The 130,030-nt window shown below is 34.5% G+C and overlaps 1 protein-coding gene across 1 annotated transcript; it reads right to left on the reverse strand.

Annotated features, from left to right (window-relative positions):
• Nucleotides 1-75,684: 75,684 nt before the first annotated feature.
• On the reverse strand, nucleotides 75,685-113,883 carry LOC149557872 (uncharacterized). Its single transcript, XM_089832343.1, has 4 exons — nucleotides 113,533-113,883; nucleotides 76,299-76,642; nucleotides 76,116-76,185; nucleotides 75,685-76,028 (listed from the first exon to the last, which is right to left on the reverse strand). The coding sequence occupies exons 2-4, from the start codon at nucleotides 76,617-76,619 to the stop codon at nucleotides 75,976-75,978; spliced, it is 444 nt and encodes a 147-aa protein (XP_089688469.1). The 5' UTR covers nucleotides 76,620-76,642; nucleotides 113,533-113,883; the 3' UTR covers nucleotides 75,685-75,975.
• Between the last annotated feature and the right edge of the window lie 16,147 nt (nucleotides 113,884-130,030).

Raw genomic sequence — 130,030 nt, forward strand, 5'->3', positions numbered from 1 at the left:
ATGAAACTGAACCAACCTCCAAAGACAATGAACCATCCTAATAGGAAGATATGGGAAGAGTGGCAATGTAGCCTCCCCTCGATGATGAATGCACACCCATGAAAGAATCTCCTTGATGACTGAAGAAGTTGCACCCTGAAAGCTGAATGATGTTCCTCCTTGTAGGAAGAAATGGTGCCATAGGTGTAGTAGGGAATGCTCCCTAACTAGTAGGAAGAATCCTCAAAAGATATGATGTCTGAGGAAACTGGAATGCAATCTCCAAAGACTGATATGTGTCCTCTAAAGTAAAAGAGTCCTTCTCCAACTGATGTAAAGAAGTGTCCACAATCATGTTAGTCTCGAAAGAAAGCTCAATTGGTTGAGGGTCAGAGTTTTCCCTCGCAAAAAGTGAAGAAGAAGTCTCCTCAACAAAGAGAAGATGCATGTCATCAATGATGTCTCCCACATCTTCAATTTAAGGCTCCACAAATAGCCCTACAATTTCTGGAAGGTAGTCCTCCCATGAAGCTAAAATAGGAAGACATGGTATTTCCTACTAAATTGAATCAAGAGAATCTATGGCTAGAATTGGATTAGTAGAAGCAATAGGAATTAGGAGGTGGGATCTCATCTAGAGTTGAAGGTACCATAATTGGAGTGACTAGTGGTAGAATGTGAGGAATTGTTAGATCTTTGTATGCTTTCCAAAGAGCCATCCAAAGATCATAAGGTTCACTGAGCTTTCCAAGGACATCAAAGTAATCAGCACTGATACTAAAAAAATGGCTAACACAATTATATGAATCGGTGTTGGATCAATGTAAGAGGGCAGTTCTTTGGAACATAGAAAAGGAAATACTTCCTTATGCTCTCTTAGATGATCAATCATCAAAGCACTCCATTTGTGATAGTTCCTCTTTGTCAACCTTGGTCTTAAACCAAATTGACATTTGTGACAAGACTCCATGAGATCAATAAATATATGCATCCCCCAAAATGCAAAAATAATCAATGAACCCCCCCGCTAATATATGATTTGGCACTTTATATTTAGTGTGGTTACAATAGCCATTTGCCAATTTAGGCTTAAGTAGACTTTTGATTTTTTTGTTTACAACCTCCTCTTGGAGTTCAAATATGGTACTCAGTAATTTAGCTCAAATTTACAACAATTTATAAGTATGATCAAACTAATACAATTCAAAAAAGGACCTATTTATGAAAGTGGTATTTCTATCCACACAAGCCTATAATTTGATTGTAGATCTAGAAAGTAGACAAAAAATTATTCACTTCTAAGAAAAATAGAACTTTAAAATGTGTCCAGATGAGCCCGTACGAAGCATTTGAAGTTGCAAAATACAGGATTGAATAGGTACAGTCATCAGAAATTGAATTTTCTAAAAAATTTGTGCACTAAAACTAGAAAATAATAGCACCACTAAAAAATAAGGAAATTCTAGCTAAAATCAAAAAAAATTGCACCTAATTTGGAGTTTGAATGACCAAGATATGGCCTCCCGAAGTTGGACTATCAAATCAAAAATGCATATGGTGAGGGGTTTGGTTAGCAAACTGTGAGGTTAAATTTGATGTCCAAACAGCTATCACAAAAGCGCAATTTGGCCTACTGGTGATGGTCAAATGACCATCAAATTTAAGACAGTGTATGGATAACATCAGCAAAAAAAGAGCCCCTGGGTGACGTGTTAGTATGGATGATGATGTCAACAGGCTGTATAGATGACATGGCATGTGACCGAGATCATACGGGTGCTAACATGTATCTGACATGTTTGGGCTGACTATGTGTATGGATGTGTTGATGTGTTGGTTGTGTGTTGCTGACTGTATCACAGAAGGGTGTTGATGAAGCATCGCTAGGGAAGTCTTATGTGGTGCCATCGGGATCAGAAAGTTTCACCGGTGAGCGAGCAGAGATCCATGGCCAAAGTCAAGAATGAAGTCGCCAGCAGGTGAATTGAAGCCAACAATGGTTGGTGGACAGCAAGAGTTTTCAACGGGCATTGACAGGAGATCAATCCCACATTCATGGGGCTAAAAGTGTATAACGAGTTTAAAACCCGCTACACTCAATGGTTATAATAAATTGCAAGCCACTAGATCTTGTGTGAAGGTCACCAAGTTGACTGTGCCAGATTATTTGTGTGTCGGCCAGTATGTTGGATGTAAAGACCACTAGATTATGAGAAAATTTTGGCCACGTGCACCAGGATTTGACCACCCAGTTGCCTGCAACAAAAAATGCTCTCTACAGGCCTAATAGCCCAAAAAAAATTGAACAAAATGCAAATCCAAAAAATGAAGAGAAGCAAAAAATAAAATATGTAGATTCAAAAAATAAATTTCGCAGATCTAAAAGATCATGCCAAATTTTGCAAATCGGGCCTTTAGGTTCCAGTTTGCAAAAAAGATTGCCTCAATTTTGACTATGGCCTAGGGTAGGAAAATTTATAGTCAAATTTCACTGATTTGATGCTTCAAATGCAATGATGAGGTCCATTTTGGCTCCATACACTCCCAATAGTTGTAGATTCTCTAGGTCTGAATCATGGTCCTCCGAGAGGTGAAGCAATAATGCTCTCAAATGGCTATGAAATGATGCTCCTATGGCTCTGATAACATGTAAGAATTTTGTATTGCTCTAATACCATGTAAGAATTTAGAATTTCTCTGATACCATGTAATAATTTGGTATAACTCTGATACCATGTAAGAATTTGGTATAGCTCTTATAACATGTAAGAATTTGCCTTAGGGAAAAATGACACCAAGATCAAGATGCTCAAGAACAAAACACAATATGGACCAAATGATGCATGATCATAATAACAATATGATAATGAATTGATGTACATGTACACTAGAAGTGTCTGTATATAAAGTCCTCTAGAATGGCTAGGAGTCGGTGAAGAGATAAGCCTCACAACTAAGTGCATGTCCACCAAGAGTGGATTATCCTCCATTGAGCACAGAAGTTAGTGCAATGATGAGAGGATAAGCTTATATAGGTGTATCATGGAAAGAGATTTTTTAGATACCATGTGCTTAATTAGAGTGCAAACAACTAGTCTACATGACAACTCAATTGATTATGCAAACTCCTGTGTTGTCAACAAGACAACTCATATGAGTACGCATACTCCTATGTGTCTACATGAAAAATAATATAATAATGCATTATCCTAAGTAAACTTAAGTAAAGTGTAAATAGTAATTAATTATTTACACTAACACTAATCAATGTGTATATCTACAAAAATATTGAACATGTTCTTCTTAATGTTTATATCTAGAAATATGGTTCTGAAAGAAAAATTTGGTCATCTTGCTCAAATTCATCCATATTATAAGCAATGAAAATTTATCTTCTTAAAATTCTCTTTTTTAATATCCTCCTTTGTGTCACTTCATTCTTAATTCTTCTTGAAGATGTAAGTTCTTAAATATGTTTTATTTCACTGGTATCTAAACTTCATCACTAAAACACCTAATTCTTGGTTTTTGAGTATTTTGGTTTTCAATAATAGAAAACATGTTTTTTTACCTTAGACATTAATTTCTTACCATTCCTAAAGTTTTGGTATTTGTTGGTGCCCATTAGGATGAAAATGCAAAAAGTTGTCATATTTGACAAGAAATTACAAATATGCAAAAATACAATTTTGGAAAAGCTGTCAAAAATGTCTGTTTGGTCTTCCAACATTTATAACCATAAAAATTTGGTTTGAACCAATTGTATGAAGGTATTTAAGACTCATTGTGTCCATTTCATAACTGATCATCAAGTTGTATGGAAGAATCAACATTTTATGAAGGGAAAAACCTAGTTTTTGGAGAAAATTTTCTTTGCATGGATTGGTACAAATAGATGATGCACATGTGAAGTTGGATGCATGTATTACCTTTAATTTTCAATTGATTTGGTTGAATTTGATTGGGTTTTGAGGTAGTTATAGAAAATTTTCTAACTACGGGTTTGAAACCCTCATTTCAAGGGTTTGAAGACAAGAAATGGCCATACCTTGCAATTTCACCATTGAAAATTGATGCCTTTTGGTGAAATGCAAGTAGGTAGGATGAATTTTGAGACTTCAAAGGCTCAGGATAGGAAAATCCGATTAGCCACTTCAAACTTGATGCCCTAGGCTAAATATGACTATGTATTTAGCCTTAGAATGTGTTGTTTGAGCAAGTAATCAGCAAGGGAAGATTGTGGGTCAAATTTTCTAGATATAAAAATTCATTATTGGTCTATAAGAGGTCACCAAACCAATAGATCAGTTTTATGCACCAAATGGAGCCAATTCTAGCAAGCCCTAGCCTAATTTCTAACCTATAAAATAAAATCTAGAAAATTCTATAATCTGAAGTAATTATACTTTGCATTGTAGTAAGAGTTGTCAAAACAACTCATATTTGGAGAGTTGTCCCTTATAAAATAGGATCCAAAAAATCCTATAAATATGTTGAACAAAATGTGTGTGTGTGTGTGTGTGTGTGTGTGTGTGTGTGTGTGTGTGAGAGAGAGAGAGAGAGAGAGTAACATATTATCTTGTGCATAAGGATTTTTGAAAATTTATGTTCGATTCTTTCTAAATTTCTATCAAGAAGATGAGCGTTAGAGATTATTGTCTATTAATGAGATTGGTTTTTTGGCTTGCTCTTAAAGTAGTTGTATTTGATCCCAAGCTCTCTCTTTCCATAACTATTCAGCAACCTCAAAGTGAACATCCAAGGTAGTAAAGTAGGAGGTATGATGTATATGTATGTTGTGTATCAAAAAGAATCTAAGCTATTGATCAACACTACATTGATTGGAGAGTGCAAGGGCATGTTGCATAGCACAAAGGATACTTCTCACTCTAAAATGTAGATCTTGAATAAGAATTGGCATAAAATGATAAGACAAGGTGAGAAGAAAACAAGACATGACACTCCAAGCCAACCTTATTGGAAAGAAGGCTAAGAAGTAAAATTGAATAGATTATCTCATGCTCCAAGTAACAAGTGTTTTTTTTTAATCTAAGCTAAGTAATTGAATTGAAATCTTAGCTAAGTTATTCAAAGAATGTAATAATAGTGGAAAAGAGTAGCAACATTTAAAGCCTCAAATATAAGCATAACCCTACAAAACAAGCATAGTATGCCATAGTCCTTTCATTGTTGAAATGAGAACCAAGCAATAAGATACTATACAAATTACAATATTTACATAATTTCTTGTGTGTATCAATAAATCCTTAGAAGATAATAAAAATACTCTCCCATACTTCTCATTCATCTCTCTACTTCTAGCATCACTACGAATATGATATAATTATAAGTATTTGACTATTCTTCAATTGAAAGAATCTCAAACACAGTTCAGTTTAAGAAGCTTCACAATTAGAATTATAAGAGTTAGAGTCATGACAACATTAACTACTTTCTTGACATAGATTCTTCATATAATCATGATGAGCTTAATATTAGAAAAGCTTTGAATCAAGCATGATCAAGTGTTAAAATGATATAAACTTAACAAAAAATAAAAGTCTGGGTCAATCATAACCTTAACATAATATTGGAAATAGCATATCGATGACCATCAAATTAAAACATGGTTTGACATTATCTACTATATTGCTTTTCAAATCTTCTACATACTTTCATTCTGTTGTTGTTGCCAATTGACCTTTTCTTGTATATGCACTTGTTTTTTCATGATGAAATGGGTGTTAATATTAAAAATTCTTTTCAAAAATACAAATATATCACTTAAAAAGGTGAGTAAAGCTTGGCATTAATATAGAAAAGGAGAACCTTAATCATCATATCCAAAGAGAGAAACAAATCTGATAAGTAGGAAGAACTAAAGCACCAATAGTAGAAAGTGAGTCATTGTCATCTAGTTGTCAGCTAAAGTAATTTATAAAACATTCAGTTTATAATATGATCTTGGGGCTTTATATACCTAGAATCAATATCTTCAAGAATAATTTTTTGAAAAACTCTTCTTTATACATACTACAATTGTCTATGGATAGCCATAAAAAAATCAAGTATATATTGATAGGTAGTGGGAGAACTTAGAGAATACTGATGATCCATGAGTCAAAGAAAAGGAGTTGTAGTGGTGATTAAAATTATGAATGATAAATATGAACAACCAACTAAGCTTGTAGGAATTATTAGGAATAGGATCACCAAAGTCTAAAGGGAGAAGAGAAGAAATTTAATTTGAGGTTTAGGAGGCAAAGACAATGGAGGAGAAGTATTTGAATTAGTATAATTGTCATTTATTAGTAAGGTAAATAATGATACTTTCATGAAGAACATATTTGAAATAAGTTGAGGAAAATGCATTAAAAGATGCACAAGGGAAAGCTAGATCTAACTTCTATGTAGAAAAAAAATAGCCCTCATTGTAGACCAATCATATCTAAAGAACACTATTTCCTTCAAAAATATCTCTTGAGGTCAACCTTTAGACAAATCAAAAATTGATCAAATTTGAGCATAGAAGGTATAGAAGCAATTATATGAGATAAAATCCACCTTTATGAAAATCCTAACAACCTTTATGAGACTGGTGTTGGGTCTTGTTCTCGATCAACTAAATCAATAGCTTCAACCATTGGTAATAAGACTATTGGATATGGCCCATTGTTTCTATAGCACCTAGAACTAAATATTCATATGGCCCTACAATCCTCAAATCTGAAAATGGATTTTCTTGATCCCAATTTGAATAGGAATTGGTACCCTTGGTTAACTACTCCCACAGCTAGCTACTTAGCCACTCTAGTAATGCCAACAAATTTCTCACATGCCATATCCTAATCTCGAACACTAGTATAAAACTTCTTGCAAATCTAATACCTTTACAAGGGATATCAATAAAAATGGTACACATTATTCAATGCTACAAAAATAATGGTTTCACTATTAATTCAAAATAACCTACTGAGAACTATATTGAATGGCAAGACATGTCTAGTGTCTGATCTACACAATACAAGATTAATTGAGTCAAAATTGTCAATTAAGCCATTGACACTAACCTAAAATGGCTCTCACACAGATTGCCGCCAAACAAAACCAAAAGCATCTCCAAGTTTAGTTCCTCGAAATGTAGACCTCCAAATTAGCTCCCACCCAAAATGCCCAAATTGTGAAATAAATCTCGCATGCACCTTTTCCTTTTTTGTTGATGAGTCTAATTCAGTCAAAATTTTGACCAAATCGAGCTCATAAACCAAAAAAAGGCCTTGGTCAAAATTAAAGGTTGAAAATTGACCTCAAATGTAGTAGTGCATGCAAGTGTACCAAAATATATAAGACACAAATAGAACCAAGTACACCATCCATGGAACACCAAAAAGTACCCATATTAAATATGTCATGTACATAACTAAAACAATTGATGCATTACTTATAGCCAATAAGTATAATACTAAAACTACCAACAACAAATATTGCTAAGATATCGATATGAAGGCTTTGACATCAATGACACCCAATGCGAGAAACAAATCATGTGTTAGTTTGTGGTGACTGATCAAGGAAGTATTGTACATACTTCATAAAAAAATTGGTCATGGCCAATGTATGGCCAACATATTGCTGACATGTTGTAACCTTAAAGCGGCATTAAAATACTTGTATAAAAGGGCTTAGGGTTAGGGATTGTTTCATAGTGGTGATGAAAATATTGGTTCTTATGATGGTGTTGAGTTTTAAGGGATTACAAATTGTAATTAAGTTGTAATCACTGGATCGTAATAATATCATACTTGCTATTTGGTGGATGTAGCCCAGGGATTAGGTAAACCACGTTAAATTTTGGTGTCTTGTGTTCTTTTCTGTGTGATCTATTTATTTTCTGATATTGGTTATATTTTCATGTAATTGTTATTTTTGTATGTGGTTTGATCCTAACAAGTGGTATCAGAGAGAGGTTGTGAGTTATCCTCTACAGGAAAGTCGCACGGTTGAGTGGGAGTCTCACGTTTAAGTGGGAGCAATGGTAGACAAGGGTAAGCTGAGGGTTGATAGGTTTAATGGGTAGAACTTTCAATTATGATAGATGAAAATTGAGGACTATCTTTATCAAAAGGATTTATGGAAGCCGTTGGAAGACAAAACCAAGAATCAGGAATCTATGTCAAATGAGGAATGGGATCTTTTGGATAGAAAGGCACTTGGAAGCATTTGATTATGCCTGGCACCATCGATGGCATTTAATATTACAAAAGTGAAGACAAGAGAAGAGTTGATGAAAACCATAGCAACACTATATGAAAAACCCTTTGCTTCAAACAAGGTATTTCTAATGAAGCATTTATTTAATATGAAAATGGCCGAAGGTGGATATGTTATAGATCATTTAAATGAGCTTAATACTATAACAAGTTAGTTATCTTTTGTGGGTATCAATTTTGATGAAGAAATTAGGGCTCTCTTGATTTTGTGTTCTTTGCCTAAAAGCTAGAATGGCTTGGTAATGACTATGAGTAATTATATTCCTAAATCTATTACCCTAAAATATAATGATGTGATCGGTGTTATTTTGAGTGAGGAAACTCGTAGGAAATCCTTAGGTGGATCTACATCAGGAAGTGCTTTTTGAACACATAAAGTAGAGGTAGAATGACTAAAAGAAGAAGTAATTCCAGAAATTGTGGAAAATCAAGTGTAAAGTCAAAGGGGAGGAGGTTTCAATCGAGAGGACCGAACAACTGCTAGTACTGTGGGAAACTAGGTCATAAAAAGAAAGATTGTTGGAATTGAAAGAAAAATGAAGGAGATAAACCAGATGGAGACAAGGAGGCAAATGTGGTAAGTAAAAAAATTGAAGAGAATGCTTTGCTTCTGTCTTTAGAAAGTGTTGATGATTCATGGATTTTAGATTATGGTGCTTCATTTCATGCTACACCTCATAGAGGTTATTTCATTGATTATGTCTAGGGGGATTTTTGGACTTGTTTATTTGGGGGATAATGAACCCTGTCAAATTGTTGGAAAGGGAAAAATTAAGATTAAGTTGCAGAATGGGAATCATTGGCTACTACATGAGGTAAGACATGTTCCAAGGCTGAGTAGGAATTTAATTTCAACAAGGCAACTCGGTGATGAGGGTTGTGTAGTTACTTTTAATGATAAAAATTGGAAGGTTTCAAAAGGTTCCCTTTGTAGTAATAAAAGGTGTGAAAGTAGGCACCTTATATCTTTGTATAGGTCATATTGTTCCTTTTACTTTAATCGTTTCAAAGAAAAATGAATGTTTAGCAACAGTTCTTGCAATTGACCAGGGAGAACAAATAGCTGTTGTAAATTATGATATAGTGTTGTGACACAACAAACTTGGGCACATGAGTGAGAAAGGTATGAAAGTACTTCATTCAAAGAATGTTTTACTAGGTCTAAAATGTGTTAATATGGATTTCTATGAAAGTTGTGTGTACAAAAAGGAGAAATTAGAGCTTGTGCATATCGATGTATGGGGACCGGCTCAGGTATCTTCCCTTGGAGGCTCTCGTTATTATGTTACATTTATTGATGATGCAACTAGAAATGTATGGATTTATTTACTTTGATAGAAATCTTATGTATTTAAAACTTTTAAGAAATGGAAATGCTTGGTTGAAAAGAAGACTGGTAAGAAATTAAAATGTCTCAGATCTAATAATGGTGGTGAGTATTGTAGTCATAAATTTGAATATTATTACTCCATTAATGGTATTCATAGACAAAAAACTATTCCAACGACTCCACAGGAAAATGGAGTAGCTAAATGTATGAATGGGACTATAATGGAGCGTGCAAGGAGCATGAGGTTGCATGTTGGGTTGCCCTTACACATATGGGTGGAGGCTATCACTATTGATGTATATTTGATTAATAGATGTCCCTCTACTCCTTTGGATTGTGGTATTTTAGAGGAAGCATGGAGTGGTAAGAAGGTGAGTTATTCTTTTCTCATAACCTTCAATTGTGAAGCATTTGCTCATATAGATTCTGAAAATAGAACCAAGCTAGAAGGTAAGTCAAAGAAATGTGTATTTTTTGGATATGGCATGAATTAATTTGGTTATAAGCATTGGGATTTTGAAAATCATAAAATTGTAAGAAGCAGGGATGTCATATTCAATGAGAAAGTGTTATACAAAGATTTGTTGCAGCAACATGAGAAGAAAGAAGATGATTATACAGTGTTGGATGATACTCCAAAAGATGATGTTCCAGCCATTCCTCATGATTTGAAACAACCACAACAACAAATACCACACACACCATTGAATATTAGATGGTCAACAAGGCAAATTAGACCTCCAGAAAGATTTTCTCCCTCTTTGTATTCTATTTTACTAACAAATGTTGGTGAACCTGAATGTTATGATGAAGTTGTGTAAGTGGATACTAAGATTCAGTGGGAGTCTTCCATGAAAGATGAAATAGACTCTTTGCTAAAAAATAAGACTTGGGATTTATGCAAGTTGTCTACAGGTAAAAAGGCTTTAAAGAATAAGTGGATTTACAGGTTGAAAGAAGAGGAAGGAAGTAAGAAAAGACTTAAAGCTAGGTTAGTTGTAAAAGGATTTGCATAGAAAAAGGGCATTGATTTTGATGAGATATTTTCTCATGTTGTTAAAATGACTTCTATCTGTCATGTTTTAAGTATTGTGGCTACTAAAGATTTGCATTTAGAGCAACTTGATGTTAGAACAGCCTTCCTTCATGGTGATTTGGATGAAGAGATATATATATGGCTTAGCCACAAGGATTTGTGGTCAAAGGTAAGGAGAACTTAGTGTGCAAATTGAAGAAAAGTTTATATGGCTTGAAGAAAGCACCTCGGCAATGGTATCTAAAATTTGACAATTTTATGCATGAGCATGGATACAATAGGTTTCATTTAGATCATTGTGTTTATTTTAAGAGGTTGGATGATGAAAGCTACATTATTTTATGTTTATATGTTGATGATATGCTTGTAGCTAGGTCTAACATGGATCAAATTAAGGGGTTGAAATGCTAGTTAGCATATGCATTCGGTCAGTTTTGGAGGATGGACAGTTAAAGCTGGACAAGATACATATAGATGAAAATCCAGTGGATATGTTTACCAAGGTAGTGACAAGGGAGAAGTTGAATTCCTCTTTAGCTTCGGTTGGTCTTCTAGACTAAACATGAATAAAAGAATAGTGGAGTCTAGGGTGGTTTAATCCAATGGGAGCCCCATGTGGTAGTAGTCTTGCTATAGGATTAGTCTCCAAGTGGGAGATTGTTGTTTAGTGTGGAGTCTAATCAATCCCCAAGTGGGAGATTGTTAGTTTGTGGTGACTGATCAGGGAAGTATTGTACATACTTCATAAATTCTTTAGGGTTGGGGGCAGCGCCCCCAAAAAAAAATTTGGGTCGTGGCTAACGTTGTGGCCAATGTATGGCTGACATATGGATGACACATTGTAACCCTAAAGCAACATAAAAATACTTGTATAAAAGGGCTTAGGGTTAGGGATTGTTTCATAGTGGTGATGCAAAAATTGGTTCTTGTGGATTGAGCTACAAGGGATTATAGATTGTAATCAGGTTGTAATCATTGGATCGTAATAATATCAGAATTGTTGTTTGGTGGACGTAGCCCGGGGATTGGGTGAACCATGTTAAATCTTGGTGTCTTGTATTCTTTTCTATGTGATCTATTATTTTTTGATATTGATTATATTTAGATGTAATTGTTATTTCTGTCTGTGGTTTGATCCTAACATCATGTATCTAAAAATATCCCCCTTTGGCATTGATGGAAAAACAACAACAAAAATTAAAATTAAAATAACTTTGAAACTTTGAAAACCAAGAAGATAAAACCAAAAACTTACCCTAAGTATAGATGCAACATGTTTGTTTTATCTCTCATTTTCTCCACAAAACACAATTATAATCAAGAAAGTCAAAAAAATATAAAATTTAAATTCAAAAGTAGAATCTCCTTCCACTCTAAAATGGTATCCCCCATTTGGGCACATAGATTGCCACACTCCCATTTTCTAAATGACTTTATCTAGTTGAAAAACTAATATTATGGGTCATAACATCACCTAGGACTCCATCAAAATGATCTAATTGAACCTTTACCATGTCCTTCACCAACCAAAATGTTTTCATCAAATCTTCCCTGTTTATTTGTAGTAGAACATCTCTTCCTAAAGTTCACTAACTCTAACCCTCTTTTTTCATCTTTATACTTAAACACATTAGATGTCCTTCTAAGATCATTCGACTCTTCCTCAATCACCTCACTCTAACCTCTTAAGTTTTCTACAGTAGCAGGCCACGAAAGACAATATCTGCATACATTTGCAATTTCTTTTACACATTCCTTTATTTTTTTGATAAATCTAGAAAGCCTCTATTTTACATTATCACTTTATTTCATTATATATAGTCCTAGCACATAGTAATCTAAAATATATTGCGACAACTCAATGTTAATGTCTCTAACCAATTTAGGTCAAGTAACATACTAGATACACTATATTCTTTTATTCTTTTACTAATCAAGTGTTCGATCAACAACTTTATAACCAATTTCTCGTCCACTAATAAGAAAACTAACCAAAAATAACCAATTTATCATACTCACCATCTTCTACAAAATTTATGAACATACCAAAAATATCTTCACGAGTCTCTTTCCTCAAGAACTTTGCAAACTCACAATCTTCTCTTCATGCTACAACAATAAATGAGTTTATACTTTTGCAACCACAAAATCAACACCATTTGAAAATTCCTTCCTAAATTAATTATTACAAATGTAAAATTGTACATCAATCATCTGATACATCATTAATATTTTATCATATCTATTGGTAACAAGCTAGTCTTAATTGGCCTCTCTTTGGAGTAGGGAAGGTGTAAGATCTAATATGATACTACTCCCTTAGCCAAAGAATTTGGTTCTACTATGAGTAGAGATAGTACAAGGATCTTGTACCAACATACTTTTCAAACTATTAGATTTATTCCTTCATTCTGTGATTTTCTTTTGTGATTTTCAGGATGCTGCAACAAGATTATTGTTTCCTATATTTATAGGAATGCTACTAGATTTGCACAATTTAGCATAATGACCAAATTCCCCACATTTGAAATAGTTAATATTCTGATATATATCACTCGCTAAACCTTAGATGTACATTGACTATCATTGAACCTTAGATATGCATTGACTAGACATGTGACCATAATTATGAAAATTATGAAACATAGTGAATTCCATGAAAAACATTATTCATTGCATTCTTAATTTCCAAAATTTTGAACTTGAATATTGCACTAACTTGCCTTGTGATAGAACTTATGAAAACTCAAGATATGAATATTTGGTTCCTTTATCATCTCACAATTAACTCCCTTATAACCAAAAATAAAATTCATAACAACCACTAAAATATAAATACCTTTGAGCATTTGGTTTCCTTGCTAGAGTTTTACTTGTAGATGTATTCTAATTCTCGATCTTACTTGTTGCTTCAACTTATGTATAATCTTAAATTACCTTTCCCTTCCCTTTGTCCTTCTAATTTGGCCATTCACTGATAAATCCTAATCCTTTTTTGTTCTTGTGTCATTTTTTAGACCCAATATCTTATCCAAAATATTACTAGTTTTGCACACCTTTTCTTTTGATCTCCAACTTCTTTAGTTTGATTTCTAGGTTCTCATTTTTTATGAAATTTATTGATAATATCGTTGAAATTTCATTCGGATTATTTTCATTATTCCATTGCAATTTGTAGCTATATTTTTTTATTTTAGCACTCCTTGTTTTGTTATTTCATCCGTCCTTTTTCCTAACTATCTTCCTATGTATCTCTTTGAACTCTAAATGCAATCTATCAGCTTTTTGATAAATGCATTTCTTCCTTTAGGCTTTCCTTCAACTCCTCATTTTTTGATTTGGTTTCCTCAATGTCACTCGTCATGATTTTTCAATCTTCTTTAGTCTAGTATCCTTCTTTCTTTTTTTCAAACACACAAGATCTCCCTTGAGTAATTAAGCTCTATTGGAAAGAGAGCAAGCTCTTATACCAATTATTCAATGGGACAAGTAACTAACATGGGGTGAATTAGTTATTCCTAGACACATTATAGAAAATTTAACTTTTTTATAAACTCATAAGAAAAATAAATATCAACTTTTAATTTTTTGGTTAACCACATTAAACATTCATAATCAATGTGAACATGAAAACACATAAATGCCAATGAAAGAACACCAAAGTCTAAGTGGAAACCCAATTGGGAAAAACTATGGAGAAGCTACTTCTACGGAATGAATGTTGGTTAAGGTGATTTTTATAAAGGACTGATGCCTATTTTTCTCACTACAAGTTGGTTCATTGTCCCTGTTGGATCACTATCAGTTAGGATAATTAACCTTAGATATGAATATGACTAATTTTGAGTACAAAATTCAATGTTAAAGGATGAACTAATAGAATCACATCTAGCTATGCATGATATAGTTCTATCTATTAGCACACATATTATCGATAACATAGATCCAATATAGATTATCTGCTAGTTAAACCAACCTTGTGCAACTCATTATATAAGACCCTTTTTCTTCAATTCTCTACTTCAACGACTATGCATCTTGATATACCAAAAATTGACACCACATTATCAACTTTATATCTTTGGTACATAATATTTCGAGTGTTGTGTTCCACACATACACCTTAGATACAAAATTTCTTCTTTAGATAGGTATCTGATCATATATATGTTGACTATACTAGATGTTTTTTATGGGCCCAATCATGCATATATAGGACATGTTTATGAAAAAATTACAAAATTCTAAATTAAAAAAAAAAGGTCACACTTAGATGAATACAATGTATATTACATTTATCAAGATTATAGAAATGTCACAACTAAGTTGAGGTCTTGATCTACATAACATCTAACCATGTCAATAGATAAAATATGGTATAATCTAAAAAGACCACAATGCAGCCAAATTTAACAAAATCACTACCTAAATATTAAAAACAATTGGAAGAATATTATACTCATAGAAATATTTAGGAATGGAGAGATAACTCAATGTGACCCTTATCACTAGAAGCATACAAGTGTACCAAAACATATAAGCTATGTAGAACTAGGTACACTTGACATGGATCACAAAAAAATTGTCCATACTAAACCTATATTTTGCATAACCAAAACTTATGATGTATTACTCATAGACAACAAGTAAAATACTAAAATTGCTAACAACTAATTGCTACTACCAAGATATCAATATGAAGGTTTTGACATCAACGACAACCAATCGATTCCTTATAATATTATATTCTCATATCCTCCTTTCTATAACTTTTTCATAATTAGGGGCTAGTGAAGTTCCTTTTGTATATCCATAAACTTATACTTTTAGAGACTAATTGCTTCATTGGTCTACAAATCTTAAAACAATATGTAAATATTCTATGATGTGATAGTCCCCACTATAGTTATTCCTCCATTGGGATTTCCACACAAATCTAGTGTTCTCTTGAGTGCAATATTGTGGAATGTTTTTTTCTTTTAAATGTACATTGTTATTTATGCATGAAGGATTTTAGTGTAAGAAGTAATTTAAAAAATTAAAGGTTTTATTATACAACAGATTCAATTCTTTATCCTTTTAATTGTATTGTGTATTCAACAATTGGTGTCAAAGAAAATATTACATCAAAGGTGGCCTGTATATTCTTATCATTTCCTTATATCTTCCAATATTTAAATCACAGACCTTTGGGACATATATGCATATTTTCCTATTACTTCTATTTAGTCCTTGAAAATACTTATTTGGAAGGTATGGTGATCTTGACAAAGCCCTTTAAATAATCTGGAATGGTTTATGGGAGCGTTGAACAACCAAGAAGTCACATGGTAAGTGATATATGATCCAATTTGAAACTCAATTAGCTTTGAAGATATAAAATAAAATCTATTAAAATGAAAACTAAATTGTACAAATACAAATAGTATGGCCAATTGGCATGCATTGTAATGCCCCGCCAAGGGATCCAAAGAATTAACCTAGAATTTCACTAAGTTTATAAACAATTTTTTTTTTTTTTCATGATAGTAAACATCACATATAACTTATGCACAATAACAAAAGCAATAGCATTGTCCATCTGAAAGTAAACATAACATAAATAACAGATTACATTCTTTAAGATCCCTTAACGTTGAATTACATACATGAATCCACCTAGTACAACATCCTCATGAAATGATAAGTCCAATATTTATACATTACATTTCAAATGCTCATTCATCCACTATACATGTCATAGGGTATGACAAGCTCAAAAATATACATACATAGAATAAGGTACATCATCCTATTCTAATCCATGATACATCAGAGTAGAGATAATCACATGATACAACATCATAGAGAACATATACATCCATCATAAAGATCAAACATAATAAACTAAGTGCACGGTTCCTCTCAACCGTCAATAGCATCATTAGACCATTGTGGATCCTAGCCATCCCTCTGTGCGTAACATTCTAAATCACCGAAGAGATCATTGGTATTACATAGTAGGAATGTCACTCCTAATAAATACAACATCATATGTAGAAGTACTCTAACATGCAAATAAAAGCATAAGATAACATCATCTAACATATGCTAATCATCAATGAAAAAGGATACATATCCACCATCATGAAGGACGCATTAGCCATGATGTCTCAATAAAACTCAAAATGATAAGAGTGGAAAATACACTACCACCCGACCGTGTGGTACCTAAGTGGTCCACTCCCACCGTGCTAAGGAGATAATCTCAAGTCCCAAATAGGCTATCAAAATCACATAGCACATATCTCTATAAGTCCAGGAATCCTAAAAGTATACTAACTCAAAGGTTCCAAACACAAAAATCTAACATCTAATCCCAAAGGCACACAATGACATGTAGGAACCTACTATGCAAGCGGGAAAGTGTCATCGCAATTATCACATACAAGTTACCATGGCAGTTAGCTAAACTCCATGAGTCTATACTGATTCTATGTGGCCATTAGTATCCTCTCATACTGACGAGGCATACTACGGAATGCAAGGTCTCAACCATGCGTCTCACTACTCCCATCCTAGCCTGTACAAGCACTCAAGGCATGGGCGAGAACAAAACACTTATCTTTTTAGGTTCATTCAGTTAGTATTAGGTGTGAATGTTATCACTTATTAATCTAACTTACAATGTGTTACCCTGGTAGCCTCTTAGGGCTCCGGCCCCCATTGCAAGCCACTTCCTATCACTACATGCAGATATCCTACCCTAATGCTCATAGACTCATAAATCTCAAAATCACAAAAGATAATCCATAAAATCATAAAATATGCATAAAAGCATCAAATCTCCATGAGCTAACATCCATAGAAAATCATGAACACAACAGCTCTCTATTGGCAACTGAAGTATCACTAATAATCAAATATCCAATGGTTCTCAATAACCAAAATATATATATATATATATCTCAATCATACTGATCGAAGACTCCAAAAATGGTTGAGTCAAACATGTCACATCATGACATCACCAAAAATAAATCCACATTTTTAGTCCCATCATGGCGACTAGAAAAATAACCAAGGATAACTGATCGATGACCAAAATAATGGTTAAGTCAGGTGTCTCATACATAAGAATCTCAACTATAACAATCAGTAATCACAACCAATACTTAGAGCATTCCATCACATAACCATGGTTGGGTTTATAAAGATCGAGATTAAAACATCATCATGTCACCACAATCACATAACCCCCAAGCCTCTGGTAAACGTCCTATACTGGTCAACACTAGTCAACCCAAAACCCAAAACAATAGCATAAAGAATACACAATGTAGACACATGTTTTGGTTTTACAACTTGAATTTAAATGTAGAGATCTCAGTTTAAGTTTCCAAGTTTGAAGAATGAATGGAGGAACACATATATTGTTTCGGATAAATAAAAGTTTCCTTATTAGAACTAAAAATCCATTTTCCAATTAATAACATTTGTTTGATACATCCCCCACCCAACTATCAATTCCTTATTTAATAATTTAAAACATTTAAATTATTAAATAGTTGAAAATTATTAAAGAGTCACCTTTATGACAATAAACCATCAATATAAGTCATTGATCAAATAATAACTTAAATTTATAAATAACATATTTACATATTACATATATATATATATATATATATATATATATATATATATATATATATATATATATATATATATATATATATACACACACACACATATGTAAATACGTTTTCATAAAATCGAATTAACAATTTCGATTGATACCATATGAGAATCGATTGTATATAAACATTTTAACATAAACGTTATTTATTTTTTTGCATAACATTAACATCAATTAAACCCCCCCAACTCTTGTTGCGGTACGCAGTACCTACGATCGCAGGCACTGCTCCGACAGCGGGTACGTAGTACCCCTATCGCCGCAGACCTGCGACAGTAGGTCTCTACCTTCCGCCAGCACAGGGTACGAATCGTGCCCATGGCATATAATATATAAACTTTGTTTCATGTGATATGAATCGCGATACGAATTAATAAATTTTCCACTACGATTTTATTAATCGCTCAATTCAGTGCATTATATATAAATATACATAGGTATATATATATATCAGTATATATATATGTATGTATGTATGTATGTATGTATGTATGTATGTATGTATGTATGTATATATATATTCAAATTTTGTAATAGATCCATAATAAATGTATACATATGCATATATATAAATATATATTTATATATATGTATATGTATGCAAATCTGAATATATAACCATGTATGTTTTTTTTTTTTTTTCTGTTTTTCCACAAAGATTATATCTACAATTAAGAATAAGATATTTGCATTATAGAATGCATATAAAGTTCTCCAATTAAATTAATCTACCCACATTGAGAATGCATATAAATATGAAACTTCGCAGAAGACATATGGAAGACACGAAGAAGACAAGGAATGCATGATGCGAAAATAGCATAAGTAAAACCACAAGAATCTACCCAGATTCTGATGCTAAGTCGCTCTTCCTCAGAAAATCCGCAGAGAAAGCTCCTCCCTTCTTCAGGATTCTTGAGTTCTCCAATGTTCCAATTGCTCTCCCAATGCTATGTCTAAGCTTCTATGAATGCTTGAATATAAAGAGCTTTCAGGAAACATCTAGAATGCTTCTAGAAACAACTGGAAGGTGTCACCAACTAAGCATGGGTCTTTTCCAATCCTTCAAGATGAGCCTTAGGGTTGTAGACACCATGTGCTTAATTGATGCACTAACCCCCGTGTTGTTGACACTTGAGAAATAGAGAAGTGCGTTAATTCCCATGCAAGCTTATAAACCTAATTCACTTTTTATATAATTTTTATTTAAATATTTATAACTTTCATTTTAACTTTATAACTTTTATTATTATTATTTATTTATTACTTTATTATTATTTTATTATTATTATTAATTTTAAATTTCTAATTTTCTTTTATTCAATTCATTTTCCTCAATAATTCACATTTAAATAATTACAATCAAAATATCAAATAACATGATATTTTATATTAATTTTCTCAAATAATTAATTTAGTAATTAAATCTATTTATTAAGACTTAATTAATAGAAAATTCACCATAGACCTCCAAGATAAAATATGAAAACCCATCATAGAGTAAATCAATCAAAATCAATCTAAAGGGTTAAAAATCACGAATTATGTCATCCGACACATTCGGCAGGTAAAATATCCAGATACTTGTCCTACCTCACTAGGACAATTGGTTTAAAGGTTTGGGATTTGGACTTGAGAATTTATCTCCCTCCTCTTATCATTGAGATAGTATAATATGGTACGCTCATCATGGCAATTCAGGGAAGTCGATACCCAGTACCTGCAACCTACAGAAAAACCATGCATGTACATACAATATATATATAATGCTAAGCTAAACAGACAATGGCAGGAAGTGGTGCATCGTGTAGATCCCGACTAAGCAGGTGACTACGACTCCCTTCCTTAACCACATCAGAAATGCCATACAATAAGAAAACACGGACACCATACACATGCAAGTATGGGGTAAGTATCCATAATAAAACACATAAGATAATAAACCATCCATCTAATCATCAATAATAACTGAAAATAGTATAATGATCATGATGTATGCATGAAATGTAAAATCTAAATGATCTCATCATATAACCACTGAATCCATAACATAATGTCTAATAGTGTCAAAACAATACCACTAATCCATCAACATAAAACTAGTCTATCATAGTCTGATGATAATAACAATGTCCAGAAAAGATGTGAACGAGGGTAGGCACTACATCCACCCCCCCTTGGGTTAGGCTTACTCCTAGAAGCCTACAAACAAGTAGGGATATAACTCCCTCAATCTAGCTACATCCTCCCAAGTAGCTGAAGAATCATTAGTAGGGTCCCATTGGACCCTTACCTACTCGATGGTTCGACCCCTGAGGGTCAACTCCTGTCGCTCCAGAATACAAACCGGCTCCAAATCCAGTTGCCCGTCCTCTACCTGCAACACATTCCAATCAAGAACATGTACAATATCAGGAATATACTGCCAAAGCACTAAAACATGGAAAACATCATGAATGCGAGCTAGGCTGGGCAGTAGAGCAAGACGGTAAGCAATCAGGCCAATCCTCTCTAGAATCTTGAATGGTCCCACAAAGCGAGGTGCTAGCTTAGAACCCTTTCCATATCGGATCAGACTCTTTTGCGATCGCACTCTCAAGAAAACCTTATCTCCCACAGCAAACTACTTATCAATCCTATGAGCATCGGCATACTTCTTTTGCCAATCCTGTGCTGTAGTCAAGTGCTCACGGATACGCACTACCTGTTGCTCCATATCACAAAGCATCTCAGGACCCAACAGGATGAGATCCTCAAGACTATCCCAACTCAATGGTGTACAACAAGGACGCCCATATAAGGCCTAAAATGGTGCCATACTAATAGAACTATGATACCCATTGTTGTAAGAAAACTCCACTAGGTAGAGATAATCCTCCCAATGCATCTGCCTATCCATCACATACATCCATAACATATCCTCCAAAACTTGATTCACCCTCTCTATCTGACCATCAGTCTCTGGATGATATGTCGAACTCAAGTTTAACTGCGCTCCAAGCTCATGCTGCAGTGATGTCCAGAATGCAGATGTGAATACAGGATCCCTGTCAGAAATGATCTTTCTAGGAATACCATGTAATCTCACAATGTCATGCATGAAGACATTAGCTACAAAAATTGTTGTGTAGGAAGACCTAATCGATGAAAAATGCACCACCTTAGTCAACTAATCAACGGTGACCATGATAGTATCATGACGTCAAACTGTCATAGGTAATCCCACAATGAAATCCATGGAGATGATATCCCACTTCCAAGAAGGAATGAGATTAGGCTGCAAAAGTCTAGCCGGGTGCTGATGTTATGCCTTAACTCTCTGACACTCAAGGCACCTAGCCACAAAATTAGCAATATCTCGCTTCATCCTAGACCAAAAGAACAAATGTTTCAAATCAGCATGCATCTTCTTGACACCTAGATGTGCTGAGTAAGGTGTACGATGGGCTTCTGCTAGTATCAAGGTGCGAAGCTCATCCAAAAATGGCACATAAATCCTCCCCAAATGTCTCAAAAGACCATCTGACTCTCGAACGTAACCTGCAAACTTACCTTCCAAAGATCTTCCTGAATCAACCTCTCTGCACACTTCTTGATACCAAGAATCCATAGGAAGTTCCTGAAGAATCCAACTCCTCAAATCCACACTAAGAGTCATTGACGATAACACATGTCTCCTGCGACTCAAAGAATCCACCACCACATTCTCCTTACCCTAAATGTACTTAACCTCAAAATCATACTCGCATAGAAACTCCATCCATCGCCTCTGGCGAGCATTCAAATTAGGCTAAGTAAAAATGTACTGAAGACTACAATGATCACTATGTAGCTCAAATCTGTGCCCCAACAAGAAATGTCTCCACCTTGTCAAAGCATGAACTACTGCTGCTAACTCAAGATCATGTGTAGGATAATTTAACTCATGATCTTTGAGCTTGCGTGATTCATACGCAATCACCCATCCATTCTGCATCAATACTGCCCCAATCCCTTCAAGAGAAGCATTTGTACATACCATGAAGTCACCTTCTAGATTAGGTACAACTAGTATCAGTGCACTGGTCAAAAGCTCCTTGAGCTTCTGGAAAGCTTCTTTACATTTCTCTGTCCATACGAACTTCTTTCCTTTCCTTTGAAGAGAAGTGATAGGATGTTCTATCCTAGAGAAGTTCTGGACAAATCTGCAATAATAACCAACTAAACCCATGAAACTATGAATCTCTGACACATTAGTCAGTGTCGGCCAATCTATTATCGCCTAAATCTTTGCAGGATCCACTAAAATACCATCACCTAAAATAACATGCCCTAAATACTGAATCTTTGATTTGAAGAATTCACACTTAGCTGCATTAGCATAAAGCTGATTGTCCCTTAAGCACTGCAATACCAACTGCAGGTGTTCCTCATGCAACTTCTGAGTCTTAGAGTATATCAATATGTCATCAAGAAACACGAGTACAAACCTGTCTAGATAAGATCGAAACACACCACTCATCAAACTCATGAAAATTGATATAGCATTAGTCAATCCAAAAGGTACCACTGTGAACTCATAATGCCCATAACGAGTTCGAAAAGCAATCTTGTGAATATCTGCTTCCTTAATGCGAAGCTGGTGGTATCCTGACTTAAGGTCAATCTTGGAGAATACTGTAGCTCCCTTGATCTGATCGAATAAGTCATCAATCCTAGGTAAAGGATACCTATTCTTAATAGTCACCTTATTCAACTATCTATAGTCAATACAAAGGCGCAAAGAATCGTCTTTCTTCTTCACAAAGAGCACTGGAGCTCCCCATGGTGATACACTAGGTTGAATGCTCCCTTTGGCCAAAAGTTCTTCTAGCTGAAGACGTAGCTCACCCAATTCCTCAGTAGTCATGCGATAAGGAGCTTTAGAAATAGGCTCTACTCCAGGAATCAGATCAATACTAAAGTCAATGTCCCTCTTTGGAGGCATGCTTGGAATCTCGCTTGGAAAGACATCTACGTACTCCTACAAAATCAGGTGATCCAAAGTCTTCCTCATGGAATCTTCCTCATCAAGATCATTTACCATAACAGCAAATATCTGACATCCCTTACGAAAACTTCGCTTCAATTGCATAGCAAAAATCATCCGCAAAGATATAGGCCTTGGTATCCCAACTATTTGCACATCATTCCCTTGGTCATCTTGGCACATAATAATCTTCTTCTTGCAATCTATACTGGCTCTATGAGACCCAAGCTAGTCCATGCCTAAAACCACATCATAGGAACCAAGGGGTATGACTCGAAGATCCATTGCTGTATCGAAGCTTCCTAAACTAAGCCCACACTCATGAACTACAGAATCTGTGGAGACCTTAATGCTTGAGGCTAGTTCCACTTGCCAACCACGATCTTGCTTCATTGCATCCAGCTTACACTTAGAAACTATAGATGGTGAAATAAATGAATCTGTAGCTCCTGAGTCAAACAATACTGAAAGAGATATACCTCTAATAGCACATGTGGTCTCAACCACTGTTCCCTGATGATCTGCCTGACGCTGATCAACTACTGTGAAAACTCTATGAGCTCTACCAACATCACCAACTGTAGGCTCTGAAATAGTAGGTCTAGGTCCTAAAAATTGGGGTGCTCCCTGAGGACACTGAGCTACATAATGTACAATCTGACCACATGAAAAGCATTTCATATTTCTGCTAGAACCTCTTCCCACAGGTGGTACATTTGATTGTTGGCAACTGCTCCTGATCACAAAAGATTGGCTACTCTGAGCTGGCTGATTGGACTGATTCTGTTTATTGTGTTGAGCATTGCGGTTGTTCTTGGTGTTAGAACCTTTGCCACGGCCTTGAACTTGAGAATTCGAGCCCTTCTGTTGTTGTGTCTGTTGAGACTACTGTTGATATTGTTTCCCCTTAGAAAAAGAAAACTTCTTGTTACCACCTGAATTGTAGTTGCTTTTAGATCCTGATGCCACTGGCGCTCCTACAAAACCACCTTGACCAAGGTTGACACTTTGCTCAATAAGGATAGCTCGATGCACCGCATCCTTGAGGGTTTTTGGCTCAAATACCTTAACTCCCCCAATAATACAGTTATTCAAACCCCTAATAAGATGTTGTGTCAACTGAGCTGAATTTTCACTGAACCCTGAAAAAGGCATGAGCTCATAAAACTTACGCTCATACTCGGTCACTGACAAAGTGTACTGTCTGAGATTATGAAATTCATCAGCCCTTTTTTGTTTCCATTCCTCTAGTAGGAATCGTTCATGAAAACTCTCTAGGAATAATCCCCATGTAACACTACTCATATCGATTCCCAACTTCTTCTCCTCTATCGTCCACCAAGTGGCCCCAAAATTCTCTAGATTAGTGATCGCAAACCTTGCCTTAACATTGTTTTCGAATTCTTGCATGGCAAAAATCTTGTCTAGAGAAATAAGCCACTGCTCAGCCACATAACTAAAACCTTGCCCATTGAAAGGCTTAACCTTGGATCTTGAAAGATCCTTCATCTGAGTGGACACAATGGACCTCTGACGTTCCTTTTGAGGACTTCTAGATCCAGGTCTATGCTCTTGTTCTGTCTGATGCACTTTAGGCTGTTCTTGAACAGGAGATAGACATTCTAAAATAGTCTACATCATCTACCTCAAACCAACCTCTTCAGACTCAGCTTGGTCCTCTCTATGGCGCTCTTCCTGTTGCCTACTAGAGTGCTCTTCCCTGCTCTCTACATGAGTCGATCCCTCATGGGAAAACCCATGGACACTGATAGTTTTGCCATGTCCACGGCCTCTACCACAGCCTCTAATAGAAGACCTAGTCCCAGATACCATCCTACAACAGTACAAGGTACTAAGTTCAGTTCTATGTCTAGGTTTAAGGAAAATTTCCAATTTTTGAAACTAAGTGTTGAAGTATGAAAAATACTCATGTAACAGTTTGAGTCCTGTTTCAATTCACCTAGATCAAGTTTGGAAAGTTATACTTAATAGTTCAAAGTTCTAGTTATTCCAAAATACCCAAAGCTCCCAATGCAGAAACTCGGGCTCTGATACCAAATGTAATGCCCCGCCAAGGGATCCAAAGAATTAACCTAGAATTTCACTAAGTTTAGAAAAAAATTCTTTTTTTTTCATGATAGTAAACATCACATATAACTTATGCACAATAACGGAAGCAATAGCATTTTCCATCTGAAAGTAAACATAACATAAATAACAGATTACATTCTTTAAGATCTCTTAACGTTGAATTACATACATGAATCCACCTAGTACAACATCCTCATGAAATGATAAGTCCAATGTTTATACATTACATTTCAAATGCTCATTCATCCACTGTACATGTCACAGGGTATGAAAAGCTCAAAAATATACATACATAGAATAAGGTACATCATCCTATTCTAATCCATGATACATCAGAGTAGAGATAATCACATGATACAACATCATAGAGAACATATACATCCATCATAAAGATCAAACATAATAAACTAAGTGCACGGTTCCTCCCAACCGTCAATAGCATCATTAGACCATCATGGATCCTAGCCATCCCTTCGTGCGTAAGATTCCAAATCACCGAAGAGATCATCGGTATTACATAGTAGGAATGTCACTCCTAATAAATACAACATCATATGTAGAAGTAATCTAACATGCAAATAAAAGCATAAGATAACATCATCTAACATATGCTAATCATCAATGAAAAAGGATACATATCCACCATCATGAAGGACGCATCAGCCACGATGTCTCAATAAAACTCAAAATGATAAGAGTGGAAAATACACTACCACCCGACCGCATGGTACCTAAGTGGTCCACTCCCACCATGCTAAGGAGATAATCTCAAGTTGCAAACAGGCTATCAAAATCACATAGAACATATCTCTATAAGTCCAGGAATCCTAAAAGTATACTAACTCAAAGGTTCCAAACACAAAAATCTGACATCTAATCCCAGAGGCACACAATGACATGTAGGAACCTACTATGCAAGCGAGAAAGTGTCATCGCAATTATCACGTACAAGTTACCTTGGCAGTTAGCTAAACTCCACAGGTCCATACTGATTTCATGCAGCCACTAGTATCCTCTCATATTGATGAGGCATACTACAAAATGCAAGGTCACAACCATGCATCTCACTACTCCCATCCTAGCCTATACAAGCACTCAAGGCATGGGCGAGAACAAAACACTTATCTTTTTAGGTTAATTCTTTGGATCCCTTGGCGGGGCATTACATGCATTGCATTCTCAATACTTTTTGTTGCATAGGAATCCTTAAATATTTAACAAGAAAGTATCAATCATTTCTTGCAATAAAATATGCATGTCAATTTTCAACACTGGTAGTTTGGAAACCAATATGATAACATGTAATCTTTAAATCATGTACAAACTTCAAGGAAATTGATATTGGTTTTTGAATATATGGAATAGGAAAACTTCTTCCACACATTTTTGGTTGCCCATTTAATATTTAACATGTTCATCATCTTGTGTTGAGAATCTTCCAACACTAAAAGGATCACATTATGGGAGGAATACATAGTCCCTCATTCCTCTGCTATAGAGGGTAACATTCATTTATTAGTACATAGAAGTATTCATTGAGGTGATATCATGATTCATTTCTTCTATATCCTCTCTTATTCATTTTTTCATTTAATGTTGTATCATTTTTCTTTAAATAGAAGATTTTTATTCCAATTGGGATTTCTCCTTTATTGTCTTTGTGTTAAATTTGTATATGAGCACCTAAAATGGCTTGGTAGTCAAGACTCAATGTCATGCATACATTAATAAGTTCCACTTTGTGGGTTGTTAGCATAAATATATAGTGTCATTATATAACTTTATAATTCTTAACACTTTTTATATTTACCTATTCACACAAAAGTTCAAGTTTACATAGTTGTTTCAATATTTTCCTCATTTTATCTAGTTAAGGCATATGTACTGACTTAGTCAAAAACATGTTACAATACATTAATCACTTGTCAAGTATTATCACAAGTTTCCCATCTTTAAGGATGAGTTAGTTATTTTATCCAACTTTTCTACCTCATCTAGATTTCATATATATATGCAATCCTTTATGTACATTTTAATTAACTTCTTGTTAATGTAAATTAGGCATTGTGTCTAATTACTTGTAGTATGGTACTTTCTAGTTGATCTTAGTAAAACATCAACATGTTTGTCATGTTTTCTTTGTATATTTGGAATTTTTTTCATGTTATTAGCCATGTTTATGTTGCAACATTTTTTTTCTTTCCATGTGTCTTCTATGTATATGTTCCAATGCCTCTCAGAATAGTTTTGTCTTATCTCTTAGGCATAAGAGCTAAATGTAGCATCATAAATTATATATCATTGCCAATTTTATGCAAGCTTTATAACCTCTCTTCGTATTTTTTCATGAGCCTACTTTAATGTGCTTGATCTAGGACTCTAGATCTACATTGTGGGCCACCTCAACTAATTTGTTTCCCTTAGTTTAAACAAAAAAGACTAGACACTAATAGCCAACACTAACTTCCTCCTAATTTTTCTTTGGGTTCAAATATTTGAATGTCAACTTTGGTCTCTTTATAATTATATCTCTTTGTTGGTCTCTCAAAAATATTTTGAATGAAAAGGTGCAAGTTACATATAAATGTGGCTTCATTTTTCATTTTGAAAGTATAACTTTCTAGAAACTTAGATTTAATTTTTATGAAAAATGTTATAATCAAGCAAGTAATTCAAATAATTTATTACAAGGTTACTAACCCATCAAAGAAAAGATTTAATCTTGAAGAACATAAAATGCATTGAAGTTTCATCCATGTGTGGACATCATGTTGCATGAAGGACTTACAATCCTTCATCGTCTCACATAAGATCCAACTAGAGTTCTTTTTATAACATAAGATTTCTTTTTCTTTTTCTTTTTATAACATAAGATTTCTTTTTCTTTTTCTTTTTCTTTTTTATAACATAAGATCAATGTTTTTTTTTGATAAAATATGGTATGCATGCAATATATTGATAGGAAGAAAATATATGATGTACAAAATTAATCATTAATGTTTCTTTAGAGGTTGAAACACCAACATGATGTTTGACTTCGGCACCCCCGTATACAGCACAACCATTTTCCCTCTCTTTTCATTTATGCAATTTTAGACTTATTGATTATAATTGAAATAAATAAGTAGACAAAACAAATAGAGATGAAGAATCTATAATTTTGAATAGAATAAAATGCTCAAACATGAGAGCTTGGCACTAGTGTCCTCCCAATTCTACCCCAAATTTTGAGCATAACGTCCTAAGGATGTCTTGATCCTATTCTTACCATTGTTTATACATCAACATGCCTCAAGAATCAACTTCCCAATTCCCTTGTCCTTCACATTTTTCCTCTACTCTCAGGCATAGGTTTTTCTATGTGTGTCATTTCCATATTTAATCAATTTTCCTATAGGTTTTTTAATGCATTATGTCAATATTGTTCATGATTTCCTTCTTTTATCTACTTCATCTACATGCATTTAATCACATCACACGCACAACATAGCACATCTTAATAGATTAGGTGTGGATCTAGGATTGGTTCCTCCTTACAAAATTAATTCAAACCCATTTACACCTCTTATTCTAATGATATGGGGTTAAATAAGATTGATCCTAGGTTGATGTACACATTAGTCTAGTATCACAATTTTTCATCATATTACCAATATTGTTGTTATTTTGAGCTATATAGCCCTTCTTGATCATAAACAAAAGGATAACCTCACATGTAAAAAAAAAAAATAGAGAATGATGTTAGAAGTAATTGTGTTCCTTACAAGAAACAAGATAATCATAATCAAATTATTGAATGTCCATATTTCCTTTCTTGTTGTAATCATCCTAAATGTAAGGAGTTGGGTGTGCATTGATGGGGATTCTAAGGAATTGAACTATTCTTTACATGATAGTATATATCTAGTTATTTATATTAATGATGACGTGTAGGCTTGTTATTGAATGAATTTTTTATGTGAAAAAGGGGTTATCTTTTCATTGAAATGTTATTGAGACATTGCACTTATTGATTAGTTTTGATCAATATCACCCAAATCCAATGGTGCCTATGTGATTAGTGTTTTTTGTTCACAATAATAAAATTCAAGGTGGGTGATACTTTTAAAGGTTGTAACTTTTCTTTTTATTGTCAAGACATTTTTTTTCTTCCCTTTGGATTAATATTTGAAGAAACTTTTTTTGTGAAAATGGTTGATAAAGTTGGTGTAATGTCTATCTTTATGTGTTATGTCATGGGACATATAATCTCTTTTTTAAACAAGCCTATGTATGCATGGAGAGACATTATTGATTCATTTTTTTGGGCTCAATCTTAGACATTTTATGAAATAAAATTTGAGGAGATCCATAATGTCATTAATGTACTTGAGGACTAAAAGATATTCTAGCAAGTCATCAAACAAGTGCACATAGTAGTCATAGAGTCCATTCGTATAGGATTCTACAATCTAATATTTATGTTGGTGCAATGATCAAATTTTCATTTATTAATCCAATCATAATATTGTAAAGGGAAAAACTCATTCTAAAGTTTATTAACACGATTCAACTTAGATGCAATAAATTGTCCTTTTATCTCACATATGTGCACTATATGTTATTCATCGATATTGCACTAAAAGTGGCATTTATAATACAATCGAGGGAATATTTTCTCCATTGCTAATTTTTTTAATAAAAATATTATTTTATTTGTCAAAATTGAATGATCAAATATTATTGCATCATTTTTTCTTTAAACAAAAGAATATCAAGTTTTTTCTGAATTTTAAATGGTGTTTTTGCATTGTGTTGTAAGCATTAGTTTAGATTGTCCTAGTACTATTGATCTTCAAGTTGAGTACTATTAAAACTAAAGAAAAAGATTTTAAAAAGATAAACTATATTGAATCTGAAAATAACACTGAATATGTAAATAATATCAGTGCTTCTTGAGACAAATTTTATAATGATATGCATTTGATTTATAAATTATCTCCTATTGACTATCCTATAAGTACCTATGTTATATTATTGCACATGGATCCTAATAGTTATCTAATTACTAACAACATGTGTTTAATTAGTAACACATCTAATGTGTTTATTTACTAACCTAATATTATAGATATAGTATATATTTGCAAACTTTCCACCTTTATTACATTAATCCAAGAAAAGGATAAAACATTTCATGCATTTAACAAAGAATCTCATTTAAGAATCTAATAAATTTAGTCCAATTTAAGTCTCTTCACTTGCCCATGACCCCAAACCAAAAAATTGAGTGGAGGTCCTAGCTATCCAATCAAGCTTGGGAATAGAGATATACTCAACTATTACAAGTTCAAAACTCCTCTTACAAATTGAGACATACTCAACTGTCCATAAGAACACCTTAATCTAGACATATTCAACTATACATTGTATAACATTCTAGTTGTCAATCAAGACATATTCAGCCACCCACAACACCAATAGCAATTTTTTTGTTAATCAAGACACAATCAACTATCCACAATTATAAATATTCAATCTTGTAGACTAAGACATACTCAATATTTATAGATACAAGATGTATTAGAGGATTGAGTTGTACTTAATTATATGCAAGAAAAAATTATGTAGTACCAAGGGCCCCTTTTTCCAAGAAGGGATACATATGAAAAATGATGCCTCTCATACAATGTGTCATTTATAAGTGAGATTGTAGTTTGCAATGGAAAACTTTTCTTTCCTTGTACAATGTCTTGCCTCCTTTTCTATTTGAGCCATTGATACAACATGGCTTCTGAGGATTAAAACATACACATCTATCTATAAGTATGAAACTACCAAAGTCCCCTTGCTCCAAGAAGAGACATGCAAAAGATCATGCTTCTCATACAATGTATTGCCTTTGAGTGAGAAGTTGTGAGAAGCTCACTCAATATAGAAAAAACTTTCAACCTTGCATATCCTCCCACTTTATTTTGACCCTATTTTATTTATCTACTAATGCCGCATGAGAATCTCTAAATTATAAATCCCATTAGTAAAAATAGCATGTAAAAATCAATCTCTAGTAACACAGACGACATAAATTACTTTGAAAATTAATTGTATATAATTTTCAAAATGTTGAACACAACCAATACTACACCTTAATAAAATATGACTTCCCCATACATTCTATTAGAAAATCATACAAAAGAATACACAAACACCCTCATTTCACCCGTTAAAAAATATTTTTGTTAACACTTGCATTTTATAATGTAAAATATAAGAAATAAGGCTCTGACTTTTGATGAACTAAAATAAAAAAACATATGAACAGTATATGCAATTTTTGGATTGAATTGTGTTAGATTATTTTGCATCAATATATGACATCACATATCATAATTTTTCCTAAATCTAAAGAATGCAAAATAATGTTAGTCTTTAAACTATATACTAATAATAATCTCACCCAATCAAATCTTGCTAAGTGAAAGCCTTTGGAATGATAAGAAATGAAATTAGAATCATATCTTAGATAAATCTGACAAGCTAAACTTCAATCCTTAGCTCTTACAATTCAACCTAAGACAGGCTCCTGCTGATAAATGGAATAGCAAAAACTCATTATTCTCTACGCTTGTACTACCTCCAGTTGGCAACTGAATAAAGAGCCAAATGGAAGCAAAATGAAATTGCAAACCATATGTCAGGACCTCAATAGTTACTAGCGATGATTGATTTTGCTGGAAGGGCAGCAAAGCATTCAATTTTTCACGTAAATACTGCTTTGGCAGATCTGGTTTTTAAACCAGAATGGCTACCCGCCACGTTGGCTCATACAATAATAGAAGACTTGTGTACAACAAACTCATCCCTAGTTTGGCACTCGTGCTTCTCATGCTTAAAAAGAGTTTTTTTTTCTCCAGTTGTCTCATATGTTTTTTCTTGTCAGGCATCTCTCCTCATAGGCTCACGAGATCAAATGCTCTATATTCATATGTAAACAATATCGATGGGAAATGGAGTTTACACTTTCATGTTTTGTTTTTCCTAATCTAGTAATATAAATGTGAAGTATATTGCTTTCAAAAGTTATTAAAGAACTATTCAAAGAGTTTCTTGTGTTGTGATTCTGGAATTGTGTTGGTAAAATATTGTGCTTTTATTAACACTTTTGGTATATATGTGTTATTATTGTTTTCTGATATAGATTTTCATATGAATGTTCAATTTGAATCATAAATTAAATACTTCTATCAATATTGTTAGCACAATTGAATAAAAAGAAAAATTCTTAAACTTTGGTATTAATGATATAATCATAGAAAATTTATATAAATTAGTAAACAATCTATAAGAATTATAAGAGAATCATAGGCAAGAATGGAATATGCAATGAAGAAGAGAGAGATTGGAGGTATTTTTATTCCATATCAAAATGCATATACTATGATGTAAACATGGTTATGTTGATGATATGAACTTGTTTGTCTATACTTGTGCAAAATAGGCATGGTTAATAGATGCACATTGTGTATGATATACTTCTCATGCAAACTAGTATGACAAATGTTAAATCCTTTGGTATCAAGTGGTTGGCATTATATTAATAGATGCACAGTATACATATGATATACTCCTCATGTAAACTAATATGAAAATTGTCAACCTCTTTAGTGTCCAATGGTTGGTAAGATTATGTGGTGGTCATGGCCACATATTGAATGTGTATAATGTCAATTAGACATAGCTAAGAAAAGATAGGGGTGGTCATGTGCAAAATCATGTAGTAATGTGCATGGGCTATATATGAAAAATCATATACGATATTTAATCAAGTTATATTACTCTTATTTAGGGCTTGCTAAGTTGCTCTTAGACTAGGCAGTACATTGGGAGTGGTAACAAGTTTTAAAATTATATGGATGTATAAAATAAGGTTGTTGTAGTCAAGTTGGAAAACTTTATTCATATAATTCTTTTATTTCATTGAACTTGGAAAACAAAATTAACCTATACATATGAGGAAAAAACAAGATTGAGGTAAAAAAAACATAGCATAACAAGTGGCATTGGATTTACAAAATAGTTTTCTCTCAATTGGGTATTTGGTTTTATGCATAGAGCAAACAAATATTCGAAAAAAAATGTGAATAAAACAATGTTTCAACATTGACACATTGCACATAGTATTGGTGGAATGATATAACTTTTATTACATGTAATGTTTGTACAAAAGTAATCCATGCTTGGTGTCAGTCTTACATATATAAAGCACTTGAGAGTTGTTGAGCACATCAACTATAGGTTCCTACAATTGTATGAGAATCATTCATAATTATATTTGCATAATAACCCAAAAAATAAATTATTATTAATGAGTAAACTATGACTAACATAACTGTCGACCCCATCTCCCCCACCCCCCCCAAAAAAAAATGTCATCTTCTAGATGACTAAAAATGATTGATATATCAACCAACATGGATAATAACAAGAGAGAGAAGAAGGTGTATCTCAAGTTGTGGATAATGTTGATATTCAACATTGCTATCAAAGTAGCCTAAGGTCTTTCTCAACTATCATATGCTTCTTTTTGGGCACTTTCATCAATCTTAGTGCATCAATCAAATCCTTCTCTATACATTTCATTTTCCCTATAGTGGCTCTCAATCATGTCTCTATTGTTTGCAAATGCTCCTCCTTTTCATCTCTTGCCACTTTATCCTATGCCATTTTATTCTCCAAGGTAATGGTAACTATCTATTGTTCTACCAATCTTTCCTACGAAGCCTTCCAATCTAGGGCTAGTGCACTATCTTCTTATGTTTATCGTTGGGAGTTGAAAGAATTTCTTTTGGAATACTTGGTCCATATAATATAACATGATTTTCATGATAGTCTACCCTCTGGAATATGTGGTCTTCACCAATATTGTATCATCTCTATGATCTCCATATTGGTTCACCTTTGAGCTATATAAGTTGTTGTGAAAATTTCCACTCATAGTCCCCTTGCAAAACTTTGAGAAGCCTCTCTGCCTCTTCCATGATCAATATCATACCCATTTTTTCAGTGAGTTCTACCATACATGTGTTATTCCATCTACCCCTTCCAACTTTGTCATATATAGTTTGATAGATGTGAGTGCATATTTTCTATGAGGTTTGAAAATCAGATTTGAAGTCTCCTCTTGAGCCACTTTTTAGAAATAGGTAATTTTGAGAGGGGGGTGAATCAGTATTGCGACACTTTTATACCAACTAGATATATTTGAAAACTTATCCATGTATGCATCTACTAATAAAAATACTAAAGAGTAAAGCACATAACAATTAGAAACTCATAAAACCATTATTTGTTTTAAAGAAAACCTTGGCCAAGAGAAAACCCATGTGGGGATTATACCTTTAACTATGTACTAATATGAAAGTTCTTTGTTGGGATTTTTGACCCTATGAGGAGTCATTATAGACATTTTGTATATTAGTCCTTGTAATAGGACTAGACCCTGCTAAAGGTCTCAACCCTATCAAGAGTTGTATTATAGTGGGAAATCATTACTCAATAATGATATATAATCAATATAATGAGTAATAGATACAATAAAAAAATTGGTTATATTAATATCTCAATATATTATTAGTCCTTTGAATATCTTGCATCTAATTTTGACTACTCGTCAAAAAACACTCACATGATCATCAATATAGCATCACAACATCATTCATAAAGCTTGCATATCATGTGCATATCATTTTCATACTTCGCACATGAAAGTTGATTCTTTTATGTACCTTTGTAATTACTTTATTTAGTGGGCCTTCAAAAGTGTTTAGATAAAATATGTGGCACATTACCCAAAACTAGATATTAAAAGTTGCTAACTGAGGGTTAAATTCTATGATTTCATCCCTACATCACCAAGTTATTGAACTAGCAAGGAAATTTAATTCCTTAGGATGAATTGTCTGACATCTATCATTTTCCATGTACTCTACAATATAAACCTATATTTGTCTTCTTTATCCTAAATATGTTCCAATTGGCATCTTAACATAGACAAACATACTTGCATCACATCCAAACATCATTCTAATCATATCCAAAATTATGGCCAATAATACTTACTCTACTAAGATCACTAATAGAAATAATTTTTCTATTGATTGTCTTAAATAAATATACCTAGTCATTTTTCTTTAAGAACCAAAACCAAGACTAATCAACAATCCAAGTGATCTTACCAGATGATTATGTTTCCATCAATGACAATATTTATGTCCTTATTTTTGGTCATTTGTCAACAATATCCCTCTTTGGCACTAATGGCAACACTTCATGAAAATTAACTAAGTACCAATGCCAAAACATTCTATGATGTCATCAAGTCCCATGTACAACTCCTTCAATGATGTCGAGTGGCAGCAGTGGAAAGGAATCAAGCGGGAAAGGTAATTTCAAACATGTGGGATATGTGCCAGGCTTGGGTTCTGTGTCTGCATGTGACTCCACAGGTCCAGGAGATGTTGATGATGGAGGTACGCTGGAGGACCCAAGTGGAGGTGAGATTTTGGAGGACTTGGGTGGAGGGCCCAAATCCATTAAAAAATGGTCGAGACTTTTTGGAGTTCAACCCACTGGCAAATCTTGCTTTCCCCCAGTTAAAGATACGTCTGCAAGAGATAAAGGTAAGTTTTCTATTGAAATCCCTGACCAGATCATTGATAAAAAAAATTCGAGCATGGATTCTACTCTAGTTGTTTAGTTTATTGGGGCTAGACCTAACATTGATGATGTAAGGAATTTTGTGCAGAAGAAATGGAGTCTAAAAGGTCAAGTTGATGTCTCTATGATGGCTAAAGGGTGTCTCTCATTTTGTTTTTCCTATGATGAGGAAAAATGAGACATTCTTTTTTGCAGCCCTTGGGTGATGGGGAGACATACCTTAGTCCTCCAGAAATGGTCTCCTAATCTCTATGTTATGGATGACTCTGCTATTCAAGCCCTGGTGTGGGTTCATTTACTCGGCCTCCCCCTTGAGTTCTGGGTGGAAGATGTGTTTCAGGGGATTTCCCAAACCTTTGGTGAGCTTCTTTCTTTAGATCTAGTTACGGTTTCTAGGAAAAGGATGAGCTATGCCAGATTCTCTATTGGAGTAACTCAAGGAGTGGATATGCTTGAATCAATCTCGTTAACATCCAAGTTGGGTATATGGGATCAACGCATTGAGTTTGAGTCTTTCCCCTTTGTTTGCTTTCATTGTAAATAAGTTGTGCATTGGGCTAAAAAATGCCCCTCTCTGAGAGAGAAATCCAAGAAGGGTAAAAAAGTATGGCAGCGGAAGGAGGTGGCAAGGGATGTTGGACCTCAGGGTTGTAGAGGGGTTACTCTAGATGGCAACACTACTTCTACGAATCTAAGCAAGGATGTAGGGTCTGCTAAGGCTATTAGAGTACCTACCAAGATCATGGATGTTGGTGTCTTGCTAGTTGGCCATTCTGTGAAGGATTCTTCTATGGTTTTTGAGAAAGGTACTGAGACTCAAGTTTCTCCAGATGGGAATACTTCTTCCCAGGATTTGAGTAAGGATGCAGGGATTGCTAAGGCTATCAAAGAATCTTCCATGGTCATGGATGCTAGTGTTTTTTAGGCTGACCATTTAGTGAAGGATTCTTATGTCAACCCTCTTAGGCAGGTTCCTGTGGAAGTCTTGGAGAAAGACCAAGAGTGTCTTGTACAATAATAGCACTATGAAAATCTAGAGATGACCCTAGTTGGTCAAGATGTTTCAACTATGAATCATGGGAATCATTCTTTTGTGGCAGCCCACATGGTTCCGGCTTCTCCTTTAGACTCCCCTATGAAGGATATGGCTAAGAAGGAAATTTTGTCGATGGAGCAGTTGAGGACTTGTCTCTTGTTGAGGAAGATCAGTGGGAGGAGGATGTTTCTAATGTTGAATGGTCCATGGTTGGGAAAAAAAAAACAACAAAGGAAAATACAAAAATAGGAAGAATGAAGGGGAGAAGGCAAAGAAGGTACCTCATAAGCCTATGAAGAAAGGCCTTAAGCCAAAAGGGAACATGAATTGCTCAGAAGATAAGCCTCTCAAAATATCTCGTAAGCATGGGGATGTTGGTTCCTCCCTTTCACTAGTTGGCAGACCTTCTAACCAGCAGAGGAGAATAGCTGAGACCATCAGAAGCATAGCAGATAGTAGTCAGAGAACTATTTTGGAAACAAAAAAAAAATTAACCATGAAGATTATCTCATGGAATATTTGAGGGTTAAACAAACCTCATAAACAAGATATTTTGAAGAATTTGATCAGAGATAATAGGCTGGATATTTTGGTGATTCAAGAAACCAAAATGCTCAAAGAAAAGGTGGAGAATCTCCCAATGTTTTAGTGTGGGAAGATTATTGGGAATGACTTGGTAGGAGGTTCAGGAGGTTTGGTTGTTTTTTGGTCTAGTAGGTGGATTCAAGGGGAAATCATCTCTCAAAACTCAAATTTTATGAATGTTAGATTCATCAATTCCAAAGATAATTTTTGTTGGATCCTCACAAATGTTTACATTCCTAATACTAAATGGGGTAGGAAGGCATTATGGACTGAAATTTCAAATCAGAGGAAGTCTTTTGATGAGGACAATTGGATTTTTATTGGGGATTTCAATACTCCGCTTAAAGAACACAAAAAATGGGGAGGGAGCCAAACCCTACTGGATAATAGGATTGACTTAATGGAGTTTATTGATCAGCACACTCTTCATGATATTTATTTACATGGTATTGAGTACACCTGGACAAACAGAAGGGCGGGTGATGATCTTATTCAGGTTAGATTGGATTGTGCTCTCATCAGTATTGACTGGATCCTTTCTTATAAATGTAACCTTAGTGCTCAAGTTAGGGTGGGTTCTGATCATTACCCTATCTTTTTGGTTGCTGACAAGATTAATTATCATAACAATTTCCCTTTCAAATTTGAAAAAATGTGTACCCATCATTTGGGTTTGGAGACCCTTATCATGGATTGGTGGGACATTCAAGTTGATGGTACAACAATGTTCAAAGTTGCTACAAAACTCAAGAATGTCAAGAAAAATATTAAAATTTGGAACAAAAATACTTTTGGTAATATCTTTGAGAATAAAAATAAGATTATTGAGGAGCTTAAAGATATTCAAGACAAGATTCAAATGTAGGGTTATGTTACCTTTTCAAGGGAAGAAGAAAGTGGTAAAATGCTTGAATTGCATGATATTATAGCCAAAGAGGAAACATTTTGGAGGCAGCGCTCTAGAAAGGTCTTCCTTAAGGAAGGTGATGATAACACTAAGTTTTTCCATGTGTCAACTCTCAAGCACAAGATGGCTAAAAGAATTTGCAGACTTAAAATGGATGAGGGATCTACAGAAGATGAAGAGACCATAAAAAGGGAGGTTGTGGGCTTCTTCAAATCTTTGTTGCAAGAATCCAATTTGGATCTAGACAAACAAGATTCTTTTCTTGAATGCATCCCTTCTTGTGTCTCTACAAACCAAAATTCTTTTCTCACCTCTATTCCCTTGAATGTTGAGATTTCTCAGGCTGTCTTTTCTTTTGAAGGAGACAAAGCTCCTGGTCCAAATGGTTTCTCGCTCTTTTTCTTTTATAAGTACTAGCATATTATTGTATTGGATGTTTGTGACGGGGTGAAGGAATGTTTTGGGTCCAGGAATATCCTTAAAGAGTTAAATGGCACATTCCTTGCTCTCATTCCTAAAAAGCTAGGAGCTGATAGTATGGACTTGTTCAGACCCATCAATTTGTGTAACTCTTTTTACAAGATCATTTCCAAGGTTCTTACGTTGAGAACCATGACTCTTTTGCTTCACATTATTTCTAGACAGCAGAATGGGTTTGTTCCAGGCAGGCAAATTGTAGATTCCATTATTACGGTGCACGAAAACATCCACTCCCTTTTGGTTTCCAAGAAGGAAGGTTTCTTGCTAAAGCTTGATCTTTCTAAAGCCTATGACAGAGTGGATTGGCATTTTCTCCTTTGGGTTTTGAAAGCTTTTGGCTTCAGTAAGAGATTTCATGATCTCATTTTTATGCTAGTGTCATCAGCTTCTTTCTCTGTGCTCCTGAATGGTTCTCCTTCCTCTTTCTTCAAGGCTTCTAGGGATTTAAGACAAGGTGACCCTATTTCCCCTATTCTTTTTATTATTTTAGCTAAGTGTCTGTGAAGATTTATAGATGGTTTGGTTCTTAAAGGTGACTTTGTGGGTCTTTATCCTATCTCCTCGACTTTAGTCTGCTCCCATCAACAATTTGTTGATGATTCTATTGTTATGGGAGAAGCTTCGGTGAAGAATGCTAGGATTTTGAAGAAGGCTTTGGTGGATTATGGCTTAGCTATTGGTCAACTTTTTAATTGGAATAAGAGTTTGATTTACTTCATGAATGTTAATATGGAAAGGCAATTGAAGATTAAAAATATTATTGGCTGTGAGATTGGCTCCTTTCCAGGCTCCTATTTGGGTTTACCTATGGGTTTATCCTTTCCTAATAGTTTCTGGTATTCTTTGATAGATAAAATTCACTCAAAACTTGAAGGTTGGAAGGGATCTTTACTTAGTCAGGCTAGTAAGGTGGTTGTTCTTAAATCTATCCTGCAAAGTGCCCTGCTATATGCTTTGAGTCTTTTCAAAATTCCTAGAAATTTTCCCTTGCTATTAGAAAGATTCAGAAAACTTTTTTATGGATGGGTATGGAGAATAAAAAAAGATTCCCTCTTATTGCTTGGGAAAACGTTTGCATGCCATATAAAAAGGGAGGTCTTGGGCTTCGTAGAGTTTCTTCCATGAATGATTTCTTAATGGCTAAACTGTTATGGAGATGGCATAATGAGGATGGGAAATGGAAGAATATCTGGAATGATAAATACAACTTTGATAAACTTGACCTCTACCATTATCTTAATAGTAATGTGGCTCAAGGGGGTTCTATGATCTGGAAAAATTCTCAGCAGTTCAAAAACATCATAAGAAATGGGATAAAATGGAAGGTCGCAAATGGAAGGAGAGTTCTTTTTTGGGAAGATGTTTGGTTTTTGGACCACCCCCTATGTGATGACCCAAGATGGAACAGGTATATGGACTTGTGTAAGACCTAGTTTGGTTCTCTAGTGGCAGACTATTGGATAGACAATGGATGGGTGGATCTTTTTAGACTTGACCCCAATTTGGCTAAACACAGAAAGAGCCTTAATGCTTTTTTTTTAAATCAAAAGGAGGATGAACTTATATGGGGAAAATAACCTAATGGTGTCTTTTCTATTGCCTCAGCCTATGCTGACTCTTTTGATAACCATGATGAACCCTATTGGGCTAAAGCGTGGATGAAAGGTATGACACCCAAGGTTAACATTTTCTTTTGGACCCTATTGTAAAACAAAGTACTTACTCTGGATAACCTTAAAAAGTGTGGGATTTTTATTATCAATATATGTGTACTTTGTAAGAATGATGGGGAATTTGTTAATCATATTACCTTACATTGTCCTTTTTTTGTGAAGATTTAGGATTCTATATTTCATCTATTAAAGGTTGAATGGGTTTTCCCTTCCAATCTTTAGCTCTTCTTTAATCGTTGGAAGGCTCCTTAAAAAAATTCCTTGATTGGTAAACTATGGGATTTCATTCTGCCTTGGGATATTTGGAAAGAACGTAATGATAGAATCTTCAGAGATGTTGAATCCAGCCCGGTTCAGGTCTTCCATAAAATAAAGACTCTTTTGATTGAGAACATTAAAAATATAGCCGTAGATCAGCAACCATGTAATGATTGGGAATCTATTGTTCTTCTCAATTGGAATTTGAAGGCTGAGATTTTGGGTGACTAGAGGCTCAATCCTAGGGAACAAGCTAGTTGGGATTGCCCTTCTAATGATTGGTACAAGATTAACTTTGACAGAGCTTTGAAAGGTAACCCTAGAATTGCAGGATGTGGTATTGTGATAAGGAATTCCAAAGGGGACAATGTTGGAAGCTTAGCTATTCCAATTGGTATCAAAACAAATCATGTTGCTGAAGCCTCGGCTACTCTCCATGGTCTTCTGTATGCTAAAAATTTGAACTTGAAAAGGATCTGGTTAGAAGGGGATTCACTCAACATTATTAATTGTCTGAATAAAAAAACTACACCTTCATGGACAATTAGTAATATAATTTATGAGTCTATTCAAATCATTAATTATTTTGAATTATGTGTTATTTTCCATAACTTCAGAGAGGCTAATGGGATGGCTAAGTGGGCAACGAATGTGGCATGTAGAAATGATCAAATTATTATTTGGGATACTCATGACCCCTTACCACTGGAGGCTCAACTTCTTTTCCATAATGATAAATGGAGGTCATCTCAAAAGGTTTTCTAATAATGAATATGTCAGTACGAGAGTATGATACTGAGGTATGTGACCATGGGTTTTGTGCTTTAATTCCCAATGATTTATGTAATATCTCACATGGATTCTGGCTTTATTTCACCCTGGTGTTGTTTGTTATCATTTGTGAGGCCCTCTTTACTTGGGAGTTGCAGATGAAGTTCTCTGTGATTTTTGGTGTTTTGCAAATGGGAGGTAAGAGGAGACGAGTTGAACTAGGAAGTTGCATGGAGTGGATGAAGAAGGAAGAGGTGTGAGAGATTTTGAGAAGGGTTAATTTCATTGGGTTTATGGAGAGATTGAATGGAGGCAATCCCGCCATCACGCAACAATTTCTCAAAACCTAGTAAGAGGGCTCGATTATGGTGGGTAACCAATGCATGGAGATCACAAAGGAGGTGATTGCTAAGGCTATGGGCCTGGAGCTTGAGGTTCTCAATTTCTATAGGGAGTAGAAGTTATTTGACAGAGCTGTGGATGATTTTGTGGACTCTAAGATTGAGAAGGCTCGCCTGGTTAAAATTGGTAAGTCCTTCATCAACCCGGCTTCAATAACACGCCCATGGAAGTTCGTCATGTTTGTTATCATGGAATATTTAACGTTGGATGGGAGATTTACCAAATGTTATGGTTACCACTTCATGCTGGCCAACCATTTTAGGCGTAATGTGAAAATTAATTTCCCCTATTATCTGAAGTAGTCTCTCACTATCTCTATCCAAGCTTTACAAAAAGACCCAAATGGTGAACATGTCTACCATGAGGGTCTTATGGTGCTTATTTTGAATACTTTAAAGGCCAAAAGAATAGTGACGAGTAGGGGTCGAATTAAAGATGTTGACTATGAAACGAAAGGGAGTGCCCAGGAGAAGGGTTATGACTCTAAAACCCAGGATGAGGCTGATGAGGATGAGGTTTATGTGGTAAAGGGAACTAGCAATATATCTAAGAAGAAAAGGAGAGTCACAAGTCACTCTGACTCTAATAAGGAGAGTGATTTTGTGGAGGATTTGCTAAGGGTTTATAAGAAGAAATCTGAGATAAAGGGGAAGAGGGTTAAGGATAGTCTAGTGAAGAGGGCTTCGTCCCCTTCTAATGATGAGGATACCCTAGCCCGACACCTGGAAAAGAAAAGATACTCATCCAAGCGCCATGATAAGGAGTTAGGAGATAAAGGGGAGTCAGGTGATGAGGACTCCCAGGAATAGGGGATTCATGAGGGTTGGGAGAATAGACATGATGGTACCCCTAAGCCTATGATAGGGATGCATGGTAACCCAGGTGTTATACTGAAAGAAATTGGGTTCATGAAGAGCCAAATTCAAACACTTGGCAATGACATCCAGGAACTAAGGAAGGTTGTCATGCATGTTAGTAAAACTGCACATGGTGAGCACATCTCAGCCAATATATTGAAAGGCTCATGGAAGTGGTTGGAAGTTTTGAGGATGTTAAAAATATTATGGAGATGATTCTGTAACTAGAGGCTAAGAATAGGGCTATTGACAGAGACTTCAATGGGAATCAAGAGAAGGTTACCATGATGGAAGCCAAGATGTGCAACCTTGAGAAGTTAATTAAGAAAATGGCTGACAATGTGTCTACCTTGTTGAAGAAACTAGACATGGATAAAGGCCAGGTCTCTCCTTCGGTGGTTGATAGCCAAGGTCCCAGCAAACACACTAGGGCCTATTCTAAAAAGACTGATGATACAGCCAAGAAGGATGAGGTGAAGGCTATGGCAGAAAACAAGCAGATGCTAGCTGATCAGGCTCTGGACCTGATTAAGGCCACATAGCTAGTTCTTTTTTGTCTTTTGTGCTATCCTTTTTCTTTCCTAGTGTTGTTTCTTTGCATTTTTTTTCAGCAGTTCTGTCTGTGACCTCTTGTGTTTCTTTTTGGAGGTCTATTTTGTTTTTGTTCCTAAATGCTCTATCTTTTCTGAGACTGTCCTTTTGTAATATGGTTTCGGGTCCTTAAAACCTATTTTTACTTAATCAAAACATTCTTATTCAAAACTTATTCATAACTCAATTTATGCATGTAGTCATTTCATATACCACACTCATGTTATAACTTCTACTACTATTTTTCACTTCTATACCACCCCTTTGAATTCAATGGAAAAGGCAAGAACAAAAAGATAGTATATACAAGTCCAAAAACCTAATTCTCCCAAAACCTTTTACACAAATCTCAAAATATCTACAAAGGTTTTTTTTAGTGCAACAAAGTCAATATCCCATACCTTCTTCATGTTCTCAGCAACATGTATCTCTTCACAAATGGCATATGTTGCTATCTATGTTGCATGAATTTTTGCAAGTCTAAATGTATCATATGTCTCCTTGGATGCCTCCAATGAACCCAATTATTTTTGCATGAGCTCCAAATTTGGTGAAAGTAAACTTTGCAATAAAGAAAATGTATAGAACTCTATCCTTTTCCCTTTGAAGTAGATTATTATATCAAATTCCTTACATATTTTTCAAGCTCTACAACACTCTGATTTGACTTTTCAAAATTTTCTACAAGCTTTTCAAACTTAGTTCCTTCTTCATTGATTCCCTTACCAACATCTCTCACATATTTGACAGAATTTGTATAAATAATATACAACTTTTTACCTTCATCAACACATTCCTAAATGTCTTTAATGTTTTCATTAATAACTTGGACATTATTTGGAATATTTACACATACATTTAAATACCTCTTTTCTATATAGTCTTGTTGGTGGAGAGGGCCTAGGACTTTTAGGTTCAAAGACCAATTTGTTGATTAAATACTAAATATTGTGGAGTTTACTTGCTTTCTAAATATGATGACTTAAGGCTTTAATAGGAAAAACTTCAAACTAACCCTTATAAATTACTTTGAACACTTATTCTATCCTAATATGGTATGATCCAACTAGTTTCAAGGTTTTATCCTCTTATCTTTCTTGTAAACCCCAATTTTCTACTTGTAAATGTAGTAGCCCCGATTAGGCCTCTGGTAACAGTTTTAGGTCATTTTCTCCAAATCATTCCAAAACATTTGACAAAAAAATTACCTTTCCTAAAACCCTTATCAAATTACTATGACGTGTCAAAAAATTTCCTATTGTTGTTTTGGGCCATCTTTTCTATTCCCACAATATGCACTATTGTTAAGGCTAAAATGACACATTTTTATAAAGTAAGTACTTTGAATAATCAACCCAAACCCTTGTAAGTATGGATAAAGTTATAATATGATACCAATCTATTATTTATCAAGTCAATTTGATATTATGCATTCATTTACTAGCAAAGCCTTCATCAAATTAGTAGAAAACCTAGGACTTCTTAATTGGATGACTTACAAATACTTATGTGATTAAATGAATGATCCTACACCTTCTTCTTGGTCATATGAGACTACTCCAAACATTAAACCACCCTCCTATTTCGATATATCTCTTAATGTTATATGTTAGCCGCCAAAACTATGCACTTCCCTACACCCAAACCATGGCATATCCCTACATCAATCAATTTTCCTACATATATAGGGTTGGATGCATATATTACATGATATCTCAATTCCATCCTATTATAATTATGAATTCAATCATATAATGGACTGATATTTTATTGATTATGTCAAGCTGTGACAAGAAATGCTTAAATTCCTTAGTGTTTAGTTAGCACAAAAAGATGTAATTGAATTCAAACAATTTAAATAACCATGAAATGGATTGAAAATGAATAGGAGAAATATTTATATCACATCTTAAAATTCCAAATCAATCGCAAGTATCTTCAAACCAATCAAAATTGCAAGAAGAAAATACTCTTTTATTGCCAAAATATTAATTAGTTTGTATAGTCATGTACTCTAATGCTTCTTTGAACACCAAATGCCTTGAAGAGGATTAAATAAAGTGTGATTCAAATTCTACAGCTTAATCTAATCATGTAGAAACCCTTAAACTCTAAAATAGGCTTAAAACATTATTTCCTCCATAAATGTGACTAATTGTTACAATTCAAAATTTTGAAGTTGTAACTTTGTTTTAAACAACTCCTAGTGACTTCAAAACCATCAAATCGTGGTATTTGATCCTTCTAGAATATTCATACATTATTATAGACCTTACATATCAAATTTGACTCTTTGGGGTACTATTGGCCCATATTACATTAAATTTAGTCCTAGGGTCCTTACCAAAACTGTTACAACAATTAACCTTTACATTCATATTGTTGCTTCCAAAGGCCATAATTAGATTCAATACATCCCAATTGACCTTTATACCTATAGGAATCCCTCCATGGTCCTCTAATTCCTTCATGTTCCAACTATATTCTTTTGGTGCTCCTACACCATAATCCCCACCATTAAAAATACTCTTGTTCCAAGAGTTGAATGTCCTGCTCAAAGTACCTTGTAATTTTGAGGATGTTGTCTTTTGATTTTTGTCATGTAATATGAACTTCCAAAGTGTGATAATGTGCCTTCTATAGCCTAAATTCACCTAGTCAAAAAAAATAGTATTAAAAAAAACTTTGGGCCCTTGTCTAGGACCTTTCTCCTTTAACCTAACTTCATTTCTTCTTTACACATTTAGACCTTATTTCCTTTTCAAAATTAGAGGTTTATCCACATTTAGTTTCCTTATGATAGGGAAATTCATATCACCAAATCTAATAGTTCCTTGACCCCTATGTTGCTACTTATGTTTTTGGGTTCATACCCCTCTGTTGCTACTTATGTTTTTGGGTTCATACCCCTCCACATGTCAGACCTTGTTGCTTGATCTCCTCTTTGCAACTTGTATCATCATGTTTAGACTCTGAAAACTTGTGACCAAAATAAATAGTTATGTTGTCATTCTTGTCACCACATGGTAAGGGATTAAACTCATACTTGTTTCCATCCTTACGTACTAGGTACTTGTTTGAGTAACCATCATGAATAATTTTTCTTTGATATTGTCATGATCTACCCAATATCACAAGCCCACAAGTCATAAAAATGACATCACAAATTACTCTATCATGATATGGCCCAATTGATAAATCAACAAATGTCTTCCTCTTAACCACAACTTATTTCTCTTGGCTCACCCAAGTAGCAATATAGGGACTAGGATGATCAAAAAAATTCAAACCCAATTTAGATACCATATCCCATGAGACCAAATTATCATGTGCACTGGAATCAATAATCAATAGACATAATTTACCATGACTTAAACAATTTTTTTTAAAGATAGATACATGTGGTGCTTGCTACAATGTTTTAGCAAGTTCCTTACCATAAGGAAGTCTCCTTCTAACACTGGATTTGTTGAATATATCACTATTTCTTCATTTTTCTCCTCTTGTCCCAATGCAATCCTTTTTCCTTTGCCTCTATCTCCCTCTTCCCAATCAGGACATTTGAAGGATGGATACGTGATCTCATTATAATGATAGCATCTTCCACTAAACACATGTGGCTCTACCTCCATTGTATCTTATTCTACCTCTATAACTATAACCTCTTATCTACTCTAATGTAGAAACTTTTTCTTTGGTATCTTGTCCTTGTTAATTATGTGTAAACCTTCCCACTATCCTCTCACTGATGATCCTCTTATATTGTTTCTTCCATGTCTTTCAATCTTCCTCTTTGATTTCTCCTTCTCTCTAATAGTAAGTTGGAAACATTCTGTAACACCCCGCTCAGGAACCTAAGAGAAATAAACCTAACATGTTACAATGTTCACTGAACTATTTTTTTAAAGTTTATACAACATCAAGATAACAATATGGAAGTAGTATACACATACACGTCATTAACACAAAAGCATTATGAATACAGTTATCCATTCCTCAAGGGTTCCTTCATGTTGAGTCACATTAAGAAGTTTATATTAATTAGTTTAAGTCTCAAGTACAATGTCATGATCACAAGGAAAGAATAGATACATCATCTCATAAGAGAAAATAATAAATACATCTGACACAATACATTTAATAAATATCATTTCCTGCACATGTTACACAATTATAGGGTATGCGAGAATAGAAATAAGTACATCCAAATACAAGGTACATGTTAACATATATACATCAACTAAATAAAAGTCTCCAAGATATGAATAAGAATGATAAAGGGTACATCTACACCAATGAGCATCCAACATCCGCAAATCTAAGGGGGACCCAAATGGTTATTAGAGTAAATAATTATTTATTTATTATTTATTCTATTTACTTAAGTTTACTTAGGTTAATGCATGGTTGTAGTGATGATTGTTAACAACATAGGAGTTTGTTCCCTTCGAGCATGTTCCACCTTTTTGTGGAAGAGTGCTTAGTTGTCAACCTTATCTTCTACCACCTTCTAGCTTGTTCTACAAGCTTCCATGAGGCCTTTATATTCAGGCTCTCTCATTGTATGTCATATCTCACTTTCAATTGTAAATACATTTTTTCTTGTTTTGCAATATCTTCTCTATCAAGTCTATTTAGGGTTTTTCCAAGCTCCACCTCTTCCTTCTTTGGTTTCCCTTCGACGGGTTATTTGGATGCAGGTGATCTTGGCACATTGCGGAGTCAGATTTTATCAACTCCTACAATGGTAAGAAGTCACTACCTCCTGACCATGTGGTCACCTAGTCAAGCTTCCACTCCCACCGTGCAAAGAAGATAATGAGAGATCCACAAATGGCTAATTAATCATAAAACTTTCCTAGGAAAGTAATCCTAATAAGGAAAACTACCTCAAGGGTAACACAAACTACTCAAGAAGAAGAGATAAGTAAAATCAAAAGGATGCTCAATCCAATACCAACATCACACACCAAGTCAACATCTAGATGCTAAATATAATACAATATCAAATAAAGATAAAGTCAATGAAAGGTATCCACCTTAAGTTAAATGCCACATGTCCAAGAACAATAATCAATAAACATTAACTATCATTAATTAAAGAAAATCACCAACAATAAGAACATCCAACAATAAGAGCATCCAACAATAAATACACCCCCAATAAATAGTTGAAACTACACATCAATAAAAGTCAATTATCCACAATAAATGACATCCAATAAATAAGTAACAACTCACAATAAATACACCATAAAAAGTAATTTCCCACAAGTACACCACTAGAGGCAAATGTTAAACCATGAAAGAGACTCGGGCTACATACTAGGGAGTGTCATCGCATGGTCAAACTATTTGAGTTGATATGGACTAGTCTCTCAATAGACCCCAGACCTTCAAGTGTTGAGTTACCTTGTATTCATCACTCTGGGCCCCAAACCCTCAATGTGACATGCGTAGATCTAGAATACCCTCTCATGAAGATGAGGAAAACTAGGCATACCTCTCACTAGGTATAATCACATTCCCATCCTTAGCTTGTACAAACACTCAAGGCATGGGCGAGGCAATATCTCTAACTTATTTTTTTATTGTGTGTCTAAATATTTTAAATTACTATGTTATCACTTGTTACACAACTTATAATGAGTTACCTTGGTAGTGACTTTAGGCCCCAGCACCCATTACAAGCCACTCTCATAGACATGCATCTAGACTACCTTCCCAAACCTTACAAACCACAACTGTGTCCCATACCACAAAAGTAATATTGATCAAATTTGGTTCCTTAATAGGAAACCTGAAAATAAGATTTGTTCTCAAAACCAAAGTTCTCATAAATGCTCATCAAAAGATATCTCATAAAATAAAATCTCAATTTGAATCATAAAATATATCATGATTGTTGATCTCTAAGCCTATGTTGTTGATTAGTGACCAAACACTTAGTCATTTGCAAGTCATTTACTAGGAAAGATTACAAGGTCATCACTATAATCGAGTTATCTAGTAAAGGTCGAGCAGACAATACTTATATCGAGAAAAATAATTATTGTCAAGTATTTAGTAGAAACTGAGGAGATATGTGAGCTGGGGAATATAGTATGAGCTAAGAAATATAATGGAGACCAAATATATTGAGAAGTTATCAAGAGATGAGTAAAAAAACTTATAGAAGCTAAGTAACAATATACATAATCGAGCATCAGAGCACTCAAGTGTCGAGTAATTCAGTTTTGATATATGAGTTTGTAATGGCACAAACTCATGTGTAAATCATTTTGGCTAACATTCCTATGATATTTAATAGTTGTGGAGCCGGACCAAATTTTGATTATGTGTCATTAACAAAAGGTAATGATCCCTAGGTGTACAATTCAACCAATCAGAAAAAGGGATGTAAATAACAAAAGATGATGAAGTTTAAACTTTGATCAAGATTTAGAAACTTCAGATGAAGTCTATTTTAAGGAGGATTATAACCCTAGAGTCATATATAGAGAAAAAGAGACAAAGCATAGAGGAGAAGAGAGATATGCATAAGGAGTATGCCAATATAAAGTAGTAAAAGCAAAGTTATAAAGACAGAACCAACAGAGAGAGCAATAAGAACAGTAAAGGAATGAACAGGTTTATCATATTAGAAGAATCAGATCAAAGATATAGGAAGGAGGAGACCCAATATCAGCTTGTAGAGCATATCGAGGGTCAGGTATTGAATCAATTATTTTGTAATTGAGTCAGGGTGAATCCATTAACTGAGTGGTCCTAACAGGCCTATGTAAATATCCTAATAGAGTACTTACTTAATTGTAAGTGTCAAATCCTCTAACAAGGTGAGACCTAATAGTCTTTTAAGTCTTTAACAGGATAGACCTTTCACCAGGTAGATCATATCTTATGATCAAATATTTTAACTTTAATAGGTTAACTTTATTGTTGTAACAGTGAAGATTTGTGGGTTTCATCCCCACCCTAGTTTTACCTTCATCTTAGAAGTGTTTCTAGATAACCAAATCAGTGTGTTATGTGTTGAATTGTTATGGATGTGATGAATTCAATTTATATTTTAGCATTTCATTTCTATTGATGAATTAGGTGTTAAGATTAAACCACAAATAGAAATAACAATTACATGCAAATATAAACAATATCAAAAAATAATAGATAACACAGAAAAAAGAACACAAGGCACCAAGATTTAATGTGGTTCATCCAAACCCTAGGCTACGTCCACTAAACAACAAGTCCAATATTTTTACGATCTAGTGATTACAACCTAATTACAATCTGTAATCCCTTATAGCTCAATACTGCCGCAAGAACCAATTTTTGCATCACCTTATGAAACAATCCATAACCCTAAGCCTTTTATACAAATATTTTTACCGCTTTAGACTTATAATTAATAATTACATGTCAGCCCAAAATCTCGATAAAATAGGGCCCAAAAAAAATTTATGTACAATACTTCCCTGATCAGTCACCACAAACTAACATTAGGTATGATTTAATGGAATTGATTTTAAAGTCAAAAGTTTAAGATCCTGATTCACCCACACCCCCCCTCCCCGGTATCTTGTTGCCCATATACATATTCTAATACTGACATCCAGTCAAATAATTATAAAAGAAATTTAAAATATGCCTCTGGTGCACATCCTAACTTGGCCAACTAAACAACCCACAAAGAAAACCATCACGAAAAGAAGTATCACAAGTCTATAAATAGAATATAAGCAAACACATAGTTTTCAGCCATATGATTTAATTCCATCAATTTCTCTTGTTTGGTTTGGGTCAGAAGGATGTGTTTAGAAATAAAGTAAGAATATGTACATGTTAATATAAATTGTTACACTAATATACTTCTTTAAATTAATAAGTTTTTAAATGTCAAATCTCTTTGTGTATATAAAATATCATGCAATATTATCATGTTTTTAATTTAAATAATCTTAAATCAAAAATAATTTAATTAATAGTATAAATGTATATTATTAGATTTAAGTATTGATATCAATTTCAATTTCTAAAATTACAATATGACTTATATTTTAGTCTAATATTAATATTTACTTTTCTTTTATTTCATAATGCAACTAGAGATAACTCAAACTTGACATTATAATTATAATTAAATTATTTATAATTTATCTCATAATATTAAATATTCATAACTAGATGATTATATAGTGAACTCCATTATAACTTCTCTTAAAATATAACTACATCACTAATTAATATCTATTAAATTATAACTCCCCTTGCATTTAATAAATATATAACAAGTTACAACCCACTAAGAGTTTTAAAAATAATTAATACTAGAAACTCACTTATAAGAAAATAAGTACTATTTATTTATTTATTTTTCAAAATAAATATATAATATTATTTTGTTAATTATCAATTTTTAATATTTTTTTAAAAAATTTGAAATTAATTATTAATTTATTTTTTAAATAAACCTAAAAATTATATTATATTTTTATAAAATAAAAATAAATATGCAATTAGTATTTTTGCGTATCTCTAATCTTTCAAATCATGTAACCATAACATACTTGGTTTTCTATCTTTAGTATATTTGTTTTCACATGTATGTTAAGTTTAGTTACAACATGCTTTCCTCTCAATTAATCTTTTACTTTTCCAATCAATTTTGAGCCAAATTGTTTTAGATTTAAGAAGAATATTTATCTTTATTTTAAAAATTCTTGATAATCACATAATAATTATGATTTTAAAATATCAAATCTTTAATCTTTTAATATTTTAATTCTCTTTTTAATCCAACTTCTTAAATTATACTTTTTAATTACATCTTTTAAACTGAAGCACATATTTAATTAGTTTTTAATTAATTAAGTATTCTTGTATTTTAAATATTTTCTTTTTAAACAAATAATTTTCAATATTATATGATTAACCCAAATATTATAATTAAATCATTTACCAAATAAACCAAATAGTCAAATCCACATAAAAGCAACATTGCCAAAATTGACCAAAAACTCAAAATTAAACAATATAGGCAAAGATAAACTCATGGGTTTAAAAATGGTGGAAAGTCATATCATTGAGTTATTGTGATAGGGCACGCTCATCCTGCCAATTTAGGAAAATTGATGCCCGGTACCTGTAAATTTATATAAAAAGATGAGCATGTACATGTGCATATATATATATATATATATATATATATATATATATATATATATATATATATATATATATATATATATATATATATATATATATATATATATATATATATATATATATATATATATATATATAAGCTAAAACAAACAATGGTGGGGAGTGGTACATCATGTAGAACCCAACTAGTAGGTGATTATGACTCCCTCCCTCAACCATATTAGGCACGTCAAACATAAATGTAAAATAGACACACACCATACACATACAAGTATGGGGTAAGTATAATAGTAAATCATAAATATAAATAACATCATATTCTAACATGAATATCTCATCGTTGTGAGGATATAATAAACATCTTTCTAAGATACACCATATGACATCATCATAAAAGTAATTTTATTAACTAACTAAGAGCAATTAAAGCATCATCACTACCAGTAGGAAATTGTTACAACTTGACGTAATCAATTACTCAACATATCAAAGTATTGCAGTTCAAATATCAAATAAGGGCTAAAACATGTATAGAAGAATCATATATAACTTTAACAACTAAGTCTACATTAATGGTAACAAAGGAGGGGTATTACACATTCCCTAAGTTTTTTAGGCACATTTAATCCTATTTCATCATGTATATCGATTCTAAGGCCATTTAGATACCTTCCCAACTTTTAATCTTTATCCTCGACTCCTCATCTTATACTTGACTTGCATAATTGCTTTGTATGAATCATTACATCCATGTCTCTTTGTTTCAAGTTTTTCCTCATCCTCTTTGTTTGAATAAGGAAAATCATTTGGTAAACAGTGTCTTTTTGCCATAGCTTTCATCCTCTACTAATCAACAATATTGTTCAAACCTATAGCCAACCTTTTAGTTTGTATACTTGTCTACGAAGTAGGGGAAGTACCTCTTAGCGTTGATTTTGCCAACTTTACCTTCTTCTCCTCATCAACATCCTCTAGTTCAAAATTGTTCTTAAGTGCTTCTATCCGTGCAAGTGATTCCTCACAGTCCATTCTAACTTGAAACATAGGTAGATCCATACTTACTCTTCCTCTAGTCCCTTGTACTACCTTGACCAATATTACAAACCTCCTTTCTTCCACATCATCCTCATCATTTATATTTGTCTCATGTACTTGCCTTTCTTCAATCTCTTCTTCATTTTCTTGGTTCACCTCTTTTCTCAGATCCTCCCTTTTTTTCTCTAAGGCCTCAATCCTTGAAAGACATTGAAGTCTCTCCCTTCTACTCTACCTATCTTCTCTCTCCCTTGTAGACTCTAACTCCCTCTTCTCTCTTCTCTCCCTTTCTAAGACTTCTTCTAACTCCTTTATCCTTCTTGTCATTTGATGCGTGAGTACCATCTCTTTCAAACTCTTATGTTATATTCGTCAAGGATCTACTATCTACTCTAATTCCACTTAATGCAGAGGCCATAGGAAATTTAGGTTTGAAGATCTATTTGTTGATTAAATACTAAATAATTTTTAGTTTTCTTGCTTTGTAATTATGGCACCTTAATGCTTTAGTAGGGAAAAATTCAAACCAACCCTTAGAAATTACTCTCAATGACTTCAAACAATTATTCTATCCTAATATGGTATGATCTAGCTAGTTTCAAGATTCTATTCTTCTATCTTTCTTGTAAACCCCAATTTGCTCCTTATATGCCTAGTAGCCCCATTTAGGCCTCTAGAGATAGTTTTAGGCCATTTTCTCCAAATCCTTGCAAATTAATTGAAAATAAAATCACCTGTCCTAACACTCTTTTCAAATTACTATAACATATCAAAAGTTCACCTACTATGGTTTTGGACCATCTTTTTTATTCTCACATTATGCATTATTTTTAAGGTCAAAATGACCCACCTTTACAAAGGAAGTACTTTGAATACTCAATCCCAACCCTTGTAACTCTAGAAATATTTTTAATATTATCTAAATATATTATTTATCAAGCCAATTTGAGATTATTCCTTCATTTACTATAAAATCCCCAAGACCCTCATCAAAATGTTCCAAAACCTAGAGCTTCTTAATTGGGTGTCTTACAAACACTTTTCTGATCAAGTGAAACCTACAAATTCATCTTTGTAATATGAGACTACTTCAAGCATTAAAAATCCCCCTTATTCATATAGATCTCTTACTGCCATAGGTTAGCGACCAAAACTATGCACTTCCCTTCACCCAAACGATGAGATGTCCCTACAACCATCAATTTTTAAGTCTACCCTATGTTTAAGATAAATTAATTCATAGAATGGACTAAGATTCCATTGCTTTTGTCAAACTGTGACAAAAAATGTGTAAATTCCTTAATTCTAACTAGATGTAACTAGATTCAAACTATTTAAGTAACCATGAAATGAGTTGAAAAGGAATAGGAAAAATGTGTCTATCACATCTACAATACCAAGAAAATCACAAGGAATTTCAAGCCATTCATATTATAAGAAGAAAATATTATTTTATTACCAAATTATTGATCACTTTGTATAATCACATTCTCTAATGCTTCTCTGATCCCCAAATGCCTTGAATAGGACTAGATAAGGTGTGAATCAACTTACACATCAAAATTCAATTGGTTGAAAACCATTAAACACTAAAGTAGGCTTAAAACATTATTTCCTTCCTAAATGCAACTAATTTTTACAATTCAATTTTTTTTAGTTTTTAACTCTATTTTAAATGACTCTTAGTGACTTCTAAGCTACCAAATCATGGGATTTTATTCTTCTAGGATATATGTACATTATTATTGACCTTACATATCAAATTTGACTCTTTGGGGTGTTGTTAGCCCATATTAAATTTAATTTAGTCTTGGGGTCCTTATCAAGACACTTAGGACAATTAATCTTTACATTTGCATTATTTCTTCCAAATGCCATAATTGGATTCAATAGGTCCCAATTGACCTTTATACCTTGAATAATCCCTCAATGTTCCTCTAATGCCTTCATTTTCCAACTTGATTATTTAGGTGCTCCTACACCACTTGTTATGCCTTAGCTTTGGCAGACTCCTCCAACAAAGTAAAATGAGTGTCAAAATCATCAAGTAAAGTGCTCAAATTATCAACAACATCATTACCATAAAATTTATTGTGCATAGGTAGTGTTTTTGTAGTCTTTCCAATGCTTTTTCGAGGATCGTTACATATTTTTATGTATTCTTTAAATTGTTTCTTGTCTTTTGAAAAAGTTATTAGCAAAATCTTCATGAGTGTATCTTCATCCAACTTATTGTCCTTACCGATGCTTGCAATTGCTCTACTAAGATAACTTGACAATAATACTTGCACACTAGATGAAATAGGGATTATTGTTATACTTTCTAATACTTTTTCATTTACCTCTGAAGTATTTGTGATATTTTAATGTGTCATTGTGTGATGATCAAAGGTGTGATTTATGGAATGTCACTTTGATTATCTATATCAATCATGATGAGTGAAGGTTTTCCTTCATTAATAATCTTTATGACTTCTTCCTCTATTATGATATCTTATTTTTCCTTCTTTTCCTTCTCATTTTCTTGGTCCACTTCTTCATGGATTTATTTAGCCCATGTAGTATCTTTCATCATAATTTTTAGTATTTCATCATTTGATACAAAATTATCCGCAAAACTTTCTTGTTCTTTCTCCTTCTCCTTGGGTGTGGCATCAAGTGTAATGGGTAAACCTAAAAGAAATAAATATGGTTTGCTAACTGTGTTATAAAATTGACTTGTACATCTTATGACTCCTCGGGTGGATTTATAGTCTCTTCTTTTATTGGTATCCCAATTATTTTGTGTGAGGGTTTTGTCTTATCAATTATCCCATCCAATACCTCTTATATTTCTTTTTAGTTTCTTTTGCAATCTCTTCATACACTATAGCCATAATCTTGACTATTCTCATCTTAGGCCTTAACTTGTCCAATATTGTCTTCATCTCATCAGATTTTACTAATGTACATATACAGCATAATGTTTTATCTACATATGGTTCTTTGATCTTCTTCTAAAGCTAATTTTCTCATATCACATTAGGTACACTTTCTTTAATTTTTAATAGGTTACTTTTGAAATTTAAAATATATCTAACAAATGAATTATCAACTAATACTTCATTATCTCCATACCTTTCATAATACTTTTTAAGTTGATCAAGTTTACCTTCTTCTTTCATCCTGGCACAATCTTTTTGATCTCCTTCCTTAAGCTTTCAAATGTCTCAAGCTATACAAATGGTGAAGATTAAACTAATTTTTCTCATCAAATATTTTACTATCCTCTCTATCATAAATGTTTTAGGTCATATGGTAAAAAATTTGACATCTTTAAGAATACATTCTCAAATATATAGTGATTGTCTAGATTATCATATAAACATATGAAAAACACAGATACATGATCAATAACATCTTGCATACCTCATGTTAAGATCACACACCCTAATACAATGATTTCATAGTCTAATGATTTACTAGTGAAGACAGCTCAATTTTTAGCATCGTTTCTCCTTTTTCATATGCACTAATATGATATTTTACTCTCCATACTTTACCATTACCAACATTTCTTTCCTTTACAAATGTTTCATTTATGTTCTTATAATTGGTTTGATTTACATAATGTTTCTCCTTCCAGTATTGTTGTTTCTTCTAACATTAGGAGTTCTCATATTATTTACAAATCCATTGAATCTATAATATTTAGTTGTATGTCCCAAATTATTGTAACTATAACATGTAACAACATAGTTTCCATACCTTGGTCCATTCAAATTCACTTGAAATCTAAAATCTCTAGCTATGTGTCAAAAATTATTAAACTTGTAGTTTGTAACATCATTGGATATAACATCGTCAATTCCAAAAGTTCTTCTTGCAGTCATGTTTTCTCTTTCACTCTCCCATTAATATTTTGATTAGATCTTTTGGATTGATGTGATCTATGTCCATAAAGAAACCAATTGAAATAATATCCAGTAAATGGATTAGCATATGTATTACCTTTGCAATCATTCTTCATGTGGTCATATTTGTTGAGTGCATAACATCTTCCTTTGAATTGTCTCTTCTATTCAATAGGTTTTGTAATATGATTTGTTGATTGATTTAGGTCTTTCATAGTAACTTCCATAGCTATGTTTTATGATTCCTTAGAACATTCACCTTGAACATACCTAATACATGTCATATCTCCTATAGGATTTTTTTTGCATCAATTTCTCATCAAGTTTGTTAGTGCTTGAATATAGTTTTATCAAGATGTAACTTAGTCTCAACAAGCTCACCTTTGACAATATTAGTGTATTTCTCAAGTTTCTTAAATTTATTCTTTGAATCTTTAAGTTCATATTCTATCTTTCCAAGATGAGTGCACAAATATCTACATTTAATGGTTTTACCTCTTAGATCTAATTCAAGATTCTCCTTCTGAGATTTTTGTTCTTTAGCTTTCTTAGCCAACCGAAGTGATGTGATTTCAAGTTATGTGTAAGTGCATGATTTTCTTTCTTGATATTTTTAATCAAATATAATTTATTCTCTAAATTAGGCTCCTTGATATATTTAGCTCTCTCTTTCATTGGGTAAGTGCAAGAAGTTGGTTCTCACTTTTGGACAAAAAGTGGAAGTGTTTTTCCTATTTTTGAAATTTCTTGTCAATTGATGTCAAAATTTGAGGCATTTAGAGATTGAATATAAAAGATCTTTAGAAAAAAAAAATTTAGTGTTCAGAATCTAGTTTTTTAATATGTAATTTATTTGTGTAGCCATATGATAGATTTTGTTTTTGGTATGGATCATTTTAAACCACTTTTTCAAAATGTATATTTCAGGACCATACCACACTCATGTACGGACAACATAATTTGACACAAATAAGTGAATTTTCATAAATCCTTCTAAAGGAAGTTACCTAATACACCTAAGATTGATGACAATATTTTTCCTTAGTTTTTTATTGAATATTTTTTTATTAATTATTAATTGGCTGTAAAGGTAAATTTTAAAACCTCTCATGTACAAACACCATAATTTGATCAAAATTTCACTTTTTTCAAAAAAAAAAAATTAACCTCAAAAGAATTGTATGTAGATTGATGACATATAAATTAATTTAAGAAAAATTATAAAATAAAAAAGTTATTAAAGTTTTAGTGAACTTCACTATTTTAGATTTAGGTACCACATTTCATTAAAAAATAATGCAAAAATAGTAAATAAAATCATAGCACTATAAGATTTATATTTTTCAAATCAGGACAGTGAGAGCTCTAATGGGTTTTAATTTCATTAAAAAAAATTTGATCTGGAAGACCCTCTAAAAGTCATGGCAAGGCATGAATTTGTCAATTCAATGCCTTAGCCAAATCTTGAGAGGTCAAGGCATAGGCTTGGTCTCACCAAGCCTATCCCGAACCAATATTTGAGGTAGGGGAAAAAATCCCACCTCATGTTGTAAGAAATGGGCACCTATTATTTGATTTTCAAAAAAATGGGTACCTGTTTTAAAAAAGTCAAATCGACATATAAACACCCCCCCCAAAAAACAAAATTTTAAATTTTTAGAAATGGATACCCATTTTTTAAAAGTAAAAAATGGGTAACCAATTTTTACTTTTCAAAAACACGTACCCGATTCTTAAAATACAATTTTTTTATGTCTTCAAAAATGGTTACCCATTTTTTTAAATAAAAAAGGGCTACCCAATTTATTTTTTAAATGGGTGCCTATTTTTAAATTTTGGATTCGGTGCTCAAGCCTAAAACGGGTGCCCATTTTTTTTAAATGGGTACCCGTTTCTAAAAGAGCACAATCTCAATCCCAGGACTTCCGCGAAATTGATACCCAACTCCTTGCTTCTACCCCATTCTTATCCTTGGATTATCAATCAGATCCTTGAGTTTCTTAATGTAGTCTTGTGCATCTTTGAGCTTCATTTTTAATCTTTCTTTTTCCTCATTAGCTTTATATAGATCTTCAAGTGTTTCTTCAAAGTCGCCTTGCAAATCATTTGTATCCATTAGGATTATCCTTAAGATGTGAAACTTTTTCTAAGTAACTAGGCTCTAAATATAGCGATTCTTAGAAATAGGCAATAATGAGAAGAGGGTGAATTAGTATTGCGGTACTTTTACACCAACTATATATTTTAAAACTTAAATATATGCATCCACAAAATAAAAATATTGAAAAGTAAAACACATAACAATGAGAAATATATAAAGCCATGATTTTATTTTTATTTTTAGGAAGCCCAGCCCAGCGAAAAACCCTAGTGAGGATGGTACCCATAACTATGTAATAATATGAAATTTATATGTTAGGAGTTTTAACACTATTAGGAGTCATTACATACATTTAGGACATTATCCCTTGTAAGAGGATTGGACCTTTTGAAAGGTCTCAAAATAGGTAGGATTTGTGTTACAATTTAGGGTTGATTACTCAATAATAATATACAATCAATACAATGAGTAATAGATGCAATACCAAAATTGATTATATTGATGTCTCAATATATGATTAGACCTTTGAATATCTCGCATCTAATTCTAGAAATTCATCAAAACTTTCATTTGATCATCAATACAACATTATAGCATCTTTATGAAATCTCACATATCATGTGCATATACTTTTCATAGTCCGCATATAAAAATTATCCCTTTATATACCTTTTCAATTACTTTATCTAGTCACCTTTCAAAATTGTTTAAATAAAATGTGTGGCACATTACACAAAATAAAATATTAAAACTTGCTAACTGATGGGTAACACCTATGATGTCATCCCTACATTTCCAAGAACTTAAATTGATAAGGATGTTCAATTCCTTAGTTCAAATTGCCTGATATGTGTCACTTGCCTTGTACTCTATGATATAAACCTATATTCATATTCTTCATCCAAAATATGTTTCGAATGACATCTTAACTTAGGTGAATGTACTTGCATCATATTCAAACATCATTCTAACCATATCCAAAATTGTGGCCAATAATACTTACTATGTTAAGCTTGTTGATAGAAAAAAATTGTTTGTTGAATATCCTCTTGAGATATATTTAGTCATGTTTCTTGATTAAACAAAACCAAAACTAATAAACAATCCAAGCAACCTTATCAAAAGATTATGGTGTCATTAATGACGTCATTTATGCCATTATTTTTGGTCACTTTCCAACATGACCTTTTGTCCAACACCTCTTATTCTTGTCTTATGCAGGGAGATATTCCCCTGTGAATTTTTTTCATCCTCTATTGAAATACCCTTATACTTCTAATGTTTCATCCTCCATCTATTTTTATATGACCTTGGTCTATTCTATGGGTTGGAGCATCAACAATGTGGGTGACAGTGGTGGGATACAACCAAACCCCATCTCAACGATCTCTAAGAGATTATTTGTGTAAGTATTTTCGTTCATTCCTGTGGGTACTTGTAAAACATCATATCCCTGCTTGGCATGTCTCCTCCCTCTAGATCTCCTATATCTAGGTATACTGGTGTACTAGTTTGATACTGATTCTTGGTTGATTGCCTAGTTTTGCAAGTCAATTATCTACTTCCATCCATCACTCTCAATGAAGAGTGTTTTCTTCTTCTAGTTGTGGTTTACCTTCATTGTGATCAACTAGCCCCTTCCAAGGAGGGCATCATACATATTATTTTCCAATGAAATCACCACAAAGTCTAAGAAAAATAGATGGATAAGTCAATGATTACCTTATGGAAATGATTTCTCTGAATGGTTTGATGTCATGTTGGTTGGTACATATGAAACGAAAGTTTGTTGTCCAAAGTGTCAGCTTTCTGAGGGCTTTCTACATCTCCACTAGTAGTACATTTTTTTCGAAGCCCCCATCCACAATAATGGTGTTAGTCTTCATCCCATTATTTCAATTTCTACCATTCTTGGTTTCCTCCCAAAACCTACCACCCCTAGCATTGGATATGTGGTAAGACCATCTTTTTTTTCCTATGATATCTTTTCATTATCCTAATCTCTTTTTGTGTTACCAACTATGTTAGGTAATGGCCACCTTCAATTGTGGCATGGTCTCCAAAAGGTTTGATGTCCATATGGGTATGGTATCTTGTAACATATGCCTCATGATGTTCCTCTTGGACTCTAATCATAAGGGGTGATGGTGGTATCATGTAAAATTATTCTTTACTCCTCAATTTTTTGTTTGATATCAGATTTGGTTTCTTATATTTTTTCATTCCCCATAGAAGAATCAAGGTGTGCCATTTTCTTAGCTTGAATCCTAGTGATTGACTACACCTCTTTCTCTAGGTTATTTCATGTCTGGTGTGTTAACCCTTTTTTGTTTGGGAAATCAGTGTCTTAGTGATTTCTTGGACCACACCATTTACATAAAAAACTCCCACTCCCTTTCTCACTTTGATAATCTTATGTAAAGTGAACCCATTCCTTACATCTTCACAATAAGAGGATATTTTTCCCCTTCACGTCATATTGGATCAGGCTTCTAAGTGTGTTATAGCTATTATTGTTGTTGTTGTTCACTTCTAATTTTTTTTGATATCCACCCAAGGAGGAATTTAGAGTTTTTTGTTGGCTTCAATGGTGTAGTTGGTGAGGTTTTCTTCTCTCCTTGGGTGAAGAGTACTCGTGTTCTCCTACTTTTAATTAGTATGGGAAGTCCTTAATGGAGTCTCTTAGTACTTAGCAGTTGTTGCAGAAAGACTTGTTTGGGAAACTTACCTTTGTCTTTCCTTCGACCTTACAATTGGTGCACTATAATTTATTTCATCCTTAATACCTTATTTTTCTTTCTAAACTCTCAATTCCATCATCATTCATATTCTATATCTTCTGAGAGCACGTAAATTCTTGGATTTTTTGTTTGTAGTGTCATTGGGCCTCTTTCTTCCCTTGAGGTATCTTTTCCTTATTGATGTTCATTTCCCATTCACAGACATCAACATACAAAGAGGGGAGTACCACTTCCATTTTATTTTGTAGAGAAGGAATCAACCTTTCAGTAATGCACCTTGGCAAGTTTTCTAACTTACCAAGTAGTACTCTCAAACTACGATTTTAGGCTCATACATCACATTCTCCCTTGTCTCATGTTATAAACATGTTCTACTATCTCATTGCCATCATATAGTAGTTTAAATTCTTCTTTGAATGCTCTCTTTAAATCATCTCATTTTATTATGTATGCTCTTAGTAAGTATGTGTATTATTCGATGGTGATTCCCCAAAGGATTGCAAGGAATGCCTTCAACACATAGTTCATTCATCCTCCCCATTAGCCTCTCAAATGATTGCACAAGTCTTATACTGTCGGGCAAGGTCCTTTGATCTCTCTCATCTGAACTTAGGCATATTTTGCTTCTCTAGTGTGTTCACTATGTTCTTGGTTCATTGGGCACCATGTGTGTCAAACTAGAATGGAGTGACTCATTTTTTGAGCCACCTTTAAACATCACACACTAAGAAACTATTTAAGCTTGGAAAAAATAAGTCAAATTTCATTATTTAGCACTTTTAGCCTAGGAATACAGCTTTAGTATGTGATGTTTAAGCTACACCAATTTTTTGCATTCTAGTGTCTCACTTGCACTCTAGGATACATTAGAACTCTCAAAATGTCCACATGTATCCTCTACTCCTTGGTCACCTCCGTAGTGTATTATCTTCTCCGTAGTCTTTGGTTTGGACTCTCCTGTCCTTGGCTCTTCTGATATGAATTAGTTCTCAATGCCAAACAAAGTGTTGTGGGATAGTTCATCTACCTCTCTCTTGAGGTTTCTCTTTCCATTTTCTACATCTTCATTTTCATGTGTAGAGTGTGCTAGATGTTGATCCTATGTATAGTCAAGTTTTAATTCTTCCTCGCCCTCACTACTTATAGGGACAAAATAGTCGTCTGGTTGACAAGATCCTCTCCTACCTCATCAAGAAGTGGTAGGTTTTAACCTCTCACCTTATTCGGTGCACATTTTGTCTTCCTTCGAATAGGGCTCTATCTCTCTTTACTTTGGCTTCGGCTAAAACTTTGGCTTTTGCTTAGTACTAGGATTTGAGATTTCTCAATGATTCTCTCCAACCTTCATTGCTTCACTCTACTCCTTGATTTCAATATAACCTGAAGTGGATGTTTCTTTTTCTCTCTTCTTTGTCTATTCATGTACATTGCTTCTATCTTTGTTTGGTAGAAGGGGTGTTAATTAATGGAGTTGTCAAAGACACGAGATTTTCTTGTGCCATGTACATCCTCCTCCCTTCAATTTTTTTGTCTCATACTATTATAGTATATCTTATTTGTGATATTTTTTCTTCTCCTCACATTATTTTTGGAGTTCATTCAAGTGGCAAGCCAACAACCTTGGAAGGCTTCCCAAGAGATCATATATTGGATTGTGCAATGCGAGTTCGACACATACCATGTTTACCTGCACAACTTTCTTGCAAGCCTCTCACCACACTTACTGATCAACTAAAACTACACACACATTAACCAAGTCCTTTATCAACTAATCTTTTCAAGTCACTTTGTAGTTGTCCTTAGCATCGTTGTCAATCACTGGTACTTATGGGTGGAATATTTGTCCATTATTTCACCATATAGCTTGTTTTCCTTCCCTCATTCGTGAAGTTTGATTAGGCAATGGTGCCAAAATATTTACTCACTACATGATATCTAACCTTATGCATAGAGAAAACAAAGATTCAAGTAGAACGTGAATTAAACAATAATTTTGCATCAACACATTGTACATAATCTTGGCAAAATGATATAACTTATATTTCATGATATTTGTACAAAAGTAACATGTTCTTAGTGTAAATATTACATAAGCATACCAAACATCAATACTTACGTTTGAGAACCAATTTGTAATTACATTCTCATAACAACCCAAAATATAAAGTATTATTATTAACAGATAAACTATGGCTAACAACTATTAAAAAAAGGCACAAAGACAAAAGGCATGAACAAGTTTTGAACCACACCATCTCCACTACATGTTGTTGTCCTTGTATGGCAAGCAAGAAGGAAATGATATTTAAAACACATCTCTAAGGGTGCTAGCAACTAGCCCAAGAAAAAGTAAATACTCAAAGGGTGAAGATAAGTTTGCCAAATCTTCCTTGAAAGGTTTATGAGTTTACCAAAGGAGGATGTTTTTATTCTCAATTTTTAAGTTCCATTTATTCAAAAGTTGAAAATAGCAAATTTTCTTGTTATAAGATCTTCGGCTATCAACTACAAATTCACCTTTGATATTCAATGATATAATAAACGATAAACTAGAGCAAGGGAAAGAAAATAATCCAAGTGAGTTAAGTGAGAAATAATGTTACCATGAGATAAACAAGATCTAAGAGCATACACCAAAGTAGATCAACAATAGAGACAAGGATTTGAAAGGGAAAAGAAAAGAAAACCCCTTGTGAGTATTATGAATGAAGGCAAATGCCTGGGGGGGACAGAGAGAGAGAGGGGGGGGTTGGGGTTGGGAAGGGGGTGGAGTAAAATAGCTCCATACAATAACATCAAGATGTGTGTGGAAGAAAGAGAAAGAAGCATCTCTTATAAAGAGATGAGAAAGGAATTGCATGTGTTTGCATGTATAACTCCCATTTCTATGAATGCCACATTCATAATAAGTGTATGCAAAGTGTCAAGATCCTCTTAAGGAGGATAAACTAAATTCCTTAATAAATGGAATTATAAAATGAGTTGTCCTCACATGTGGACTAAAAGACAAGTAAATGACATTTCTTTCACGATAGGACAAACTACATGTAGGGATCGTTGGAATATCCCAAATTAAATACATCCAAGGAAAGACTAATATTTCTAACAACCCCCCTTAATCTTGACTTGGGGAGCTTACATAAAAGGGAGTTAAACCTAATTTACAATAGTACAACCTGATTTTTTGAAACATCTTCAATCGTGCAAGAGATCTCATATTAGCATGGGTACATCGTTGGCAAGCCAAGAGAAGTGGATAGTCCTTCAAGTGTGATACATCTTCAAGAGGTCTTGTATATGCCATGATGTATTACCTGAAACATGGAAACAAGAAACAAGGCAATTATCCATGAGGAGAATTTTATCTTATATTCAAGTTAGAAAATTGCTAAGTATAAGTAAACTCTCATAGAGTAAATTGGAATAGAGTAAAGTAAACAAGATAAATCATATTCTTCAAAGAACAAATATGTTATCAAAATTCTTAAGAAAGGAATATACGAGGCACAAATGACCATAGACAAGGCCAAATAATGAGCCCAACATCAACAATGCATCAATCACGTGGATATAGACAGTCCACTAATAAGTCATTTCACAACAGGTTAATGGGTGATCAAACCATAACCTGCATGACTCACGATTTAAGCAATGAATTATACATAACATTATATAACTTGTTTTACAAAGGTACCAAAGAGAAGGAGTATGAGTATTAACAATAGATTGCCTTCAAATAAGAGTAAAATGCCTTCAAGATGGATAAGATTAACTAAAACTGGAAGGAAACTCCAAGAATAAATGGTATAAACCATAAAGTGCCAATATGACAATAGAATGATGCTAGAAAAACATAAATTGCACTTATGTGGCACTCAGTAGAACAAAATAAATGTTGAAGGAAATAGTGTATAATAACTCATAATCCCAACGAATAAGAAAGAGTGAAATTTTTTTTTACAAATGTGGAATATATAAGAATGCACTCATAATTGACAAGTCACAAAAGACGCAATAATTAGTACATATACTGGGATATATATGTGTGCCCCCATATATACACACAAATAAATATACCTAAAATATCATGGTATGAAATCATGCAAATATAAATAAGATCATAAAGTCAATAGTTATAGAGCATAATTTCAGAAATTCCAAAGATAATGAATGAGGAACATTAACATCAACCCATATTTGCAGTAATTAATCCTCCTAGGTTGAAGTCCACCCATTCTAGAAATTGATCTCTTTTACTAAGTAATTTTTGAAACCATTTAGTTTTTCTCTTAAAAAATTTATCACTAGAAGAAGAGTCATGATGTATGAATGCATTATTTGTCTCAACATTAGCATTATTACCATTATCTATAAATGCATCATTACCATTACCACTATAAGAAAGAATGGGAGGAATAAAGGTAGATATACGTGGAGTAGGGTTTAGAGAAGGAGGTTGGTCCGTCACTAACACAATTTTTTTTCCACTAAATTGTTCATTTTGAGCATTAGAAGAATCATGTGCATCATTTTCTGCAATACAAACATTTTGTGTTATTTGCATTTTGTTAGGAATATGATGTCTTAGATGGAGCAATAGAAGGTAAAAAAAATTCAACCATATTAGATGAAATATGATCAGTATTCAAATGAGCAAGCATTTCATGCTCCATATTAAAAGCAGTATTTTCGTGCAAAGAGTGTCTTAAAGAAGTAAACCTAGAAAATTTAAATAAGTTATCATGACCTAACTTAGCATTAACAACAACTACATTAGTGTTAGGATCAATAACAGAATACATGTCCCTATGAAATTCAACTTTTTAATCTTGACATAATTTAACAACAGAAAGAAGATCGTATTTCAACTCAGGAACATAAAGGACATCATGTAATTTTTCATTTGGTATACTAATATTACCAAATCTTTCAACTTCACAACTATGATTATCAGCTAATTGAATTAAAATATTAGAAGGATCGGGTTTTAAAGAATCAAACACTTCTTTATGAAAAGTAACATGTTGAGACGCACCAGTATCAATAATCCATTCTAAATTTTTAGGAACATTGTAACTAACAGTACCATCTTTGCCACAATAAGTACAATGAGGTTTGCAATTTGAATGATTCCTTTGATTATTATTATTATAGTTGGAAGTATTAGAATTGTTATTATGATTATTGTTATTTTTGACATTAGATTTATTAATTGAATGATTAGAGTTGTTATTATTATGATTATTATTATTATTTGCACAAAAATTATTATTATTTGAATTCCTAGACATAAATGCATGTTCCATTGATTTAAGAGTACCAAACTGAATTAGCTCAGCTTCTTCCTGTCTCAGTAAGTTTTGAAATATAACAGAAGTCAATTGAGCAGTTAAAATAGGAATTGCAAGCTGAGCATGTATATTGGTTATAAACTATTGAAACTATCTAGGAAGACACTTTTTAAGAGCAATATGAATCAAATGAATGTTAGCTAACTGAACACCTAAACCAACTAAATGACTTTTAATAGCATCAAATTTTAACAAAAATTCATCCATGGTTTTGAAATCTGTATAATTGAGGTCTTCAAGTTGATCCTACAACTGTATTTTGCGAGATTCGTCTACAATGTCATAAGTGGTTTGCAAAATTGTTCAGGCTTCATGAGCTTTGGAAAACTTTGCAATTAATACATAAAAATCAAGAATGATCGAAATACCAATTAAACCTAAAGCTTCTTTATTTTTAATTTTCCAAGCATCTTTTTCATCTTGGGTAGTTGATGAACCGGGTTCAACAGAAAGATCAGTGGCTATGTCTAACATGTATCTAAAACAAACAAAAATGAATGAAATGTGAGTCTTCCAAGAGTGGTAATTTGAACTATTAAGTTTTGTTTCTGGAATTAAGGTTGACATAGTTACAAGATTAATGAAGCAAAAAAAAACTCCTTGATTAAATGAAATTAAAAATTAAAATTATTTGAGAAAAAATAATTAATCCCCTTTTATTGAAAATTTGATGCCAAAAATAATCCCTCTTAAATATTTAAGATTATTTTTTAAAAACTTTAATTAATTATTTATATACCATTTTTTAATAAAATATCTTAATAGAAAAAACTTTATGAAATTGAATCTATTTTCTTAAACTAGTTTTTTTTTTTTTTTAATGTAAAAATATATATATATATACCAAAAAAGGATATATTTAAAGTTTTATTTTAAACAAACATTTCCAAATATAAAACCATGTGAATCTTTGTTTTCATTTAAAAAATAAAGAAATCAATTGCTTCTAATTTTTAAAGAGTAAGGAAAGTGAGGAAAAAATAGAATATGAACTCAGAAAAGGAGAAATGTTATAAATATTTAAAACTTAAAAAGTTCACTCCTTATAGTTAGAAATGCTTTTTTTGAATCTATAATGAATAATGATAAATGAGTGATCAAATTTTTGAAATCCACGTTTTTAATTTAATCATTTTAAATGAAAGCTTTGAACTTTAATTTTATTTTTATTAATGTCACATACAATTATTACAGAGAAAAAAAAAATTTAAATGAAATGGAATGACTAAAAAAAATAGAGAGGCTTGCAAAGAATAATATAAATATGTCAAAGAAAGAAACTACTGAAGATGTTACTAAAGTAGAGAATAAGCTAATAAAAGAAAGTTAAGAAAAAAAATACTTATTTGCACAATACAAACTTAGGAAACGTTACTAAAAATATGAATGAAAGAATAAATTCAGAAGAGGAATAAATTGCAATGATTAATAAAGAAGGTTTCACAAAAAAGGGAAGGACATATTACAAACAAGAACAAATTACATAAGATGCAGCACAAAAACATGCAATGAGATTTCCCCAAACTGTTGGCCAATAGGAATTGCTCTTGCAATGCTAGCGCTGAAATTTTAAAGCATAGTGTAGGCAAAGCAGAAATATGCACCACGAGCAAAAAACATACTACAAAGGGAAAAAAATAAAACTGCAAATACTTATCCTTGAGTGGAAAGATAAGATTGCAAGCAAACAAGAGGCACTTCAAGATGAAAAAGTTGCTTAAAGCTTCAAGGATCAACAAAAATAATGAGACCTGAGTGCAATAATGGTAGCAATTAGACTTAGATTGTTGAGGAAGGAAAGAGAGAAAAAACATGATTCAAAGAAGTAAATGTCTAAAAAAAAAACAAGAAAAGAATTAAAAAGATTTAGTTCAGAGTGGGAAAGAAAATATTAACACAGAGATACTAAAAGTGAATTTTAAAATTGAATATATACTAAATCCTAAAAGATAAAGATTATAATAAATTTTAAATTTTCAAAATTGATTTATGTATCAGTTTTAACCAACAAATATGAGATAAATAAAAATATTAATCACAAATAAGATTATTGAAGTGTTTCCTCTAAGTGAAATAGTAGGGAAATAAATTTTATTTTAAATATTTAATCAAAAAATAATAATGGCATTATAATAATAAAAAAATCATTAAACTAAGAATTGATAAATGCTACTTGTTAGATCAAGAGCAAACAAAAAATTATTTTTCTTATATAAATACCCTTTGGCGGCAAGCCTTCCAAAGAGGGTTAATAAAAAAAAATTTAAAAAAATAAGATGCTTGAACACACAAGATGTTAGGATGAGCTAAAAACCACAACACAAATTTATTCTCTCAATAACATCTTCAAATAAGGTGTGCTCCAATGAATGGCAACCTTCAATATTAAAACTCAAAACAAAGATTAGTAATCAAGCTCTAATACCATGTAAGAAACGATAAACTAGAGCAAGGGAAAGAAAACAATTCAAGTGAGATAAGCGAGAAATAATGTTACCATGATATAAACAAGATCCAAGAGCATACACAAAAGTAGATCAACAATGGAGACAAGGATTTGTAAGGGAAAAGCAAAGAAAACCCCTTGTGAGTATTATGAATGAAGGCAAATGCTGAGAGAGAGAGAGAGAGAGAGAGAGAGAGAGAGAGAGAGAGAGAGAGAGAGAGTGTGTGTGTGTGTGGTGGAGCAAAATAGCTTAATACAATAGCATCAAGGTGATGCATGTCGAAGAAAGAGAAAGAAGCATCTCTTATAAATAGATGAGAAAGGAGTTGCATGTGTTTGCATGTGTAACTCTCATTTCTATTAATGTCACATTCATAATAAGTGTGTGCAAAGTGTCAAGATCCTCTTAAGGAGGATAAACTAAATTCCTTAATAAATGGAATTATAAAATGAGTTGTCCTCACATGTGGACTAAAGGACAAGTAAATGACACGTCCTCCACAATAGGACAAACTACATATAGGGATCTTTTGAATATCTCAAATTAAATACATCCAAGGAAAGATTAATATTTCCAACAAATGAAATAATCTAGCTTATTTTCTTCTTTTTACTAGTCAAGTTCAATTATTTTCCATTCTTCATGTACTCTTATAGAATTTAATTGTTAGTGTAAATCTTTAAAGTTCATCAAAATATTATAAAAATGGATTGTCATAATATTTTCTTTTCTTTTTTGATCGGTAAGAGGTCGAAGCCAAGATTAACTATTATGTTTATTATTATTATTTGTTAAGTGTGAGTCGATTCGAACCTAAGACCTCTTCGATAAGAGGCTCACAATTTACCGTTGTGGTGTAGGCTCTTGCCTAATTGTCATAATATTTATATTAGAAAGATTTTTTATTTTCTTAAACAATTTTTATCCCAAATACTCTATCCTCAATGTTTAGAAGATTTATTCACTTCATGATAGTATTTCTTCTATGATGACCATTTTCTATGAGCATACATTTCTCAATAATCTTTTGATTATGACACAAATGGCATATCAAGGGACTAAAAGAATTTTTTTTAGCAATTGTTACCACAAAAGAGGAGGAATGATTTTAAAAATCCATTCTCTCAAAACTTGTGTCTCTAGTAGATTTATCAATTGGTAAAGCTCTAATAACCAATGTAAAATATATTGCATTCAATATATTATTAGCAATAGGATATTTCAACACAAATAGACATTAACATCTTATTAGCTTGTCATCAGTAAGACATAGTGCATTGGTTGTGGGTGGCATTGTTTTGTCCAACTACATTCACGACTCTGTGGTAGAAAAACTTTAAAGCTATGTAACCCTACTGAGATGTTACAATCACAAGCTAGAACTACTCAATATGTCCCAAATAATGATTCCACTAACTAAAGCTTAATATTGCCAAAATTCCTAAAAGAAGTCTCGTATAAAAATCCTCATTGATTATTTTTTATTTGATAAACATGGATTTTTAAAGGGCCCTATCCCTTGAACTAAGAAAAAGATGAAACATTAAGCTCAATGAAAAACAACCAACTAAAACAAAACAACAACAATATAGGAAAGCAACAAAATCACAAGAGGCAAAACAATAAAAAGAAAACAAGAACCAATTTGTCATTGGCGTGTCTTAAAACATTGATCCAAGATCTTTAATTGAGCATAGCGGAATGATCTTTCCCCAATCATAATTTCTTGAGAGAGAGGAGACACAATCACCAACACATACTTAATTAGACCCCAAAGCATTATCTATTCCTAGACAATCCAAAAGGGAACTTCCTTTGTTAGAATCAACATTCTGAGCCTCTATAGAATAGGGATATTTGCATTCTAACTATGTTTTTAAAGAACTAGTACTTTGAGCTTGCTGAAAAATAGGAAAAGTTGTATCCTTACTTCTTTGTTTCTAAATAAAGCATTGTTTCTTTTTTTTTTTAGCAACAATTGTATCCATGACATATCAAATTACAAGCATGACAAATAATTGAGGAGTCTTCATATTCAAATTGTTGTACCCACTTCTCAAATTTAGAGGACTGTGTAATTTGGGCAAGGAAAGCCTATTCACACAGCCTCACAAATAACAAGTAGTGCTAAAGCTTTGTAATCTTATTTGTAGCACTAAACTTGCCAAAAGAATTGATAATTATCTTGAAAATATTTTCATTCCAAAACTCCAATTTCACAAGCTAAAACCACTTGGCAAAGCTAAATCCTTTAACAATCCTCGTAGCAAGAAAATGAAAAGACGGAAATCCTATTCATCATAGAAGAAACCTTCACCTTGCTACGAATTTTCTTAACACAACAAATCTATCTCCTAATAGTATCAATATTGGGACAATTCCCACAAAACTTCCCAACAAGTGAACTTTTTGAGTCAAGTAATCGAATCCACAAGAAGGGAGTCGAGTATAAAAGTAAAGCCTAACTTGTAATGACCCCTACCAATTGAGCCTTTCAAACCACTAATACTAGCCTGTATAATTTCATCAAACACTTGGCATACTACTGCTGAAGGTCAATTTTGTACTTGAGATATTGTTGTGTAACAATTCCAAGCTTATGTAAAAATGTTGCCAAAAAGAACTAGACTAGTTTGAGACAATTTAACAAACAGTTGGCAAGCAACGTAGGATAACACTTCAAAAATATGCGATGATAGCCAATACTAAAATTGTTTTATTCAAATCCTTCTTATTTGTTCATTGCAATACTTCAACTAGCAAAAGGATTACAAACTGAATCTTAATTTGATACCCAAGTTCAGCATACATTTAATTGCCAAATTTTAAAACTATTATTTTCTTTCTTCACTAATTGTAAATATAATGCAATCAAAATAGAAACCTAGGAAGAGCTAAAGGATGCCAAAATACTGAGGAAATGTCGTCAACCAAACTGGGCCTGCATTGTCAGCTTCTGGACCTGCACATAATGACTGTGTATTGCAAAGAAAACCCCTTCAAAAATGGACGCCACTGAACTAGGTAGCTGTGATTTATATATTTCAAAATCATTGCATTTGTTGGACAGACATAACTGCCTATACCATGCCCAATCCCTGCAAATTCTTCTGATTTTTTAATGCCCCAATGACTGTCAAAAATGCCCGGAAGAAATTCGTAGATTTCAAGGGAGACTGCGATTTATATAGCAGATATTTTCTTGCAATTTTTACTGTTGACGAAATGCACCTTAGAAGGTGTGAAAATGGGTAAGAAAGGGGTGCCCAGGCTGGTAACAAGCAATGAACCCTTCTTCAAACCAAAACACTGCACAATGGAGGTAATTCGAACCAAAATCCCTGCCTTCATATGCCAGTTCGAAATGCAGAAAAAATGTGCTTCAAACTCTACTAAACCCTCCCCAAAATAGATATAATTAATGTGGAGTATCCTTGGATGAAATCGAACCCAAATGCTATTCTTAAACCCCTGAGAAATTACTCAGAAAAATCAGCACTTGTATATCTGAAACCCTAGCCGAAAAGGGCAAAGATAAATTCCTGCAAATCCTGCTACAAAATCCACCTAAAAATGTGTCAAAATTGAATAGGAATGTGGCTGAGCACTCCCTTGTAAAATTCAAACCCTTCTTAATGTCTTCTTCATCTTCCAATGATGCAATGTTAAGAATTACTGACTATGAATTAAAACTTCAATTAAGCACAACTTGAAGCAACTGAATGTTACTTCCAAAGAGCAACCCTTCAGAGGATCTTTCACCCCCTCAGTTATGCAATCGCTTGAGAGGTATTGTTCTCAAGGATTAAGCTGAATTTTTGCAGACCATCAGGCTCTACAAATGCTCAAATAGACTCAATAGAGAAAATAAACTTGGATGCCAAATGAGAGACCCATGGGACCTATTTATTTACTTTTTAGAATCTTCCTCTAGAAGCCACTTAACCTTCTAGAGACATCCAAAATATTCTTATAAAACCTCATTGCACTTTTTAGATAAAAAGTAACTTTATAAAATAAAAGTGCAACTCAACTAAAAAATATAACATTTTGGCCCCATTCAAAAAGTAATGATAAAATATAATAGAAATAATATCTCCAAGAGCATAATAAACCATCCAATCTCCAAATAAACGCCAAAATGACTCTCTCATCCAAAATGACTCTCTCATCACAACCACCAGTCTACGAGAGTCTATAATAGACTGATATGGCACGCAAAACGACGTCAACCGAAATAGGGACATGACATAACTACCCTTGATATCCATACAATTGCTAACCCACGTAGAACAAACACTAAAGCCTTGTCATGTAAGGTTGTGGTGGATGTTGTAGGAGTAGAAATTGTTGGTTAAAGTTCAATAGCCAAACTTACAACTTTTGAAACATCAAAGCATAAAACCGATTTGAAAGGAATGTCCCCTTCAAAAATCTTATCAAAATCATTTCCCACCTTCCTAATACAAGTTGGAGCATACTTTAAACCCTTATCATTTCTTCTCCTTAAACATCTCTCAACACCATTTTCTTCCACATGTCTAAGAGACACCCTTAACCACCTAAACAATAGTTAGGATTATAATTATTACATTAACATTGAAATAACTTTCAAGCCTATAATAAGGTGAAAAATTGAATCACAAAATAACCTAATGCATTGATCATATTTAATCTTCAAATTTAGCTTTAACTTAATATTTAGTGATTAATTTTTCTAGGAGACTTACATCCAAAAGTGAGATGAGCTTTATAAATCACCTTTCAAATTTATCTTGTCAACTTAATATTCAGTGATAAGTTTTCTAAAACACTTAATTCCAAAATTGTCATGGGCGTTGAAGAAATTTAGAATAAAATCAATAAGTACATTAGTCTTGAACATTAATTATAATTAATTTCCAACATCCAATAACAACCCAAATAAATAAATCCACACAAAATCAGCAAGCCCTTCAGTTTATTTATCAATGGCGTCCAGAGATCCAAACTACAATTAAACCTTGAACGTTAATTATAATTGATTTCCAACATCCAATAACAACCCAAAAAATTAAAGCCACACAAAATCAGCAAGCCCTTAAGTTTATTTATTAATGGCATCCAGAGATACAAAACTACAATTACATGAATAAAATCAACAATAAGTACGTGAGTCTTAAACATTAATTATAACTAATCTCCAACATCAGCAAGCCCGTCAGTTTCCCAAAAAAATAAAGGCCCACAAAACCAGCAGGCCCGTTAGTTTCCCTTTATTTATTAATGTCCTCTAAAGATTCAAACTATTATTACATGAGTAAATCAATAAATAAATTAGTCTTGAACATTAATTATAAGTAATTTCCAGCATCCAATAACAACCCCAAAAAAATAAAGCCACACAAAACCAGCAAGCCCATCAGTTTCCTTTTATTTATTAATGTCATCCAGAGATGCAAACTAAATTCATGTGACCCCGTCAATTTACAAGTGTTTACAAACACAAACAAACAATTCATAATATGATAATAAGAGTCTCCTCTAAAAGGCTCAACTCCATATTCAGCACAACAAAGGCATAATGGCCCTTTGAACATCTACATATGAATGCCTTCAACTATGCTTGTTCTCCTGATTATCAGAATCTGACTCACTTCGACTGTAACCTGCAAAAGGACTCGTAATTAAACTATTTGCTAATAGTATCAAAAACAAGTAAATCTTCAATAGCACCAAAGAAACTGCAGTCCCACCTGGTGGCTTGGCAGACAAACACAATATTTTTGATCTAGACTTTGAAGCTTTCTGAAACCATGATTTACCCTGTGTGTAAAGATATAGAAGATGCAAATTCAATCCAACAGGACAAGCAAACAAAGCACTCCAAAGATTGTGATCATCCATAGATATCTACCAATCAATGGCCCTAATAATACCTTTTTTATATCTGGGGGAATACCATAGCCGCTATAATACATCTGCCCAACAAGAAGTTGCATTCCTACGTCACCTGATTTTGCTTCCCTTAGACTCTCTTGAAACCAGCGCTTTGTACAATCTGTGACCACTTCCTTTAAGGGAGACCTTTTTGGCTCCTCTCCACTTTGCATCTTTATGTTTACACTCTTTGATTCAGAAATAGTAACTTTGTCCTCACAAAGCTTAGTATTTTTATTTTCTTTTACAATAGCTTTGGACACATTGCCTGTTGTGGCAATATCTTGAAGTTTAATTGATGTTGTGACTGTTCTGGCCATAAATGCTCATCAAACAAATTAACCTGTCAACCAGAATGTAATCAACGTTAGACAAGAAAATATTTGAGATCTACTTTGCTTACTCGTATACCTTTTCTAGTCAAGAATTTATATTACTACTTGTCCATTAAATGCATGACAGATTCCACAAAACTTGCTTCCCTTGTTACCATACAAAAGGTGATCAAATCCTGGAATCATGTTTATGATGTTCTTTCAGTTCAACATGTTAAATTAATAAATACTTGAAATGTTCATGATGCTAATACTCAGTGACGCAAGAAAAGCAGAGTGAGGCACAGAGTCAGAACTAGAAATCAAATGACAAAATGCAAATAGCTTTGGTTCAGCATTGCATCTCAATATGTTGTGTAACTATGCTGATACAACTAAACATATATGAAAGACGTGAACAGACAAACAAGGAAGAAATGAGCTCCACCCAACAATTACAGAAAATTGAAGTTTGTAAGTCTACACAGGATGGAGATATACACAGCGCAAAAATAGCCTTGTAAACATCTCTAACTTGAGCTTGCTCTTAAAAAAAAATGTCATAATTTAAGAGATGGCAAATAATCAATTGGGATGCCACCCTGCTATACATATAGAAATAGAACTCTGAACACCATGCAAGTGGCTGGGAAGTTCCACTCAACATGAACCACATAAAGTGCCTTAAGATGTGCATAGTCATAGCAACTAAATATAGGTATTTGTCATATCTCTCTCTGTGAAATGGAATTTGTATCGCATCCAACTCTTACAAGTTAGAGGAATGTTGAACAGAATAATACCCTACTGGGTGAATCCTAGAATGATAAATGGACAGCAAAACTGTATGCTTGTATAAAATCACATGGGAAAATAAAAGGTTTGGTCTCTCTCAATAATAGTCCCCAGTGCTTGATAATGGAATTTATGTACATATTGAAGATACAATAATGTATAATTATATGTTGGCTAAACATCTACCAAGATATATCTTGGTGCGTCAGCCCTACAAGTAGTTAATAAATCTAGATTTGTGGTCATCTACAAAAAACGAGACCTGATATTGATCCATTTCATCTTTGTGTGCAATAATTATGTTACATCTACAAGTGCATCTCTATTATTATGCAATGTTTAATTTAAATGTTGGTATATCATTAACACGTTGCCAATGCCCTGGAGGCCTAAAGGCCATCCGTATTAAAACCCACTGTAATATTTGTTGAAATTGATAGCTAACCCAACAGCCCCCATAAATCACCTGCAACCAAAATGGCAATCACATCCACAGATAACAAGCCATGATTGCTGCTAGCAACCTAGAGAGAGATTGACCCAAGAGAGGATTTGATATCAAGATTAACATGAATACCAAAGCATAAATATAAAACCCTAAATGAAAGTCGTACAATTAACTTAGAGCAATGGCAAGTGTTTTAATCATATGACTTGAAACAACTTGACCTGTAATTAGCTCAATTCAGTAATAGAAAAGCACTTGTACATTTAGCTTAAGTGTAAAAGTAACAAGGGACATAAGTAATCAATGACTGATTAATTACATTACTTAGGAGATATTTGAATAACTCGACTCTCCCTCAAGCTTAATATAGAGAAAAGCTGGAATGCAAATGATGAATGCCTCAATGCATGAGTAGGGCCTGACTGCAATGAATAATCAGCAGGGCCTCAAGAAAAAACACACTTATACTACGAGGGGGGGGTGGATCAAGAATCCATATACAACAATTCACCTATTTAAACTTTAGCAATCATAAAGCAATGATCAAAAGTCATATCTAACAATGAGTAACGCAATGCACACACATCTTTACATGGAAATCATTGTAGGAAAAAAACTTGGTAAAATATTGCTATGAATCTTCATACAAACCTCATAGGCATCAACCCACAGGAGACTATTATCCCCTCTTAATCATTTGAAGGCACCAACCCACTGGAGACACCAATCACTACAACTAAGCACCAACTCAACAAGAGACACCAATCTCTCTGAATAGAGACACCAACCTCATGGTCTTTTAGAATAGAAGGCCCCTACTTTTGAAGTACGATATGATAGATTTATGTTGTAGTGCCACCTCAACCCTGCCAAGGTAAGAAGGTAACAAGACTCTAGACCTTGGTGTGGATTTAGTATAAGCATTGCTGATTTTAAATCTTAGTTAGAAGAGCTAGAAGCATATCTGGTATACTGAAATTTAATATGCTATTGATTAATTGTAGGATACTATAGGGCTATTGAAATGATTATTTATTTCATTGGATTATTATGGTAGCCTAATTGTAGAGCAAGGTTGCGATATAGATAGGAGTTTATACTCATGAATTTGTAATGTTTCTTGCTATGGCAATATGGTTACCAGATAGTGGTGAATGATAACTAATGAGGCTGATATGTTAGATGGATTAGGATATGTGATAGTGCGGTGAAAGTTGTGTTTATGCTATTTAATGATATATTATGGAATATGGTGCATTTAGATAGATGAGTTATAATTAGGATGTCTAGATGGTGATGAATGATATCATTCTTGTTCAATGTTAAAATAGTGATTATTTGTTGATATTGTGATTATATGATGTGCTTGTACAAAGAGGGACACATTCCTAGTCACTCGTGTTAGATCTACGTGATGTCTCAATCCCCTTCTTTATTCGATGTTACATATGCACATGTGCTTCAGCTATCACACTGACGTGGACATATAGAGCACTGACTTCCCTTGAATTGGCAAGGATGAGTATGCCTGATACATACATACATATATTAGTTAACCCTGACAATCGTTAAATATGGAGTTAATCATATGTCCAACTAATTCTTCTAGCCATAGTTGTCATTCTAGGTTTGGGCGACAATTGCCATTTTGTTTTTTGGCTAGCCAGTTACCAACTGGTAACAACCAGCGGCCTTTTAGATATGTGAGACATGTGGTTTGGTTGAGTGGTTTAATTGTGATTTTTGTACTGGTTGTCAGTCAGTGTATGAGATATATTATATGTAGTTGCATGTTGGTTGGTGTCACTGGTTATTATTTTATTAAATATATCCTCAACAAGTAATATTGTATGGTATGTAATTTTTATTTGGACTTTGGCTTTGATTGTAAAAGTTGTTTTTGGATTCTAATTTAATGACTTAAATTAAAATACTATAGTATTTGAACAGAGCATTCTATTATATTCAAAAAGTGCTTTTCTCATTTAGTGTTCTTTATGTTTTATAATTTTCCCCATTTTTGGGAATTGTTTGAGAAACCCTATTCAAATATGGGCTCATGGAGGATTTCTGAGTGGAGAAAATTTTGTGGGTGTTCTTCCAATGGATTCTTCAGGTCAAAAGCTTGCTTCCTTCAATTTTTTGTGGCATTTGGTGAGGAGTTTCTTTACTTACTGATTTTTCTTGGTTTTCCTCATGAAGAGGTAAGTTTCTTAAATTCTCCCCAAATCCCATTCAGGTTTTTGATCTGATGGTTGGGAATTGGATGCGTAAGCATATTATAGTGACTTTCTTTCCATTACAAACTGATTTGATGAATTTTAATGGAGATTTGATGAGTTGCATCAGGGTTAAGGAAAAATAAGGGTTATGTAATCATACACTTCCAGATTTCATTCAGTTGAGTGCTTTGTAGTTTTAATCACATTTTTTCAGATGAGGAAGGTGTGAGAACAAATGGTTTTGCCCAGATTTTTAATTGGATTAGTTTCAAAATTAAGTGTTTTGGCTTGGTTGGCTCTTTGCGTCCGTTTTGGGAGAAATTTTCACTTAATTGTGATAGCATAAAAAATGACATTTGGATTGTATTATGAAAACAACAAATGAAACTCTTGAGAGATCTTGTTGATCTTCTGTGGCTTTTCTGAGTATTCCATTCTACTTGTTTAAGTTATGAGACGATTTCCACGTTGTGGCTTAAATGCAACCAGATCCAGAATTCATCCATTCATATGTTGGTGTTGAATTGGAACTAGAGATGCATTCATGGATCTTTTGGTATAATACAAGTGTATGTAATATTTGGTATGACATTGGGATGTTTTATGGATTCTTTGGTATACTTTCTTTTGCTATGTTTGCAATCATGCTCATACTGGAGGTCATTTCTGGAGAGAGTATTACGGCATAGAGTTTGATTGAGTGGATTATCAATTGTTTGATTCCATACAAGCCCTCTTAAGGTTATATAAGAGTCCATGGTGCTTGTGCAATGATCCTATGCTGGCACATGAGTAATTTGAGGAATCTAAGCAGAACCATACTCTTGGCTGTAAACCAATGTAGTGAATGTCGTGAGTAGTGTTGGCATTGTACATTGTAATATGGATATAGATGTGGTGTTGAACATGTTGAAATATGCCTTGGTGCCTTCTTGTGGATGGCTTTTGACTATCTTGTGCATCTCCTAATCTTGTGCATCTCCTATGAGAAGTTGTGCATTGGTCCATTGTATGTGAAGCCTTATTGCATGTTTAGCTATACGTGTGTGTTTGGGCCATATGGTCATCTCTAGAGCATGGCACAAGAGGATCTAAGGATTCATCGTGGTTGACCACTAATGGGGATTGGAGTTCAGGTTTCAATTGGTCCCAGTAATATGCAAAACATGACCTTGACATTATAACATTCTTGTATATTCTCATGCACTTACAATGTATGACTAAGTGATTGTATGCTGAAGTAGCGATAGTAGAATTGGTACAATGTAATGGTATAATCATCATAATGACATGTAATGTATAATTGTCTTCATTGTTCTTGTTTAATCTTTAACTTCAGTCAATGCAATTGGTTCATGCAAGGACTTCCCTATGAGTATGTTTTCCCCATGTCCTATGATGCTTTCAAACTTGTGTTTTGGCATTTGAGAAGATTATATAGACATAATCCTAGAAATTGGTTTCTTAATGGTTCTTAGCAGAGAGATTTCACTAGAAAATAATATTCATGGATGGGGTCATAAGGTGAAAAAGTAACTTGTCAAACTAGCATGGTGTTATGGTGTGCTCAGTTGATTTGGAAGCTCATTTAACGTAATCTATAAGTAATTATTACAATAAAAGATAGGTTCTATAATCTCTGTTTAGTATCTAATGGTTATCTATTGTAATCTTCTACAAATATTAGAATATTTCTAATATTTAGTTTCCTATTTCTAGAATAGAATGTTTCTATTGTTTACAATTGTTTTGTAAGGAAACATCGTTCAATCTCTTGTATATATAGACCTCTCGATCTCTATTAATAACAAGCAAATATTTTTCAATTACTTTGTAATATGGTATCAGAGCCAATACTCTATATTTTTTCGAAAATAATTATAATTTCTTCATTGAAATTATCTGCCTTTTATTTTTTAAATTATTTACATGCATATTAGCTTCCAGCACTCTATAATCCAACTAGGGTTTCCCATCCTGAGAGATATGAATCCGCCAACTTCTGGTTCGGTTTTACAACATATTCTTTTTGGGATTTTCAAGCTCTCTTTTGCATCACCCTTCAAATTTTATGGGTCTCTACTTTTTAGGGTTGCATATACTTGCATGTACTTGTGATGGAGGACCACTCTGATACCACTGACAAAGGGCCACACCACCCTTACCAACTCACAACCAAGAATGCAACAATATGAAGACAAAGAGAGATAAAATGCTTCCCAAGAAATTTTATTAAACTTGAAAATCCAATAGCAATTACTATAACATTTCTCCAAGATCTCTCAAGATCCAATCCAAAACTAACCTAGTCCAGATCCACACTCTAGAAGAAACCTCCGAGATCTCAACTTGTGCTTGCAAGCCACCAAGTAACCTCCTTGTTTCTAAACCATAGCCACTAACTCTTCTCCAACTTTATCCAAGATCCAACTATAAACTGCCTCACATTCGGCGCTCTGTCCACACTCTCACAACTCCATCACAATCCTGCTGTAAACTACCTCACATTCGGCGCACTGTCCACAGACTCAGGAAAACTCACTCTTCACTTCCTCCTTCTCTTTCACACCTTGAAGCCTTCACCTTCCAGCTTTCACACCTTGAAGCTTTCACCTTCCAAAGCTTCTACTTCCCAACCTACTCCTTCTCGAGCTTTTCTTCCAAAGCTTGATTAGAAATGCTCATATGCCTTGCTTAAATAGGCACTTACCACCCAATGCATGACTTACCACAACCTTCTAGAATTCACCTACACAATATCCACAACCTTCTACAACTTCCATAACCTTCTACAATATCCACAACTTTCTACAATATTCATAACTTTCTAGAATTCTGCCCACACACCTCGATAAATGGAATGACAACCATTTTTTATTTTATTTTTCTATTATGCCACCTATGCACCTTGAAAATAGAAATTCCTTCTTTTTTCCTTTTTCTCCTTTTCCCCTTTTTATTTATTTATTTATTTTCTCTAATTTTCGTCACTTTCTATCTCCAATTTGTATTTTTTTATTTATTTTTTTTAAATAAATTTTCTCTTGCAAGATGCTCCTGCATCAACTTGCATGTTGTTTGCGTGTGCTACTTTACCATGCAAAGTCTCATGTTTTGCCTCCCTTAAAGATTCTGGAGGGTTTTCATAAATTTTTTCCTCAAAAAAAAAAAAAAAATCTAATGGGTTTTCATTTTTTTTTTCCCTAAAAAAAATTCTTATGGGTTTCTATAAATTTTCATTTAAAAACTTCTAATTCTGTAATTCACAAAGTTGTGTGGGATTCCTTTGTAGGTTTGTAATTTTTTCCTCAAAATATTTGTTGCGCTTTACCGTTTTTCCTAAAAAACGAAGCTTTCTATTGTCAAATTTTGATTGATTTTTCACCTCAAAAATCATGTGGGGTTTTGATTGATTTTTCACCTCAAAAATCATGTTGGGTTTTGATTGTTTTTCACCTCAAAAATTGTGTTCGGTTTTTTCAATTTCTCCTAAAATTAATGGCTTCTTGCGGTTTGTTTTGGAGCATTATGCTCATCTACAAAGTTTTGCAGCATTATCCAAAGTACCATCAGCATACTTCTTAGTAGACATCCTCTACTCCAGATTTAGAAGGCTCCAAGAAAAAAACATTAAATGCAACTATTGCCATAAGTTTGGGCATACGAAGGTTGTGAATATCAAAAGCGCTTAGCTGCCCTATCTAAGCAATTTGGTTCACAGACCACAACAAACAGTGTGTTGCACCTTGAGCAGATAGAATCTACCTTTTACACTTTTTGACAGCTTGTGCTCTGGATAGATTAAACATTAAAGGAGGGTATTACAATAATAGATAGTTTCTATTATCTTTGTTTAGTATCTAATGGTTATCTATCGTAATCTTCTATAAATATTAGAATGTTTCTAATATTTAGTTTTCTATTTCTAGAATAAAATGTTTCTATTCTTTACGATTGTTTCTTAAGGAAACATCATTCAGTCTCTTATATATATAGACCTCTTGGTCTCTATTAACAACAACCAAATATTTTCCAATTACTTCGTAATAGTAATTTGTATTTAATCTAGCTATGTAATGACCCAAACGTGTGATTTTGACTTCCATAGATGTATTTGAAGTCCCATTGTATGTTTCAAAAGTCTTCGAGTTGTTGGAAGAACAAAACTTGACCTTATCCATGAGTTTTGAACTCTGGAACTTCAATATTCGCTTATTTTTTACCCAAATTAAGAAATGGCACATATGTCCACTCTAGTGGCGCATATGACCATTCTTGTTGCACATCTATCCTAAAATGGTGCATTTACAACTTTTCTTCTATGCATATCTCTCAAAATGGTCCCTAGCTTCTCATGGGTTCAAACATGTGCATCCATGCTCTATTCCTACACATATGTTCTATGCAGAGTTGCGTATCCACAACAGGACACACTTGCGCTTGTATTGTTCAGACATGGGTAGGAGATTTGGATACCCATTAGTCTTGTGGTCCATTTCATATTGTCATGGTCAGATTCCAAGCCTATTCAATGTATCACTTGATCGGATCTTCACATCGGACCTATATGATCATAGTTGTCATGTTCTCACCATGAAACACCAAGAAGATATACAATATAATAAGCTTTAATTAAAGTTTGAAACTTATTTGTATAAGCCCTTTAACATTTATTGATAAGAATAAGATGGAAAGATGAGTTAAGAGGAGTCAATTAAGGCTATGAGGACTAACAAATCCATCTTCACAAAAATTCACAGCAAAAAACAGAGACAAGTAAAGACAAACATATTGATACTACCATCAATAATCATTATCGATCAATGCTAGGAATAATGAAATTTCCTTACAAAGGAAAGCTCCACAATTTCATCCCTTCCCTTACTATAAATCTTGAGTGATTCCCTAAATCAATGATTAAGGAAGTATTATGTATAAGGCACAGGAAATGGACCAGTCTCCACAACAAGAAGTACTAAAGGAGTCAAGGAAGAATAATGTATTAACAGCCAATCACATCAATGCATTGCCTAAGAAAATATCTAGCATCGTGTGATGTGTAGTGATCAGATGAGAGCTGTAAAATTGTTGATGACTGATCAGAACATTTGTCAATGAGTAGCAGAAATTATATAATTGAGAGTGATTAGGCAGCGATTATATCAATAATTAATATTAAATATAAGGGGTGTGACTAACCTATGAAAACAAAGTAATAATTCATACATAGATTAATGGGAAAAAAAAGCAATCATTCAAATTCAACAACTCTAGCAATAGTCATGAACCATTGAGGAGGAAATATGACTCAATAAAAGGGCACAATGAACATATATAAGGTAAGACAAATCGATTGAAAACAAATACAAAAGGAAGAAAAATGTTATTTAGGTTATGATATTTTGATATGCATACCATTTGGTACAAATACATTAAATATTTAATGATTATTATTCTCTGGAGTGTGGACATTGTATATTAGATCAAAATCATAATGAGTAAATTATATATATATATATATATAGGCATCTCTATATATAAATAAAAATATATATATTAATTACTTAGTATGAATTTCAATAATTATATTATATATATATGAATTGATATGAATTTCATAATTATATTATTTTCTAATGATACATATATTATTGATGTAGAGATTTAATGCAAAATGTAGGTATAGAATGTTATTTATATTTTCGAACTGTTGTAATTAATCATGGTAATGAAAGTGAAGTAGTCAAGATTGAAAGAATGGCAAACAAGTCACCTTCTAAGCATGTGGTCTCATGGTCGTGATTAGGGAACCTCCATGGGGCCAAAAGGGGACAAAGTAAATTGCCTTTAGGCTCAAAAAGGATAGGGTGTTGGGGCAACATATTGTGAATAATCCTCACATTCCTTGTCATGGTAAATGGTTGCTCAATCATTAGAAGCAAATTAGGGATGGTAAGATGAGGAGAACGACATAGGACCCTACACTAGGTAGCCCACCTCATATGTATGGCAAGGGCCGCATGAGGCCGAGAGGAAACAATGCATCCTCTCCTGGGACTAGGGTGGGAGGCTTCTAGGGCACCTCATCAAGTCAGCTTACCTTGTCATCCCTATGGTTGGGTCATTCTCAAGTTCATTCCAACATCTATTGAACTGATGTATATTTATAGCTATAAGTTATCCTATGAAATCTAATTATGACATTATATGAACCCTAATTGTGTTGTGTGAGATTACATAACCAAACTATAACAAACAGATTTTCATAACAAAATAAAGGCGAACTAGAAAGAGTTTTCCTCAACAAATTATTGAACAAATATACTGAATTCTTTTTCATGGGACATTAACTGCTTTTAACTACCAACGATTAACTGAAATAACAAAGCTCAACTGAAATAACAAAGCTCAATTGAAACAAAGATCAACTGTAATGACGATTAACTGAAATAACTATATCAATGATCAACTATAATAACGATTAACCGAATTAATTGTAACATGATCAACTGTAATAACTATAATAACGATTACTATCTTTCCATACATATAAGTAAATGCTTAACATGAAAAAGAAGAACATATCTGGTGAGTCTTTAGTTGGTTGTGCAAGCCTTGGCTTTCGGTAAGAGGAGAAGCATTGACTTAGGCTTAACCTCCCAACCTCAGACCATATTTATCCCCACACAATCTATTTATAGAAAGGCCCTCCCTACCCCAAAATTAGGCTTGGGGTACTTTTAGTCCAGCCACCTGAGCATTCCGGTGTTTAGAATGTCCACACACTTATGGACAGACATGTCTGAATAACTAACTCTACTGACATCAAGTGATCATAGATGACAAACATGCCTCATAACAACCCTGGCCAAGGTTTTCTGATGGGTTCACTGACCCGATCACCACCGCTCAACTTGACAACAGGGGAACAATAATATGGACGAACATGAGCTATTAAATTATATTAATTTAGATTTATTGTATCATGTCTGACTTTTATTTCCATGTCATTGCAGATTTCATCTCACCTTTTCCATGGCTATACAGCCGATGAGTCCTAGGTGCTCGAATCTCAGAGCAATCGGCTCTTTCTATTGATTCTCAACTGATTTATGAATACTATATGTTTCCAACTTATCACAATCTGTGATTTGAAGAATGTGTTCTTTAAGACTTGCAGAAAATATCATTCGATTATGTTTTCCAGTAGCATAAATAAATCATGACTTCATAACATGGTTGCTTAGCTTTTATTTGCCATAAACAACTCTAACCTAGAGAAGGTCTAATCCTATGATATTAAGCAAGATATTTTGCATCATGATATAAACTATAACTTACTACTATATAAATAGGAATGCTGTAACAACTGATAAAGAAATCATATTGCAATGTTTGGATTTTTGGTTAATCACATAACCTAGTATAATCTGAAAGAAAGAATGGAGTCTTGTCGGAGGCTTAACAACCTACCTCAAAAAAGATCTTGAACCCTAAATTCCAGTATGAATATTACGATTTCAGCAAAAAATCAATATAACTAGGAATCGTGGAAGGGAACCAATGCAATGGTTACTAAATGATAACTACAGAGATATCGGGTGCTATGACAAACGTGGTTGGGTAATATGAAGAAGTCATGTGATAAACAAGGAAGTCGAGTGCTTGAACAAGGAAGTTCGGTGATGGAAAAATGAATGTATTCCACCTCTCTCAACTTCACAATATAAAGAGATTATATGTCTCTTTGGCTTCCAAGAAGCCGTAACATAAAAAGAAGTGTCTTGGCTCTTGAACGCCAAATAAATATGCCAAGTGTTCATTTGATTTCTAGCAAGAAAATGAATAAAAAGATGGAAAAAAAGATGTGAAAGTTATAAATTGAAAATAATTATGGTTTATATCTATCTATATGCACGTAAATATACTTACGAGGTGGCACCATATTATTATATTAAAAAAAATGTTATGGTGTCACTTTATTCTTATATCTGTGTGTATGTATAGGTATATATTATAATGATGTGGAGAAAAGATCAATCAAAAACCTTTGAGGTACGTATTATTTTTAATTAAATTAATTTATGTTTTAAATTGTTTATTTAATAGCTCATGCGGGTCCTTCAATTGTATCCTAAAGTTCAAGTCACTAGGTTCTTACCAAGGCACCTGTCAACCTGATAATTGGACTAAGCTAGTATTCCATTTTGTTGATCCTGTTTAGCAATGCTTCCCCCCTTCATCTTCTCCTACAATCACCCGAGCAATTTTTCCATGATAATAACAAGTTTCCTAATAATTTTCATAATATCATTTAATATAGATAAAGAATTTAATTATTAACCATAATTCCAAACTAAGCAATTGCTAAACATCACATGACAAATAATGAATAACAACCATCTTCATTAAACAACTAACATAATGAATACAACGGCTATAAATAACTACCTACTTATGTTTATGAAAGAAAAATCCGTCCAATCTAACAGATATGAATAAATTCAAAATTAGGTCAAAATTTGGGATATAACACAAACAAACCTAACATGCAGAAAACCATGTCCCTTATTTGATGCAATTATGATTTTAGGGCAAAATTCTAAAGCAATGCAAAAAGGGACATTACAATAGTCTTGTCAAGCTAACTCGTGCTTGTAATGCCAATATGCCTCGAAGTGTGTGTTATTCGTGCCTCAAAGTGTAAGTTATTTGGATTGTGGATGTTGTCCAAGTGCTCTCGCAAGTCCTTGTTTAGTGATCATTACGTGGCGACCATAGGACCCTTGGGAAAACTAGTTCATCTATCTCGATGAGTTGATTTTACTCATGACTTGTTGCATTAGATATCTAATGTAAGATGATGTTTAATACCTTCTTCATGTCTGCTTGTTGGTGCATTCACTTTATCATTGTAGTTACCTAAGTATTGATTAACAAAAAAAAATAATGGTGGTTTTTTTGAGCCTTGTTCCTAAGGGAGCTCTAGGTATTAGAGTACATATTCATATCCTAGGAGGTCTAGTGTATATTTGTTCATTGTATGTCATTGTATCAATATGTGGTGGTTGGTATGTGCATCTATGCATGGAATTTGACTCTTGTATGTATACTTCCAATTGTAGGTATCTGAAATAGACCCTTATGAGTAGCAGGTGTTCTTGTAGATTGCTAATATTTGGATGACTTGCTTAATGAATGCATGAGATATATGATGGTTGTGATAAATGTTTAAGATTTTCTTCTGCATATTTATTTCTTCAAAGGGATTGAAGGAATCAGAGTGTCCTACCAGAGTATGGTTAACCTCTTGTGTGAATGTAATATATTCTCCCAGAGATTACCTTTGTAGATAAGTAATAAATTATATGTGAATTGAAAAGGTCGGGTTATTTCGATTATAACTCTGGTCTAGAAGGAAAGTTATGATACACCAAACTCAACAATCTTCCTCTATTACGGGAGTAATTGGTAAAATACTTGCTTATTAACAGAGACCAAAAGGTCAACATGTACAAAAGAATAAAATGATGATTCCTTAGAAAACGATCATAAAGAATAGAAACATTCTATTCTAACAGAGAAAGCTAAAAAACCGAAAGCAAACTAAAGCTAACTAGATATTTACAAAAGATTACCATTAACTAATAATAGATGATTATCTATTATCGTAATACCCTCCCTCAATGGTTAATCTATCTACAACACCAAGCTATCCTCTAAATTTGACAAACTTATCAGCACCAAAAGGCTTGGTGAGGATGTCTGCAGTCTGATCTATGGTAGGAACAAACTGCAAATCTATAGTCTCATCTTCAACAAGTTGTCGTATGTAATGACAATAAACATCCACATGCTTAGTTCATTCATGGAAGATTGGATTTCGTGCTAACTTGATAACGCCTGCGTTATCAACAAACAAACTAGTCGATCCTACTCGCGGCATCTACATATCCCCAAGCATCTGACGAAGCCAAACAGCTTCAGATCCTGCCTTAACAATGCCTCTATATTCAACCTTTGTAAAGGAGAGAGAAACTGTCTATTGCTTCTTACTAGTCTATGTGACAGCATTGAATCCCAAACCGAACACATATCCAGAAGTTGACTTTTTATCATGAACAGAGCATGCCAAATTTGAATCTGTTAGCCCACTGAGTTTAGGATTAGAACATCGAGAGTACAGAAGTTCGTAATCTGAAGTGCCCTTCACATAATGAAGTACACGTTTTGCTGCCATCGAATGATCAGCCTTAGGAGCTATCATAAAGCATGAGATATTGCTAACTGAGAAGCTAATATCAAGCCTAGTAGGAGAGAGGTAGATGAGGTTGCCTACTAGTTGTCTCTATGTAGTATCATCAACAGAAGAAGAATCAGACTTTGCGCTTGAAACCTTTCTCCATAGGTGTAGATGCAAGCTTGCAGTACTGCATACAGAATTTGTCTAACAAGGCCCTGGCATATTTGGACTAAGAGATGAATATACCAGAAGACTGTTGCCAAACTTCAACACCTAGGCAATAATGCATGAGCCCAAGGTCAATCATATCAAAAGACTGGCATAAATTATGTTTAATTCCTTGAATCAAAGACATCGTACTGCCAGTGTTGATTAGATCATCCACATAAATAACCAAAAGGATGATGTCACTGTCGGTAGTCTTGATGTATAGATTAGAGTATGAAGAACTCCTGTTGAAGCCTTGATCACTGAGGTACTTATCAATTTTGATGTACCATGCCCGAGGGGCCTACTTCAAGCCATAGAGAGCTTTTACCAATCTGAGAAACTGATGGTCTTTACCAACAACCTTGAAACCAGAAGGTTGCGTCATGTAGACCTCTTCATGGAGATCACCATTCAGGAAAGCACTCTTGACATCCATCTGATGGACCTTCCAACCAAACTGTGCTGTCATGGCTAGGACTAATCTGATGGTGCTCATTTTTGCAGTAAAAGCAAAGGTCTCCTCATAATCAATGCCCTGACACTGAAAAAAGCCCTTCGCCACTAAACAAGCTTTGTACTTATCCAAAGTACCATCTGATTTATATTTGATTTTATAAACCCATTTGCAGCCAATGGGTTTCTTCCCTGGTGGAAGATAAGAAAGGACCCAGGTGTTGTTCTTTAGCAGGCTCTTGTGTTCATATGTCATGGCTTGTTCCCACTCTGGAATTCCTTTAGCCTCGGAGTATGTTTGAGGTTCAAACACACTATGAATGTTGGCCATGAGAGCAACGTTAATAGACTCTGTAGTTTTGCTCTTTTTCCAAGCAGTTCTCCCATCTATGAGATCATCATCACGAAGATGGCCGAATAGGAGAATGACCAACATTAGTATTAGGAGATGTGTGATGATCAAGTTCCTCATCAAAAGAATCTGGATCAAACTCAAGTGAAGCATCTACAAAGCGAGGTAATCCTGCAGGAGAAGTTGGAGGTGTCTGTACAAGTATCATTGCTATAACTAGAGTTGCAAGAGCTACTATTGCCCTCTCATATGGTGGACCTAATAAAGGCCGAACTCCCAAATCATGAGCCTTCATAGGCTGGTCTGCTGATTGGGAACAGGAGAAACGGGCATTAAAGGTCCTCTCTGCTCATGAAAGACCACATCATGAATGTAGATGAGATGAGATGTCTGAACATTGATCAAGCGGTAGACTTTGCGAAGACTATTGTATCTAGCAAGCATGAGTTTTTGACTCTTGGCATCCAACTTGGTGTGTGATGCATCAGAGATCCAAACAAAAGCAAGGGAGCCAAAAACTTTCAGGTGACTAATTCTAGGCTTGCGACCTGACCAAGCCTCTTCCGAAGTTTTACCTTTGACTGCCACTGTAGGTGACCGGTTCAATAGATAAACTACAATGTTAACTACTTCTACCCAAAACTTCTTCGGAGCATGTCTATGCTAGAGCATGCATGGATCAAGCCATCTCGGTGATTGTCTAGTTTCGACGTTCAACTACACTATTCTGTTGTCGCGTGTGGTTAACTGGCGTTTGATGCCATGTGTATCCAAAAAGCTAGAGAAAACATTAGAGCAAAATTCCCCCCCATTATCTGATCTAAGAGTAATAATAGATTTCCCAAACTTTTTTTCAAGTAAAGGTTTAAACTTCTAAAATACAGGAAATGCATCTGATTTCTTTTTAAGGAAATACACCCACATTTTTCTACTGAAATCATCAGCAAACAACAAAAAATACCTGGACCCAAGAACAGAAGGAGTGGCCATTGGACCACAGATATCGGCATGTACAAGCTGAAGTACCTGAGAAGCTTGCCATGAGTCGCCACTGGTGAAAGGTGTGGCATGCATCACAAACTCCAAGCTGTTGAGTTTAAATCTCTAGCAATCCAAGAACAAGCTCATCTCAAGCAAGCTGTCAGAGATAATGCACATTTAAGTGCCCATATCGCTGATGCGAAAGTGTGTTGACAAAAGACCATGGAGCAGCCATAGCTAAGTCTTGAGAATCACTAGAATCAGTAAGACTGAAAAAATCATGATCCTCAAGACCCACTGCAACAATAGATTGAGTCGCCCGATCAATGATGGTGTACTGATGTGAATTGAAGATGACATCCAAGTGTGGAGAATGTCGCAGCAACTGACTGACTAAGAGTAGAGTTAGTTCCATCCCTGGAACGTAGTACACATCAAGGAATATGAGATTTCTCCCAACAGACTGAAGCTAAATGTTGCCTTTGCCAACAACCATGTACTCTTCTCCACCACCAAAAATATAGAGTCTAAATAAGGCTAGTAGTTAGTAAACCAGTCTTTGCGGTGAGCGAAATGACAAGGCACCTGAATCAATGTGCCAGGCAGAGGACTTCACATGATCTACAAGTCTTTTGGCCATGAAGGCATCAAAGGAAGACTTTGTCTGCTCAGTATGCACTGTAATGTTGGCTTTGGGCTACGAACTTGATTGCTTAGATTCTGCAACTAAGCATTTCTGACATTCAACCTTCATGTGTCCAAACTTATGGCAGTAGTTGCATTGAATGTTCTTCTTTCAGCACCCATCTGATGCTGGAGCAGAAGACTTCTGCTGAGATGGTTGTTGAAACTTGCCTTTATCCTTCTCAAAGGATTTCACAGCAAAGGCTTGCTCTCTGGAAGTGGAACTGGAGCTGCTACTGAATTGTTGTTTCCACCGATATTGCTAAAGTAGCAGTGTGCAAAGATCAGTTGTCATGTCCCCTTCTCGATTTTAGTTCCGGGTGGCAGAATTAATCTATCTCCACATCCGGATAGATTAATATCATTTTCATGCAGAATGCTCTCCAGTCACAAAGAGAAATTTAAATTAATTTATTCCAGAGCTTTATTTAATGAGCAAAGCTAAGTTACTTAATGTTTTAAAAGTTATTACTTTATAATAGCTTTAAGTGACTACAGGACGAAAATGTAAATTAATCCCACATTCCTTGTACTTTGTACTTTCCCTCGTTCTGAGGCTATTTAAGCACGTGTTTGCATTGGGATTAAAAACAGGATTATGGATATTGAATGCTCAGAATTGAATCTCTGGTTACTTTAAGTGACTGGAAATCATCTTAAGGACGAAAACCCTTAAGATTCTTGGCATTACTAGACGTAGCCCCAGTCCCTGCCATTTTGATAAATGGGTAGCTAATTCAGTAAGGAAGCTTAGGAGAAAAAAAGAAAATATATCAAAGGTAATCAAGCTGGGCAGATAATCGGCAAGCAACAATAGGTGCAGGAGAACCTAAGATTGTTGAGGTAATAACAAACTCAGCCAGTTATTATTTAGAAATTCCATTTGTGATTGGTAGTATGGTCTAAGAAGAGTAAGGCATCAAGGCTTTGGATTAGATACAAATACGTATGAGACAAGAGTTCACCGGGTGATAACCATCACGTCTTACTCATACATACACTGTAAACTACGCTATACCCGCGTGCAGTAGCATTGGATTGAACCACAATCAACGCCAGGCAGTCTTACCAAGTAATCCATGGAGCTGGGTCAACTTCAGGCAAGAATGTTAGAGAAGGAAGTCTAACGCTTGGGAATATTTTACCAAAGTCTGGCCTAAATAATCATTTCAATCACGTCTGGGCTAGCAGCAGATGTCGTTCTGGCACCTCAATGAAGTTTCGTGTTTGAGAGAATCCCAATCGTTTTTCATTACAGAGGTTAGTGACTACTCGCGTAACTCTTCTCCAAGGCAGCGGACCCCAGCCATACGCGTCAAAAGTATGATTTGCAAAGCCGTGTAATAGACTTGAGGGCAGATACTTTGGAACGGCTTGCACAGGGTAGCCGTCGGGTTAAGTTGTGGATACTTGTATTGTGCATCTTCACGGGATTTGTGGTTGTCATTTGCCGGTCACACAAATACACTTTGGGACTTAGTTTATAGCTACAGCCGACTATTGGAGTTTCGGGAGCTAATAATCTGGAAATACCAACTAGTACCAAGCGGGTTTGCTATCAGCAAAGTGGAAGGCGCAACTCATTCGACCTGTATGTTAATCATTGCATGTACTCATCCCAAGTTGTTGTCAATGTCAGTTTTAAATATTCATAACTAGATGGAATGAACCTGTTGCATTTCGTTTTTTACGTTTCATTATTTACAGCACTTAATGAATGATTATGTTGGTTTGATTGAGTAACTGTTTCAATATGGGAGCTAGTGAGGTACAGCTATATGTTAAACTTTCAAAAGCTAAATTTAACTGTCCACAGTGAACACCATATCTGGGTCTGTTAACAGTGAACTATTTGACATACTACTTCTAGACTGCTTTCACATATTCTGGTTAAAGTTAGATATTGGACTTTGGAGGTCCAGATCACTAGCAAATTGTTCAACAATTGTTCGCATTAATGTCAAGTACTAAATAGTTGGTATTGCTGGGACAAATATTAGATAGAATATTACATCAGTGAATTTTAAATCAACACCAAAAGATGTGATGTTGAGAGTCTCGATAAAATGCTCACAGGACTTTGGTAAACTCCAAAGAGTGATAACCACAATATCCTCTTCCTCCATCTTGTGACCAATGGCAAGTAACTGATCACAAATTTCCTGAATTTGATTCAGGTGTGCCTGGAGCGAGGTGCAAGCATCCATGACAATAGAAAACAAAGTGTTCTTCAAAAAAAAAGCTCTGCTTTTGTCAGAAGTCTCATGAAGACCTTTGGGATGTGTCCAAATCTCAACAGCTATCTTGCCGGATGGAATCTGAGAAAGTTGATGATCAATCACGGATAATTTGAGAAGCATCACTGCCTCCCGATTATTCAAATCCCATGTATCCTGATCAGAACCAAGAGCAGTCGGATGCTTCATAACACCTAGTACAAGTTGATCTGATATTAAAAAATGGCAATGATCCGTTGCTTCCAAGTGCAATAATTCTAACCATTGAATTTGGAGTAGTGCTCGAGAAGAATGTTTGTCAAAGATTCCATGGTACATTTTTCAATGAAAAACCGCGTAAATCTTTGAAGGCACATTCTTCGAGGCAAAAAATAGAAAACCCAGCAAATTCCGAGAGTGACCCAAAAGAGAGCTCAAAAAACCCAAAAAGAATATGGCATCGTTTTTTGGATCTGTTGGCTCTAAAAATGAGGCACCCAAAAAAAAAAAAACCTAGTTGGGCTCTCAATAAACCAACCAAGAATTTGTGATCAAAAAAGATTCTGAGCCCAAAAATTAGGGTTTCGAAGAAAACCCTAGTTGACTGCCATTAATGGTCAAAATTGCAGAAAAAAGGCGTTTTGCAGGCAGAAAGACAACTGATTTTATTCAGAACAGAGGTGTTTTGGCTGAGACAGCAAAGAGGGTGAGGAAACAGCACCAAAAATGCTCAAGAAATCACACGGAAAATCGTGAGTTGCAGGCTTAAAAAACGCGACTTTTGTAGACGTGATTTGCACAAACTTTGTGAGTATCAGATTCCTTGATGCTGTAGTTGAAGTTTGTGATTTGTGGATTATTTTCAGACCAAAATGCCCAAGAAAAAAATTACACCCCAAGAAATCACTGATTTGCAGATTTTCGATTCTTAGAAAAAAGCCCAAGAAAAATACGCCTCTTTTTCAGACGAATTTGCAGATCTTTGTCTCTGAAACCCTAGCCGTGACCAAGTATTATGAAGCACGTAAAAAGCCATGCAGGACTTCAGAAAGAATTTCGAAATTTTTGGAGCAGATAATTTCAAAAGATAATATAAAAAATTTGAAAAAATTTGAAGTCTAGGCTCTGATACCATATTACAGAAGTAATTGGTAAAATACTTGCTTATTACTAACAGAGACTGAAAGGTCAATATAAACAAAAGAATAAAATGATGGTTCCTTAGGAAATGATCGTAAAGAATAGAAACATTCTATTCTAACAAAGAAAGCTAAAAAAGTGAAAGCTAACTAGATATTTACAATAGATTACCATTAACTAATAATAGACAATTATCTATTATCGTAGTATCCTCAAGGTTTTTGTGGATCCAAGCCCATGATCCCATTTTGGAATGACCTCAAGACAACTATTGGGACGCCAATCCTACCATCTTACAATGGTCTGTTGGCTGGATTTATATAGGCTTTTCCCATATTGTATCCCTATCTATCCCTTATAGACTAGATTTTATAATGGGATTGATCATGGATATTATTTAAATGAATTGATTAATAAATAGTATACTTACCTCAAAGATTCACAATGTGGTGAAGACCTGGATTTGTCATTCAGATTTTCAGAAATGTAATGGCTCCAAATCACATCAGACAGACCTTTGATATTATATTCAGTCATGGAAGACAACAATTGGATTTCAACTGCAGGATTAATCTGTATTAATTGGCACTTTCAGAAGTAACATGTAATAACCTGCTAAGTAGAGCCAGGAAAAAATCTTCAGAGCTACCGTAATTACCCCTTTTTCTGAGTTTGTAAAATTTGAGACTCGGCTCTCTACATCGCACGACACTTCTTCTAGTCATTGATCTGATATACAATAAATGTGGTTATGAACTTCATGTGATGATGACAACCAATGAGAGGTTAGTATTTTCACTATTTGTTATTATCAAATATAGACTTATATGGCCCAGAAAGTATAATATCTCTCTTTTTTTATATGTGACTTATCCATTCTTATCTGATGTGTATCTTACCAAGTATCTTTGATTTTCTATTTCTTATGATAATGTAGTACTGATGTCATGGAATAGATGCTTCCCCTGTTCGCAGCGGTGTAGGATTTCTTTATATCACCTGATATTTTCTTCCTTTCATCTCTGAAAGAGTATCACCGTTTTCTGCACTGTGCAACAATTAGTTTTACTGACACCTAATATTTATGCCTCTAATAGTAGAGTTGACAAGTATCTGATAAACTCTTATCACGATGGCTTAAGCAATTTCCTAATGCTAATAGTCGATTGTAGACATTATAATATTCTGGTTCTGCCCCAATACTTGGTGCTCCTCTTGGCATACGAACTGAACTATCAAACTATTTTGCTAGATAGCAATGATTCCAGAATTGACTGTGATTGATGACAGTCAAGGTTGAGACAACATTCTCACAAGTCTATCAGCCTTGCTCAACAATGGAGCCCGAACATTTACCAATTACCAGTATTCAATGGAAAGAGAGTTATCACTTCCCGTTGAGAGAGGTATTACTGTAAAGTAGGTTCCTGTTCCTGCAGGTTTTTGTGCAGATCTTTGGCAATTCTACCAAGTGCAAATTGGGTAATACAGCCAGAATACTGTTATTGGGCTCGATAATCCCGTCAATCCTTTTGTAGCATTCATTGATGATTGTGTATGTCTCCCTTTGTCATAATTCTTCCCGTGTCTTCCCATGAATACAATTTCTTTTGTTGATCAATGACATGGAGTGTATTTTTTGTGTACTGTAGCTGCTATAGCTGCAGATAATAATACTGATTTGGTGCTCTTTCAGTGTTGAATGGGTATGGATCGTAGTGACAGGTTATTTTGAATTCTCCTCCATAATTTATATGATGTCTGAAAAACTTCATTCCCAAGTTAAATATTTCAATAGTTAGGCATAATTAAATTACTTGTCTCAAATAATTTACTAACCTCCCTCACAGTGGATAATATTAATCGAAATATATGTAGCTATTCAGAGATATTCTGCCTAACCTTAGTGCCGCAGATACGAGCCAATTCTCCAGACCTATTCCGAACTTTGGTACAAAGGTTCGAAAGAAAAAATTTATTCACTATAAACCTTAACATCTCCTAGCGACACACAAAGAAATACCATAGAGAGCTAGAGCCACACAAAGTAGTGCTCAATTCAAATACTAATTTACTCATCTATCTATTATGCTGGTAAAATATTTTCTCCCAGCTGAGATGAAAATTTCAAAACTACAGATGTCTATTCTGAATAGAGATTTTTCTGTTCCTCTATCCAAGAAAAAGACTTCAAGAACTAATCCCACATGCTGACAGGATAAACTGCTCTGAAACCAATTTTAATGTCTCCTATCAGGACATTAATTTATTAATTTTAATTTCTCCAACTTTCTGCAGACTGATTTATATATCTATTTCCTCCATATTTCTGAATGACTGATTTCACAATGCTAATATTATATTTTATATATATAGTTTTCCACCTTAGTGTCATCTCCTTTCATAAAAATAATTATATTATATTAATAATAATAATATAATTGTATTAGTTATATATTAGTAACATAACATATATTATTTTAATAATAATATAAAATATATTTGGTATGTATTATTATTAATTGCTTTTAATACTATTGCATAATATATTCACTATATATATATTATTAATAATAGATTTAACTCTCATATTTTAAAAGTAATATATTATGCAATATTTAGTATGATTATAGGGATTTATCTCTGTAGTTTTTGAGTCAAACTCATTGACTCATGTTTCATCAGTAGTGATTCGCATGAATCCATCTCGTGAGAATAAATGGAACACTTAGCACTCATTGGATCTAGGTGATGCTCATAGAGGTGAAGCGCCAGGACTTCGCAGGAGGTCACCCATTTTTGAGTCAAACTCATTGACTCATGTTTCATGAGTAGTGATTCACACGAATCCATCTCTCATGAGAATAAATGGAACACTTAGCACTCATTAGATCTAGGTGATGCTCACAGAGGTGAAGCGCCAGGACTTCCCAAGAGGTCACCCATCCCAGTACTACTCCAGCTTGAGCGCACTTAACTGCGGACCATATGAGTTTGACTCAAAAACTACACAGTTAAATCTCGATAGCAATATCACAATTTGACTTGCTGTGGAAAATATCTCCTACTTATCAATTGATGAGCTTAAGGGACTTTCTAATGAATGGTTCATAAGGCACAATGCTTGGTGAAGGTTTTGCGAATGGGGTTGCAAGCGGAGTGGGTTTAACCATGGAGGAAACTCCATAGTTAAACGCGCTCAAGCTGGAGTAGTACTAGGATAGGTGACCTCCCAGGAAGTCCAAGTGGTTCACCTTTGTGGGCATCACCCAAATCCAATGAGTGTTAAGTGTTCCCTTTGTTCTCATGAGAGATGGATTCAAATGAATCAATACTCATGAAACATGAGTCAATGAGTTTGACTCAAAAACTACACAATTAAATCCTCATAGCAATACCACAATTTGACTTGCTGTGGAAAATACCTCCTACTTATCAATTGATGAGCTTAAGGGGCTTTCTAATGAATGGTTCAGAAAACACAACACTTGGTGAAAGTTCTGCAAATGGGTTTGCAAACAAAGAGGGTTTAACGATGGAGTAAACTCCATAGTTCAGCGCGCTAAAGTTGGAGTAGTAATGGGATAGGTGACCTCCCTGGAAGTCTCGGTGCCTCACCTCTGTGAGCATCACCTAGTTCCAATGAGTGCTAAGTGTTCTATTTATTCTCATGAGAGATGGATTTGTGCAATTCACTACTTATGAAACATGAGTTAATGAATTTGACTCAAAAACTACATAGTTAAATCTCGATAGCAATATCACAATTTGACTTGTTGTGGAATATATCTCCTATTTATCAATTGATGAGCTTAAGGGGCTTTCTAATGAATGGTTCATAAGGCACAATGCTTGGTTAAGGTTTTGCAAATGGGGTTGCAAGCAAAGTCTATTTAACCATCGAGGAAACTCCATAGTGAAGCGCGCTCAAGCTGGAGTAGTCCTAGAATGGGTGACCTCCCAGGAAGTCTCAATGCTTCACCTCTGTGAGCATCACCTAGATCCAATGAGTGCCAAGTGTTTCCCTTTATTCTCATGAGAAATGGATTTGTTCAAATCACTACTCATGAAACATGAGTCAATGTGTGGAAAATACCTCCTACTTATCAACTGATGAGCTTAAGGGGCTTTCTAATAAATGGTTCATAAGACACAACACTTGGTGAAGGTTTTGCAAATGGGGTTGCAAGCAGAGTGGGTTTAACCATGGAGGAAACTCCGTAGTTAAGTGCGCTTAAGCTAGAGTAGTAATGGGATGGGTGACCTCTCGAGAAGTCTCGGTGCTTCACCTCTGTGAGCATTACCTAGATCCAATGAGTGCTAAGTGTTCCATTTATTCTCATGAAAGATGGATTCGTGCAAATCACTACTGATGAATCCTAAAGTCAATGAGTTTAACTCAAAAACTACACAGTTAAATCCTGATAGCAATATCACAATTTAACTTCTTGTGGAAAATATCTCCTACTTATCAATTAATGAGTTTAAGGGACTTTCTAATGAATGGTTCATAAGTTACAACACTTGGTGAAAGTTTTGCAAATGGGGTTGCAATCAGAGTGGGTTTAACCATGGAGGAAACTTCGTAGTTAAGCATTCTCATGCTGAAGTAGTAAACGGATGGGTGACCTCCCAGTACTTCACCTCTATGAGCATCACCTAGATCCAATGAGTGCTAGGTGTTCCATTTATTCTCATGAGAGATGGATTCGTGTGAATCACTACTTATGAAACATGAATCAATGAGTTTGACTCAAAAACTACACAATTGAATCCTAATAAATTATTATTATATATATTACTATTATTTTATTGATATTTTATTGTATCTATATTTTATTTGAGAGGGACATTCTCCCTGAGACAAAAATCTAAATAATAAGTAATAATAATATATAAAAACCTATCCATATATTAAAAGATTACTATTATAGATCATATGGATGAAGACATATAACTTAAGCCTTCAAATACAATCACCATCATATAAAGATAGAAGACATAATCAATATTACCAAATATCAATAATTCAATCATTTTAAATTATTAAGACATAATAAGGATTAATCTTCATATTGCTAATCAATTCTTCATATTGCTAATCAATTTATTGTTTAAGAGTCAATTAAACAAATACATAATCTCAAAAATAAAGCCAATACTAAATGAACAAAAGAAATGGTAATAAAGACTTATATAGTAATAAATATATTAATATCATCAATAATGAAATGAGCGCTCTTAGTAAAACAATATTATTGACTAAACTAAGGATATGTTGGTGGTAAATGCTCAAGGGTGCAACTGTCCTGATTGACAGACCCGCCCTATTTAAGAGGTACGTGGCTATCCTCCCAACAAATTGCACCTTTGACTTTTTTTCAAAATTATGAAAACACAACAATTTTTTACAAAAATTTCAGTGTGGATTCATGTTGATTTCAATGGTAAATAGCAGAAAACAATACAAAATCTGTGAAAAAATTGCTGCATTTTTGCAGATCTGAAGAAAAAATTTGAAAATCTTTTGACTTACGAGTGCATTTTGTCAAGAGGATACCCCACGCCATTTAAGAGGGTTGGGCAGGTATTACCAAACACCAAAAAGGTCTATAAATAGCTACCTAGTCCACGTGGAGTTTACTGAGACACCGAAAAACATTGAGAAAATCATGAAATGGAATATATATTAAAGAAATGGTAATCCATCAGTGCACAAAAGAATGATATTAAAAGAGAATCGGGCCGATATAATTGATGTTCGAACATGTAAACCACGGACTCCACACAACATGCATATGTTCGCTCACTTTCAAATGCCATGTCAGCAGAAATAAGGAATATGCTCAGGTTATATACTTAAGCCGATGGGTCATGAGTTTCTAGATTTTACCCTAAACAAAACCCACATGGACATACCATAATGTCAGCCAATAAAAATATTAAGGAGCTATAAAATCACATACATCATAATAGAGCATACACTAAAGATATAAGTAAATGATTATAGGATCAACATTTCATATCGATCTCGTTGATTATTTAGAAGTATTTTCCAATGTTATTATAAATTATTATTAAAATAGAATCTGATTTTATGTATTCTTATAATTTAATAATGATATTATACAAATAAGATATAATCTTATGACCCTCAAAAGATGATTATCTCTAATATTATCATTATTTGATTTGTGATTGGAAGGATGCAATGTTACCAAGGAGGAGCTTGTGTTATCCGTAAATAAAGTGAAACGGACTTGGCCCTGCAAACTTTGAGGGTGTCCTGAGATGGTGTCTAGCCAACTTGGATAACATATATATCCTCCGGTCCTAAATTCAAATAATCGCTTCATTTGATAACTAAAATGACTATCATGAATATTATAATTCATTTAAAAACATCAATCATGAAAGACACGGAAAGGGGACATTACAGTGAACTATAGCTCTATCGCAGCTATAATCTTTAACATGTTAGCTAGTGTGATATGGAACTAGAGATGCATTCATGGGTCTATTTGTATAATATAAGTGTATGTAACATTTCGTATGACATTTGGATGTTTAATGGATTCTTTAGCATGCTTGCTCTTACTATGTTTGCAATGGTGCTCATATCAGAGGTCATTTTCAAAAAGAGTGTTATGGCATATAGTTTGATTGAGTGGTTTTCCATTGTTAGAGTCCATACGAATCCTCTTAAGGTTATATGCAACTCCATGGTGCTTGCACATTGATCCTATGATGGAACATGAGTAGTATGAGGGATCGAAGCAAATCCATACTCTTGGTTGTTGGATGATGGCAAAAGTTGTGGTGAGCGTGTTGAAATGCACCTTCTTTTCTTCATGTAGAAGACTTTTAACTAGGTTGTGCATCTCTTGTGAGAAGTAGTGTATATTGGTGCATTGTTTGTGTGAAGCCTTATTTCATGTTTGGTTGTGTATGTGTGTTTGGGCCATAAGGTTATCTATGTAGCATGGTGGTAGGGGGCGTGAGGGTTCTCATGGTTGGGTGCATTGCCAACTAGAGAACAGGTTTTGATCAGTCCCAGCATGTCACAAACCCCGAAGGAAGTGCTAACCACCAAGTCAACAATCTCCTCCTTAGCACCGAGGGTTCTGCACTGACGGAATAACGAAGACCTCCTGAGATTTGAACCCATGACCCAAGGCTCTGATACTAATTGTTGGTGTTTATCGTTGCGCCAAAAGCTCGAGCTATCAACGAACATCAGAAACAGCAGACTTACCCAAATCCACGAGAGGCGATTAAACCATGTCGCAAACCCTGATGGAGGTGTTGACCACCAAGTCAACAGATGTACGGCAGGCGATTGTATGCTCATGTAGTGATAGTGTAATTGGTGCAATATAATAGTATTATTATCATTATGGCATGTAATGTATACTTATCTTCATTGTTCTTGTTTAATCTTGAACTTTGTTCGATGCAATTGGTTCATTCTAGGACTTCACTCTGGGTGCCTTTTCCTCATGTCCCATTAGGCTTTCAATCTTGTATTTTGGCATTTGAGGAGATAATGTGTACATACTCGTAACACTTGGTTTCTTAATGATTCTTTGTAGAAAGATTTCGCTATAAAATTGATATTCATGGATGGGATCATAAGGTTTAAAATTAACTCCTCAAACTAGCTTATTGTTATGATGTGCTTGGTTGATTTGATCGGTAGTCTGAGAAATTTCAAAGATGTCAGTGATGAGGAAATTTGTAGAACAAGCTTCCTGATATTTCTAATTGATTAACGAGTATAGTTAAAATAAATTCAAGAGTATTGTTTAGCTACTTGGTAGTGTTTAGCTATAAACAAGTTATGGTCTAACAAAGTTGACAAACAAATATCCTACTAAAGGACATAAGCCAACCATAGTGAATGAGTTAGTCAATGCCATCACCCAAATTCATATTAAAGAGGCTTTTGTCTTGAGAAATGTGTGCTATTATATGTAAACTATAACAGATTATGTCATCATGTATAGTCCTTGTGAGAGATTCCGTTTGAGATTGGTGGTAATCTAAAAATTAATATAAACATCTCACTCTTTCTCCAAGAGTATTTGTTGTGCTTAAATTTATATCCTTTATTAGGTGTTTCTTAACTTAATTGTTTAAATCATATGAAAGCAAGAATACCCAACATCCCAAAGGATGGACACTAAAAAGAGTTACAGGAAAGTGACACTCTCCAATTTTCACCAGGTAAATCATAGAAAAGCAACTGAAATCACTGCGCAGCAGGAAAACGTGGCTTCTGCACATTCCATACTCATTTGCTAAAGTTAGGTTGATTCAAGATTGTAGAAGATTCTTATGAGACAGATGTAAGTTTCCTACAGCTGTTGATCCTTCAATTTACAGATCAATCATCTTGCAAGTGCATCATTAACGGTGCTAAAGATCGCAAACTTGATTTTGAAAAGGTCAATTAAAATGCATGAACTCGCAAATTCTTTGCAATAAGCACATCATGCCATGGAGATAAGGGTGTGGCATAGTTCCACAAAATTTAAAACTGACCGGGGGGAAGGGGCAGGGATGGGTGGAGAGGATCAGGGGACCAAGGGCCAAAATTTGACAACGTCTAGAGAATGACATTGGAGCAATGGTGGGGGGGTGCTGATATTAAAATAGACATGAATTAGTGGGGGAGGGGCAGTTGAAGATAGTAGCCGCAATAGCGATCTCTACCTCTGATTTTGCTATATATATTGAAATTGAGATAATACCTATGTATTTGCATTTACAGCTGGAAAAGATATTTACGATAATATTTGAGATAATACTATATGAAGAGACGTGTCATGCAAAGAGGCATGTGTTTGGAAATATGAAGAGAATTGTTTTTGGAAATTGAAGAGACCTTAAGCTGTGATATGAAGAGTCTCTCAATTCTATATATATACATGAAATTGCTGTGTGTAAATACAGTGGCATCAAGAGGAAAGCATTGTACATTAACATTTACTATCAATAAAAGAGAACTTTTTGCTGGCGTGGCTGGGGTTTTTCCCTTCAAGTGGAAGGGTTTTCCCAGGATAATCTCTTCTGTCTTTTTTGCTTTTTTATTTACTTTTCTTACTGTTGTTTATCATTATTTTCTGGGCAAAACTTTAACATGGTATTAGAGCCAGGTAACATAACAGCAAATAAGATAATGTTGAAGTTCTGATAACTGCAATAGAGATTATTCAGTCTTGTAATGGTGTTCTATATTCTTCATGCCTACTGTTGTGTGATGTCCTCTCTAAGTTTTGGCTTGATCCATGTTTGTGGTCTTTCCATGTTGAAAGGTCTTCAGTTGTTTTGATACCTTATTCAAATGTTACTGTTTCTTTTCTATATGGAAAATGAAGTGTTTCATGTCCAGGCTGTGATCTGGTTTATTACATTGGTTATGGCTCGAGACCTTTGTCAGAATGTCCTGTACCTCTGTGTCTTGCAATTTCATGGTGTTTTCTCTCTTAACTTGAGCGGTATTTTTTATCAAAGGTTATGTATAACCATACCATATTGACGCTATAGAAGGGTCATCGGTTTTCTTGGTATTACTATGGGAAGCTTCCAGCTAGAGAAGATATGGTGGAGGATATGATTTCGAAAGAGGCACTGGAGTGCATGATGAACTATGTATTGTCTCACAGGTCTGCAAGAAATGTGATCATCCCGCTCACCAGGAAGCATGCGACTGTGGTCTCCTGCTACATGATCTGGCCCTACGATTTGTCTGGGCTACCTGAAGCTCAAAGGCAAGCCGAGAAGCCAGAGTATGTATGTGTAAAAACAAAGAGGCAAAGAAAAATGAAGCTATCAGTTTGTTATTAGATTGAGTGCAAAAGTACTAATACTGTAGAAATCTTCTATATCTATACTATCGTGTATGTACTTTGCTTCTTTAGAGTTTCATGTATGTGGCTTCAGTGTTGTCATCCTTAGCACCTCCGGCTTCATGTGTAGAAGGCGGCATCATGCCTTGTTGGTATTGTGGCACCTTATTCATGTTTGTTATGTTCTTTCTTGGTCTCCATGGCAGTTGGTCATTATGTAGATGGTTTGCAGATGGCCTTTATTTATGTCATTTTGTTGTCAAGCATCAACGTCTTCAGGAATAAATGCATAGGAGACTATTTGTATTGATGTTGCCTCACATTTCCTTGCCGTTATGAATATTTGTAGCCAGCAAGAGTCTCGTCTTGCTCGATAGCTTGCTTTGTATCATGTGACTGTGTATATGTGTTCATGTATCTTCAGTTTAATCTCTTATGCTATCAAAGGTGTCAGCGATCCAATTGCCCTCTGTCATGATGATGAATTTTGTTCTATTCAGTGTGTTCCTTTCGATGCTGTTATGCGACTACTCTAATCTATACTGTTCCTGTGGTGGTCACAATTTTTTATCTCATGGAAGTGTTTGTTATGGAGAATCACTCATATTCAATTTCCGTACTCACGTGTCATAGTTGGCATCGTGCATCTGATGCTTAGCACTTATTTGGTATGGGTCCTCTTTCATCAGCTTAGTTTGTTCATGTTCCTCCTTTCTTGTTCCATGTAGATGTTGACTTGGCATTCGTTATGTCTTGTCTTTCATATTCACTGATTGATATTAAGAATTCACCGGTGGTTCCATTTTGTACATTCCGGCATGTTATTAATGAACTTTGATGATTTCATTGTTTATCTTTCCTCACCAGTTCATATCTTGTTCGACTTCTTGTATGGTGTGGTGCCTGTCCATTCTGATTTGGTAGTTTCTATTCATACCTGGCTACTGGCATACTTTGTCAAGTTCTGAGAGTGTCGATTAACATGTATCCTCTGTGATTACAGCATATAATATTTGGTGAATTTTCTGCAATATTGGGAAAAGAGTTCTAGTGAATGAAAAAAGTTTTTTATTGATTTGCGTTAGCAAGATTGAATACCATCGGTAATTCATTCTGTTGATATTCATGTTATGCCTCGTGTAAGTGTAGTATAATCACATTTCTATATGCATCGAGAATATAACTGTTAATTTATACTTAGTTGTTTTGTTTTGAATATGATCATGGTTTGATCATTGAATGTTGAAGACATCTATAAGGGAGCAGAGTTTTTGGTTTTGCAAATTTAGGATAGGAAAACCCAAGTCAGATACCTTGGTCATTGTTTGGATAACACCCCAGACAATTTGGTTTTCTTAGAGCCCACTGTTCCTTTTTGAGGAGACGACTTACTGTTACATGTGGGCCTGTCTTGAGACAGAAGTGTCTAGCCAGCGGTTTCTGGCTCGGATTCGAGTATATGTACTGTGGGTGGCATTGCTAGAAATCTGCTATTTTGCCTCATTTCATTGCTCAAAGGGAAGCCATAAATAGTCCTGCAAACTTGTTCATCACAAGCATGTCTGCGCAGTGGTAACACGACATTTTTTTGAAGCACCCTCGTCACAGGAATCACTCCAGAAAATCCCGATACACTTTTAGCCACTATGGTTTGAGATTGAAGTAGCAATAAGAGTTGGTGATCTTCAGTCTATGTGAAAGAGATAAGGATTCTCTGACTATATAATTGGTAATAATATTTATTGTTACCATTGATCTCTCCTTATGATAGGTTGATTGTATTAATCTCTCTTGGTTGCAATATGCATCAAGAAGCAATAAGATGATGATTGTATGCTGACTATAGAGATGAACATGAAGACTTGCAGTCATGGGACTGAGTTAATATTAAACATCTTCATTAAATAAGGAAGATAATGATATTCAGAGGGAGATTTTTCACTTTAGAGGAAGGTTACATCAACTATCCTACTGTGGTGATTAAAGATGTCCCAGTTAAGAAGGAGTCTGTGTGGAATCTCAGCCATTCTTATACATGTTGTTAATTGATGCAGGAGCATCTTGCATGGAAAAATTATTGGCAAAAAAAAAAAAATTTGAAAAAAAAAAAAACTGGAGGAGAGAGAAAAGTGACAAAAATTAGAGGAGAAATAATAAAAAATAAAAAAAAGGAAAAAAGGAGAAAAAAAGAAAAAGAAAAGAGGAATTTCTATTTTCAAGGTGCGTAGGTGGCGTAAATAGAAAAATAAGAAAATAGTTGTCATTCCATTAATCGAGGTATGTAGGTGGAAATTCTAGAAGGTTTTGGATAAATCATGTATTTAATATTTGTTGGGTGCTTAGTTGTATTTGGGTGAGAATTTAATATTCATTTAAAGATAGTTGTATTTACCTTTTATCCCACATTGGTTGTGTTTGTAATGTCTTGGGTTAGAAGTGCCTATTTAAGCAAGGCTTATTATCATTTGTAATCAAGCTCAAGGGGGAAGCTTGAGGAGTAGAAGCTCAAGGGGGAAGCTTGAGGAGTAGAAGCTCAAGGAGAAGCTCGAGGAGTGGAAGCTCAAGGAGAAGCTTGATATCATCTTGTGGGTGTTGTAAGGATCTTCAAGTATAATAAAATTTCTTGTGAAGCATTTTTTTTATTGGTTTCCATATTGTTGCTTTCTTGATTGTGAGTGGGTAAGGGTGGTGTGGCCCTCTATCAAGTGGTATCAGAGCGGACCTTCATCAGTGGTATCAGAGTTGTACTCCATCAAGTGGTATCAGAGCGTACCTATATCAAGTGGTATCAGAGCAGGAGTTCCTGAGTGTACAAGCAGATCGCCGAAGTGTGAGGCAGTTTGTACCAGGACCTTGGTTGGGCAAAGTTTATCAGAGTTGGTGGATTGCAAATCCGTTGTCCTAGACTTGTGATGTGGTTCCTAATTGTTCGTGCGAGGTGGCAGGTTGCGATCTGACTTGCAAACAATTTGGTTATCACAAGGAGCGTGGGAAGGATTTGTTGCAGAGGGTTTACGAAGATCTTGGGAGATGGCTCCAAGAGGATTAGACCCTAAGATGATTGCAAAAATCCATGATATAGTGGAGAGGAATTTTTCTAAGATGTTTGCTCGGTTGGATGCTAAAGCTAAGAAGGTCAAGGTGGAAGAGGATGGTTTTGCTGATCAGTTTGTGGAGCCTGATGCAGAACCTGCAGAGCAACTAGAGGTTGTTGCTGAAGATATTCCTAATGTTATTGATGTTGGGATCGAGGTTGGTTTTCATAATCAATTGGTTGAATCTGACATGGAGATTATGGAGCACTTGGAGGTGGATGATCCAGTTGTTGGAGGTGAGTTATGTATTGCAGAGCATCTTGTTGTGAGCAATGAGGTTGTTGGTGTTGAGAGTTTGGCATGTATTGATGGAGATCTACATGTTGGTGCTGATATGGAGGTTGTTGTTGCTGATGCGGGGTTTGTTGCTACTGGTGTGGATTCACTAGTTGCTGATGTGAATGAGGGTTTGTTGATGAAGAATTATGTTTAGTTTGTTTCTGAGAATGAGAATGTTGATTGGATGGTCGAGATTCTGGTGTTTGATAGAGTGATGAATATGTGGAGGATTTGCATGGTGGTTTTGTTGTCCCTATTGAGGTGGAAACCTTTGGTGAAGATGAAGATGGTTGTAGATTTTCTTTTTGGCGTCAAAGTGTGGGACACACTTTTCTATCTACCGGGGGAGTCTGATGCAGGAGCATCTTGCATGGAAAAATTATTGGCAAAAAAAAAAAAATTTGAAAAAAAAAAAAAAAAACTGGAGGAGAGAGAAAAGTGACGAAAATTAGAGGAGAAATAATAAAAAATAAAAAAAAGGAAAAAAGGAGAAAAAAAGAAAAAAAAAAGAGGAATTTCTATTTTCAAGGTGCGTAGGTGGCGTAAATAGAAAAATAAGAAAATAGTTGTCATTCCATTAATCGAAGTATGTAGGTGGAAATTCTAGAAGGTTTTGGATAAATCATGTATTTAATATTTGTTGGGTGCTTAGTTGTATTTGGGTGAGAATTTAATATTTATTTAAAGATAGTTGTATTTACCTTTTATCCCACATTGGTTGTGTTTGTAATGTCTTGGGTTAGAAGTGCCTATTTAAGCAAGGCTTATTATCATTTGTAATCAAGCTCAAGGGGGAAGCTTGAGGAGTAGAAGCTCAAGGGGGAAGCTTGAGGAGTAGAAGCTCAAGGAGAAGCTCGAGGAGTGGAAGCTCAAGGAGAAGCTTGATATCATCTTGTGGGTGTTGTAAGGATCTTCAAGTATAATAAAATTTCTTGTGAAGCATTTTTTTTATTGGTTTCCATATTGTTGCTTTCTTGATTGTGAGTGGGTAAGGGTGGTGTGGCCCTCTATCAAGTGGTATCAGAGCGGACCTTCATCAGTGGTATCAGAGCTGTACTCCATCAAGTGGTATCAGAGCGTACCTATATCATTAATGAGTTCTTCTCTCTGAGAGAAGTATGAGGTGATATTCCTTGTTCCACCCTTTGCTAGTAGGTATGGTGGATCCACCCTCTGCGATGAGGCATGATGGAAATGCATTCTTCTCAAGGAGACATCTGAGGTGAAAGCCCTTGTTCCACCATCTACAAGTAGGTGTGGTGGACCACCCTCTACAAGTAGGAATGGTGGGAACGCATTCTCTCTAGAAAAAGTCTGAGGCGAAAGCCCTTGTTCCACCTTTGTGAATAGGCATGGTGGGAATGCATTCTTCTCTGGGAGAAGTCTAAGGTGAAAACCCTCGTTCCACCCTCTGCGAGTAGTTACGGTGGACCACCCTTTGCAAATAGGCATGGTGGAAGTCATGTGTGAAACTCCATGACATTAATTTTATGCTACTATGGTGAATTATGTTAAACTAAGATAACATGTTTTAATGAGAATCTATGTGACGGAATTTATCATTAACATCTTTAGTTGCAGCTATGTGTGCCTGCCATACTAGAGATCTCTCTCTTACTAAGAGGGAGTGTTGAAGATTGCAGCTGCGATAGAGATCTTTATTTCTGATTTTGCTACATATATCGAAATTGAGATAATACCTATATATTGTGTTTACAGTTGGAGAAGATATTTATGAATAATACTTGAGATAATATTATATGAAGAGACAAGAGTCGTGCAAAGAGGCACGCATTCAGAAATACGAAGACTTGTTTTGGGAAACTGATGAGACCTTCAGTTGTAACATGAAGAGACTCTCAATTCTATATATACATGGATTGCTTTGTGTTTAGATACAATAGTATCAAGTGAAAAGCATTGTATATGAACATTTATTATCAATAAACGAGATTTTTGCTGGCGTGGCTAGGTTTTTTTCCCTTTAAGTGGAAGGGTTTCCCAAGATAATCTCATGTGTCTTTTGTGCATTTTTACTTACTTTTCTAATTGTTGTTTATCATTATTTTCTGTGCATAACTTTAACAAATTGGAATCTTTAGAAAAATAAGATGCATTATAACATCTTTTTAAGTTACAATGCAGATTTTTTCTAAAAGATGTTATAAAGCAAGTGACCCAATGACATCCCTGACAAAGGTAGTGGAGCTGATGGTGCTGTGGGGGGACAGTTTCCCCCAAGTTGCCAAGGCTCAGAAACATCCCCCTCTTGGGGTCATGATGTTTTTGTTTTTTGTTTTTTTGGGGAGGAGAGGGGGGATGTGTCTCCGTGGAATACTAGGGCCCAGTGTGGATAAGAGGGCTACCCTTCCAGTCTTCATGTCTTCATGTAAGGTCAGTGTTATTTCTGTATAAATTTGATTTGAAATTGATAGTAATCTACAAATTATCATCAGGCTTATTTAATTCACAAAAGGGTTGGAGGTGGCCAAGGTTTCCAAAGCATATACAGCAAAAGAGTTATTGAAAAGATGAGTGTGACTAATTTCAGTGGGAAAGTTATTGAAAAGTAATTGAGATCGCTGCCAGAACTGCTATAAAACATGGCTTCTGTAAACTCTGCATTTTATTGTTGGAGTTAGGTTGATAATAGGTCACACAATTTCCTTATTGACATAGATTTGAGTTGTCTCCGGTTGTTAATCATCAGAGTTGTGGAGCAGTCATCTTGCCAGTGTGGCATTGCTGGAGTTAACAATCATAAACTTGGTTAACAAGATTGATTCCAGCGCTTATATTCACGATTTCTTTGCAGTAACCTAATCATTCCAAAATCCATACAGATTCAAATTGGGGGCATAAGGAAGGGGACTACCCTCGCCAGTATTTATACCCCAGGCAACCCATGAACTGAGATTAGATTAGAAACAATTAAAAAAAAGTAGCTTTTCAGGAAAAATCTGAGTATCTCCTTTTCAGAAAGAAAGAGACCAGGCCTGAAAGTTGACACTTGACAGAGAAAGAGATTTACTTCGAAAAGAGAAACCATGTACAGCAAAACTTCCTATAAAAAAACTCAAATGCATATATTTACTGATATGGTTTCAGATAGAATATCCTTAAAAGCTATAGAGGAGCAGACGATTTTGAACCATTTTCTGCCAAAAACTCCTAATTTTAGGAAGTCCGCTTTCTATAGGACTACTATGGCACGAACCTTTCACAGGGGAATAGTGCCAGAAGTTACTAGCTTTCCAGTAAGATCTGAAGAGAAAGTATTAAGTAGCCTTTAACCAGAAATTCTCATTCAATATTTTAGAGGGAAGTCAATAAAAATGTTTACTTGCATGCTCCCACTCAGCAATAAATATATATTTCCAGGTCCTCCAAACATGCAGCCTCTCCTCTTCCGCACCCTTACATCTGACTGCAATTTAAGGTTTTCTGTCCAATGGGCCATCCTAGAGGGTAACCTGATTAATAAATACAGCATTTTGTCTGAATCTAAAATCAGAGAACAGAAACCGTTACCGTATAAAAAACAAATACTCGACCATTCCTGACTTTAAATGTATACCAAATTCATAAAACTAACCCTGGGTAATAGCCCTAAAATTCCAAAATCGAACTGATAACACTCTACGTTGGGAATCGAGAAGCCCTAGATCTGCATTCCAGAAATTGAAACGCAGCCTTATATTCTATTTTCTAAATAAGTGGCAAGCCGTTTTCGAATTCGTTAATCTCTGCGTTGGTATTTGTTTTTATGGTCTGCAACATAACTTGCAAACGCTAATTGAGTGTTGTGACTAATAAAGTCCTCTATCAGTTTTCTTTCGTCTCACTTTTTAACTTCAATGGCTAATTCGGAGCAGAAATGGAAGACTAACAGAGAGAATAAAACAATTAAGAAAAAGCAGATATGTTAAACCCTGCAAATAAAAGCTTACCTGATCATTCATCAGAGCACGCACGCGATAACTCCATTGAAAACAAACTCACAACGGATCGGGGTAGTTTTTGCTCCTTTATCAGAGCACGCAGCCCGACAAAAATCGAGAAAATGCGCCGGTACGAAAACCGATTGACGTAAAATTATCCATTTAAAAAGTCAACTTACTCACACTGCCATAAGATAAACTCCAACTCTCGATAATACAAATTACTCAATTAATTAACAACGAGACCTACGCACCAACGAACGACGCTACCATCAGAGGTGTCAAGATAAAATGAAATGAAACTAGAGCTTTTTAATGACATCTACAAGACAACTGGTTTAAGCAATGAACTTTCTTCAAGTTGTTCCTTTCTTGTAGAATCAATATTAGAATATTAGTTGCCTTGTGTAACCTTGTTTCATCGAGAAGTTTTTTCATGTTGCCTACTTCCAAGTTATTCTTGTACTAGTTGTGAATATCTTCAAGGTATAGATTTTTTCTTCCCACCCCTCTTTAGGCATCTTCCATCTACCAATTTCACATTGTAAATGATGAGAGTTGGCACTTAAGTGAGCAAGTTTTATTGTGGCCTTGCCTTTAATTGTGGATCTTAGATATAGTCCTTGTCTTCATGTTCCCATGTGTGATAAAATCTTTGATGAGATAGGCTTTTTTCCTACCTAACATATTAGGCCACATGGAAGGTCTGAATTTCTCCAACACTCATTTCTTTATCTCTATATTTGTGTTTGGACACTCCTGAGGGTTAATGTTCCATTTGTTCAACCACTTATTTGTTTCCTCCACTTTTTTTTTTCTACATTCTAACGCCTCCTCAACCACCAATTTAGGGCAGTTTTGATTATCCATATTTCCCACTCTATTTAAAAAGCTAAGCAATCGAATAATAGCTAAGGCCTCAACCGAAAACATACCCGCCTCCACCAAAAGGATCTCATAAGGCATCATTGACTTAACCTTGAGGTTAGAAGTAATAAGATCTTTTTGGTATCTTTGTATTTGTTGTCATTTATTATTTGATACATTGCTCCCCAAACTTCACACCCATAAGAACAAATGAAACCACCAAAAGTGATGTAGGACCATCTTGGGTTACATTGTTATCGTGTTTGGTAGATGTGTGCTCGGTTATACATGTGGACTTGCTTGGTGACTTTGTTGTTGATTGGCTCAGTAAAGGTGATTATGTCTTCATTCACCGAGTGGCTCGGGTTCTTCTTTCACCAAGTGTTTTATTTTGTATTCACCGAGTGCCTCGATGACCTTTGTTGTTGTTGTTCAGTGATATCTTTCAGTGAGTTATCTGTTTGGTTCTCATTTGTGAGCCAATTTGTGTATTTAATTTGAGGCTGTAATTTAATGTATTAGATTGACTATACAAATACGTGTAGCCTGTTATGAGGTCGGCCTTCTCTATATGATGATCTAGAATCTTCTATGAGTCATTTTGGCAAGTATAAATAGAGGGTATTGATCTAGATCTAAGCATCAATTAGGGGGAAATAGAATTTGTAAAAGGAGACCATAGATCTCGTATGTTAGAGGTTATTTTCCTGTGTGTTTGAATCTTTGTATTGGTCATAACTCAAAAGGTCTCATAGCCAAGCATGTATGAGAAAATTTGACGAATCAATGAAAGATTCTTAGTTTGTTCTCCTTTCTAGCGTTGTCTCTTATGATTTGCTTCCGTCATGTGAACACTACAAGCTTGGTTGATTGTTAGGCATGTTTTTGGCCCTAGTTTTCATTTCACCTTGTGTTGAAAAGCCCAAAGAGGGTATTTTTAGTTTCCAATCACATAGTTTCGCTTTCCTATGTCTATTTTGAAGGAGGTAAAAGGCCTTACATCCCCCTGTATTCTTTTAGATCTGCATGTCTCCCAACTTAGTCTACAATGGAAGTCAGTTCTCAAATAGTTGTACTCCTCCACAATTTCTAACGTCTTGCCCTTGAATATGAATGTGTGTTGTTGGGTTTTCATTTTCAAATAAAAGATCATGACTTTAGTCTTAGCACTGGTGACTTTCATTCCAGCCTCCAAGCAAAAGGTCTCTAGATTTTTCATATGCTCTATAAAATCTTGTGGAAACTTTTCTATAAGGATAAGATCATCAGCATAAAGGAGTAGTTTTATCACACAATTTGCCACTTGTAATCACCCAAAAATGATCATGTGGACTATGAGCCCCCTTTTTAGCAATTGTGCACAATTTATTCATCACTAATTCTTGATCAAATCATCGTTATGTTATTTATTTGATTATAACTTATGGTTTGACCACCCTATCATATGACTCTTATTTAATTGAGAGAACTTGCTCCCTTTTAATTAAATAAAGTCCCCAAAATTCCTTATCCTAAGTGTGGACATGAAAAACATTATTCGTATTTTAAAAATAAAATAAAAGATATTTTTGTCCCACACAAGGGGCACACTTTTATATGTGAGAGGAATCTTTATTTTCAAAATAGCTTTAAATCTCCCTCACACATCTTTTTCCTCTTAAAGTCAATCATTGATCTTGATTAATTGAGATTCTTGTGCACATGGATCACTCAAGATGCATCCTCCACCTTGATTAGACCTCTCTTGCCTCTTAATCCCAACTATCGGTTTATCTTTAAAAAGGACAACTCTTTCCTCATTCTCTAATCTTATACTTTGTACTAACGTTCTGTTGTTGAATTTCTAGTTTGGAGCTTTGAAGACTTGGAGCATTATTGCATTCTAGTTTAGCTTTTATTTTACTTGCATCATAGCTTCATGGCATTCTTAGTTTAGCTTTCTTTATGCTCTAGAATAGCTCACATAGTCAAGTAGGAAAGTTTTGCAATACTCTCATTTTGCTAGTTTAGCTTGCATTTTCATGTCTCATTTAGCTTGCATTGCATTGGTATATTATTCTTGGATACTAGCATTCTTGCTCTTATCTTTGAATCTCATATTATGTGGTGCACCTTGCAAGGGTTTGTATAAGCTACGTTTATTTGAGAGCCACCATCTCATCGCTCTTGCATGTCATAGATAGAGACCTATAAGTCATCTCTCAAGTCTCCCTCTTCATGGGATTATTTGGGAATAAGGGTTTATAGAAGTGTGCCTAATTTTCTGTATACATTTTTGCACCCACCATGGGGTAGGACAACCTTGTCTAGCTCCATTTCTTGCATTTTCGTCACATTTTTAGCTTGTTGTTTCCAGTTTCAATTTTTTGTAGATAGGAATATCGTGTGATATTTTTCTAGTGATCATGCGATACTTTTTGAAAGGTAGTTAGACTATTGTACTGGTATTATGTACTTTGTCCTACACCAGTAATATGTAGTATCGTAATGTCTCATACAAAGTATCATATTAGATAGAACTATCGTCTGGGCATAATAGAAAGTATCCTACGATACTATTGTAGACAAACTATTGCCAAGTCTATAGAACATGCTTGTTTTAGTTTCTAGGTTGCATTTTTCACTTTCAATCTCTTATATTTTGGGTTTATGTTTTTCTAATATCTCCTAACAAGTGGTTTCAAAGGGTATTTTTTAGATTTTACTAATCCTTTTGTGCCCTAACCCTTGTTTTGTAGGTTTTATTGTGTGCTCATTTGTTAAGTAAACATTGCTAAAATAAAAAAGGCTACTAATGTAGTTGTAGGGTTGCCCAAGCAAAAGCTTTAAAAAATAACAACAACAACAAAATCGTTGTGTCTTCTTTTCATTTCCAGGTTCAATATATTACTAGTTATTTCATTTCATAGGCACATAAAACTCATAAGTAGGGTTCATTGTTGGTAGTAGAGTATGCTCTTCACCTTTTAGGTGAATCAAAAATATTGACCCTTCATTGAATCAAGAAAGTGGGTGGATACTCCATTATTTAGTGGTTTTAATTAATTTGTTTGGCATGTTTGGGGGATAAATTAGGGAATAGGAGAGTATGCTCTTCACCTCTCAGGTGAATTAGAAATCTTGACATTCTTGGTGTAGATTCATTTTGTTGATCTCCTAGTGAGATTCATACCTCTAAAGGGCCTGTTATTGGTGGAAAGCTATCAAGAGGAATGACTAGACATGGGAACAAGTGAAACTGAGCTAACCTGACCCACTACAATCACAAACCCCTTGACAAAGGCCAAAGCCTTTTGAGGTGTGACACTTGACTTCACTTAGTGAAAGTACTTGCGGGATTGGGACCATGAGGAAATCACTAGGTGGGTATGCTTAAGGTACTCTTATGGTCATGAGGTCTATTACTATGTTTGGTATTAGGTGCAAGAGGGATGTTACAAACAAGACCCTTACTAGACACTTTAGGATTTAGAGACCACCCTTTTTAACCACGCTATATCTTGGTGCAAGGAACGATCCTAATGGACTACCCAGTTAATAGCACTTCCATGACAATGCTAATAACTATTGTGGGCAACCACTTTGTGTTAAGCAAGGGGGCATCAAGTTGTGGGCTAAGGTATTGAGTGATGAACTATGACCTTTAGGTAAATATTTTTTGGAATGTCTTTGATTTGTGTTAGACCCATAGAAATCTATTGAACATACGCATGAGAGTAGCTTCATAGGATTATTTTTTCAAGACCTCCCAAGTGTTTGTATTAGCACGGTTGCTTTGTCTCTTGTCCAATTACTTGAAGACATGTGTTTGTCCCACGATTGCTTTCAAAAAATACTATATTACTGTTCAACTAAAAAACACTTTGTTACAGTAGTCAGCTTGTTTAAAAGAATCAGAAAATCGATTCAAAGATAGGTCATTAAAGAACAAAGTCACAAAGGTTATCTCTATTGAACTTTTGTTGTACTACCTTTCATAGAAGTATCATACAATACTTCTAGAATTTGCAAAGTATCACATTATTACTCTGACTTCTATTACATTGCTTATTGTAAATTGTCATATCACTGCAAACTATCACCTTGGTACTCTGAGAACTACCGTATGAAACTTCTTTTTGAATAAATATTGCAATCATTCTAAGGTATATCGATTGAACTAATTGCTTTCTCAACTTGTTTCAAACTGTGTTCTTAGCTAAGCTAGGGTTGTCTACACTAATCCTATTGTATCCTTGATCTGAAACTTACATGTTTGGCTATGCTCTAGGTTAAAAAGATTAGCTTGGCTTCTTGGATGCAAAATTGATCTCATAGATTGTTCACTTGTCAAATTCCCTTATTCTACCTCTTTCACTCTTTACTATTGGGCTCCTTGCCTAACTCTCGGCTCGAGTCACTAGTGTCATAAATTGCTTGGACACTTTTCACAAACTATCATCATTGCTACATTTCTTGACAAGTGAACGTCTTGGATTTACAAGTTTTAAATTCCAAGTGCTTTGTGTCATCATCTAAGCTAAGAACTTGTTATTACATGCCGGTTACAACTAGGCTACAATTTGGTCAAGGTGGAGACACTTAAAATCGTCCGAAAATACTATATTAATTTATTAATATTTCCCTTGACATTATAATTAATTAATTATATTTGTCATATTCCTCTACTTATTTAATTAAATAGGTTCACTTACCTAATGTATTTAAATTTAATTTGATTACTTTCCCCTAATCTGTTAAATTTATTTAATGCATAGTGCTCCATAAATCCCCTTTAAATAAATTCTAATTTATTTAATTTCGCTCCAATTTATTAAATTATATAATTCTATGATTCTATTAAATCTTATTTAATTCAATCCTAATCCCACCTAAAGCCTATCCTACCACTCATCACTCTCAACCTTCTAAGCCTACCCACTAGTTAATCCCACTTTATTCTCTTAAATACCCTCTTAAACACCTTTTAGTCCATAAGCGGTTGCTCACACATGTGAGCAACTCTTCCTCCAAAAAGCTTCTAATACCCTTGTCCCCCCTTTTCTTTTCTCCAAGGTGCTCACACATGTGTGAGCACACCTTGAGCCATCTTAATCTTAACAAATTGATGTTGACTTTTGCATGGCTTATCCCTTTGCATATGTGTCTCCCTTGTGGCACCTATGTGGATGCCACATAGATGCCATCTCCTCAAGGTCTCCCTTAAGCCTATAAATAGAGCCCTTGTCTCAAGCATTTTTCATCTCCTCCATTGCATTGTTATCATGCTAGTATAGTGTTAGAGATTTCTTAGAGATTTTCATGCTTAGAGCTAACTTTTGGTAGTCGTTAGTATGCATTGTTTCAATTCTTAGTTCTTGCACATTTTCATGGTAGCATAGCATTATTAGTGTATTTCATTGCATCTGATTGCCACATTCACATCCTTTAGAATCCTTTGAGGTTGGCTTACTCGTAGCCATTTCTTGAAGGTATTCTATATACATTTAGTATAGATTCATATTTGCATTCATTCAAACAGTTTTGAAGGGATTCATTTATAGTTTTGTTTGAGGAGAGCACATCCACATCCCTCATTATTGAGCACACCAATAACTCCTCTTATGGGCACCCTCATTGAGTTGCTCTGAGGTTGCATGGGAACTCTTGTCTTTGGGTTGCATTAAGTTTTAAAACTCAATTAGAATTAGTTGTATTTTGATTTACTTCAATCTTTGATATACATATACAACTAATGTTCTCTTGTTTACGCATGCTCCTAACAAATTAATTGGAGAGGATGGTGATTCATACTACCTGTAGGTCAAGAGGATGATTCAAAGGATCAACTCTGCTTGCAATATGCATAGTTAGACTGTTGGTTGATCGATCGATTGATGCACATTGCGATGTGTTGCATGCCCTCTAGGGTGCAGAGACAGTTCAGACGGGTGCAGGATGCAATGGCAGACATGTTCATGTATCTAGTGGTGCCTTGGGAGGTAGGCTGACTGTGGGGATTTGTTATCATGATCAAATTGGAAAGGGCTTCATGGCATGGCATACAGCCAGTGCCATGGGTTCATGGGTAGGATCAGGGAGATGTCAAGATGATACCGATGTACACACAATGATGGGAAGCACAACAGGCACTAAGACTGACTATACCATGGGTGTCTCCACCAGTAGAGAAGGCATGAGGTGGGGAAGTTGGGTTTGGAGGGGAAGATGAGGGACAAGCACCCCATTTACCATGGCCATAGTGACAATGAGTTCATCAGCGGGGAGGGTAAGCACCAGCAGGGCCACCACTAGTGTAGGGACTGCATCAGGGTCCATAGGTATAGATACATGAGCCACAAAGAGTGTTGATATCATAGTTTCCATAGGAGCCACCTCCAGTATAATAGGGGATGCAAATACAGTCAGGGTAGAGCAGGATAGCCTCTAGACAGAGGTTACCCAACTACAGGGGGAGGTACAAGTAGAGCGGGCTAGGGTAGACTGTGTACAAGAGGCTCTGGCAGTATTACAAGCAAGGATAGATGCTAACAAGTTCAATGATCTTATCGTACATGCAAATGCAGTTGAGTTGGTAGAGCTAGATGCTCTGTGATAGGATGTAGCTTCCCTTCAATCTGACAAAGAGACCTTGCAGTGTCTGGTGGATGAGTATCACAGTCAGTGGGACATCATGATGCAGATGACACAGGATAGGGGAATGATTACTGTGATGTAGGAGGACCTGAATGCACAATGTCATGAGGCACAAGCTCTATAAGAGGTAGGATACGACCAGACATTGTACCATGATGATGTACCAGTAGAGTAGCATTAGCCAGAGTTCCAGGAGGCATCCAACTCATGGGCCACAGGTGGTTGGTAGAGATCAAAGTCACCAATTGGGCAGGGGAGGCCTCCATGAGGAGGGACAAGAGGGGTAGGGCCCTCATAGCCAAGCATTTGATCCCTATAGTGATTCGTTTTTGAGAAGGTGATGTATATGTAGATGCCACAAGTTTTTGATGATGTATCAGGCATGATGTACTACATGATTTTTCATATATGATTGTACATGGACACTTATTTTTTGATATATATGATGACATGATTCAATGATCCTAAATGTGTATGTGTGATGGTGTTCTATGGATGCTTATGATGTTTATGTTTATGAGGTTTTATAAGTACTATACGTGATGTATGATGTTATGATTCTGCTACTAACATTGGTGGTGTAGGATGTGTGACGTGATGTATTTTTTATGATGCATATATGATGGCTAATGTATGGATGATGCAAGACCTATATGATGGTGATGTATGAGATGTATGTGTTTTGTTGTTTTATATGTATGGACTCACTATATGATTTGTGTTAATGAAATAGATGTATCATGATGTGTATGTGACTAAATGTAATTATTGTAATGTTGATACATAATGGATTTTAATGTAATGAATAAATAATAGAACTTAATGATGAATAATGAATCAAATACATAATATAGGTGAATTAATGCAATACACACACACACACACACACACACACACACGTATGGATAAATGAATGCATCCTAAATAAAAATGTTAGTAACATAATAAGTCACACTTATCATGAATGATATAAAAATGCAAAATGAAATGATGCCAACACAAAGTGCAAATGTGAGACATGAAAATGCAATAGGAATGAGACATAATGGATGGACATGTGTTAGATTGTAGCTCATAGGAATCAAGTAGCCTAGCATAGGAGGGGGGTGGGATAAACAAAACCCTTGTCTCAAGTAGAGCATAATGAAGCCATGTACAATGAACCTAACTACATGATATTGAGGGATTCACTTATGTTTATATGGGAGAGCACACCCTAGTTTAATTTTGCAAAAGGAGTTATGTACCAAATGCTATAGTAGCATAGATGACAATATTTCTTTGCATGGACTAATCTCTCAACAAAATAGAGACCTTAGGACAATAGATGTAATTTTCATAGTCATGATGGAACAAATGGCATATATGCATTGGAGAGGTCTAGGCACACCCAAATTATTTTCAGGGATCTTGGTGGAAAGTGTGCTAACCCAGTACGCCTAGTGAGTAGTGCATAGTCATAACTCAAAAACTAACATAGATGTACTAAAGCATAAAAAATAGATCACACTACAAACGATACGTGCAGTTAGTTGGAACCATTCAGGTGATACCAAGATATTGAAGATCAAGGCACATTGTAGAAGGCTACTACTAACACACAAAGATAAAATCAACTAAAAGAGATTGCATGACCAAGTAGTCATTCAATCCATGGTTCCTGCTAGGAACGTTAGTCTGAGAGGGAAGGATGTGGTGCCATGTGTAAGGAGGAGTCATCTTATGAAAGTTTTTTTTGTCTAAGTTGTTTTTCGTGAGTGTTTGTTGGCAATAACTGTGGAAAGAACAAGTTGCTTGAATTGTTAAGTCTCAATGGTGATTTTGTTTGGGTTCTGTTGTAGTCATTGTTGTGGGAAAAAGCTTAGGATATTGGAAGTAGGGTAAACATTCAATGGGAAAGTGCCTCATGGAATAGAGGTCTTTTAAAAAATTAAAGTGGATGGAGGCCTCACAAACAAGAGATCTTTGATTAGATGCATGAAAAGCACGAGCCAAATAGGACTTCTACACAAAGATGGAATGAAAATGGAGGAAATGTGGTGAAGTGAGATGGGTCTTATAGATAATAGACCTTATTGACTTTACACAAAAAAAAAAAATTCAGGAACTTTTTTCTATTTTTAGTCTTTTCTTCAGGAACATTTTGCAAAAGTTTTTGGAGTTTTTGATTTTTTTAGATTTTTGTGAAACTTTATCAACACTGTATAGGAACTACAAAACTCAAGCATAGAACTGCTTGAGGTGTTTAATAAGTATAGGCTTAGGAAGTGAATCTCCCTCTAGAGTGGCAATCTAATATGCCCCAAAACCATACTTGGCTATAATGATAAACGAACCAAGCTAATTAGCTTCAAACTTTCCTTTCTTTTCTGGGTTCTGAAGATTCTTCATGTTATGTTGCAACACTAGGTCAACAACCTCAAATTCTTGAGGTCTAACCTTTTTGTGAAACTGAATTTGAATGCAATTTTGATACACACAAATGTAGTTTAAGGTAGTGAGGTGTCTCTCATCAAGGAGTTTTAGCTCTTGCAAGTGACCAACTTAGTATTCTTCTTTGAATGTCAGATTCTTGAGAGAGATTTTGAGGGAAGGGAGCTCAATTTTTATGGGTAGTATAGCATTAGAGCCATGAACAAGGGGAAATAGAGTGGGTCATGTGGGGTTACAGATGAAGGTGCTAGGCCCAAAAGGCAAGAGCAATTTGGAGGTGCTAGTCACGGTCAACTGCATCAATGGTTTTCTTTAGGATTTTCAAAATGGTTTTACTAGTGGCTTTAGCTTGGCCATTGCCTTGGGGAAAGTATTTGGTGGAGAAATGCTGGGTGATTTCGAATTTCCTACACAATGTGGTAACTTCCTGATTTTTGAAAGGACTCCAATTATCAGTTATGATGTCTTAGGGGATGCCAAAATGATAGATGATGTAGTTCAAGATGAACTTTGAAACCTGCTTTCCAGTGGTGTAGGTTAAAGGGATAGCCTCAACCCACTTTGTGAAGTACTGAGTAGTGAAAATAATATACTTGTGGCCATTTATAAAATTTGGATATATTTGACTGAAAAGATCAAAACCCTAATGGGAAAAGGGTCATGGTGTGATCGTAGGTTGAAGGTCTTAGGCAGGAGTGTGTATCAAATCTCCATTTTGCTGACAAGGAACACATCATTTCACTAAATGATAGGCATCAACTTCCATAGTAGGGCAATAATAACCTGTTCTAAGGAGATTTTTCACTAATGTAAGTCCATTGGAATGGGCACCACAAATTCCTTGGTCAACCTTTTAACATCATTCTAGCTTCATCTAAATTGAGACATCAGAGGAGGGTTCCATTGAAGTGTTTTTAGAAAATGTGTCACCTAGGATAGTGTGTTAGGTAGTACGACGAATGAAGGTTTTGCTTTGGTTTGTGGAAAGGAATATGGGGGTTGTTTAATGAAAAAGGTAGGAAAAAATGTTAGAGTACCATGGAGACTCAGGAAAAACAATCTCACACACCAACTTTGATTTAGATTGCTCATAAGCACGAAGAAAATATTCTCAACAAGAAATTCACACTTAGGATTCTATTCAAGCATGGCGATCATGGAGGTTATGGTGGGCATAGCATTTGTTGCTTTGTTATTTGTCCTTGGTATCTATTGAAAGACTATCTCAGTGAAATGTTGTTTAAGATCTTCTACTATCCGTTGATACAATAATAACTTTTCATCCTTTGTTTGATATTCATCTATAATCTACTAATGACAAATCGAGAATCCCCAAAGATAGGTAGGCTCATAATATTCCATTGGATAGCTTGGTGTAGCCTTGTTACTTGTCCATAATCAAATATGTTGTTTGTGGAAGGGAATGAAATTTTGTAAGACTTGGGGATAAGGTCTCCTTGTGGTGTAACAAACAAAAAACCTACCCCCCATCCTTTCTGTGTGAAAGAGTCATCAAAATAAAGTTTCCATTGTGCACTAGGAGTAACAATCATAATTGTGTCATCTGGAAAATTTGCTATCATAGGATATTCTCCTTGGAGAGGAGCTTCTGTAAGTTGGTCGACAATGACTTGTTCCTTTATGGCCTTCAATCTTTATCGACAATGTCAAATTCACTTAAAATCAAGACCCATTTTGCAGCATGACCAATGAGGGAAGCTTTTGATAGCAAATACTTTAGGTGATCTATCTTAGCAATGAGGTGTGTAGTATGATTAGGCATGTAATGGCATAGTTTTTGTGTACAAAAGACTACAGTCAAACAAGCTCATTTAATAACAGTGCAGTTTAACTCATAGGCAACTAATGTTCCATTGAGATACTAGATAGCTTGCCCATTGCCATTGTCATCTAGATGTGCTAAAAGAGGACCTGGGGCAACTAAAGTGGCATAAATGTAGAGAATTAATGGTCAATCTATGATTGGAGGGACTGGTACTGGTGGATTAGCCAGGTATACCTTAACTTGCTCAAATGCTTTCTGACATAAACAATCTCATTGAAACTTGGTGTCTTTTTGAAGCAAGTGTTGGAGTGGGTGAACTTGATCTACTAATTGGCACACAATCTGTCTGATGGACTATAATCGCCCTTGAAAGTTGTGGAGTTGTTTTAATGTAGTAAGTGGAGGCATTTCCATGATGGCTTTTACTTTTGCAAAGTCTACCTCAATGCCTCTTCTTGACACTATGTAACCTAACAAGTTTTTGGATTGGACCCCAAAAACACACTTCTTAGGGTTAAAGCTAACTTTGTATTTCTCCAACCTTTCAAATATGGTGGTAAGAACAAAAAATGTGGGAAGCAGGTATCTTATATTTTCCTAGAATGTCATCAACATAGTTTTCCATTATTACATGTAGAAGGTCATGGAAGATCGTGGTCATTATACGTTGATAGGTGGTGCCGATATTCTTTAAGCCAACAGGCATGATTTGATAAAAGAAAGTTCCCCATGGGGTAGTAAATGTCATTTTGTGTTGGCTTTCTTCTACAATTTTAATCTAATTGTAACCAGAGAAACCATCCATTAGAGATAACATTTCATGTTTGGTAGTCAAATCCACTATAATGTCTATGTTGGGTAGTGGAAAATCATTCTTAGGACATATAAGATTCAAATCTTAAAAATATGAACACATGTGGATGCCCCCAGAGGCTTTTCCTATAGGAACAATGTTGGAAACCCACTCAGGATAATCAATAGGCCGGATGAATTTTTCTTCTAACATTTTTCGCAGTTCTGCTTTTACCAAGAGTACTACCTTAGGATGCATCTTGTGTAACTTTTTCTTAATAGGTTTAATCTTTGGATCCACTACTAGGTGATGCACAACTAAGGCTATGTCTAAGCCAAGCATGTCTTTGTATGTCCATGCAAAATTGATTTTGCCTTTCTGTAGGACCCGAGTCATCACTTCTTGTTCTTCTAGACTTAGGGTAGCAGTAATGTAGGTGATTTGTGGATTATCTACCATACCCAAGTTAACTAGAATTATGTCTTCATTCAATATAGATGACTTTTTTGGTGGTAGAGTTTTGAATGGAAAGTCAACCTCTCCCTCTTTTGGCACCTCTAGGAGGTTCTCACCAGAAGATGCATCCTTTATTTTATCTTTTTCTTCATCCAAGAGTGCTCTAAAAGAGTTTTCACTAGAGGATGTTTCTTCTATTTTTAAATTTTTGTTTCACTTTTGTAACTAAGAGAGTTGACTTGGCTACCAAAGTAGGCTTCATCATTGTATTGGATCTCATGCTCATAATCTTGGAGAATTTTGAGGCCAAAAAGAGCCATAACTACTTCATTAGAGTTACATATATGGTATGGGCATAGTTATCTAGGTCATCCTCAATGTATTGGAAAGGTACTTCGAAGAATTCCTCCTCTTTAGTCTCAAAATTAGGTTCAACCATACAATAGTTGTCAACAAAGGACACTTTGGGTTTAATGGAGCCCAAACCTCACCCTTTAGGATAGTTATTAGCCTCAAGGGGTTGTTTGATTCCATCTTCTTTAGGTCCAAGGCCGTGCCATGATATCCCATGTTCTTAATGATGGAGGCGCCTTGACATACTTATTTTTATGGAATTCTATAGGATCATCTTTTCTGTCATAATATAGCCAATTTAAGATATTAGACTCCATTTATTCATCACTGAGTGAACCCCAATGTTCAAAGGTTGTTTTATTAACATGCATAGTATCCTTATTTATAGAGGGAGGTATTTGGGAAGGCTTACCAAAGGATCAAGGGGAGAGTAGTATTTTTCCAACGCACAAGGCATTCTCAAACTTATACTCTCCCATTCCTTGATCAGCAAAGGTAACCCTCTTCATTACAATATTGAGCTTGATAGCTTCAACCTTCTCTTTTCCTTTACAGGAACTAGAACTAATATTGGATGGCTCTGGAATTGTTGTGGAAGGTTTTTTCGTTATGGTGAGAGATCTAGGTATAACCTTGGTAAATTCAATGATTGGACAAAAATTCATTAGGGCACCTTCCAATCTCTTACAAAAAGCAAAAGTAAAAGGATCTCCTGGAATTATGACCTCTCTTCCCTATTGGGGAAATTTTAAGCACTGATGATGAGTAGATGAGATTGCTTTCAGTGTATGCATCCAAGGTCAATCAAGTAGGATCTTTTATGGTAAGTCCAAATCTAGGACATGACATTCATTGTTGATAACATCCGATCTGACTTGTAGTGGTAGCATGATAACCCGTTTTGATTATATTTCTGTTTCATCATATGCTTTAATGGTTATCCTTTTATTGATGTCTAGGAGATCTTCTCAAAGCCCCAAGAAGTGGATCATCTTCAATGTATAGAGGCTTAAACCAAATCCATTATCTATAAGGACTCATATCATTTTGTGTCACTTTATAAGGAATTCAATGTGGAGTGACAAATTGTGGTGGTGATAAGGACCTAATCTTTGTCTGTGAAGACAAGGTGTTGTTATGTGGCAAGATTTTTTATCATGGCAATGAATTGAGATACATTGATGTTTTCAAGGACACGAGACTCTAAAAGAGCAATCTCAAGGATTTCTTTGTGGATAGGTGAGGTGGTGAGAAGCTATAGAATGTATATTTGTGCAGTAGTCTTCCTTAACTAAGATAGGACATCATAGCGAGAAACAGGTCTTTGCGAAGTAAATGGCGCAACAAGCTTATGTAGAATTGATGGATTGGTGGGATTGGGAGTGGAAGCTTGCAAAGTAATTCTTCTTTGTCGAGTGGTTGTGCCACAATCAATTTCTTTTAAGACAACGGTATTTACATGGGTGTCTACTTCTTCATTGCAACCATGCATGGAGTCAAAGGCTAATATGTGGCTAGTAGAATAGTCATAATGGAGTGCATTTGATGTGGAAGCTTGGTTGATATTGTTTGTATTATTGTTTCCATTATTTTTGTCATTGTTGTGGTCAAGGAATGACTTTTGAAAGATGTTTAGTTTAGCATTTTTAGAGGGTGGTCCTCCTTCAACCTCAATTTCCCCATCATTGACAAGGTTTTGGATGAAGATATTGAGCTTGATACACTTCTTAGTGTCATGTCCTTTAATGCGGTGGTAATTTCAATACTCATTATCCCTATACCACTTGGATTTGGGTTGATTTTTGTCAAAAAGTCATGTGTTGGGAAATACCATCTACTTGTGATCCACTAGTTTCTGCAATATGGCATCTAAGGGTTCACAAAAGCTAGTGAACTTTCTATTTCGGTCATAGTCACTATTGTAGTTGTTATTGGCATTGGTGTTATTGCGAGGAAAGAATTGTGTTTGATTGCAAGATTGTTGCTTGTTTTGATTATGATTATGAGTGTCATGATTTGAATTGTTGTTGTTTCGACAATGATAATTATTGTTATTGTTATTATCTCCACCTTGAAGAGGTTGCACACTCTTGACATCAATGACACCATCATGGGTAACGCCTTTTTTTTTGGACCAAAATTTCAGTTTTCCATTGTTGTTCATTTCACTAGTTGACAATGATGAGCTATAGTGTTTAATGGAACCCTTGTCTAAGAGTCCATTTTCAGTGTTCTTTCCTTTCTTGACTAATGTGGCAAAGTCTTCAGGACTAGCCATCTTCATTTGGAAAGATATCTCTGGAATCAAATTTTTGATGAATATGTTGACAAGGTGGGAATCTTCAATTTTGTAGGGCATCTAATTGGCAAGGTGTTGCCACCGTTGCAGAAAATGAGAAAATGTTTCACCAGTTCTTTGTTTTGTGTTGCACAAATAACTCAAGGAGGTATGATGTTCAATATTGTATGAGTATTGGGATATGAATTTTCCAATCAAGTCATTGAAGGAGGTGATGGAACCTCTAGGTAAGTTCATTAGCCATGCAAGTGCAGGGCCTCCAAGGCTTCTTGTGAAGAGCCTGTTAAGGTAATCCTCACTGTAGGCAACTTCTTGACATAATACAAAAAACTCTTTGAGATGTGTGATGGGACATGTTTCTCCTATGTATTTGTCAAATTTGGGAATCTTAAAGTTTGGCAGAAATGGTATCATGTTGATATATCTATCAAATGGAAAAGGAAAAATTTCCTCGAAAGAGAAATCTTTCATCCCTTTGTTGTTCATATTGTGGACCAAACTCTGAAGTTCATGTAACTATTGGGCTAGATCCTAGTTTGGTTGTATCTGTGGTGGTTGTGAATTGATGTTGAATCCACCACGAAAGTTGTATGAGTTGCCAAATGGATTATATGGTGGTGGAGGTGGCAATGTGCCACTTTGGCCAATGTATTGATATACAACCATTGGGATTAGCACAGATCATACATGTTGGCATTTGTAAATAGGAGGAATACATTGTTTGTGTTAGGACTGTCATTTGTTGGATAGGTACTTGCCCAATGTTTAAGCATCTGACAGCTAGACCTGTCAAGGTTGACTATAGAATACTAACATTTTTAGTTGTGTTGGGCATAACACTAATGATTTATTGAATGCATTTTGCACTTAATTGGAATGTGGG

The sequence above is a fragment of the Cupressus sempervirens genome, chromosome 5, assembly GCF_028749045.1.
Source record: "Cupressus sempervirens isolate cs-2001-9-10 chromosome 5, ASM2874904v1, whole genome shotgun sequence".
Classification (NCBI taxonomy): domain Eukaryota; kingdom Viridiplantae; phylum Streptophyta; class Pinopsida; order Cupressales; family Cupressaceae; genus Cupressus; species Cupressus sempervirens.

Bases quoted from the DNA above. Each gene is read 5' to 3' on its own strand.
- LOC149557872 (XM_089832343.1), bottom strand. From the start codon at position 76,619: ATGGCCAGAACAGTCACAACATCAATTAAACTTCAAGATATTGCCACA. The intron at 76,186-76,298 runs GTATTATTAGGG...CTTTACACACAG, and splicing joins TTCCCCCAGATATAAAAAAG to GGTAAATCATGGTTTCAGAA. The intron at 76,029-76,115 runs GTGGGACTGCAG...GTCCTTTTGCAG, and splicing joins TTTGTCTGCCAAGCCACCAG to GTTACAGTCGAAGTGAGTCA.